The following is a 144,179-nucleotide window of genomic DNA, read 5'->3' as shown; positions in this document are numbered from 1 at the left end:
TCGTTTAAGTTGATTATTTATGGGTGTCATTACCGGTTGTTTCAAATAGTCAAATAAGTTATTATTTTGTCTATTATTATTTTATAAGTCTCACATTCACCAAAAAGATTTGTAGATTGTATTTCTTTATCCCGTATTTTTAATATGCTAGTTTTGGTTTCTATGTTTCGCTTCACTATAGTATAACTTTAAGTCCATATCATTTTATTTAACAAAACTATGATTTATCTTTTAAAAAAAATTATAGAGAAAACTAATTTTCTATAAATCCCCCTAAATTTTAATTCAAACTTGCCTCAACCAAAAATCTATATTCTGAAATTTTTATAATAATAATCTAATGTTTATAAAAGATTTAATAATTTATAATTATTTTATCCCACTAAATTTTAAGTATAATAAACCAACTACTAACTAATTTTAATGTTTCTTAACCCAAGTGCAATTATGTAATCTATAAAATAAACACAGATTTGGGACTATAGTGAACGCCATTAACAATTAAAACACTATTAAGAAGTGTTTAAACAATACTCCTAATTCATAGTGTGAGCTTGATAATCATGGTGTTAATTCATAATTAGTGAAAATTTGTAATAAGCTGATACATGGTGCAAAGTTATTACAATTAACACATACCTCTTGGAAAACAAACGTTCACAAGAATCACAACCATTGGAATTGTGCTTATTACCTAATCTCTGTAGGTTTTTAATATATTATTTGACAAAAAGTGGAGTAAAAAGAAATTTCATGTACTGACATGCTGGATATGATCATAATGCCATATTGGGCTCCATATTGGGCTGGGCTTTATTGAAGGAAACTTACTTTTAGTGAACTTTTTTTTTCTAAAGTAAAAAGAAAGTAATATATATACACACACAGATATATATATATATATATATATATATATATATATATGTATGTAAAAGTATGAAAACAAATGTAATTTGTTGATTAAATTTCAGGAAACTTTCTTAAATTATACCTAATTAGTTTTTTCTTCTGTTTTTAATCTTTTCAATCATTTTTTTATTAACTTTTGTGTAAGTTATTCTAAATTTGATGATCTCATTTAATTAATTTTTTTATTTCCTAAATTATAAATTTAAATTTTAAAAAATAAATAAATGCTAATATTATGAGTTCCATGTAGAAGATTGGGGGTTCAAATCTCTCAACTTGTGTGGTGAATAGTGCAAATAGTAGCTTATTTACTTTGAAATAAACAATAAATAAAATGCCAAGTACTTATATCATTTTTAGTTTTATATGTAAAATAAAATTAAAATTTAAGATTGAGACAATAAAATTTAATATAAAAGCTTTTTCTTTCCTCTAATAATGCTCACTTCCTATGGAAAAAGACCTCTAATGGGCCTCATCTAGGGGTGGGCATGGCATTGGCATGGGCATGGGCATGGGCATGGGTCAAGTACTAAACCCTAACCTAAAAATTTAGATCTAACCTGAACCTATCAAGTTTCCAAAACTTGATTCTAACCAGGTCAAAATTTATCTCATAATCAATTAACTAACTGATTTATCCCATTTTCAAGGTCAAGTGCCCATTGTGAACAATTTTTTATTTTAAAATTAATTTTAAGAAATTATTAATATCAAAAACATTTTTTTACAACATTCATAATTCACAAAATACAAAGCCAGTTTTTAAACTATTGAAAAATCATTTTAGAAAAAAAAAAATCCATATCCTAGTAAAGATACATATTATTATAAAATTAAAATAAAATAAAATGACAATAAAAATAAAAAAGATTTTGAGCTCTTTTTCATAGGGAATAAATATATTTTATATGTAAAAGTTGAAACATAATTATTGAAAACTAGGTTTATTAATTTTTTAACTTTGTATATACAATTATATAAATATAAGATGATATATATTATATTATATTATATTATATTATATTATATTGCTAGTTTATTATAAACCTAATAAATATTTGATACTATTTATTAGGTTTATTACTATAATCTAATATAATATAATATTAGATTATATATCTTTAAACAGGAAAAAAAACTGTTAATAAGTGAGGGTTAAGAGAGTCCTGAGCTTTAATACATTTAGGTGGTATTTGTATAAACATTAAAAGAAATATTAAGATTAAATTAAAAAAAATTAAGATTGCGTAAATTTTTTTTATTTGAAGGAGATCAAAATAACAAAGTGAAGTAAAAGTTGTTCGGAATTAATTAAAAAACTTATCCTTGATTAGGAAGTTTAATTAAAAACATTTGAAATCATTATTGTGGTCTTATAAAATTAATACCAATTCCTCATTTAACTGTCATAACATTGATACTTATAGACAAGAATTTACTTTTCCATCTTTTCAAAAAGCACAAGATGTGATGCAGAGCACTTGAGAAGGTAGATTACATGTAAACAGAGATTGCTATCTTGTTTAAGTTTTCTCTTGATTTTGATTAGCTTTGATGATTACTAGCTTTATTGTGGTATCATTAAATGTGGTCACCCTAAGGGCCCTCATGTTTAGAAGAATATGATTTGTATTTATGTACTTTCTCTTTTTATGTTCTCTATTTTATTTGTTTGATGTTAATGTGAAATATATATATATATATATACATTTGGATAAACGCAATAAGCCAACTCCAAAGGGGTTGTTAAAGGGATGATAAATACTTTAGTGTATTAATTATGATGGCCTACCAATTCTCTAGGAATTTATTAATTCCGTCAAATATTACGTAGGGCGATTAAGGTCATATCATGTGCACTCTTAGAAAATTTTAAAAATCAAACCGAGTTGCATTACTATAGTACTACAATAGTACTACTGACTCTCGACTTTGATTCTAAGTAAGTTTATAACCATTCAAATAACAATTCACTCAACTAGGCAGTAGCGGTTGTGAAAAAAATATTTTAAAAATATCAATATTTTAAATACAACATTCATATTCATTAATTTAATGTGTCATCTTAAGATGTTAGCTGAATTAAATCATGTCAGAAATCTCTTTTTTTTATTGTTATATTACATGTTGGATTAGCTTTGAATCAAGATAATTTTTAACTTTATTAAAGTATCATTATGTGGCCACCGAATAAATTATTGCTATTGACTAATTAATTTATCTTTATCTTTTATACTTTATTTCTCGATCAAGGTTGAGAAAGAATAAAACTAAACTTTTTTTAATATTAATGATATTTTTTTCATTGAGTTAATCTTATCTTTTAATATCTCATGGTAATAATCCAATATCTCATTAACTCTGATATAAAACAACATTATTATGGCAAACAAACATTAGTTTTTTTTTAAAAAAAAAAGTATATATCATTCTTTTTTCTCATTCTCAAAAAACATTGGTGATTTAACTTTCAAACCAATCAAAGAGATAATTTTAATGTGATTTCTTTTTCTTTAATATCATTTATTGCATTGTAATTAAACAATAATAAAGATTATATATTTATAGAATGCAAGATTACAAATGTTTATACTTTCATATATCATCACTTGAATTTTACCTTTTCTCTTAATTTTTTTCTCCATAATTATTAGATTTATATCATAAAATAATAAAATCTCACTTACTCTTTTGCTAGCTATCATCCTTTTTCCCCTTTAATTTTATTTCTTTTAATTGAACTTGAAGAAATCCATTAATTCCAAACATCACCAGCTTCTTAATTTGAAGGTGTGATTTCACATCATCATCCTTTTTAATCATGAACATTTGTCCTAATTCTCACTACAGTGTGTTTAATTTTTTAATCATTGATCAAGTTCATTGTTTAATTCAAATTTCATTATCTCTGTTACATAAGCACCCCTTATGAAAATTCATAATTATATATATAGATATATAGATATATGCCTCACTTGGCTTATTTATTTGCATTTGTTTATCACAACAACAATCAACATTACAAAACATGATGATTGTTTTTAATGTTATTACAAACTTAATTAAACAAACACATTGATTAAATGGAGCAGTTTTTTTTTATGGAAAAATGATAACATTTTTATGACGATTTTTTTTTTATTAGTTACTCTCGCGTGGAGATTAATTTATTCACATAACCCTATAAAATGTAATGTAAGCATGATAAACCAACTTAATAAATATTTATTGAAACCCATCAAAGGCAAAAAGACATTTTTACATGTGTATATATACCCTAAAAATGTGCCAAATTGCACTATTAGATACAAAATTTTCAATTATATTGTTAATTTTGAGGCTTTACACAGCTTTATATGTAATAATAATAATAATAAAACAAAAAAATTGGGTAAAAACACTAAAAATGATATTATATATGTGCACAAATACAATTCGGTGAAATTCAGACAATTATAACCCATGAAAGTTGGTCAAAATGATAGAAGTTGAGGTGTTTTTGAACCCAATTTTTTGTATATTTAAAAAACAACAACTATAAGAGATTTATTCTTTATAGAGATCTTAATGTGTCATTAAACTAATCAGACAATTATAACTTATTTTTTAAATATCATTTAAGTTTTAACAATCATAATTTTTCACTCTAATTTCACCCCTAAAATATAACATAATAATAAAAAATTAATGATATAGCACTGTTAAAAAAAACTTTTTGGTTAATTGGATATATAGTTAACCAAAAATTGTATCATATACCCAAGACATGTAATTTTAATATTTTATATGGAGAGAAAGAGAGAGAGAAAGAGAGAGAGAAATTTCCCTAAAAATTTAACAATAAATGATTTAAAAAAGAATAAAAAAGAGAGAGTGTCCTTTTAAACGGTGCAAAACAGCTAGCCATTGTTTGCTTTTTAAAGTGGATGCGCTTCATAAGTTTGAATGTGAGTGCTTTCTCATTCTCAAAAGATGTGGCCAACTTAAGGGCCCCAAGAAATTTAGATACATATGTATATATATATTAGATATATAAATATATTATATTTAAGTTTCAATCAGATTGATGTACTTGTTCTTATGTGTTACTTTTGAAAAATAGATTGAGATTCTTGTGACTCATGATGCCATTTGTCTATCTTGTTTTTGTGTGCAAACATGAAACTGTGCACCTGTTTTTGTGGGCTCATGTTAGTGATAGAGAATGAATTATATTGTGTGGGTCAAGAATCGTATCCATGTTAGTCAACCAATGTTCATAATATATGGATAAAATAATTTAAAATTTTATTCGTTTATTTTTATAAATTCAGAAAAATAAAAATAATTTCGGGTTATTGATGATTTTTCAAACTAATTATTGAAGACACTTATTTATATAATTAACATTCAGGATAATTTAACGATATTCTCTTTTTATTAGTTATTATTTTTACTGACAAATCACATGTCAGGGATTTGCATAAACGTGAAGTTAATATCTCAACACATATATACTCTCAATCTGCATGAACTGAGTTCAAATTATCATTCGTTGTAAAACACAAACACCTTATTGTATTGATAAAAAATTCTAAAGATAAAATTAACTTGTAAGCGGATAAATCTATTTGCCATGAAAGAAACCCCACACAAATAAAACAAAATAAAAATTATAATTTTTTTACATGTTTAACGAGAGAAAAAAAAAAACATTCGAATGTAACATATTTATTGAAATTAAGAGGCCAATTAATTCATGTTTCCCACCCTCCCATAACGTTTGCTGCATTGGAATAGTAGTTGGGGAGCAATGTCACAAGGACCACATATATACATCCTTGCATTAATCCAAAATTGTCCCTGTTTTATGATTAACTAATTTTTAATTTTATATAATATTAGTTCATTTTATTTTATTTATCTTATTTGTGTTTGGAGATACATGATTGACATTGGTTTGATTTCATTCCAATTTTTTTTTAAAATTTTAATAATAGCATTTGAAATTTATCATTAAACTACAATGTTTGAAAATCTCATAATACAAAAAAATATTATCATCAATCAAAATAATAATAATAATTTAATTTTATAAAAAATAATTTATTTTACCTTTATATATTATTGATTCATTGAATCAAAGATTTGAAAGACTTTGATTCTTTTGAGAAGGAGACAATGTGTGCACAAGAAGAACCCATGTGAACCCTCCATGTCATTCATAAACTCTTTTTTTCATAACTTTGGAAATTGGAGCTAAGAGATGGTGGAACCCTTTCCCACTCATGAGTTTTGTTTTCTTCGCTTGTTTTCTTTTAAATATTTTTAATATCAAGAAATTACTTTGAAAAATTAAACTTGAAATTTAAAGTGTAATTTTATTAAAATATACCAAAGTTGCAAAAATTATAATTTTTTTACTACTAAAAGTGTTAGTTATTATTATATTAACTAATATCATTCTAAATTATAGATTGTGATTGAGGCTTGTAATTTTTTTTCAAGAAATACAGACAAGTTGTTGCAATTGAGTTAGTGGTAAATAATTTTTATAACTTATTAAAAAAATCGTTTTTTATATATTTTTTTTAAACATTGTTGTACCTTATTGAATGCATGACTTTTGATAAAACAAAATGACATATATACTCTTCAAAATTTAATTTGTTTACATATATACCCTCTACCACGTATGGACTATTAAAATATGTTATTGTACATTCAATGATAAATTAAAAAAAAACTATGAATATGTAAATTACCATGTATAATTTAGGAATTTAAATAAAATCTTATTTGATTATTATTAAATTTTAATATCTATATAATTTATTATATATTTTAGTGATCCTAAAATTAATATTTTTGGATACACATCCTAAAAATTAAACTCATTTTATATATAATATCTAAATAAAAATTAGCATTACCAGGGATAATCTAAGAATTTAAATAATATTTTATTTTATTTTAAATTTTAATGATATATGTGGATAGAAGAGCATATACGTAAACAAATCAAATATTAGGTGTGTACACAACATTTGATTTTACTTAAAGAATATACATATAATTAGATGAATTTTTATGGGTATTAAAAAAAACCCTAATAATAATTACTAATATAGAGATGCAAGTTGGAGCAGTTAAACAACACTTTCAACATTTGAAATTCTAAAAATTTTAAAAATGTTTTTCTCTCTTCCATTCTTCCAAAATAGGCCATAAATAATAATATATACCATTGCACATTAGATAGATAGATAGATAGATTACCATTATAAAGGGCAAAAAACTAAAAAGACAAAGTTAGCTAACAACTAATCCTTAATCAAGCAACCAACATAATTTTCTTGATATGACAATTGCAATGCATTTATTATCATATTTATTTTAAAGTTGAAGAACATTAAAAAATAAATAAATAATAAAAACAAAATAAGAAGGTGCCAACCTTAATAAGGAGAAGTGTCCTTATTGCCATTGGTCTTCTTCATGGAGTGCATGATGGCAAATGACAACAACAACCACGTTCAATGAGTCTTAAACTAATGTGTGTCATCACTCAGTCACATTTCTTAATTGATTGCCAACTTCATGAAACCATACTCTAATATATATATATATATATATATACTGACAACAACACAAATCATCTAAAACCCCCATATATATTTATTATCATGACTCACTCATACATTGGAAGGAGTTGCAGCTTTAACTTCCTGCATGGAAGTCAAATGTTTTAATTGCTCAGCTATTACCATGATAACCATTTCTTTTGCGAGGAGGGATTCTATGAAATGAGAATACCATATCAGCTGGTATCCCCATTCAATTAAAATTGAAAAAGTAAAAAAAAATAAACCTTGTAATTTTCAAGATTTGCAAAATAAGAAATGAAGTTTTTGTTTTCGATTCTATGATGTGTGCAAATTTGCAAAAAAAAAGAAAAAATCATCAATGGTGTTAACTTTTTAATTTTTGGCAAGGGCAAAATCATCCATTTATGTAAAAAATGCCTCGTGGCATTAAAAAAACATGATTTTGTTTGATTTTTAGAATTTAAGGTTTTTTTGTTTAGTATAATTTTGGAAAAGATTAATATATATATATATATATTTATGTTATATAAGTTTAAATAAAATGACGATTTTGGCTATATAAATTAACAACGTTAATGACTTGATAACTCTTTTTCTCTTTTTACAAATCTAGAAAACCGCACATCACAAAATAAAAAAAAAACCTCATTCTCCATTTGCAAATCTACAAAAACAACAATAGTTTTTACTTTTTCCATTAAAATTTGCCACATCACTTTTTTACTTTTAAAATTTTAAAAATAAAATTAAGTCATTTCTCTCCTCTTCATCCATTCATCTCCTTCCTTCTTGGAAACACTGATTCTCGATCCCCTTTCATAGATCCCTTCAATTTAACTATCACGCTCGGAAAAATATCAAGTACTTTTCTTTATCGTTTTATTTCATTACTACATTGGTATATTTTATCAACTTTGTATTTCTTATATTAGAAAATCCCCATTTGACCAATTTTTATTTTACTTTTTACGGAGATAGCATGCCATAAGATATGGAGAAAGTCTAGTGAAGAACACACTAACGCGGGCCATTAAAAAAATGAACAGTATTGGGGAGACAGACGACGACTGTATGAAGAATAAATAAAAAAAACCAATATTATGTTTGAAGTTCTAAGAGGCCAAATAATAACTTATCGGTCGGCAAGAAACATTGGAGATGCGAACGACAAGTGATTTGAGACACCGACTAAGAGTGATTTCACTGATTTGAGGATTTAAGGGTTTCTCCTGTTTGTACATCATTTAATTGGATGAGAATGAAGCTTTTAAAAAAATAAAATAAAAATTGAATTTGATAATTTTTTTTAAAATTTTAAAAATAAAAAAGTAATGTAGTAAATTTTAATTGGATGTGATACCAACTGATCTGGTGTCCCTGCTTCATAAAATCCCTCCTTTTCTTTCACAATATTTATGCAACCGTGAACCATTCCAAGCAATTTGTCACCCTTTTTATTTTCCACCAAATTAACTAATTAAAAATGCCAAATCTTTTCACCATGGATAAAATAAAACAAAAACAAAATAAAATATGGTTCAGGTTTTTATATATTTATCTTTCACTATATCTGAATTTGACATATTAATATATATCATTTAAGAAAGTATTTTAAATATATTTGATAAGACATTCACTACCTTTTTTTTTATATGAAAATTTTCTTGGGTTTGGTTGCTTATATGCCCATTTAAAGACTCAAAATTACTTATTTACCCTTATAAAAATAATATTAATTTGTATACCCCTAAACCGAAAGCCAACTCAAACATTTTGTTAGAAAAAATACACTATTGCTTATTCTCTTCCCTTGATTCATTTTGAAAAAAACTAAAATATTGGTGAAAAACAAAAATTGGTTTATATTTTCTGATAAAATTTTTATACTGATTTTTAATAATAAAAATATATTAGTAGATAAAAACTTTTTTTTAGTAATGTATGAGCGAATATAAGTTTTATGAGAATATATTAGTAATTATTCACTTATGGTAGGCATTCAACTTATTTTCTCAATTTTTCTTTATTCTTGTTTGGGTAATTATGTCATATGCAATGTCAAGACTATCCATAGTCATATATGAATTTTTTTTTTTGGATAACCATTATTAGAGAAAAAAATATATAAATATTAGAACTGTGTGTGTATATATTTAGTTATAGTTATACTATTTTTTTAATTAAATGATTTTAACAACTATTAAACTTGGGTATGCATAACAACATTAAATATTGACATTATTAGAGAAAAAAAAATATAAATATTTGAACTCTGTGTGTATATATTTAGTTATAGTTATACTATTTTTTAATTAAATGATTTTAACAACTAATAAACTTGGGTATGCATAACAACATTAAATATTGAAAATTTCAAGTTCCTTCTAATTGCTAGCTGCTTTTAGCTAGACACACATATATCTAAAAAAAATATTTTTAAATAATTAAAGCCAAAATTAAGATGATCGTTCATATTTTCCAATACAAATTTAATGGACTTTTAAATAAGGGCAACTTTGAAAAATTGTTATATATATTTTTTTATAAATTTAAGGCTATCAACTAATTTTAATAAATTTTCATAAATAATATGAATTAACTAGAGTGGGCATATAAATAGAACTATAGGGAGTATTAAATTTATGAAGAAATTAATTAATAGAAGAAGCTACCTTCAATAATGGTGCACATGCCCCTTTTAATTTGCTAGCTTTCTTTGCTTCATTAAATGGTTCTATCTAATGATTTGGTTAATTAACTTTTTTATTTGTTTATTTTATTTTTCATGTGTTCATCCCTAAAAGAGATAATTACACATATAAATCTTCCCTTCTCGCAAATCATTATTATTTATATAAATTTTAAATTTAAAAATATATTTTAATAAAAAATAGTCAATTGACTAACCTCTTCTGCCCTAATGGTACATGATCTCTTCTATAAAATTTTTATTTTAGGGAGAATCTGAAATTGAATCTCAAGATTCACGCAATGTGATACACATGTTTTTGTTGAGCTTGATTCATATTTGTGTATTTCACTAACTTTTCTTAAATACAAGCACTTATCATTTATTTTTATATAAAAAAAATCGATCAATTGTCATTTTCGTATAGCTTGTGAATTAATAAAAAAAAATTTAAGGCTCAACTTTTATTAATTTATTAATTTTATTTCTTTTTAATTAGCTCTTAAAGATTGGGGGTCTGCTGACAAAGATAAAGGGCTTCAGACCCTCTTTTCTAAAGATGATATGATTTTGTTTTAGTAGATTTCATGACCTCAATATTAGCTTGGAATTAAATTTTGGGTTATTTAAAGAAATAGTTAAATAGAAAACCTTATTTTAAGTGTTATTTGTTAATTTTAACCAAAAAGATGTTTGAATTAGTAAAATCCTAAGTCAGGCAATATTAACCTTAGTTGGTGGAGTTTAAAATCATTTTTCTTCCTATGGTTAAAACAAAGAAAATTACCAACTATTTTATAACAAAAAAAAACCAACTATTTAAATTATTAATGCTTAAAAAATATGTTTTTATCATATTAGAATTATAAAACTATATGCTTCTACTTATTAAACTTCTCCTAATTAGTTAATTATTTTTTCCCTAATAATGGTTATTTCACTAAATTTTATTTCTAAAATAAAATAATATAAAATATACAAATACAATCACCCAATTTTTCTAGATCATAATTATTAGAGTACATGCTAATTTCCTTATTTTGCATTGCTTCTTTGTTAGGAAGCAAGGGCAAAAGAGGAAACAAACATCACAAATCTGACATCATTTTGAAATCCAAAAAAAAGACCTATAGGGGTAAAACGGTCATTGCATTCACAAAAACAAACAATGCTCCCGCGGTCATTCTGACCGGGCCCACCGTCTGATCTTTTCAATCCTTGTCAATATTTACTCAGCGATTCCATTCCCAAACTTTCCTTATTTTCTGAAATCCCCACGTGAAATCCCGAAAACACCCCTCTCCACGTTCCCCAAACACCATTAAACCAGACCTTATTACGTGTCTCCCTACTTAAAAAGCCAAGAAACCAATAAAAGAACGCCACGTCAACCAAACACCTTTTTCTATGTTTGTAACAAAACAGCTGATCTGGTTACCTTGTCGCTACTCTGCTCTCAGACTCGGTTTTCTCCCCCGAGCTCTGTCTTCTCTCTCTCGCGTTTCGGTCTTCTTCTTTCTTTTTCTCTCTCTCTCTAGAAAAGGTCGGAGCTTTAGAGAGAGAAAAGCCCTAACCCTAGTGCTCGAGCTCGCGCGCTTGCTCTGCAATGGAGGACCCGCAAGCTGCGCTACCTGCCGGCCGGCCTCGGACGCGGCACTCTCGGAAGGGGGCCTCGGGCGTCGCCGGGGGGGCTGGCGGGATGAAGGTGGACTACGATGATGTGTTTGGGGGTCTGCCTAGGTTTTCGGGGCCTGCCAAAGCAACGAGGGGGGATGAATATGTAGAGATCTTTGGTGACTTCGCTGCATCGTGTTCCATCCCTTTCCTTGAGCTTCCGGTGGGATTTGATGATGTGGATACTGGGGTGGACCCTCGAGCTCCAGGATTTGACTACCGGGAGATCTTTGGGGGTTTTAGCGGTTCGGATTTTGGAGTTTCTTATGAGGAGTTGATTGCGGGGAAGACCCCGCCGGAGGATTCGAATGGGAGGTGAGTTTGTTTCACTGATTCTTAAATTTCAAAATTATTTATTTTGTCTGAAATTTAGTTCATTTGAGCTAGAAAGTGGATTCATGCTGATACTTGCTTGTAATAGAAGTTAATCATTGAGGGGAAAAAAGAGATTTTTCCCCATTTGTTCGAAGTTTGATTGATTTTGGTTATTGTTTGTTGGGTGATTTTAGTTTGTTATCGTGATAGAGCCAAGTCACCTGCGTATTTTCTGGTTAAGTTGTGGAATGTTGAAAGGGACTGGCTACTGAACATGCTTTAGTGAGTAAAGTCGTTTGTTTGGTTTTTAATCCTCGTTTTTGTTGCGGATATTATATCACTGCAGCTTATTGATGAAGAATGGTATCTGCTTTATTGAATCAAAGGACAATTTTTTTTTTCAATGGATGGTTCATATGGAAAGTATTTTTCTCATTTGTCTGGTTAAGAACTTCTGCCATGCTGAAAGGATAGTACTTATGTAACTATGTTATGATTGTCATGCATCAAGTGAGGGTTACTTACTGTATGGCAGTTAGTGGTGATGGGTTTGTGATATTGAATTTTGCTGCACCAGCTCTTAGCCTTTTACCAATTGAATAAGGAGAAAAATTTACCAGAATTAGTTTGCTGGAGCAGTAGGATTGCTATTGCTAATGAGAAATTTAGCTTGTGAATATGAACCATTGAATGTCTAATGCATTTGTTACTAGGATTGAATTAATTTGCTTGCCTTATTTAATAAGATGAAACTTAAAGCCATTCTTTTTGTATATGGATGTTGCTGTTTGAGATGAGCTGTGTCCTGCCCTTGGTGAAAGAAGTTTTCAAAGAATTGTCAGTCGTACATATTGAGCTAATATGGTATTTTGAATAGAACAGATAGAATAGTGATATGAACTCTTCATCCTATGATAATGTTCCATGTTCATTTTTCTGATTGGGTGTGCCAGTAATGCCGGGTCTTGTGCATGGTTGTGGAGTGAGAAAAATCACAGGAAATGTTTTAGAGGCTGTTTATTCTAGATATTAAATTTGGAGGGTGTTCCACGTGAAGGTTAATGGACTGAAAAGGTACTAACTTGCTTTTTGAAAACGCCGTCATAATTGTAACTTATTTAAGGATTGAGTTGGAAAGCGACACTTGGGGCAGGACGGCTGTTTATCGTCTTGTGATGACGCAAACAACTTGTATACTAGTTGTCATACCCACAGTTTAACTAGTTTCCCCCACAAAGTGCCAAAACTATTTATACAATCAACTGAGAAAGGATTAGTCTTACCCTAATAATTGCTGCCAACTGTCAAGGGAATGAAGTTTCCATTCAGCGCGCTGATTAGCTGTTCAACATAATTGATTTTGCCATTTGCTATTTACAAAATATGAGAATAATTTGTCGTTAGCAATGCCATACATGAAATGTGAATTTGTTCAGGAACTATGAATATAATCCCGCAAACATTGGTCTCTTATAGCAATCAAAATTTGTAACAGTTCGTTCTGATGCTGCTTCAAACTACTGAAAAATGGTTTTAGTACTCAGGCCTCTGGTGTTGCTTATGTTTTCCATTATTGTCATATTAGTCATTTGGTGTTAGAAATTTGGGTTCTGCTAGCTCATTATGTGGGCTTCTGATTTCTTCTTTTGTTATCAATTTACTTTAGATGTAAACAGATATGAACATGCAATGTTCCTTGGCCTTTTTCGACTTTGGAAATATTTGAGTACAACTAGTAGGGGCATTTCTTTTTTATTGCTTATTTTTATATTTTTGATAGGGTCCCAAAGAAAACAAGCAATAGACAGCAGGCATCAGAAGCTTCTAATTTAGCTTCACAGACTCCTGACAATGAATTTGTGGCATCTGTGGAAGAAGATCAAATCATTTTTGATTTGCACCAGTCAAATGGTGGGATAAAGAAGCTCGACATGTCAGACCACAATACAAACTGGGGAGGCGTAGAGGGAGGTCAAAGTGCACCGTTAACTAAACATCATACCATTCCTGGCTATAACTCTGTGGTGGATGCAAGCTCACCAAATTTGAGAAGCGATAGTATTCCAGAAGTGAAAGCTAATGATCCGAGTCTCAGTTCAGACCCTTCAGATCCTAATGGGAAAATAGCTGACATGAAACAGGAGAAAATTTCTATGGCAGCCTCTGATGATGCCAGTACCGGTAGTTCGATAATTGATCTGAAGGATGTGAAATCATTAAGCACCAAATCTCCAGCCTCAGAAGATGTTTCTGCAAATCTGCAATCACATTCACGTTCTTCTAGCTATCACTCAACGACATCTAGTGGGGATATATCCTTTCATGATCCTACATATGTTACCATATCTGAAATCAGCCTTAGGACTCAACCGTTGGAAGTGCCACCACCTTCAAGACCACCTCCCAAACTAAGTAATAAGCAGAGTCATCCTAAAATCAAGATCTATTCCAGTGCCAATGATGCTGAGCGAGGAAGTCTATATAGACAAACAAGTGATAGCTGGAAATATTATAGTAGTTCTTTTTCTAAAACTGATGCTGTTCAAGGCTCAGTGAAAGACGGTTCTAATTTCTTTGATGTGGAGGTTGATGCAAGTTCAGCTGCTGCAGCTTCTGCTGCTGCCATGAAAGAAGCAATGGAACAAGCCCAAGCTAAATTGAAAAGTGCAAAAGAATTGATGGGGAGAAAACGAGACGGTTTCCAAAGCCGCAAGAAGCTGCCTCAGCATGATAACATAAATTTCAAGGAAAGAAAGGATGTTGAAGCTGCTGAAGAAGTGAACTGCTGCATTGGAGATATACCCCAAATGAGGTTCGCAAAGGACGAGGAGAAGATGAATGATTTTCTGAAGCAAGAGAGGCAGAAACACACTAAGGCAACCAAGATAGCTATTGATCAGGCAGAGAAGGAAACGGGTGCTGGCAAAGAGCAGACAGTTCAAGGGGAAAAATCAAAATCCTCCCCATACAACCTGGAGGAGAAAACTGTGGAACAGAAAATTGATAACCTTACTTATGAACAGGAAGAGAAGGAAGTAGATAAGCAAGAGAGCCGCAAACACACACAGGACAGAGAGATAGCTATTGATCAGGAACAGAATGAAATTTGTGCTGGCAAAAAGCAGGCACTTCAAGGGAGGAAATTGAAATCATCTCCACACGATCTGGAGGAGAAAGCTGAGGAGAGGAAAATAGAGGACCAATTTTACGAACAGAAAGAGAAGGAAATGGACAAGCAAGAGAGACAGCGCCACACTGATGCAACCAAGATAGCTATCAACCTGGAAGAGAATGAAATGCATGCTGGCAAAGAGCAGGCCCTTCCAGGGCAAAAATTAAAAGCATCTCAATACAACCTGGAGGAGAAAACTGTGGAGAGGAAAATAGATGACCGATATTGTGAACGGGAGAAGGAAATGGATAAGCAAGAGAGACAGAAACACACTAATGTGACCAAGACGGCTTTTGACAAGGATGAGAAGGAAATGCATAAGCAGGAGAGGCAGAAAGACACTAAGGCAACCAAGATAATTATTCACCAGGAAGAAAAGGAAGCGGAAAAGCAAGAGAGTCAGAAACATGCTAAGGCCACCGAGACAGCTGTTGATCAGGAAGAGAAGGAAATGTATGCTGGCAAAGAGCGAACACTTCAAGATAAGAAATCAGTTTCATCTCAATATGACCTGGAGGAGAAAACTGGGGAATGGAAAATAGATAGCCAATATTATGAACTGATAAATAACAATAAGTGTAGACCTGCTCAAAAACTGTCTGAGCAAGAATGTGCTCAGAAGACATTGAAGGGGACCAAAGTGCAAAACGAACATGTGCAAGACTGCAAAGTGGTTGAAACACCGAATGAATTAAAAAAATCAAGAAAATTGTGGGCTGTTAATGAACCGCATGTAGTAGAAAAAATAAAGGTGAATGCTGAGACTATGGCTAGCAGAGAGGACGAAATAAAAGAAATTCTAAGTGCAATTCGAGAAGCTCATGTACAGGAAAAACATCCTGATGTACAAGAAGTAGCAGATGTGTTTAGTCTAGGTGAAGAAAATGAGAAATCAGAGGATGCTCAGGAGATCTATCCTGGTGTTGTGGATGAAATAAAAGAAGATGCCATCAAGGAGACGACATGTGAACCTCATGAAAGTGAAAATGTTCAAAAAATTGCTGATAAAACTAGTGTTGTGAATGAAACTGGGAAAGAATTTGATGTGCTAAAGTATTCATTTATGCCAGAGCCAGGTAAGAAATTTACAGCAACTCAAGCGGATATTCCTTGGGAGAGTTTTGAAAAGAGACATGAGTCATCTGAGTTGGGATGTGCTCCTGAAATTCATGAAATTGACTCGAAAACTGATGTGCTACTGGTTGCGGAAGGAATTAACACTTTGAGCATGATGCAAGAATCATGTGGTTCTGTGGAAAGTAAGAAGGCAGTCTACATTGATCGGGAAACTAATGAATCAGAAGAAAATGTCAAACTGTCCAAAGCTGCTAAAGGACCTGGTGAAGAATGCGAAATCAGAGAGGATTGTAAAACAACAAAGGTTCCTCTTGGGTATGTGGAAAATGCCATGAAAATGGCAGAAGCAAAAAAAGTCTCTCTGGAAAATCAGAATAAGAAAGGAAAAGAAAATCTACAAGAACTTGAGAATGATGAGGAGCACATGATGGAATCTATGACCGAGAATTCTGATGAGTCACAGATGATGGCTGAAGCAGACAATATAGAGGAGGAGAATGAAAAGCCTAAACTAGTTCAGGCAACTTCAGATTTGGGGAAGAGCCATAATGGTGTGAATAAAGCTCAAGTGGTTTGTCAGGATCCAGAAGATTTTGAACTTGTGTCAGCTGTCAATTTGGACAGAAATTGCAACGATGCAAATGCAGATCTTCTGGTTGGCCAGCAGCCTGTAAATGAAAGCTTGGAAGCTGTCCGACAGGTTAGATTGCCAGAATCAGAGAAGAAAGGGAAATTGCCAAGTCTGCTTAAGGTAGACTCAGAAAGTCATTGTATGGGTGCAGTTGATAATTCAAATATTAACTCACAAAAAACAGAGAGTATGAAAAGTGTAGGCAGAAAGAGAGAGAGTGAAAGAGAGCATGAGAAAGAATGGGCAAAGAAGTTAGAAGAGAAAGAGAGGGAGAGGGAAAGAGAAAAAGATAGACTTGCTGTTGAAAGAGCTACTAGTGAAGCTCATGAAAGAGCACTTGCTGAAGCGAGGGAAAGGGCCGAAAGGATTGCTGTGGAGAGGGTGACTGCTGAAGCTCGACAAAGAGCATTGGCTGAGGCCAGAGAGAAAGCAGAGAAAGCTTCAGCTGAAGCATTAGAGAAATCATTGGCTGAAAAAACTTCTAGAGAAGCTAAGTTGAGGGCAGAGCGTGCTGCAGTCGAGCGGGCTACTGCTGAAGCTCGAGAGCGTGCTGTAGAAAGAGCAATTGCAGAAAAGGCTGCTGCAGAAGCCAGAGAACAAGCTGAGAGACTTAATGGCTCTTTTAGGGATAAAATAAGGAAAGACAATGAAGCATTGAACAATCTTAGGTCTAGTGATAAGGGAGACGGTGGAATAAGGATAAGGCCTGGTTCTCACGTGAGTAATGACTATCATCATTTTGTGTGCTTCTGGATGCTCCTCTAAGAATGTGTTAACTAATTTATAACTCGTGTATGGACATGCAGGATATTCGACACAATGAGTCTCAAAATGTGGGATCTACCCAAAAATACTCTGCATCTATTAATCATGGTAATATGTTCTCCATAGATGCCATTTCAGATTTCCATTTACTAGGACAAAGTCAGACATCTTTTTTACATCTTGAACCAATTCTTATATCCTTTTGGCTGTTTGAAGGAGCTGCTGGTGAATCAGCTTTAAGGTGTAAAGCAAGGCTAGAGAGGCATCAACGTACAGTTGAGCGTGCTGTATGTGCTTGATATGTCTTTGTATTTTTACATACATTTTGTTCTTGTTTGGATTGCCTGATGAACTCACAATAATTTGCCTTGTAATCTTCAGGCAAAAGCACTTGCTGAAAAGAATATGCGTGATATTCTCGCTCAAAGAGAACAAGCAGAGAGAAATGTGTGTTTTGGTCTAATGGCATTTTAATTATAGCAGGACTGCAGTGTCAGATTGTTCTGATTTTCCTTGGCCTTGTTTTCTGACAGAGGTTAGCCGAATCTCTTGATGCTGATGTCAAAAGGTGGTCAAATGGAAAGGAAGGGAATTTGCGAGCATTGTTGTCGACCCTGCAATATGTAGGCACCCCTTCCTGTTCTCTGTGGTTTTTTAAATTATTTGTATGAAATCATATATTCATCTTAGAACCAAATGCATTAAATTAGTGGTTCTATTATTGGTATTTGATCTATGCTACATGTACTGTCCATGTTAGTCTGATACAAGTTTGTTTTCCTTTTCCCTCAAATTATAATGCTTTAGTATTTTGTCAAAATTACGAACCATTGAATGATTAGTTTATCTGATCTCATGCATTGACAAATCAAATATCCTTGCCTTTAACATTCCTGATTAAAATAGCAATGAATTTAAGGGTCCAGCTTCAATGCATAGCCAGAATAAATAAAGCTACAATACACTCTGGTAATTGGTATCACATTTGGAGGCTTCCTCTCTTATAAAGATTTTGACTTTTTCCATGACTCTTTCCTATTCAATAATTGCTCTTGTTAGATTTATCATGTATGTAGTAGCTTGTGCGAGAAAGCTCAAAATTAGCATATGTCAATCGGCTCCAAATTTAACAAGTTGTATGCTTGACTTCCATTTGAGAAGATATGTTAAACTGCAGATGGATTTCATCTTATTTATATGCTTAAATGCTTAATCTTTTCCTCAGTCCCTGTGATATTTATTCTGTTAATGAGATGGAAGGCTCCCTGTGTATGATAATCTGGAGAGGAAATGCTCCTTGTTTATCCAGTGCTTCTTGAAGAACCATCAATTTATTAGCTTAAATTTTATTGTTTAATCGCCACCTCGTTACCTTCTTCTGATAAAATGAATGTGTTTTCTGTTACCTTTTATTTTACTTATTCTCTATTTGTTGCACAGATCCTTGGTCCTGATAGTGGTTGGCAGCCAATTCCCTTGACCGAGGTTATAACTGCTGCAGCTGCCAAGAAAGCATACCGGAGGGCTACTCTTTGCGTTCATCCGGACAAGTTACAGCAAAGGGGAGCTAGCATTCAACAGAAGTACGTTTGTGAAAAAGTCTTTGATCTACTTAAGGTGTGTGACTTTCTTGACACCGGCCCTTGTCTGCTGATTTTTCTATTTTCGCACTCAACTTGACAAAGTGCAAGCTTATGATTATTGTTGCTCGAAACTTTAATATACCTTGGACATGTGTTGGAGGAAATTATCGGTTACCCTTCCATTTCTTGTGGTGCAGGAAGCATGGAACAAGTTCAACTCCGAAGAGCGATAAGCCGGAATCTATATGTAACAATGTTAGGAAGATAGTCGTTGTAAAGCTAGATGCATTATATTTATTCAATTTAGTAAGTTCAGACTTTTGCTAAATTAAACATTCTTTCTTTATGTTTCATGCATTACCTCAAATGTTCTTCATTATCAGTTGCCCAACAAACAAAGAAGAAAAGGTCTAAAATGACAAGGAAGATCTTGTTTGGTTTGAATTTGTAGAGAAAATTACCCTAATTTCAATTATTGAGTTTTTCTTCATAGTAGAAAATAGAACTGAGCAGGTGATGCTTAGTCATGTTCCTACTTAAAATGGGATTATTTATTTATTTATTTATAAAATTTGATTTGGTAAAATAATAGTATTTAATTAGTATTAGTTAAGTCAAAATTGGCTGAATTTGGAATAAATGTTTGTTTATAAATGCATTAACATTAATTTTTGTTTTAAAAAATTATGAAATAAATAGGAGATTATAATCTTGTCTGAGGAGTACCGGGGAAAAATGAAGACAGAGAGTACTAATAAATTGAATAATAAAATATATAATTGCACAACTTAGAGCAGTAGAGGTTGAATGAACTAGATTATTATTATCTGACATTTAATAAAAATAGTGTGGGTGTGTAGAGGTTTGTCACATTATTGAAAAATAAAATAAAATAATATAAAAATAGTTATCTAGTACCTAACAAGCTCTCATATTATACTAACATATTAAATACATTATAATAAACTTTATCTAGCCTTGCAATCTGGTTATGTAATATATGAATGACAAGGTTTTTATTTTCCAAAGATGTATTTAGAAAATTAGCTATTTCACATGTAAAGATAAAAAGTTTTTTTTTTAAAAAAATTTTATTTCCTACTCTGTGATGCACTTGCATCATCAGGTTTTTTTTAATCAATGTAAAAAAGCCTATCTATTGTACATATCATACATGATAAAAACATAATATGATAATGTACAAGGAAACAAATACAATAGATTAATATGTCAAATTGGGACAGCAAATGTAATATCATTATTTTATTTTTATTTTTATTTTTACTTTTTAATAGCAATGCTTATATCCTGACCAGTACTGCATTAAGTCTAACTTTAACAGCCTGAAGTTCATCATCAAAAGCCGATGTAACTTAATGCTAAAAAGATTATCAGAGATTATATGAGATTTAAAAAAGTGCTAAAACCTGCTAATTGTTATAATTCTTGGGTCCTAGATGAAAAGATTATCGCTTATTTAGCTGCTTTGAATGTGTTCAATTTTTAACTAAGTTCATATCTCACATAAGTTGTATGCTTGGCATTCAGTGTATTCAAGATAAGCACCGTGAACATTAATGGTCCAACTCCACCAAATACCAGAGCTATTTTTGAAACCAACGGCAATTCCTCTAGGTAGTTTACATCTCAAGTGAGATAATAACAAGGCTTCCTTTAAAAATTATGAATTCCCAAATTCAATTCTACATATCATTTAGCTCTTAAAATTGAACCTGAATAATGCATCCAAATGAAAAAGAGATAAAATTGTTTTTTCTTTATATCATGTTAGCCTCAACTTCACATACTTCAAAATTATATATCTATATATGCACACACAAACATTTATATACACTAAAAATCTAGACCCCAAGAATTATAACAGTTATCAGTCTATAACACTTCCTCTTCCTTCAGTCTTAGACAGACTGTGTATATGATAGCAATACTTATACCCTAATTAGCAGCTGCATTAAGTCTAACTTTAACATCCTGAAGTTTATCATCTAGAGTCGATGTAACTTAATGCTAAAAGATTATCGGAGATTGCCTGAGTCTGAAAAAAGTGCTAAAGATTGCTGACTGCTGTAATTCTTGGGGTCTAGATCAAAAGATTATTGCTTATTTAGCCGCTTTGAATGTGTTCAATTTTTTTGACTAGGTTCATATCTCACATAAGTTGTATGTTTGTTTAGCCACATTCAGTGTGTTCAAGATAAGCACTGTGAACATTACCGGTCCAACTCCACCAAGTACCGGAGCTATCTTTGAGACTAACGGCAATGCTTCTGGGTAGTTTACATCTTAAGTGTGATAATAGCAAGACTTCCTTTCATAATTATAAATTCCCAAGTTCAAATCGACATATCATCTAGCTCTTGAAATTGAAACTGAATATATAATGCATCCAAAGGAAAAAGAGATAAAATTGTTTCTTCTTTATATCATGTCAGATTCAACTTCAAAATTGTCAAAATGTTCAAAATTATATATATATATATATATATATATATATATGCACACACATATACACTAACAATCTAGACCCCAAAAATAATAGTCAGCAGTAGCACTTCATTCTATCTCAAACAGATTGTGTATATGATTTCAATGTTTATACCCTGACCAACAACAGCATTAAGTCTTTGATAACATGAAGTTTAGTATCAAGAGCCGATGTAACTTCAGGCTAAAAAGATTGTCGGAGACTGTTTGAGAATGCAAAAAGTGCTAGACTGCTGACTGCTATAATTCTAGGGGTCTGAGACTGAAAAAAATACTAGACTGCTGACTGTATAATTTTTGCGGTCTATATTAAAGGATTATTGCTTATTTAGCCACTTTTAGTGTGTTTAATTTTTTGACTTGGTTCATATCTAACATAAGTTGTATGCTTATTTAGTCCCTTTCAGTGTGTTCAAAATAAGCACATCGAACTTTATTGGCCTAACTCTACCAAGTACCGGAGTTATCTTTGAAACCAACAACGATGCCTCCAGGTAGTTTACATCTCCAAAGCTTTTGGAATCGTGAATTCCAAGTTCAAATCAACATATCATTAAGCTCTTAAAATTGAAGCTAAATAATCCATTCGAAGGAAAGAAGATAAAATTCATTTTCTTTATATCACGCTAGTCTCAACTTCAAATTCTTCAGAATTATATATATATATATATATATACATGCATACACATATGTACACTAACATTGTTTTCAAATATATGAGTTACTAGATTTTTATTTTCCAGAGATATATTTAGAAAATTAGCTATTTGTTTTATACTTTTATTTTATTTATATCTCATCGCCAGCCCTTCCTGCTTTGTGTTGCGCTTGCTCCATCAGGTTTTTTTTTAATCAATGTAAAAAGGCCTATTAATTGTACATATCTTACATGATAAAAACATAATATAATAATGTACAGGATCAAGCACAATAGATTAATATGTCATTGGGACAACAATGTAATATCATTATTTTATTTTTATTTTTATTTTTATTTTTTTACATTTTTAAAAGCAAAAGTTTTGAACAAGCCCAAGAACTTGTTGGAACTAGAAAGTGCCACTAACAAAAGTAATGTTTTAAAAAACGTTATAGCCATAATTCTTAAATACCTTTAAATTAAAATTTGTTTTGATGAATACAAATGTCAAATTTTGATTTCAACTTATTCAAACCACAACCACACATCAACAAAAATTGGAAGAAGCTATAAAATTATAGCAATCAAACAACAATATAGGAATTGATATTTGCTTGAAGTTTTTTATATTTTTGAGGTTTTTTTTAACAACGTGGATTAACAATTTCACACACATTCTCAACTATATTTTAAAGAGTCAAAATTTTCAATTTTCCGTATAAAAAAAAGAAAAAATTTAGCTCTTTTTGAGACATACTTTCATCTCTTCGACTTTATCTAAATCTATTGTATTTTTGTGAAACAATGCACACCGGCTAAAAATCCACTTGGTGCTTTGTTATAGGCCCAATGGGAGAGTAAACAATTGCAGCCATTTCTATTTTTCTTGTTCCAAGTTCTCTCTGTTTTGTGTTGTAACTTTTGTTTAATTCTACTAAATTTATGATTTATTTTTTTTAAAAAAAAAATACATTAGTAGACTATTGTTCCGCTTTAAAAGGGTAGAAAGCACACAAGTGGGTGTGTCCGAAGAGGAAGCAAGAGCATCAGCTTGAACTCAAGATCAAGCTCCACCAACTTCTTTGATGCAAGTGAACCAAAGTCATGATCTTCACCAACAACTTCTTCCAATTTCCAACCCTTCAAAAAAAATGTTTCATGCATGTTAATTAATTAGCAATTGAGATCAGTTATTGAAACACAATTAACAATATATATATATATATATATATATATCACTTTGGAATATAGATATAATATTTGCTACTTACTGATCATATATGCCCTTGTTGGGCTAGTCTTTTTTTGGCAGGGGAGGAAGCAAACCTTTCTCCCTACATGACTTGAAAACTCCATCATACATATCATCCAAACTATACCTGAACTCAAATCCTAAGTCCAAAAGTTTTTTCGATGATAACTTGATCACATCTTTAACTTCATCGATGCCTTCAATTCTTCGCAATAAGACATAATCAAGCATTAATAATCTTATGAGAAAAAAACAATGAAAAAAGAATAATAACTGAGATTTACTTTGTAGGAATTTCGTATTCTGGATATTTTTCTCTTAGAAAGTCTGCAAGTTCAGTTATTGTCACATTTTCTGAAGAGCAAATGTATCTTCCTTTTGCTTCTGGATGCTCAAATAAGAATATATGAGCATTGCAAAGATCATCCAAGTGCACAAATTGAGCAGGATTCAGTACATAGTAGAATGATTCATTCCCTGCAAATTTCCATTCTAAACTTTTTGAGTTAAATATAAAATAAACTATAATTTGTTTGCCTTATGATGTCCAAATCAAACACATCTAATCAAACTAAGTACATAATGATTTCAGAATAGCATTTTGAAAGTATAAAAAACAAAGCACAAATCACATTATGCTTCTTGTCCTCTTTTTTCAAATACACAACATTATAAAGCAGTAATGAAAGTGGAAACTTCTCAGAAAGTGATGCAAGTGGCAATCATTTGTCTTACTTTGAGATGAATACACTCTAATATTAATAAGATGATCTTTAATATATACTACTATAGATTAATACACATCAATTGTTATGTACTAAAGTAACCGATACAAGACTATGTAGGATTTATGTTATCGTTAACAAAATAATGAAATATATGATGGATCGATAAGCATACTTGTTATCAATGCGAGTGCCGCAACCATTGTCAACGGTACAGTAGACATGAGGAATGGCCCGTTGATTACTGATGGAAGCACAGTAACAAGATCCAATCCATTTTTTTCAGCAAATTCTAATGCTGCCTTTTCTGCTACTGTCTTAGCATAGAAATACATCTGCACAGTCCCAATTTTAACAACTTTAACTGAAAAACAGATGCATAAATCACTTCAATGAACAGTTTACTAATAATAATAATAATAATAATAATAATAATCACCCAAGAAGTCATTTTAACATTCTTGCAAAATTCAACATCAGTCCAGGAAGTCTCATCATAAACAGTCTTCCTGAATGGTTGAATATTAACAGTTGCTGCCGTGGAAGTGTACACAACTCTTTTGACAGTCTTTGCCTTAACACAAGACTTGAACAAATTCACAACTCCATCAATGGTTGGCTTAATCAAATCATTCTGAAAAAAAAAAAATTAATTTAACTGCAAAAAACGCATCAAGTAATCACAGATGTCTCAAACATTGGAAGTTAATCAAGTAAAATATTAATTTCTCACTAACTTCAATGTCATTGACATTGAGATCAATTCTTGGGGGAACATGGAAGACTCCAACACAACCATTAATGACTTCATCAAAGCTTCCTTCAATACTCAAATCAGCCTTCCATAATGTTAGTCTTTGCTCTGCTCCTGGCAGCTCTAACAAGTACTTCACCTTCTCCAAATCCTCTACAAACTCAAAAACAAATAGATATATATATATATATATATATATAATGATTAATTGAAGACATACATATAAGATAAAGAAAACATGAAAAAGGTACCAGGATTGTTAATGGTGGCCTTGACTGAGTAGCCATGGTGGAGGAGCTGCATGGTGAGCCATGAGCTGATGAAGCTAGAGGCGCCAGTAACACAGACTGTGGTATTATCAGCCATTGTTAGGGAAGGAAAGGTTGAAGAATAAGAAGAAGAAGAGAGAAGTATGGATAGGAAAAGTAAAGGAAAGTAGAGAACAAAGTTTAGAAAGAGAACCTTGTAAGTAATTACTCTCCTTTGCTTCACTTCCACCTCCAATTCTCTTAATAAAAACATGGCTAATCTTAAGCTTACATGTTGTTTTAATTTTTATTTTTCTTCTTTTGACTTGGGATGATGAAACTTCAAAGGGGGTGATTGAAAAAGTTTGTTACATGAGGTTTTATGTATTAATTTATTTCTTAATTTTGGTTTATATATATGGAGGTTTTTATTTGGAAATTTTTTTTTAAAAAAAATAGTCAAATTACTCATCTTTTTGAGTATTAATGGTGAAACTGTTCTAATTTTATTTTATTTGCCAGTCTCCAGAATAACTTATGATGTTTTAATTTGAATTTAAATGATTTTTTATTTTTTAAGTTTTCTTTTGTAATTTATATTATTAAATGTTAGTTATATAACTTGTGTTAATAAATAAAATCATGCCTTTTTATTAAAAATAAAATAACTTGTATAAGTAGTTTTATAGAGAATAATGGGTTTTCTAAAATAGAAGTTATTCTCATAATTTCTTTAATTACTTTCATATTCTTAGCATGCCTATCAACTATAATTAAATTTTGATAATAGTTGAATAATTTTTTTTTTTATTTATAGGCTCAAATTAAGTTATGCACATTTTTTTTTAAAAAAAAAAATAGGTAAATAAAATATTTTCAAATATTGAGTTCTCCGCCAAATTTCTTTTACATTTTTTTAATATTTAATGTTTTAATTACAAATAAAATAAGCCTATATTTTGAAAAAAAAAAATACTAGTTATGTGATATTATATTTAAACTTTAATAAGATATTTGAGAAATAACATTTCATATATTACATTCTAAAAAGAGGCAGAACCACTTGATCAGCCCGGTTATTAGCGGCACTATTTTGGATCTTCTATGAAAAAAAAGGTCGTAAAAATTCAAATTAAAAAAAAATCATAAAAATAAATATATATATTATCACGATGATAGCCAAGCAGTCAAGACACTTAATTTTAATAAAGGAGGTCGAAAGTTTAACTTCATTCCAATATATGGTTGGTGCATAATAATAAAAGTGTATCTGTAATTTAGATAACTTGTTTATATTATTAAAAAAACATTAAAGGGAATAAAATTTTTCCTATACAAATAAAGAGATTTAATGTAAAATAAACACAAAACTTGTTGGTATGTATGTATATATATATATATATATATATATATGAGAAAATTTAAAGACATCTCAATTAGAGTAAAAAATTGATGAAAAAAATTATAAGAATTGATTCACAAGTAAAAAAAAATCTCTTGCAAAAAGAATTATATATATATTTTTTATCAAAAAAGTTATATTTTAAGACACAGTCACATGGCAATGACTTGTGGATAAGGTGGCCCATATGGTCTGTCACATTAATTGAGATATCAGTTTTTAATATGTTTTTTTTTTTAATTACTTGTTGACTAAATTAATTTTTTAAAGTTAAATGATCAAAGAGTGCTAATTAATGCTTAAGGAGCCATTAGTTATTTTAACCCTACTCTTTGCATGAGCTATAACAGTTCATAACATACATTTTTTTATTTGCTTAATACTTAAGAAATATTGACAATACGTGTTTGAATTTGTATTAACACTTTGGTTTAAATCTCTTTTAGATTAAAAAATTACTCTTATAAGTAACCAAGCCAAAACAACTAATTAAATATCTAGTATTTTTGAGATAATAGAGATCAATCACAAGGTCACATGCAAAAACCATGAATATATAGAGGACTTAATTTATTGATTTAAATTTCAATCGGGTAAATCAACATTGAAATTCACTCACAAAGATTTTAAAAAATATATCAACATTGAAATTCACTCACAAATATTTTAAAAAGTATATTAAGAAAATCATCAAGTTACAAACAATAATACGAAAATTTGTGAATTGTGATATTTCTAGTCATCCCATGCCTCCTATTATATATTGCTTCATATTTTTCTATATTACTAGATTTTCTTTGGTAGAGGTGGGAGCAATCCCTTCTCCTTACAACTTTGGAAAACTCCATCGTACATATCCTCCAAACTGTACTTAAACTCGAACCCCAAGTCCATAAGTTTCTTCGATGAAAATTTTATAACATCATTAACTTTATCAATGCCTTCGAATCTACAAATTATAACAAATATCAATTGTAAGTTATTTTTTTAGCAGTAATAATCAACAATTTTAATAGATAAATAAATAAACACTTACTCAATAGGAATTTCGTATTCTGGATATTTTTTTCTTAGTAAGTCAGCAAGTTCAGTTATGGTAACATCATGAGAAGAGCAAATATATCTTCCTTTTGCCTCAGGATGCTCAAATAAGAACACATGCGCACGGCATAAATCATCCAAATGAACAAATTGTATAGGATTTAGTATGTAGTAAAATGGCACATTCCCTGCAAATCAGTTTACAGATCAGTATCTAACCAATATGAATTGAAAATCATGCACATTCCAATTATGAAAGTGTGATATTGATCTAAATAGACTTCTCATAGTTGTTGTGCTCATGAAAATTAATATTTAAGAATTATGATTAGTAAATTTTTATGAAAGTATGATATTGATTTGAATAGACTTAATTTGCATAATTTTACTAGTGAAAATCAATAGGAGAAGAAGAATTAGCATACTTGTTATCAATGCAAGTGCTGTAAGCATGCTTGGAGGCATAGTAGACATGAGGAATGGTCCATTAACAAGCGTAGGAATAACACTAATAAGATCTAAGCCATTGTTCTCGGCGAATTCGAAAGCGGTTTTTTCTGCTATCGTCTTCGCATAAAAATAAGTCTGCATAAATTCAATTTCAATCAATGAAAAAGGAATAATTTTTAACAAGAATTAACAGAGATTAATTAAAAAATTGATATTTGATTAATTTACCCAAGCAGTCATCTTGACAGTCTTGCAGAACTCAGTATCAGTCCATGAAGTTTCATCATAAACAGACTTTCTGATTGGTTGCATGTTGACAGTGCCTGCAGTGGAAGTGTACACAACCTTCTTCACAGTCTTTGCCTTGAGGCAAGACTTCAGCAAATTCACTACTCCTTCAATGGTTGGCTTAATCAACTCATTCTGAAACAAAATTAAAGCCATAAAATAAACTCCATCCTGGTGAAAATTTAATTATATATGTATATATAATTAAATAACAAAATATTAAACTAGTAAATATTTTGAAAGAAAAATTTTGATTGAAATTTAAGGTGAGATGCTAGAAGCCACATAAACAAATAGATTTTTCGGCCATGTGTTTTTTTAAGTACATAAAGATTTACCTGGAATTTGGATTTTTAGATCAGTAGTTTGACTGTGGAGTTTTTTAAAATCAAATTTGATGGAGCCCCATAAAAAAAATATATCTTTTTGATGGTGTGTTTTTTTTGACTTACATAAAAATTTACTTAAAACTATGATTTCTAGATCATTCTTAGTTCGAATGTGGAACGTTTTTATTCAGGATCTACTTACTTAGACAACAGAGTCTCTATCACTTGGATCAGCTGTTTTTAAACAAATAACTTTGAGCTCAAATATATATATATAACACTTATTGTGAGAGGTCTTATCCTTTAACCTATAAATGAAAAGACACACAAAAGGAAGGGCCAAAATAAGTCACCTCATGATCCTTAACTTGGAGATCCATAGGTGTGGCAACATGGAAGACACCAACACAGCCATTAATGGCTTCATCAAAGCTTCCTTCATCAGACAAATCAGCCTTGTAAAGTCTTAACCTTTCATCTGCTCCAGGCAGCTTCAATAAGTGCTTCACCTTTGTCATGTTCTCTACATCAACACAAACACAAACACAAACACAAACATAAACGCATCATCATCTCAAACCTCACAAACACACTGAAATTAAAACATATATATATACATATAGACATAAACATATATATATATATATATATATACAAACATAACTAGGAAATATCTTAACTTGGATCACGGACAGTGGCATTAACTGAGTAGCCTTGCTGAAGCAGCTGCATGGTAAGCCATGAACCAATGAATCCTGAAGCTCCTGTCACACACACACATCCCTTTTCAGCAGCCATTACTTCTTTCTTAATTTTCAAGGAAATGTAAGTATACCAAAAATTCTATGAGAGAATGGCAGGTCCCTTCTTGATGTTTGTCCATATATAGAGAGAGAGAGAATAGTATCATTATTTGGGGCAGGTGGAATTTATTTCCTTTCCAAGAAATTTAATGCATTTTGGACCCTTTACTATTTTCTACAAGGAAGTCATTGGAACAACGTGGTATACTGGTTTGACAATAGAAAAAAAAAAAAAGTTATTATAACTTTATTGAATTGGATATCATTTTTTATGGTGCTTAGTAGCTGCAAGAGTAGGTGTCATGGTGTGCATTCGTTTTCTTTGGGGGACCTCTGATTTCAATTTCTGATCACCAAGTTTGAACAATCTATTTGTTAGCCTGCTTTTGGTCACTGCATGCTTTATCCTATTCATTGCTTTTGACTTCTTCATGGGCAAGGTGGGATTAGACCTTTCATGGGCCGGGCCGGACCGGGTTTGGGCCAGGCTTTATCCATAATTACTAAAATTCAAACTTGTTCAAACCTGGCCATGCTCGAAAATCTGGACCTTAACCCTTGCCAGAACCCGCCCAAATTTAATGACCTCTACCCAAGGCCCGCCCAAACCCGCCCAAATAGGTTTTTCATCAAATAATATATAAGTTATAAAAAAACTTAACAATAACATTAATATGTGAATATGACCAAATATTATTTAACAAAACACTTAAAAATTAAAATACCAAATGCAAATATTTATACAATTATAACAACTAAAATTCAAACTATTATAATCAATGACAATCAACAATAAATATGTATTATATAAGTATATACAAAACTAATTAACAATTAATCAATGGAAATTCAAACCATTATATATATAGGTATATACAAAACTAATTAATAAATATATTTTATAATTCAGGCCAGGCCGGGCCGTGTCGGGTTTTTAATAATAAAAATCAAACCCGGCCCATTTTTAAAATGGGCTTCTTTTTCTGTCCAAGACCAGAACATCGGGCCCTATATATTTGTCCAAGCCCTCCCATTTTTTGGACAAGCCTTCGGGTTTGAACGGATAGCCCGGCCCTTGGACAAGTCTAGGTGGGATGCACCTACTTTCATTTTATTTTATTTTATTCTATATAGTTCTTAATTTACCCTCATATTGTTCATTTTTGGCATTAGCGTTTCCCAACACGCAAGCTATGTATTAATGTATATATATTAAAATGCACTTTTGTTCTAGAGAGAAAACTTTAAGTTTACTTTCATATTTATATATTTATTTTTTAAAGATAGATAAATTACTCATCTTAATCTTATGAAAAAGAAAGTCTTTTAACTTTTTATTTGGTAACATAAAAAAATTATCATCCTTCAAATATGGAGATGACATGAGTGTCTTAAATTAGCCCTTAAATTATATAAAAATAATAATTTTAATTATATTAGGAAAATAATCTTTTATTAAGTTCTTTTATTAGAAAACTAAATTTATATAAGGGATAGAGTTTGTGAACTATGAATTATTCTATTAAAGGAAAAACAATAAATTATTTATTGAGAGGAAAAAAAATAATTATGCATGAAAACAAATTGCACCAACATGTGGTTGCGCTTTATAAATTATACAAGCTTTTATAAAAATTTATGCAAATTCACACCGAAGGAGACTGCACCTTGATATATAGTAGAGGTTTTTTATAATTAACTTAATGCACCTTGACAGTAGTGGTTTTTTATAGTTAACTTAAAGCCGTGTTTTACTCTAGTTGCTGATTTTACTTATTTTCATTATTTTCATATTTCTTATGTTAGACAATTAAAATAGAGGTATATGATCAATTCCTCTAATGATCGGATAAAAAGGAGTTAATTATCAAATCAAATGTTCCTAAAAAAAAGTCTCAATAAAAAGATTTCAGGACTTTTGAATGCCACCATCTATATTGTTCATTCGACAAATTTAGATCTTCACCAAATAATTGAGACACATAATTGGATGTATTGTTCCTTCGACAAATTTAGATCTTCACTAAATAATTGAGACATATAATTGGATAGATTAGATTCAAGTTTTAAGTATTCCATATTTATCTAAAATAATAAAATAGTAATGTATATATATATACACAAGTGCAGTGATCTACGCAAGTATCGAGATCCAATGGTTCAATAGTGATGAACATTGTTTTCACACCCACTATGTTATTGTGACTGAACTATAATAATTGAATCAAACATCTTGATTGTTCCGGTGAGGGTGATATGTGCTAAGTTCACTCAAAACCTCACTCAAAGATTAAACACATACACACAATCAAATATCAAGAGAAGGAGACAAGCAAATTGGTAACCCAGTTCGGCACAACCTTACCTAAATCTGGGGGTTAAGGCCCGGAGAAACAATTCACTAAAAGAGGTATAAGAACAAGGAGTACAACACTCTCTCAATACAAAGAATATCCTCTCAAGATTGTCCGACGGCCACACACTCAACTCTCACCGAAGAGTCTCTCACTGGTTGGCTCGTCCTAAATCTTCGAGCTGGATCTCTTATATAGACGCACCGACGTCTAATACAGTTACCTCTTTTAGAATTCTCCGCGAATCCTAACTTGGACAACTTCCAAAGTTAGATGTTGCAACACCCAGTTGCAACATGACCCACCTTACTGAACATGACTGAGTTCTAGCCAGATGCACCCGAATCTGCAACCTTCAACCTCCCGGTTCTTTCAGTCCGCCTCGTAGTAGTTTACTCGACTCGAGCTCCTCCTGCTTGCAGCTACTTCCTTCCTCACGTCACTTCAGTAGGTCTCCTTCTCCCGAGAGTCGTGCCCACCAAGGCACACGCGACCATTTCACCAAAGATAGCCACCGAAGATCTCCCGATCTTCTTTCCAAACTTGACCCAAGTTTGGTCTTCCCGAATGATCTTCTTTTGGCACATGAAATATTGTTACTAAACTTGATCTCATCTTCATCTAAGTTTAGCCTTCAATATCTTCAAGCATAATCTCCAATCATCCATGCTTGGATCTCTAAATCTCTAATCATATCTCATGCAATCTTCAAACAATCTCCACACATGACGAGTCTCCATGAATAGTTCCGCCCATAGAAAGCTCTTGGATCTTCCTTGAAATTGAGTTTCTAAATATGGTTTTGATAATCTCCTTGGCATGTTTTTACCTTATTTAGTTTGTGTCTTCAAATAGCTTCACACCAAACTAAACCTTGTGTCTTCTAATAGCTTCATACCAAGTTTAACTTGTGTCTTCTAATAGCTTGAAACAAGCTTCATGATCTTGAATTCTTGCTAATGATAGAATATTCATCTCTCTTCAAATAGATCTTTCTAAAAAGGAGTTCTATCAAAGATATGAATTGTCATCCCGGATCTTACCAAGGATAGACAATCATACCTAAAATAAAACTTACCTTTCTTGAAGAGATCCTATAGTCTTAATGCACTTTCCAAAAATAGTTTATTATCACATGATTGTATTGAGAGGAATATCTACTAAATAAAATCTCCACTTTGATCTTCATAATAAAATCTTCACCTTGATCTTCATCACATGTCATGACATCATCATTTGCCACATCATCATCCTAGTCACTTCTTCTTTTGATGAGTCATCATAGCCACGTCATCATCCTCTTGCCATGTCACTACTTGGCTTGTCATATAATGCCAATCCATACCAATAGACTTAACACATCTAAATAGTGACAAATCAATCCTCACCATCCAAGATGATTTGCACCCCAAATCTACGGGCGTGTGTACATCAACCATTATATATCGAAATTCAACGGTTAAACAGTGATGCACATTGTTTTCACACCCACTATGTTACAGTGTTTTTCACACTGACTAAACTAGAACAATTGGATCCAACACCAAAATAGTGCCAGCTCAATACTAACCTTTCGAGATGATTTACATCCGGGACTTTTTGGTGATTGCAAGGGACATTCTAAGAACGTCCTTAGATAACTTATTGCTATATATATATATATATATATATGTCGTAATCAAGACTATGCTACATCTTTTCATTATTAAGTAACCCAAAATTTTAGCATATTTCTGCATCCAAATATGGAAGATCATCTGATAATGACCTCGTTGGCAAAATCAAAGGGTTAGGTTTCATTACATTGAAGTGTCCCCAACCCTAATTCAGGGAGGATGACTTCCACCAATCATCAATCACCAAGTCAAAGAGAAAAGATTGACGATATATGTGGATTTAAGTTTGGGCTTGGATTTGGTTTGATTTGATCAATTCCAACTATGCTTGACGTAACATACACGCACAAAATGAAATATATTATAAATAATTTTAAAGGGTCATTTATTATTTTGATTGGACTTGTGGATTGATCTAAGTGTATTGTTTTTGTAGTTTAAAAATAAATTAATTCAGTGTAAAGTATAAGAAAATATGTATTTAGAAACATAAACAAAATTAGGAGATCATGAAAAAAGAGAGGGAACGAGAGAAGTCAATTTGGAATTATAGTTAGATATATCATATATTTACCTAGTTTTTTAACATAAATTTTTTAATAGTACTAATAATAGTAATACTTTTAAATAAAAACATTAATAAATATAAACTCATTAAAATAGTCATTTTAAATGCTAAACCTATTTTAAATTTTGATGAAAAAGTTTCAATTTAACAAGGCATAACATAGTCACCAGTGTAACACCCCTACTATGATTGGATGGAGGCTTAAAAATATAAAAATGAAAACAAACATAATGACAATAACTAAAAATGACTTTAATAGCAAAATTATTCAAATTCTATAAACCTTAACATCATATTTAAATATATAAAAAAACATTTTACTTATTTCTACAAAATTAAAGAATTTTAAAATATAAAATAATAGCTCTATTCAAATGCATACAATTTAATTAAAAAATAAAAGCAGAATATATCTCGGATGTAGGTACAAAAATTATATTGGTTTATCAATACAATATACAATGCACTTGCCATAATTACTTAAACCAAATACTTTTCCAGTTAATTTACATTTTTCTAATTTAAAATTTTGTTGTCAATTTTCAATTACTAATGGAAAACAACCCACTTGTATTTTCATTTAAAAATTAATTTGTTGAACTATTAAATAAATCTTTTATACTTAGTTAGTACTTTTTCAGTATATATATCTATATAAACACACCGATTTCTTGATTTTAGATTTGAACAAATAGAGACTTATATAATATTCATATTTAAGTTAAATGTAACTCAAAAATCATTCAAAAAGAGGAATAAGAAAACTTGTTTAAAGAAAGTGGACATCTTGAAATCTCCTTGAAATTTGTCAAAATTACTGTTATTAATTTGGAGGATTGCTAATATATTATTGCAAGTCACCAAATGTTGTCACCAAATTTGGTAAGGCACCTAAATCATGGAAATCTTGCACATAAGGTAATACAAGCAAAAATCAAACGTCATCGTAATGCAAGCAAAACAAGAAAGGAGGAGAAAAGAGGCAATATAATATAATATAAGATAAGATAATATAATATAGCACGAGATTAATCATTCAATCATGTCACTAAATTCTTAATTAATTTCACTACAATTAGATACAAAGCTAACATTAATTTGTTGAAAAGAAAAAAAATGCTTATATACCCAACAAATATATTGGGTCAAATTTGGGTATAATTGTTATAACTCAAAAATATAAAAGAATCTTGATTTCATATGTGTGTATACATAAATCTTTTATTACAAAATAATTTAATGAAAATTTGATTTTTACTAGCACAATAAGAAAATAATAGTTTACCCACACCAATGGGCAGGAAATACCAACAATATAACGAGAAAATACTAAAATCAAAATATATCAAATTTACCTATAAAACATTACAGATTTTCCCACACCCTTATCTAGGGATGTATAATTTCTGGGTAATTTATGAACAAATAACACATGTAGTTCCCCCTCAAAAATGCCTACAAATTATTTACGGAAAACTTGTGTGAATCAAAGTTTTGTGGGTGATTTGTGGATAAATTGTATGCACCTAATTTACCTACAGATTGCCCAGGGATGTTGTATGTGGGTATTGTTGTTGTGAATCATCTGAATGTTAAATTTGACTCTACAATGTCACCCTCGAATTGTCCAGGGATATTATTAATGGATAAAATACATGTAAGTGATCCCTAGATATTTAAATATATGCATTTTTCTCAAAATGTACCTAGGGATTACCAAGACAAAATACCATGGATAAATACATCGTGAGTAAACTCATGGTAATGAGAGGTGAGTACTTGAGACTTAAGATTTACCCGTAGTTTATCCAAGATCTTTTTGGGTTCATAATTAATAAGAAAATAATACTTAATTTTTTATCTCAATATATTATTGTATTTAATTTTATTTAATTTTATATTTATTTTAGTATAACATGATCAAATTATAATGATGTCATTAAATTTAATTTGAGATTTATATTAAAAATTATTTTTATAAAAATTATAAATAATCATTTAATAAAAGAATATAAAAAATAGAATAATGTATCTTATAAATTATAAGTATCCCCTTGTCATAGCTAGGATGTTAAATATCAACTGAAATCATAAACTGAAATCATAAATTACTTAATTAACTTACTAATTTTTTTAGTATAATATATAAATTAAAGTAAATAACTATTAGGATAATTTTTAAATAGCATACTAATTTTTAAATAACTATTACGATAAATTAAAATAAATAACTACTAACTTACAAATTTATTGAAGAACGATCAAGATGAATGCATAATATTAACCACATATATATATATATATATATATATATTTGAGTGTATACATTAATTTTTGGTTCTCATCCTATAAATTTAAGTTTTTTTGGATTGAATCAAGTCCACCTAATTTGTTTTGTTTGAATCTAGTATAGTATAAGAATTTGGTTTGTTTGATTTGTTTACAACGAGCCTAGTTAATTAAAAATATAATATATATCGTCAAGTTGTATTAGAGTCAATAATAGCTCTATAGTTAATTTGGTAAACATGAACTTGAACCTATAAACCTTAGTTTTTGATTTTATAAGTTTAAGCTTTTAGGTTGAATTATACTCACATAATATGGTTCATTAGTATCTAACAAAAACTAGTAGTTTAAATCTTATATTGGTCTCTGTTAGAACCGCCAGTGTGGTTTGTGGGTTTAGATAACAATCAAACATTCATAGTAATCTCACCCAAACCAAAACAACAAAAAGATACACGAAATTGGTAACCCAGTTCAGCATTAACTCACCTACGTCTAGGAGCCAAACCCGAAGCTAAACAATCTACTAAAAGAAGTAAAAACACATGAGTACCAACACTTTGTTACTTTTACTCACAAATAAAGATTACTACTCTCTCTAGATTGTCTAGTGTGTGTACTTAGAGGTGTCAATCCGGGCCGGCGAGATGTGCCGGCCCGCGGCCCGCGGGGCGAGGCGGGCCGCTCTGCCATTTTGGGGGCCGCCCAAATGCCAACCCAACCAAACCCACTTTGAGTTGTGGGTTGGGCGGCCGGCCCGCCAAAAATATAAAAAGTAAAATATTAAAAAATAATTATATTTTATAGTTCTCACATATTTATTTATATTTTTGACATATCTTGCCACAATACATAAAAAATAACAAAATCCAAAAAACTAATCGCAAAATAAAAATGTCAATTACTATTAAAAATCATCAATCCATCAAAATTTCCTTAATCCTATTAAATTTGTAAAGTTTAATAACATTTAAAAAAAAATAAAAATGTTAAAAAAAATCAATATCTTTCGCATAGAAGCCCTTTTATAAACATGTATTTACCTTTTCTAACTTTGTAATTAATTTAATAATTTTTATTTTTTAAATTAAGGGCGGCGGGCTAGCCAGCCACAACCTGCGACCCGCCCCGCCCCAACCCGCGGCCCGCATGGGTTGGCCCATTTTGACCCGTCTCCAAACGGGCTTATATAATGCCAACCCAACCCACTTATTTTAGTTGGCAGGGCGGGCCGGCCCGACGGGCTTGGCCCAAATTGACAGCTCTATGTGTACTATCTCAAGCTCTAGTAGTTACCTCACAATCTTAGAGCAAGGTAGCTTATATAGACGCTTCAACATCCCAAATATATCTTATACCTCTTTTAGAATCTCCGCGGCTACTAACTTTAATACCTTCCAAATTTAGTTGTTGCAACTCTTGTTGTAACCGAACTTGCAACATAGGCCTAACTGATAATTTGACTGAGTTCTGGTTTCATTGCGAAGCGAACTTAAGACTCATCAACCTCCCGGTTATGCTTAGTCAGAGTAGATACAACCAAATCTTCCGATTCTGACTACCAGTAACTAGCCTACCTCCTCAGCTCCTCACCATGCAGTCCCTTCGCAAGGGGCGCACGACTTTGTGCATCTTCGCAAAACTTTCCAAACTTGATCTTCATTCATCCAAGTTTGAATCTTCAATTCATACAAGTTTGGTCTTCAAATCTTCCCAAAAATAGATCTTCAATCAATCATGCTAAACATACCAATAATAAGTATCTCTCCAATTTGGCATATCTTCAATCATACCTTTAATAGTTTTCAATCATACTATTAAGGTTTTTCAAATTATACCAACAATAGGTATGTTTTTAATTAGGTGACTCTCCAACCATACCATTGATAGATATTTCTTCAATTAGCCTCATCCATGTTTAGTTTTCAATTAAATCTCCTAAATATGGTTTTGAAAATATCTTGCCTTCAAGTTGTGATACATACCAAAAATAATTCCACCAAGATCTCCCAAGATATTTGCCTCTAAGCCAAAAACTTTTGCCATGTCACCATGCTATCCACATCATCATCTATGCCACGTTACCATGAATGCCACATCACCTTGACTTGGTATCAAATCATGCCAATTAAAGTGCATTTTGTACTAACAGTCTCTACACTTAATAATTTGTTCTTTTTTTCTTTTTACCCTATGGACTGAGATGGACTCATAATAATGTGACATGTTTTAGCAATAAAATTATAAATTAGTTTAATGTTAGAAGGACAAAGTTTTAAATATAAATAATATAGATATATAAAATAACATCATGATATATATATATATATATATAACAAGAATTGATTAATATAGATTCAATTGATCATACTTGTAATCAAAACCAAAGCAGTGAGCATGCTTGGTGGCAGAATTGGCATGAGAAATGGCGCATTAACTAATGTTGGTAATGTGCTAACAAAGTCACTGTTGTTCTCCTTTGCAAATTAAAAACCAGCCTTCTCTGCCAATGTTTTGGATGCAAGATAATTCTGTAGAATGTAAGGGACAAAAAAAAAAAGAGTTTATATATCATAAACTTAAGTTAATTAATCCTATTAATTAAGTTTTGTAATATTTACCCATCCAACCATCTTCTTAGTCTCTTGCAGAAATCCACATCACTCCAACAATTTTGATCATATATCAGTTTTTGACATTTTTCGACACAAACCGCTCCTGCTGATGATGTATAAATTACTTGTTTAACTGTCAATGATTTCGCGCATGATTTCAGTATGTTTAGCACTCCTTTGATAGCGAGGCTGATTGCTTCATTCTTATCATTAAAAATAAAAAATACAAATCTTAGGATCTTTGATAGCAACATGAAAAATACCAACACATCCTTGAATAGCATATCGAAACTTCCATCATCGCAAAGTTCGGCTTTCCACAAAGTAAGCTTTGTGCTAGCATTAGGAAGATCTAGCAAATTTCTTCACATTACCTAAAATCAAGAATCAAACTCTAATATCTTGTTACACTTACACTAAGTTATAAGAAAACCAACTAAAAAATAGATTTAAAAAAACATAACTAGGTTCACGGACGGTGGCCTTGACAGTGTGACCTTGCTCTATTAAACACTAATTAATAAGAGATGATCGGACAAAACCAGCGGTGTCCATGACACAAACTGTTCCCTTATCTTCCATGGTCAACAATAGAATTTTACTACTCAAACTCAAAATTTATTTCCGAAATTGCTTGATAATATTGAGACATACATAAGAAGACATTAGTTTATTATAATTAAAAAATCAAAAGGTACACTCTGAATTATTGATATGAAGAGGACAAAGCAATACAACAAGCTCACTAAATATAAAAACTCTAGTTGGTGGCAACTGAGACTTGTTCATCAATGCCATTAATCTTGCCTTTGATTGAAGCAATCTCTTTGACTGTTTGGAGTGGAATGAACTTCTTTTCCCTGCATATTTGAATGCCATCAACAAACATTTGTTCCATTGTGTATTTGAATTTGAAGCCAAGGTCCATGATTTTCTTAGAAGAGAAGTGAACAATCCCAATGTTCTCATCAATGCCTTTGAACCTGTTAATAAATTAATAAACCACAAAACATTTATTTATTTTGGTTGAGAGTTCAATATTTAAAAATTTATAAAGAAGAAGCATAACATAAAATAATAACAAGAAGATGACACATACTGTTGGGGGATGTCATATTCAGGGAACCTTTCTTTGATCATCTTGGCAAGAGTGAAGATTGTGGCATCATGAGAAGAGCATATGTATCTACCTTTTGCCTCTGGATGCTCAAAAAGAAAGATGTGACCTTCACACAGATCATCCAAATGGACTAGTTGGATTTGTTTCAAGATTGAATAATGTGCTTCATTCCCTGCCATTAATTAATTAATTCATTAATTCATTCATTACAATTATAAGTGTTATGAGATTTTTATTTATTTATTTATTTTCTAATTTAAAATTAAAAGATAAAAAGAGTTACCAGTGATGAGGGCCAGAGCAGTGATCATGCTGGGAGGCATTGAAGAAGAGACAAAAGGACCAACAACCAAGGGTGGAATCACTGTAATGAGGTCCAAGCCATTGTCTTTCGCAAAATCCCATGCAGCCTTTTCTGCTAGTGTTTTTGACACAAAGTACATCTACATTCACAATTAGAGAGCTTTAAGTCAAATCAATCTTACTAAAAAAAATACAAAAATTAATGTCACCACTTATTATAATTTGGTTGAGAAATGGGCCCCGTCCTAAACTTTTATTTACCCAAAATTAATATTCTCATCAATTTTCTATTATATTAACAGTAGGCATATTTTAATTTTTTTTTTTAATTTTTGTATAGTTTTATTTTTTTTGTTTTAATTTTTTTTTGTAGATTTTTAATTTAACTAAAAAAATAAAATTATATTTTACTTTTTGATTTTATTTTAAACTCCGGAAAGCTCGACCATGCCCATAAAAGCTCAAGGGATTTGCAACAAAGTTCAATCATGCGCAAACACTTACAATCATGTGCAAGCTCGTGTGAACAAAGAGATAATAAAGAAAGGAAAATAAATAAATAAACAAATAATGAAAATAAAATATTAAAAAAATATAGAAACATAGAATATTTTTTCATTAAAAGTATATATATCTTTATAACATTACTTCATATGGTCCTATTTATATGTTTTTTTAAGCTTTTTTTTGTTTGTTTTGTATATACACATGAGGCATTAAATAAGTTTTTTTTAAATTTAACTTTTATTTTTAATGTATTTCTACACTTCTCAATATTCTTTTGAAAAAAACCTAAAACACTATTTTGATATAGAATAAAAGATATAATTAAAATAAGAAGAGAAAAATAGAATTTTTATGGATTTAAAAATATATTAGAAAGCTGATATTTTTTATATATTTAACTAACTTTAACCATTTTTTTAATAAATATGAATTAGTTAAAATAATTATGTGAATAAGATGAGAGGAAGTAAAATGTTAAAAGTACACTAGATCCTTTTGAGATTTATGAGGGTGTTTAAAGCCTCAAATCCCTTCCTCTAGTAATTATATGTGTATATACACATATATGTAAAATTTTAAATAACAAATATTTTATTCCTTGAAATTTTAAGTACCTAAAATAGATTTTTTTTCTTAAAAAAAAAACAAATATGAGGCATGCCTCAGATAGGATTTGAAATTTTGAATCCTATCATTTTGAGTTAGAATAGGATGAAGTAGACGTGGTCATTTTGAACCGAAATCGTGAAACTGAACTGGAACTGAACCGCCAAAAACTGGAACCAGAACTGGAAAAACCGGAACTATCCTAAAATCAGAACCGGAACCATTATATAAGGTTCGGTTCCGGTTTCAAAATTTAAAAACCGTGGAACCGGCGGTTTCACTTAAATCAAAAAATTCAAAATATCAAATTACTTAGTTTCATATATTATTATATTATGTAAAATAATGTTATGACTTATAATATCTGATTAGGTTTGACCATTTAAGACTTTGAGTCGTGTAAATCATTTGATTAGGTTAGGCCTAAACACTTGAATCAAACCAATTGATTAAGTTTTTATTTTGTTGCTTTATTCTCTCTTTTGGCTAGCGGCCAGCCCTCTCTTGAAGATTTGAAAACCCTAAATCCCCTCTAATAAAATCCTAATCCTAGATCTCTATCTGAGAGCGGCGGGCCGGATCGATCTGCAGATGTGGAAGCCCGACCTAATGGTGGAGAAGGTGGGGAGGAGCAAGCTCGAGCGGCGGCGAGATGGTTTTCATCTTCGATGGATTACTGGAGACGGTTCTTCCGTAGCTTGATCTCAGATATCTTTGACGTGATAGAGAAGGCGATCATGGTTGTTACCTCCGATCATTCTGATTTTTAAGGAGTTCCTTCTGAGGTTGGATGGAATCGCTGTGACTTTCTTCACTCATCGAACTGTGGAGGTGAACAACAAAGCCTAAAAAAATAGCCCGAACCATTTGAACCGTCAAACTGGAACCGTTGAACCGAACCGCCAGAACCGGAACTGAAACCAAACTGGAACCGAATCGCCAAGAACCTTGCCTAGGCTTGGCAGTTCAGTTACGGTTTAAAATGTTTTGGAACCGAAACCGACGGTTCAAGAACCGTAACCGGCGGTTCCTGAACGTGGCCATGTCTAGGACGAAGTACTACTCATCCTAAGCAAAGTGGTTAGGTAAATAGCTTTTCTTTTATTATTACAAAATATAGATAAGTTATGCTAGATATACCCTATCTACAGGTATTGAGTTAATTTTTTTTTTATATATTTGTGCACTTATTTAATATGAGATAAAATTTTAACTTTTATGCACAAAATTTAATACCAATAGATTAAAATTTTTGAAATAAATATCTATGTTCATTTAAGAAGTAAAAACAATCAAATTCATCTGATTCATATATGATAAAAGAAATATATATATTTACCCATCCTGTCATTTTGACTCTCCGGCAAAAGTCAACATCGCTCCACGAGCTCTCATCGTACTCCGGCGACTGTTGTTGTTGGACATTGACGGTGCCGGCGGAGGAGGTGAATACTATACGTTGAACACTGCCGGCTTTCTTGCATGACTTGAGGATGCTTAGCATTGCATTCACTGTTGGCTTTATCACTTCATTCTACACCATTAATTTGCCACCGCTACTTAATTAACTTCTTTATATTTATTTGTTTATTTTTCTAATAAGCAAATAGATAAATAAGATAAAAGATAAAGGAAAGGAAACAACCTCAGGATCAAGAGATTCAAAGTCCATAAAAGTAGCAACATGGAAAACACCAGTGCAACCCTGAATGACTTCATCAAAGCTTCCTTCTTCTCCCAAGTCTGCTTTCCATAGACTCAGTTGCTTCTCTGCATTTGGAAGCTCTAACAATGGCTTTGTTTTCCTAGAATCACCTGCAATAATATTTTACATTAATTATAAAAAACCCCATAATTAATAAAATAAAATAGAGAAGGAAATTAATTAAAAGAAGAAAACATATATGAATATATTACTTGGATCCCTAACAGTAGCTCTAACAATGTAACCCTTCTCAAGAAGCCTCATGACAAGCCATGAGCCTATGTATCCTGCTGCTCCTGTCACAGCCACTGGTCCCTTCATCTTTCTTTCTTTCTTTCTTTTTTGGTTCCTCTTTTTTTCTCTCAATAATTTCACATTCAGCCAACCATGCATCCATTGTTTTTATATTTATACTGAGAAAGAAGGTGTTACCCAGAAAGGTAGATGGTAAGGTGCTGCATGATATATGTCCCTTCTTCTATCTACCATTCAGACCTTTGATTCTTGTCAATATAAAATATAGCACTATGCATGTTCTTTTTAATAAGTTTTGGCCAATAATGAATACATCAAGATGGTAGATAAGGTGTGAGACTTATGGGCAGCCATCCGCCATTCACAACCTATCTACCAAATTAAAAAAAACAATAAAAAAACCAAAAACCAAAAACAAAACAAAAACTATTATATATATATATATATATATATATATATGTATATGTATTTAATGAGATGAATGGTCATGGAGGCAAATAGCTCACTCACAACTCCACTTACATTAAGTGAGGATAAGGAACTTTTATTATTCTGAGTTTAAGTTCTCTTTAATTACAATGTAGTGGTAATGGTCCCCTGACTAGACCTGACCACGATTCGGTTCCGGTTCGGTTTTGGTTCAAAACCGCCGGTTCCGGTTTTATAAACTATAGAACCGGAACCGAACCATAGTCATAAGGTTCCGGTTCTCGGTTCGGTTCCAATACGATTCCGGTTCTGGTTCGGTTCTAAATAATTTAATTCCAATTAATTAAAATATATAAAAAAATTATATTATATATATATATATATATATATTATTTTAAAAAATAAAATAGAACCGGAACCAGCGGTTTGGTTCCGGTTCGGTTCAGGTTCCGGTTTTCAACTCATAAGAACATTAACCGGAACCTTAAAGTTCCGGTTCAAGGTTCCGGTTTGGAACCGAAACCTTTTTTACAGTTCTGGTTCGGTTCCAATAGTGACGGTTCCGGTTTGGTTCTACGGTTTGAACTGAACCGCGGTCAGGTCTACCCCTGACACATAGTTTATTAATATATATATATATATATATATAATTGGTCCATAAATACATAAGTAAAATTTTGAAATTTTTTAAGATTATATTGAGGATTGCAATGAAAAGCTACATACGAAATAATAAGAATAAAAAATAATAATGTCTGTATGCCTAATTTGAATAGGTTTTGTGAACAATATAAAATAAATAAATTAACTTATATGTGAAAAAAAATAAGAAAATTACTTTTTAGTCTCTGAAACTTTTTAAAACACTTAATTAATCCTTCTGACATGTATGTAGACTACTCAGTCCATCTTTTTTGAATGGTGGTCTTTTTGGTCTTTCCCGTTAGCTTGCATCGTGAGAATTTTCTGAAATGCCGATATTATCCTTTGTTTTTTGAGACGGGAAATGTGGCTCCCGGTCATGTCAAAGGAAAGTCTTGTACGAACATGGTATGATGGTGGTCGTACCATCCCTTTTTCTTACTTGAGAAGCTTTTTCTTTTTCATTGTTCTTGTTCTTTTTATCTTCTTATTTCTTGTTGTTATTCTTTGGTAATGGACATGATGCTAGGTTTCTTTCTTCTTCTTTGAGAAGCTTCTTCTTTATTCTCCTTGTTGGAGAAGCTTGGTTGAGGTGTTGTTAGGTGTTACCTTCATGGTTTTTTTTTTTCATATGATACTGGGCTTCTTTTTTCTTCTTCATTCTTCTAGTTAGAAGAGATTGGTTGAGTCATGGTTAGCTGTTATCTTTGTGGTCTTTTTATCTATGCACTTCTCCGTTTCGGTTGTTTCCTTGTTGTGAAGCATAGTGAAGATAGTTTGGTGAGAGCAGTGAAGGTCAACATATGCTCTATCTTCATGTTATATTTCAGCTGATTAGATGCTTGAAGGTTATTTGATTTTCTTTGTTGCAGGTCTCTAATGGATTTGATCTTTTTGTGGGATCATGAGGTATAACCATGATGGATTCATTGTATACTTCACCGTGTTGATCAAATGGGAATCTATCTTAGCTGAAATATGCGCACATTGGTCTCTTGAAGCTCCGCTAGTTAGAGTGAAGTATTTAATCTCAGATGCGGTCGGAACAACTTCTTGCATCAACTCAAAAACTGACTTCACGAGAATGTGAGAAGTCCACCATATGTTTTAAAAAAATGTAGTTGATATGCTTATTGAGGATATAAATGAAGTTATGAAAGATCCGAAGCCAAAGGTAGTCCATCAATGCTACCATAATTGTCATTAGTGGACTTTTTTGTTTTCTTGTTTGCTATATATTGCATTAGACTCTTTTCTAGTGTTTGTGATTATTATTTCCATTATACATTTACTATCACGTGTTTCGCATTAACATGTGTCTTTATGGACGTTACTCCTGAATATTCCTGTTTATAGATTATTTTACATGTCGATATATCATGATTCATGTTTACAAATTTTACTAATTATTCATTCACGTCATCTTAATTACACAGGCAACCATTATCACAAAGCACTTCGTCGAGTCTATGTCGTACGGTTGCCATCAAGTTCACAAGGGGATTCTATATTAGTATCGAATGCTCAACAACCCAATGACCGTGAAATAACTACAATCGTTCACCGTTTGAGAATGCGAACCACTTCAAGGATGCATTGTCTGACTTTGCCAGCAAGTGCAATTTTAACTATCATTTCATAAAAAATGATAAAGATAGAGTAACCGTGGTTTGTACCGCTGAGGGATGCCAATAGCGTATCCATGCCTCATGGGAAGGTAACCTTGCCACTTTCAAAATCAAAACAACACATAATGCACATTCATATGGTGGTGGTATTGGTTCAGCGTCACACTCGAAAGCTTCCAAAAAATGGGTCAGCAGGAAAGTAATTAGAAAACACTGTGATTGCCCTCTATACAAAGCAGTGGATATACAATGGGATATGCTATGCGACCATGGCGTTCAGCTACCATGCAAACAATCTTGGAAGAATAAATAGCTTGAGGGATTTTCTACGGATGTGATAAAAGTAGCTATGATCTGTTGTTGTGCTATGCAAGTAAGGTAATTGAAACCAATCTCGGCAATATTGTTCTAATTGAGAAAGATGGTGAACAATTCATAAGGGGATTAATTTTGCTTCCATGCTTCCCTGAATGGTTTTAGGAATGGATGTAGGTCCATGTTATTTCTTGATGGAACTCATTTATTTAGGAGATTCGGTGGTATTCTATTAGGAGCGACCGGGAAATATGGTAATGAGGGGTTCTTTCACCTAGCATTTGCCATCGTGGACAATGAGACAGATGATAGTTAGACATGGTTCATATAAAATTGAATGATGCACTCTATGGCGACGATGAATACCATGATATTATTAGATTCATTTCAGATCAGTCCAAGGGCCTTATGAATGATGTTGCCAAGGTGTTTCCATCTGCCCCACAAGGTTATTACTTATGCCATCTTCAGGCCAGCTTCTTTAAATCAAATAGCCAGCTAGGGAAAGCATTAAAAGATGAGTGCTGGAGGTTGATAGTCAAACTCGCATATACATCGACAAAATTCGACGCTGCCATGAATGAGTTACAACAAATGTTAGCACATGCACATAGTTGGTTGCTTCAAAAGCCAAATGTATCATATTGGTCCAACTACTTGTTCACTGGTCGACGATAGGGATAGATGTACTCAAATATTGCCGAGTCATTCAACTCTTGGATCAGAGAAGCACTCCACTTGCCATTATGTAACATGATGGATTCAATCAGGTATGCCCTCTTCCGCACAATATATTCCATTTCGGGTGGGTTATGGAGCAATAGTTTCCTATATTCTGTTTCCACTTTATGGATGTATGTATTATTTTAGCACCGGAAACTACTTAGTAAGTATGCATTTAACGCTTTAAAATTTAGTATTGTGGACTAATATCCGATGGTTCAGTTTAATATTTAGTGTTTCAGTTTATTGTCTGTTAGACATTGCTAGTATCTATCATACATGATTACAAGTATTGTTCCTTCACTGATCTGCCATATTATCTTGCACCGATTAACCATGTGATGCAGGATCAAGATGATGAACATGATGTGCGATCGACATGAGCACTAGCAGACGTGGGGCACTTATCTTTGCCTCATGATCCACAAGAAGATTGAGGATATAGTTGAGGAGAGCAAGGCTTTAGTCGTAGCCCGTTCGAATGGGGAACATTTCAAAGTGATCGATAATCAAAGAAATTCCATCAGTCTGTGCGACAAGGCTTCTTATCGCAGGTGATAGATTTATGGTCTTCTGTATAATCATGCGTGTGCATCATGCTGACCGATACAAATGTGCACCTCTTCATTGACGGATATATCACACCGTCAACTTATTTCGAGAGGCTTATGCCAATTCGATTTTCCTTATTTCAAATCATGACAAACCAAGGGATGAAAACCGTGCGCTCCAACTTCGACCACCAATTGCGAAGAAAAGGCCAGGCAGGCTGAGACGCTGAAGGATTGAGTCACAAGTATTTGGGGTGCGAGAATTACGATGCAGCCAATGCCAACAGGTAGGCCTCACAGACTGAATGTTGAGTTTATATGTATTTTGTTGAACTATGTATGTTAGTTTTGGAATGGTGCTTTAGTATTCATGGGGTATTCACTACCAATGTATGTCAAACTATGTATTTTGTTTTCATTAAATGCATTTCCAATGTCATTTTAGACCACATATAGTTCATTACTTGTAAAATTCATCGAGAAAACATACGCAGTTTGTAATTGGACGATTACAATATTATAACACTATCGCCTATGACAAACTGCAGCTTCATATAGTAAAATGAAGTCCACATAATTGACCAGAAACATGCTAAAATAATTAGTTACAACAAAATATATGCTGAAACATCCAACAGTAAACATAAGTTTCCAATATCCAATTTACTAAAGAGTTTTATAAACTGTAACATATATAACTAAATAATAACTGCTAAAAGTAGAATATATATCACTGATCATGGTATTCCAAAATCTTGTCCATATGTCTCTTTAATCGCCTATTATTGTTGTTCCTCAAAAAATGTTTCTGCAGTTATTGTTGTCTCAGGGCTGACTCAGTTGCTTCGAGTGGATTTTGAACTGGTGGTGCAAGGTTTGAGTCGCCTGTGTTATCCTGGCATATTGCATCCACAATGGTGTCAAAATTGTTATCTTCCTTAACTAGAGGTTTTTGAAGGATTCCATCAGCCAAAATTTTCACTGCATACTCTAGATGCAAGAACTCAATATAACATGGTGATACAGGGAGATCCTCACTGTTCAATATATGTTCCATAAATCGAATTGTATATATAGAACAATCAAGACTGTTGGGCCTCTATTGTGAACATTCTTTCACATGTGTGAGTGGGCACGAGACAGTATCTCCAATACCGAGTGCCAACTGAATATATTGGTCAAATACGGTCCACTGAAAGAATAAACACAATGGCAATAAGTCACATAGCATGAAAGGGCATGACAAGATGTACAAGAGTTTGTGGATTTTACCATGTCCCTTGCTGCCTGATTATACACAACACTTCTAGGTGATGAGTAGTGCAAGTATTCTTACTTGTCTTTCTCGAGAACGAGAAGGTGGTAGTTCTTGTCCAAACTATTGGCATGAGTACCACCTCAATTGAAGAATAATCATGCAAGGCGGGGGCCAGCATTTGGTGCATGTTCTTAGTTGGGTGTTCCCTTTTGGACAGGGTAAGGGCCTTGGACATTTATTCATGGAATCAGGCACCATCAAGACGAAGGTGTCGATAACGTCCTCCAGTACCATGTGCTTGTTGTCTAACAGGGTGTACATATGGGCACGATTTTTGTTTCCCAATTCAGTGGCCCAGATGTACATTTTTATTTAAACAAAAGATTTAGCAAAAAAATATAATAACATAACATACATGGGCCAATATTGACAAGGAAATGTTAATTGCAAACACATACTTCCAGTACTAAATGACAAATGAAAAGAACAATACGATTGCATGTTCTTACACAGGAAAGTTAAAGTTATAAATAATAATTCGTTATGCATAGTTAAAACCCAGCTTTTTATACCGTTAAGTCATTTTCTAAACTATAAACAGTTCATGCACGTTGAAACTAAAAATAGGTACCGATGAATATGATGAGTTAATAAGTTTTAAAAATAGACTTACTCATCCATTCAGGTAGTAATTAAGACTGAAAGAGTCATTTGCTGTAGTTTGGTCAGCCTTTGAAATCCTGCAAGCCTTTTCTTCGATGGTATGAATTTCGTAGGGGATCGAGGTATATCACTATCGGAATCAATGTACATAGTTGTTGCTTCTTGCTAGATGATATCGTGGTTTGATACGTGCATGTTATCTGTCCCCATGTTGATGCTTACTCCATTGGGTTCCCCAGTGTCAACTTCAACTTGTGCTTTTGTTGGACCATCTTGTATAGACTCAACCACAATTTACCGATGTCATCCATTGTTTGCTCATCTATTGCACTCAATTGTGATGGAGGTAATGCGGCATTCTTCTTTCCTTTTGCAAGTTTTGTTGACTTCTTTAGTGGGGCAGGAGTTGTCGAATGAGAAGCTGCTGCTACCCTTGCAGCATGGGTGAGAGGCCTCTCGTACTGGTTCTTATCCGACATTTTGTCAGTAACAATGTTGCGGCGGGCTCACTTCAGTGGGAGTTTTTTCCCTGCTTTTATAGCACGGGAGATGCTTCCTTTTAGAAAGGTGTGACATCATTCTTCAAGTTTGACTTACTCATGTCTTCATCATCCTCATCTTTATGCGTCTGAGATGTTCCCTCCAAGACGCTGACCCTTGCTTGCAATGACCTAATATCATCCCACAGGCGAGCAAAATTATTCTCATTCAAACTTGAAGAGGGGGATGTCTATGAACACTTTGTTCGATGCTAGCTGGTAGAACCTCTCAAGTTATGTCTTCTGGATGATGACTTCCCCCTTGCTTTATCGTGGCCTTTTATGTGCCTTGTTTAACGAACTTTGAAGTTTGGGGGTGGGTAGATGACTCCACCAAACTGTTTTGTAAGCCCCTATAGTCAACTTTTCTAGAACCAATAACTTCAAATTCAAACTGGCTCTCTGTGACCAATGGTTCAAACTATGTCATAATAATAACCACTTATTTATATGTTTAAAGATATACATAAACTATATGGCCAGGGGATAAACATAAAGTAAGATTTTTATATACAATCAGTTCTTTTCGATATTGAACATGGTTTTCTTTAATTTTCATGATTTAGAAATTATTTCCTTTAAAGTTCAATATCAAACTACAATCAGTTTTTGTAATTGGAAACGTCATTTTGCAAGCAGAAACATAAATATTTGATATTGAAGAGTAGAATGTGAACAACTATGTTGTTATCCTAAACAACTGACATTAGGAAGGGAACAGACATGATGGAAAAAAAATAAGAAGAAACTGCTGACCTCTTTCCTAACGAGTGCCTCCAGCAAGCTCTCTGTGCTAGATTGTTTCTTAACCCTATTCTCGCCATAGCTCATGATGCATGGCAATCTTCCAAACTATGTTTTATTCCTTGTCCCTATAACATCGTAAAACCAAACATTCAATGCGACGACGCATCTTTGCAGAAACCCTGTTGATTAAGACCTCCTAAAACACCTGTCTCAAACTCATGCTACAACATCCAGCACATCATCCATCAACCACTTATGTGCCTCATGGGCCTAAGCTTATTGATGCAATCTTGGTAGGTCATCAACATATTGTGCTTTCCATCCTGGTGTCGAGCATGAGGTGGCGGGGAAGAGCACGAATGCCAGGATATACACTAACACCAACTTCACAAAGCTTTCCTCTTTGTTGCCATCTTTCCTAATCACCAATGTAAATAACATCCTCTCAAAGTAGTCTCTGGTTCGGTCCACTCCTTTAGACAGGAACTCCTCCTCAAATTCGCATTGGTCCTTCTTCCTTCTAAAGTCAATAGCTAGCCAACCCGCTACACTGTAGACCAAGCATGATTGCCATATCCTGTGGCCTAAATTGGATGTGACTGTCACCTAGCCTAAATGTATTAGTCCGCTCATCATACACTTGCAGCAGCAAATCTAACACAATGCGCTCTTGGACTACATCCTCCATTTCCATGAAATGTGCAAATGGTGTGCATCGGAGTAACTCCCAATGTTTCCTTGTCATATTCTCCTTTAGCTTTTGTATGGTGTCCACAAGTGGTTTTAGGTAACACCTCCTATTCACGAGGTTCGTAACTTGGTTGGACATGTCGTTGATTCCTGCATAACAAAAAAAAATCGGTTTACATGAGATGGCAGCCATGGTCTTAAATAGGTGCATAGCATGGTAAACAGGAACAACAATGTCCTTGTAATTGAGAATGAAATTGTGAGCTTTAAGAAAATAAATATGTAACACAAAACATAAACATCACATGTGCTTCAAGCTAAGTTGCCATATAATTTTCAAAAGTAAATCAAAATCCACCATAAACTGCTAAAAGTGGTGACAAATGTATTCAAATGAAGAAAACACTGAACAAAATCAATAAACAGCACATTAAGTGCTACAACCAAAGACAACTAAATGATTCTTTGCCATAGAATTTCAAGAGCTTGTCTTTGGGAAGAACAGGTAAGTGCAAGCCTGACTAATCCCCAAAACACTACAATTTTTTCTCATATACCGAAATTAAACACAAGATAGAGAATGAAACCACAATGTGTACTATGACAAAAAGAGGTTTCGCCTCATACCATCGATGTGTGGTGGATTACCTCTTGGTTTTTTGGGTATGCGAAGAAGAACCTTCCAAGATTTTTCACCATAATGCCGGTGATGTCTCCAGCATTGTATCCTCTTGTAAAACCTAGAAGTAAAGATGGAAGAAGATAGTTTTCAAATTTAGTCTTTCTAGTGATTCTGGAATGTGAACAGATGTGATGGGAAAGCAACTTCCCTCTTGAAACTTGCACAACCGCAATGGGTAATTCAGTAATTCCACGGATAAAATCCTCTTTTGTGTAAAACCTTCAAACCACCAAGGGAAACGGAGTAATTTAAACCCCAAATTAACTCCATTCGTGGTCAGTTAGACTGACAAGTTCACATTCTATAAAGGAGGGATTTTCTTGGATTATGACAAAATTAAAGAACTTAATGGTCATTGAGTAAAGATAGAGGGATGGTTTAAGCAATTCCTCAAAAAATAAAAGTAAAAATAAATATTTTGGTTTTTTATATAATTCAAGATCTTATATATATCATGGAGGGTATTTTAAATATAAATATTAAATTAAAATATCTAGAGGGTTTTGGTTAATTTTTTGGTAAATCACTAAAGTTTGGTTAAATATCATTTTGATCACTAAAGATTGATTTGTTTCTAAATGCTCATTGAAGTTATTAATTATTTCAACTGCAGGTCATTTGAGGGATTATCAACTTCATTAGTTGACATAGACACCAGTAAAAGTCCAGTTAGTGCACCGGCGCCACGTCACTTGTATTGAGTGGTGTCACATGCCAATGTAAGCTGCTGGGTCACCTCCTTTGTCTTCCTAGATCCATTGATTTGCTAAGCGAGAACCTCCCAAAACCTTCCAACCATACCATGTGAGCTTGCTTGAGGGTACATAATGTTTGAAGCCCTAGGGTTGGCTAGAATTTCTCAGTTTTTTATTGTTTTTTTTTACCAGTCCTTGGAATCCTTAATTCATAAAAGGTCTTTGTACATTTGAATTTGACCACTCATTGTTGGGTTATGCTGGTGTTCATTGTGGATTCACTGGTTGGAACCAGTCCAATTTGATATAATTATTTATAAAATTTGACCTTTACAAGTCCTGAAAAATTATTTGATAAGAAGAAGTTTACAATCAAATCATATTAAACATAATTTAATTAAGTTAAGTGTTTGAAATTATATATCACAACTGAAATATTAATTTCCTGTAGGAAAAAGGCTGATCAAACATGTCACAGAGTTTTCTGCATGAGAAATTCTGATCAAACATGAGATAGAGGAGGTTTCTAAACATCAACTAAGAAGCATTCTGCTCCTGCTAATTTCAATTGAGAAAAATTATGGGCATGCTAACTTATACATTGACATTGACATTCATGCTGACATTCACATTCACATCTCAGATAAGGTGGAACCAAAAACAAAATTCAATGATCAAATACTAATAACTTATACATTGATTTGAATTGTAACACAAACATCATCTGTGTACAAAATTTATATCAAATTAGTTACTTCATTGACTTTCAAGTATTCTATTCTACAGATTCTGAGTTCAAGATACAAGTATGTAAACTCAAAATGCACTTGGGAATTAATTAAAGTGTTGGTTATTACAAAAATTTTCCAAACAAAAATATAAAAACTTTCATTGTGTTTCTTTATCCCTTTTATCCTCCTCATGGAAGCCATACTCTATTTTTTAAGGCCCTCCATCAGTATCCTTGTCAGTCAATTTAGTCCTTCACCTAGCTCTGCTTGCAGCTCCTTTACCTCCTTTAGTGGCCAATTTTTTCCCTTTGTCCCTGTTGTCACCCTCAACCATTGTCCTCGATCTCCCATGAAGCTCAAGTATGAAAATCACCTACAACAAAATTTGATGTCAATTTATGTGAAACTGTACAATGTGAGGAGGAAAATCTAAAACAATTATTATTAAGATGACTCACTTGTGATGAAGGATCTTGTGATCCATGTGGGTGACTTACCTGCATTGATTCAACTCTTTTAACTGGAGTTTGGCTCATTTCTACAGTTGCACTTTCATTACTAAAGCATGTGAACTATCACACTCATTTTTACCATCATCATCTGACTTCCCACCAAAGCTGTATTCTGAGTCAAATATCTCAATTTCTTCTTCCATGTTTTTTTCACTTAATATTACCCCTCAATGAGAATGTCCTCCACATCATCTTCTTCAGGAGCATTTGACTCTCCCTAAGAGTCTTCAATCCCAATTGCTTGTGAGATAGTCTGCTAATCAATAATGGCACTTGCAACATCTTCATGCACCACATGTATTATGGTAGTCTTGATGCATACTAAAATCTCTCTGCTAGAGTCAACAAAATTAGCCATTGTCAAGGTATCTGGTCAGTTACTATCTCTTTAGGTCATTGTTTGCACTATGGGGATCCATATACCATATACTACACCCTTCTACCTCCATATTAAATTCTATGGCCATGCTGAGTAATTCAAGCCTTGATATTTTATCTGCATATACATAATCTACATATCCTCGTAATGCTTGTACACCACTTACCATATACTGCATACGTATAGTGAATAGTTCTACATTGGGTACTGATATTTGATTCAACAAAGCAAGACTTATAACATTTAGAAAATCTAAAATTATATGTTATTAAATTAACACCGATTCTATTAGGAATCCCAAAAAATCATTTAGAGAATGAATAGTTTATGGACAATTGTTAGGGCTCAACAACCTTATTAACTTGTAGCTCAGGTTGCTCTAAAGTCACCAATGATAGTTTGCTAAACCCATAGAATCAGTGCTATGATACTAAGGTAATGAATACTATACTTAATCATACTAAGGCAATTATTAACATAAATAAGCTTCACCACACTTCATAATATAACACCAAGAAGTTTCAGCACAATTCATAACCATTCAATAAAAATACACCCATATAAAATTAAATTGCTTGACTTGAATAAGGTTAAACAGAAAAAACTGCAGGCAATGAGAAGCTTACTCATAAATATAAGCCCGATTATATCAAGCCAACTAATAGGCTTGTACAAATTACATGAGATAATTGAATTCTCAGTATAGATAAACATTATGAAAAGGTTCCTTTAATTTTTATTGAATGATTATTCAAGTCAAGCTTTAGCACAATTCAAAATCATTCAATAAAAAATACACCCATACAAAATGGATAAAAATATTATCTCTAATGGATTGGTGAATGATTCAAAACAATAAAGATGTGAAAAGAAAAATTTTAAAAAAAATTACCAAAACTATCTCCACAATCTCAATTTCCTCTGGCATGCAACTCAAACTCCATTAAGCTTAGAAGACAAAAACCATTCTTCACAGTCTTTTCGTTTCAACTCAACAATCAAAAAATAATGGACAAGTCTTTTTTGTAAATTTCGAGAGGAATAGATTGCTAGTATATGAACTAAACACCTTTTCAAAATAGATTCTAGGATAGATCAGTGTCTGTTACTCAAAGCTGTTCATATGATTACATATATGAAGAAGAAAAACTAACCAATAAGGAAATAAAATCAAATCTTGCGTCTTCTCAACTTCCAAATCTAGGTTATTGGTAGTTCAACCTCAACCTAGAGAAAAAAAAACCTAAACAATAAGGAAATATAACCAAATTGCACAAGTGAATTGAGTGAGGACCCATAAGGCAAAGAAAGCAAACAAACAAAACAAATCCTCATCCATAACAGAGGGTTTCAAGGCATGCAAAGTAAGCGTAAGCATAGATAGAAGTTCTCCAACAACATCATAATCACCAATCTCCGATTTAAAAATCGAACAATCACTTTCCATCCTCCACAGTCCACCAAGCATAGATGGAGTCTTTATCTAATTTTAGCTCTACTCTATACAAAAGAACAAAGATAAACACACACACACACACACACACACACACACCAAACTTTTTCCAAACAAACCACCAAAGAAAACCTAGAATATTATCACAATCATCATAATCATCAAGCTCCAGTCTGAAAGTCAAACCAAGAGGAAGAAGCCCCTATCTCACCATGCGATGACGAAAGCCATTCTTCACAGTCCTTACTTTTCAACTCAACAATAAAAAAATAGTAGACAAGTCTCTTTGTAAATTAACATGATAACATATAAATTAATTGAAATAAATCAGTAAAACCCTAACATCTAAAAGCTAAATCTACACCTTAGCAACAGATCCACGGTTTAGGGTTTCACTGAAATTAAAGGCACTTACAATACTCTGAACCTTCTTCACCATCATGTCGAATCGGCCAACTCACCGACAATCTTAAAGCATCCAAGCTCCTCATCTTCAATACTGATTTGCTTTCCCTCCAAACAGTCATCGCTCCCTTGTTGTCCTCCTCGGGTGATGAAAACAAAGTGAAAGAAGCCTAGACAAGGGATTCTATTTTCATGATGATGAAGGTGATGTGGCACTATTGACGTGGTGCCGGTGCGTTGACTAGACTTTTCTTGGTGTCCACTTTAGCTAATGAAGCCGATAATCCCTTGGATGACCTGCAATTGAAATAATTAGTAACTTTAGCGAGCATTTAGAAATAAATCAACTTCAATGATCAAAATGATATTTGACCAAAATTTAGTGATTTACCAAAAAAAATTAACTAGAGGATTTTAAAAGGGAAACAAATGAATCATATATATATATATATATATAATACGTCAATTGCGAACGTTCTACGAACATACGCAGTTGAGCAGAGTAACAATTATATAGGTATAGTGAGTGCTTATTAGGGTTCTTGTAGATCTAGTAAAAATAGAGTTGAACAGTTGAGATTTGTTTAGATACTATGTTCAAATTGATTGAAAAGTTCAGATCAAAACACTGTACAACTTACTTTTCACTGTGCTATTATTCATAAGCACAATAATACTGTTTATTGGACAGTTCAATCCAACAGTTTATACAAACGTCTGTAGATTTTGAATCTACGGGCACAAAGTGCATACACCACACTACTTGTATTATTCACCATGAATAAAGTAGGATTTTAACGTCTAACCTCTCACTCATAAGCGACTCCTGTGCCTTTATTATCTGATCAGACTATACTATGTTGGTGATTTCCCCAACTTTGGTTAGCTTGCTTATATATGCATGAGCCCTGATCTTTTGACTATTAATTAAGTTGCTCAGTGAGCTTGGTGAGAGCAAAGTGAAAGAAAATAAATTAAAATAAAATACATGAGAATTTTGACTTTTGGGATTATTAATAAGAAAAAAGTGTATAAGTATTTGATATGTTTTAGGACTTGTCCTTATAATATATATGAAACATCTTAAAATGTGTCAAAAAAAATTTATAAGGCCAGCCTTCTAAAGCTTATTCATTACTTGTACAACTTTTCTAGTTAATAAACCCGTACGTCAAAGTTAAATGAATATAAGAGCCACGATATTCTTGCAATTTAAACAAAATTAAAAAATAGAATTCAATATATATACACATATATCTTTTAATTAATTTATAAAAATAATGAATGCGTAACTTTGATTTCTAAATAAATATATCAATTATATAAGAGATTAATATCAATGGAGGTTAAGTTTAATTAGTTTACACAAATAATCAAGTTTCAAGTTCGAATTCTTGCATATCTTTCATAGGTCTTCTAGTATATCTTACTGTATCATGCATATAGGTCAATGATCAAATAAACTACATCAGATTATTATTAAATTTTCAAAAAAATCTTTTAAGAGTTTTCATAAACATTTTTTTAAACAAACCAAAAATTATGAGATACAATTATAAAAATAAAATTAAGCTAGCTATTGATGCTATTGACCAACAGATACTAATATTTTGATAATTAATAAAAATGGGTGAACCAAAATTTCACACAAGAAGACTACATAAATCCAACAAAATTGCTTACAATGTAGAATGTACTTCATGAATATGTATGCATCTTTATTAATATTTTTAATTTATATCTTCATGAATTTTACTTAACAAACATATGCTTGCAATTATGAACTTGTCATATGAGAAATTTTGTATATATACATATATATTTATATATTTTATGTCTGTTCTATGACAATTTCAATGAAAATGATCAAATTTAAATTAAATGGAACTTACCAATATGATCATTTCAACAAAGGGAATAGGTATAAAAGTTCACAGTTGCCACTTTTTTATTTTTATTTATTTATTTATGTATTTATTTATTTTTGTAGACTTTTTACGTGTGATTACTTTATACCTCAAAAGACTTGTCTTTCCACTTGATATATAATATGAACATGCATACCTAACTATCGTAATCACACAATTATAAAATTTTGATCTTAATAATTTTTTTTAGAATGGTCTTAACTAGACCATCTTTGATTAATTGACATTGCCTTCCATCAACAAATTATTAACATGGTTACATATGCCAAGTTGTGCCAAAACTAGGAGCTTGAAAAACACTAAATCAATTTTATATTCTAAAATTAATATAAAATTTTAAGTCTCAAGGTATTAATGTTTAGATAATATCTTTATACTTTATTATATTATTTTAAGTAAAATACAACTTGGTTGTAATATTTTTGTTTAAGATTGGATTAAAGAAAAATCAATTAAAAATAGCATTTTTATGTTTTAAATTACTTTTAATACTAGAATAAAAATTGTACTTTGTAAATCCAAACATATATTTAAAAAATATAAAAAAATTATAAGATAGCAAAATAACCATCGTAGATAAGAGTTCAAATCTAACATTAATTAAGCTCACTATAAAAAAAGGAATAATTAACCATAATGGTTAAGGACCATGCTATATATATGTTATCTTAATTCACAATATATTGATAAAGTACTGGGGTTTTCTGTAATATCAATATTAAAAATTTTCTAAAAATTAACCATGTCTCATTTTTTTTTAAAATAACAGATTGTTGTTTTCATTTCTCTTCCATGACTATTTCATTTGTACTATTATAAAATATTTTAATAAAGAAATCCTGTAAGTTAACCTTTATATATATATATATATATATATATAATTTAAGGGAAGACCAAGTCCATGTCCTCAATATAAACATACAGCATCAACAAACACTCCCATTGAATTACAAACAAGTTAAGGGGAAGAATCAAGATGTCAGGAACTTTAGAACAGAAGAAAAGCCACAAGGGATACATCAAGCTTGTAAGGCAATGGTCCTTGCCTAGCAATATCAGTACTAGTGATGACAAGAAGAAGAAGATCAAGAAGAAGAAGAATGAGAATGAAGCAAATTACAAGGGAGCAATTACATTGAAATCAAAGGGACAAAATGCAAGTTCATCAGGTTGTCATCCTGTCCTTAAAGCCATGCAAGCACCAAACTTTGATAAGGCCTTGATGAAGCCTGAGTTTTTAAGTTACTTGGACTACTTGAAAGAAGCTGGTACTTGGGATCCTAACTCTTCTTCTCCTATTATTTACTTCAAATGATCTTCTCTTCTTCTTCTTCTTCTTCTTCTTCTTCTTCTTCTTCTTCTTCTTCTTATTATTATTATTATTATTATTATTATTTTTATGTGTATGTTCTTCTTGTTTTCACATGCAAAGATCGTCAGTTGGCTTTGCTTTTAATTGAGCACTTGTTGTTTATTATTAGTATTATTATTGCTGTTGTTTAATTGTATGTTTGGCTTTTTTATAATGCTTCTTTTTTTCTAATGAAAAAAGTTGCATTGCAACTAAAAGAAAAAAAAAGTAAATATATATGAACAGATTGTTGTTTGTTTGTTTGTTTATTTGTTTATTTGTTTATTTATTTTTTTTATTTTTTTATTTTTTTTGTGTGGTTTACTTGTCATTTTATATGTAACCTGTCATGTATAATTTCCTAAAATTAGATTATGTCACTTATTTTTATAAATGAATATAATTTATAAGCATTTAATTAAATTAGGAAAATAAAGAAAGCGTTTGATATATATGTCTTTAATGAATTGTTGGGTTGCATGGTTTTAGGATGATTTGAAGGTCTTCAAGAGTGAAGGAATGGTGAAAAAAATAAGAGATTATATGAAGTATTCTCTTTAATTAGCTTATGATCTATATCTAGGAGTAAAGAGGAATAATATTGCACATGTTTTCTCTTGAATACTGAGAACAGAAGACTCAAAGTTTGAGGACCTATTCCACAAATGTTATAATTTTAGGAGTTTAAAACAAAAAAAACTTGTAGAAGTTATAGTATCAAATCAATTAATTAAAAGTTAATATAAACATATATAAAACATAGTCACCATAATAATATGTCATAAATCATAATAATATGCCTTAAGAATTGAGATTACTTGTGACTCTAGAATTTAAGACTTGGAAGGAAAGTAAACTTCTAAAAAAAAAAGTAAAATTGCTTTGGTATGAAGAAAATGTTAGAATTCAAGAAAACGTTATGAATTTTCTAGATTTATTATTGCATAATTAAAAATATATATATATATAAATAAAAATTAGCTTAAAATTTTTCTTTCAATATTTAAAAGCATATGTTTAAAAGCATTTTATCCATATTTTAAAATATAAAAATATTTAATAATATGTTGATACCGAAAGAATATTTTTTGTTTAGTAAGCTAGCTAGATGAACAGGTAAAAATTTATTTTTTATATAAAAAATAATAATATGTATCACATTATAAAATCAGTATCTAATTCACTGAAATTATGAATAAGAACATATGTCATTAGACAAAATATTTTAATATTAATTAATTAAATAAATATCAACGTAAATATATAAAATAAGTTTCCTTCAAACACATTAAACATGCAGTATAATATTAAGGTCTTTTATGGTTAAAATGGCTTCTAACTCTAAAATTAAAGAATTTGGAGAAATGAGAATTCTCTTACTTTGGCATGATGAGATTTTTAGAATTTATATTTGGATCACATAGTTAATTATATAAATTAGATGGCGGAGAAAAATCTTTTAATCATTTTTTATAAAATACTTTAAAATCAATAAATTATGAAAACCACCTCAACAAGTTATGTGAATGAGATTTCACCCAAGCTAACAATATGAAACTCTTTTTAATTCTGTGTTTTTGGCCCTTTCTCACCAATAAAAAATAAAAAATAAAAAATAAAAAATAAAAATCCACCAAAGTTGTTGAATAAAGTAGAGCAATTTTTTTTTTTTTTTTTTGAGAAAAAAATAAAAGTAGAGCAATTTAGTAAGCATTCAAATGGAAAGATTTTGTCTTAAATTTATTTAAATAATAAATATGTTGAGTAAAAAGTTTAGAGAGTACAAATTATCAAATATAATCATGATTTGCAGGCTTAATATGGCACCATTAGTTTATAATATTTAATTCTGTGTTTTTGGCCCTTTCTCAAAATAAAAATAAAAAAATAAAAAAAACCAAAGTTGTTGAATAAAGTCGAGCAATTTAGTAAGCATTCAAATGGAAAGAATTTGTCATATATACTTAAAGTATTAAAATTATTTAAATAATAAATATGTTGAGTAAAAAGTTTAGAGAGTACAAATTATCAAATATAATCATGATTTGCCGGCTTAATATGGCACCATTGGTTTATAATTTTCGCTATTTATTATATACTACTTAATTATTTAAATAAATTATGATAAATAATTGCTCTTTTAATTAAAAAATAATGAATATTTAATTGGTCAAGAATCATCAAAAGAAACCAAATGACAAGTTTGAGAATACATCCATAAAAGAAAATTTATATTTGTTTTAAAAAATCCAACATTAAATGTTTTTTTTAATAAATTTGTTTATGAAATTCATTACCATCATTACATATGTAGTAATATCATGACAACCAACAGAACTTATTATATCTTTATAAATATTTTACTAACAAATTTTATGAATATTCAAGTCGCAATTGATTAGAGCTAGTTAATTTGAATAATCAGAGCCTCTAACTCAATCAATCATACGGATTAAATGAGTGTCTTAGTTTATCATTCATTAATACATGTAAAATTATTTTTTCATATGATATTTTGAAATTTCTATTCTCTTGACTACTTTTATTAGAGGTATAAATATAATTATTATATAAATAAAAATATTACTATATATGATCATAATGTTTCGGACCTTGCAAATTCTAACATTTCTAAGAGGCATTACTATATTAAAAAAAATCACAAAGGATTTTTCATCACTTTAGTGTAACACATGAAATTCTAAAAATTTATAATAAAAAACTTAGGAATTAATCATAAGATACCATTAAAAATAACTAGGATTTTTTTTAATATTTCTCTCAATAAGAAAATGATATATTTTACATTATAATGAATTATACATACAGGATATCAGGGGCGGATCCATATGGTTGCCAGCCTAGGCTGGCCGGCTAAAAAACCTTTGGAGAATTTTGTCCGGTGAGGTTTAAACTTGGGTTGAGAAAAAGAAAACTCGGGGTGAAGCCATGGTTAGGCTGAGAAGCCTAGATTGGAGCAAATTCCTGGGTCTACCACTGTAGGCTATTGTATAATCTTTCAAGAAATATAAATATATGCACAATTAAAAAAAAATTCCAAAGAGTATTGATGTATTTAATATATATATATATATATATATTTAAGAAAATACAATATAATTTTATTAGATAATAGAAGAAGGGCCCAAGCCCACCAACTTTGCATGAAATTATGTTGACAGTCACGTGTTAGGTTATGCCCCATACCCAAACATTGACATACCATATTTTTATCAACATGTGGACAAAAATATCGTCACAATTATGAGAAACTTTATTTTTGGAAATTTTCTCAAGTCCTTCTCCTGCCACGTAGTCTCTTCACGTCCATTCACACACACACACACACACATATATATATATATATATATAATTGGATAATAGTTTTATATTAAATTAAAAAAAAAAGTTTTTAGGTTGGTTTGTAGAATATCTATTTAACATAATAATGATTAATGAGTTAAGAGGAGAGAGAAAGTTTGGTTGACCATCAAATTATAAAGGTTATATTAAATTATTGATAATTAATATCTATATATTTTTTATATATATAGTGATGAATTGGAGGTCGGTTCCTGCCAAGAGATTCAAATGATCTATTAAAAAGTAACTAGTCTAATAATGAATTTTAATCCAAACCATTGGTTTATAAAATTGTTTCAATGAAAAACATATGTATAATTACTCATATTAATGTTTGGTCCAAATGGTAAAGATTTAAATTGTTTAAACGTATAGTTTCAAATTCAAATGTTTGTGTATTCCAATATCTCACCTTCATGAGAGGGGTGGATAAAAAATTAATATTTTTACTATTTTATATACCTTTTAAGTATGTAAATAATTTTCTTAATTACACCTAGATTATTTTCAAAATAAAATTAATATTAATATATTATGTAGAAGTGTATATTTATTATTGATGCAATAACTAAATAATAGTGAGTTTATTTTTCATGTAAAAAATTGAGTATTTGATTCCCTCCTAATTAAATTATGTTTAAGTATTTAATAAATATATAAACGGTGGTGGTTTATCTACTCTATAAAAAAATTATATCTTACAAATGAGACCGAATTTTTATTTCCTCAAGATTTTTTTTTAAAACAATACCCTTTTTAAGAAAAAAAAAACAAGCAACTTTGTCCCTTTAGACTCGTCGGTGAAAAGAACAATTCAACACAAAAAGAAGCATATTGTTTCTCATAAATACATCTAAAATAGGTAGCGTGTGCCGGGCCGGCCCGGGAGTTTCCAGGTCAAAAAGGGCCCACTGGGAGAGGTACGGTGGTGCACCATCTTTCTTTGCACTTTTAATGACCCAAAAAATTAAATCTCATAAGTTGCACTAACAGCCAGCCAGTAATTTGTGGATCATGTGTTAGCACTGTATTTTTATTTTTTTTATTTTTTTGTCTGAGTCTCAGAGAAAAGTCCCATTCTTGTTCTTGAGTAGGATCTCTTTCCCTATTTGAATCCACACTTGATTTTAAGTTGCAGCTCATGAACAGAAGAAGAGGTGAGTGCTCTAAAAATCTTCTTTCTTTCTTTTCTATTTTTGGTTTATTATGATGTGTGGAATAGATAGATCCATGATCATCAATCTTTAAGTTTGAAATCAATGCTTTAGAAATATTATGAGATCAAAAAAGATCAATAAGTGAGTGAGTGAGTGCATTATTAATCTGCTTGTATTATTTTGATGAACTTAGTAGCCTTTAGTGGCTTGAAATTTGCAGAGAATACTGAAAGTGAAGTAGAAAACAAAAAACAATATCATGCAAGACAAAATTATGTTATAATAGACTAAACTTCTACTATCTTTCTTTGCTTTCATAGTAATAACATTACTCAATATACAAAACTGAACATAAACTGCAACATATATTTCATTCATTTCATGGATGTTGTGTTTTTCTGTTCACAGTTACAATGGATAAGCAGAAACATATATGATAGATACTAGTTGTATAAAATAAGAGAACAGAAAGCATGGATGTTGACAATACCAAAATTTCGGAGTCATCTAACATGGATATAAGCTCATTATCTCTGGAATCAAGCAGTCGATGGGTTCGCCGTCTAAAGTATTGCCCTTCGGAGTATTTGGATCAAAGAAACATGACACAGAAATTAGCAAATGCTTTGAAGAATGTACAATTACAAGAGACAATGGACAATGTCACAGTTTTAGCACAAAATGAATGGTATTATAAGGAATCTGCAAAGAAGACAGAGTACTCTTGGATTAAGAGATGGTGTCATAATAGTGACAAGAATGTAAGAATTGAAGATAAAGATTTGCCGAGTTTTGAGTCAGTGAAATTTATTGGAAAGTCTGCGTTCAAGAAACTGTAAGGATTTCAATGTAATGTTGAAATTTCAGAGACGTAATTTGCATCACTAATATGTTGACAGTGTTGTTGCATTCTCTGTTTTCATCAGCACATTTTCTATTGATGAGTTTTAAAGAACTTTCACTTTGTAGTAATGTTGTAGTTATAATTTGTATGCAGACGGAATCCAGTTTTACATTGCATTAATGTGATTGTTATGATGGTTGTATTTTTATTAAGAGGGAATGATTTATGGCTTGATGGAGAGAGCATGAAACCTATATGCATGTTTCAGTACACTCTAATAACATATATATATATATATATATATATATATTACATAAATGGAATGATATTATATGCTTATGTTATCTTTTGAATTATATATATTTAGTTAAGTTTTTTTTTTTAAATTTACATAAACCACTATTTATTAAATGAAAGGAACAAAGCGTGCAAATAAAACACGAGAGTATAAAGATCCACCAACCATGAAGAGAATGCAGACAATAAAGAATATATTACAAAGACATAACAAAGAATTGACACGAAAAAAAAAAAACATGTTCAATAAAACCAAATTATAAATATGATAAGAGATGGCTTGAATCAATGATGGGGATCCAAGTGGGAATAGGTGATCGGACCTTCAAGACAATGACCCAAGTATTAATGAAGTTAAGGCTTCTTCTATTTGCCGGTATTGACTCCTCCAAATTTAATTTTATATTATTCAGAGCTAGAAAAATTCAAGCAAGAAGCGTATGATTGATTTTGTAAATAATAGTATGCAGAGACAATACAACACATGAAAATACAGTTATTTTCTCAAACCAAATCAACCAATAAATTATTTTACTTTTTAAATTGGTGTTGACATATTATTTTATTTTTTTAAATAAAATATTTAATTTAAAATTTGGATTATCTGTATATATATATTTATTTATTTTATTTTTTTTGGGGGGACTTGAACGAGAATTTATTTAAATTTTAAACTTTGCTCATAAACCCAGATAATTTTGAAACTTTTGACAAGAAAATAAGGGGTTTAATAGAAAATTTCAGTCCCCAAAAGGCAAGCCCCACCTTATCCTTCTCCGTCGCCAATGGAGCCAACACTGGCTCTTCGCTCCGCTGCGCTCCGGCCTCTTCCGGCCGCCTCCGCCGCTGCCCTTTCCGTATGCTCTCTTCTCCACCGAAACCCTACTTGTTCTTCTGCTTCTGGTGCTGGATTATGGCGTCCTACTCTCGGGAGTGGTCGCAGGAATGGCTTCTCTATCTCCAGTGGAAGGAGTTATCCTATAGTGGAGGGTGGAGAGGATGAAGAAGATGAGACTCTTTCTTTCCTATCTCTGAGTGAGAAGCCTGACCGTAGCTTGGCTGTGCTGGATGATTACGAGCTGGAAGAGCTCGATTCTGATCCTCCGAACCATAAGAGTGGTGGGGTTTTCATCCTTTGCCCTTCTTTTCCAATGTTTTCTGTTGTTTTCTTATAGAATTTTCTCTGTTTTTATAGTGTTGGTTGGACGATGAATGGTTGGTGTTCATGTTGAGGATTGGATTATTTAGTGTATGCTTTGAATTTGGATGGATAAAAAAAATGGATTTTGATGAACTCTGACAATGGAAAGCAAACAAGAAGATGAGCTCTTTTGATATATTTTTTTTTCTTTTAATTTTGCGGTATTTGTTTGGCTTTAGAAGTATGTATTGATTGTGTTGTACTTGTTAGATAAAAATAATTGGACCGAGAAGTTTTCTCATGCTTTGATTAACTGAATAGAACTATGTGCAGTGATGGATTCTATGGATATGATGAGGACTGAAAGTTATGTACAAAGGGAATGCTTTGAGACGATTATAGTATTAGTGGTAGGCATAGAATGTTGAAAGTCAATGAAGTAACTAATCTGATAGAAATAATGGAGATATGTCAATTACTATATAGAAATAATGGCCTTACCACTTGTGTTAAATCCTATGAAACTTAAGTTCTATATCTGCTTGCGTTAATTGCTCCCTCAAAGATTATGCACTTGCAAATAATTTGAAACATGCTTAGAAATGAACTTGTAGTAAATTAAAGAAAGAGTTGAATTTTAGTGAGGGTTGTAATGTTATCTGCTTGTTTGTTTCGTGGCTTGAGCCTTGATGTGAATCATGATATAGCAGAGTAAAATGTTGATGTAAGCATACTATCTAGGATTTGTCGCAAATACCTATATTAACAAAGTGGCATTTCAGACAGAAGGGCGCTAGTTTTATTCTTGATGAGAAGGTGATACTCATTGGTCCTCTCCTTTCTTGTTGAGGAATTCATTTATAAAAATAATAATAATAAAACGCACTTTTGTTTGTTTGGTCTATGAAGCCACTTCTTGTTTGTTTTTCTGAATTATAAATTTGTGAAAATTCTAGATTATATGCATGAACATATTAAGTAAATGAAATGCTAAAGTTTATTGTGACCATCTAAAAGATGTTCTGCATATTGAATTTGGACATTTGAATAATTTTCTCTTACCTAAGTTTAAAGATCCTGGGATTTAATGAGCTGTAGTATATTCCCTGGCTCTCCATCTATTTCATTTAACTTACCTGATGGCAGATAGCACAAGGTGGCTCTACCTTCTTTAGTTGATTTAATTTTAAAGGGAAGTTGGACCTTAAGGAGCTAGAGGCTGTGCATGCTTTCTAAGAAGGCTTTAGAACTATTTGGGTTTGGATGAAAAGGATTAAATTTAAAAAGGATCTGTGTTAAGGTACTGACTATTTATTATCAAAAGCAAGTATTGGGACAAGTTAGAGAGGAACTGACCTGATATACTAAAATAATGAGCTTTATGTGAAGCTTAAGTAGAGCATGGTGCATCAGTGCTTGAAAAGGCTGTTTAGTATACACAACTATCAAATAAATCTGACTATGCTGTTGTTGGAATCAAACAGTGATTGACATGTAGAGGCAGAAGACCATACATGTATGCAGTTATGCTTGAGAATAAGGATTAATATTAATGATCTTGCATGTTGCAAGGCAATAAGATCTTTGTGAGCTTATGCTCATTGATGAATCTCTATGAATTGTAATTCAGAGTGTGGACCTAGTCATCTTCAAATACTCAACAGGACTTCAGAATCCAGTGGTAAATCTCTACTGCTACATACTATGGTCCAATCCATGGCCTTCATGCAATGCAATTATTTACCCAAGCACATATGTAGAAAATTCTCAATGATGATGTTATTGACAAATAATTGACGTACCGAATGTTTGGTGATTATGAGACTTGTCAGAAATGTCAAATGCTTCATAATTCCTTCTCCAGGACTGGAAGAATTAGTCTGCTTATTATTCTCAACAAACATTTGTTACTATTTCTTCCTGCTGGCATTTCTATCGATTTCCTTATAATATAACAGAACAGAGAAACTGAAGATTGATTGAGACAACTTTTTCTCATTTCCACTATACCAGCCTGCAGTTGTATGGTCCCTTGTATTTTTGTAGTCATTTCCAAGATAGTCATTATTACATGTCTAAGCGTGCGTGTTGCAGGATATGTGGCAGTATTAGGTAAGCCAAATGTTGGAAAGAGCACTCTTTCAAATCAAATGATTGGTCAAAAGCTTTCAATAGTTACGGATAAGCCCCAAACTACAAGGCATCGAATCCTTGGTATATGTTCTGAGGCTGAATATCAGGTATTATGCTTTCAATGGTTAGACACCTTAAACAGTACCGTTGGTGGAGCTTTTGTAGTTATTTATGAGTTATGGGTTAGTTTGCAGATGATTCTTTATGATACGCCTGGAGTTATTGAAAAGCAAATGCATAAGTTAGACTCTATGATGATGAGAAATGTTCGAAGTGCTGCAATTAATGCAGACTGTGCTCTGGTTGTAGTTGATGCCAGTAAGATGCCTCAGAAGGTATTCCTTCCAATGTAGAGAATATTTCAAATTCCCCGAGCACCTTACCAACCAGTAATCTTGGTTTCAGATTGATGAAATTCTTGAAGAAGGGGTGAGTGAGCTCAAAGACAAGCTTCCCATTTTGTTGGTGTTGAATAAGAAGGATTTGATAAAGCCAGGAGAAATTGCAAAGAAGCTTGAGGTATATTTTTTATCCGTTGATGTTGGTTTTAGGGTTTTCGTATTCTGTGGATTTAAATTTCATTTTATTTATTTTGAATATGTCAGTGATTTTTAATCCATTTGTGTTCATTAAACTGCTCATTTTTCAGTGGTATCAGAAATTTACTCATGTTGATGATGCCATACCTGTAAGTGCCAAATATGGCGCTGGAGTGGATGATGTCAAGGATTGGATACTGTCAAAGCTTCCTTTAGGGCCTTCTTATTATCCCAAGGTATCTGACTATTGATAAGTGTTATAATATTTCCTATGCATTTGGATTTGGAATTGATAGTTTAGATTAATTGACCCCAAATTGCCTGAATTAGCATGTCAACCGCCATCATTGACATATGAAAGTGCTGTCCTGTTGAATTTAGTAGGTAAACTTATGATCACTTGGTAAATGATCCATCTCATCTTAACATTATTTTGACTTCCTTTTACCCCTAAACCTTTTAGTAAATTGAAAGATTTCGGAACCTACATCTTTGACATAATTCTTTATTCACCTTAACCTCTTATTAAACGACATTCATGTATTGCAATAATCCATTTTTCTCCATTGATCTCACAAAGGTTATTTATGCATATTTCCTGTTTTACTCTTTCTTGATATTTGATTTTTTGTTAATATGCTTTTCATGGTTTTAGGATATAGCCAGTGAACATCCTGAGAGATTTTTTGTTGCCGAAATTGTAAGAGAGAAAATATTTATGCAATATAGAAAGGAAGTTCCATATGCATGCCAGGTACTCAGGTTTTACTTTTTAAGTTTTTATTTCTCAATTTACCAGTTTAGCAGCTGTGTGTTTCTTGTTATATCTGATAAGGAAAACATTCATATTTCCTCCATCTGCAGGTCAATGTTGTAAGCTACATTAGCAGGCCCACCTCAAAGGAATACATTCGTATTGAAATTGTTGTTGAGAAAGAATCTCAGAAGATTATTCTTATTGGCAAGGTATGTGCCTATTCATTTTTACGAAGTTTGTGAATCAGTGGTCTTTATGTAGTTAATATCTTGACAATACATAAACTCCTTCTTTCCGTCTTTGGAGAATAGAACAATTTAGGCAATAGCTCCATTACTTAGTGTTCAAATATCACCCCAACTGCAACAGCATTCAATGTAAATACAGATCACGTACCTTTTCTTCTGAAACCAAGAGAATTTTGGAGAATGTTGCATTCTCCTTGTTATGCAAAGACTTAAAAATTGGCCTCATATATATGCCTCCAAATTTGAATTCAGAGACTTTGAGCAAGTTGTTTGCACCTGTGAAATTCCACCTGAACATATCTGTGGTCATTTTGCAAAAACAGCCCTCTAAAGTGATATTTAACGTATTTGACTACAGACTTTTATGTTTTTGTTTATTCAAAAAATCATTTTTTTGAATTGGGATCCAATGGCATGATATTCGAAAAAGCAATATTTCTACTCATATTGGTTCATTTAAGTTTGCTATTTTTTCAATCAGTGCATCACTGGGGCATGGCTTTTCTGGTGTGTGCATACTTCCTCATCTTACAATTGGGAGGTTTATTCAAAAAATAATGAATAAAAACTTTGCAGCCATAACATGGTTTTTTTTTTTTTTTTTTTTCTTATTCAGCTTTTAGAATCTGCTTCTAATAATGTTAGTAGATGATCATTATATTGAAATACTTTATAACTTGGTATTCAATATCATCTAAATTTTAACAGTTATATTTCAAGATTGTTTTAGCTTGGTCCTATCAGAATTTCATCACCTCACTCTCTCTATTTGCCTTTCCTGCTTTGTCACAGAACCTTCATTCAAAATCAAATCTAACTTATTCCCCTTGTAATCCCAGGAAGGAAAAGCTTTAAAAGTATTGGCAACAGCTGCAAGACTTGATATTGAAGATTTCCTTCAGAAGAAAGTCTATCTTGAGGTACCGAATAAAATCTAATGTTATTCCTTTCTTCAACAACAAGCGAATCGCATGTCTCTTTAATACTACTCTAGATGCCTTATGTTTTTATGGATTAAACAGGTGGAGGTTAAAGTGAAAGGAAATTGGCGTCAAGACGAAGACTTGTTAAGGAATTATGGCTATGATGGTCAGATCAAAATCTTCTGATTTACTTTGTCTATCTTTTAATTTCATCATGCTTTTACTCTTCCAAATCTGTATTGAGGAATTCATGTTTCTGTTTCAGCTGTGCATTATCTCTTTTGCAGTATTAGAATGCCTGTGTTAGTGTACTTCATTGCAGCACTTGAGGAGCTAGGGTTTTACTCAATTTTTAAGTTTAATTTCCATGTGAAAAGGGTTTAGTCATTTGATAGAATTATCATTGTTTATTATTTGTATTGATTTTGCATGCTAAAAATATGAAAGTTTCTAGAGATTCTTATTTTTCGGCTACATTATATATTTCAAGATGTAAATTTAGGTGGAAATGTAGCAATTATAAGAGGATTAATTATTGGGGTCATTCATTATTTTATTTGTAGAAACAAAAAAATGTAATTTAATAGGAAATAGCTCAATTCTATAATTGCAAATAATTTGTAAAATAAGAATCCAACACAGAGCCCTGATTTATATATATAATTTGGAAATTATTCTCTTGTGATCATGCTTGCATTATCTTCTTGTGACTTAATATAGGATCCATTATCCACAAGAGCTCTTTTCCTTTTCTTGGTATCTTTTGCATATGAATAATTAATGCTTGATTAAGACTGCTCAAAGAGGGAGAGAAATCAGGGTTTTTTTTTTAAAAAAAACTTTAATATAAATAGAAACAGATAAAAAAGTTACTCTATTTCAAAGAAATTCTCTTGTAATAAATATTTATATTTATTTATTATTATTAAAACTTAATTACTCATTTTGTTTTATTTTTTTGTTTAAACAAATGAAAAGAAGAATCAGGTTTATAATGTTTTAACAAAAGATTTCATGGAAGAAGTTTGTTAGTTCTTCCAAGAAAGATGTTAACTTGTCGGCACCGTAATCCGCGCCCCAACTGCTTCACCTAAATGGGACCACCAAATTCTAACCGTCCGTTCCGCCGAATCTCCCGCTTTCCACGATGATCACGGAGATCCTACGGTCAGATCTTCTCACCTTAATGACCGGGGTAACAAAGTGGGTCCCAATTGAAGAGTGGGGGGAGAATGGTTGAACATGGGCATGTGCACTCAGTGGCCGACCAATCACGTGCGTCCCACGCGTGCCTCGACCCCTGAATGTTGGACACGTGGCAACTGATAAAAGGTTTGCTGAGAAAACGCATCCAACGGCTGACACTTGGTTGGTAAAGAATTGAACCGAATCCAAGCTTTTGTCTTTTGAGCGTTGGGGGATCTTGTCCGGTTTTAAGGGACCCGTTTTTATTATATTACTACTTGAACAATTGATTAATTGGGCATGGTTTTGATTCATTGTTGTTGTTGTTATTATTAATTTTTTCTATGGAAAGAGGGCGGGAGAAGCTTTTGAAATTGTGGTAAAATTTGCTAGTACAATTTTTGTGTCGGTGTTTAAGATTTTTATCTTGCAAATATTTATAGTTTTGAAGATTACTTGAATTTTGTTTTTACTTTTTTGTCGGTGGTTTACATAATTTTGAAGTGATTCAATCTGATAATATTAATGTTGTCGGTTTGAGAATTTTTTGTGAAGGTAAAACTTAAGCAGGAATTTATTTGCATAAAATTGATATTAATCTGGGATATCTTCTAGATTATTGGTATATTTTTTCCCTTAAATCTTTATTTTTTTTTTCTTTTTAGTTTTTTGCTTTATATGAGCATGCATTCAAGTCTAATTGAGTGTAGAACAACTCATACTAAAGCTCAAAAGATGGTGATTCAAAGTAGGCATTTTCTTTGCCTTTGCCTACAAGGGAAGCATAGTATAATTTTTTTAAAAAAAAAATGCTATGGTTTAGAATTTCATATATATATAAATATATATATATATATATATATAAATTGATACATTGATATCATAATTTATAAAACAATCACTATCAAGATCTTTCTCTTTCACTGAGCTCATACAGTTAGCATGCATGTGCCAAGATATAAGGTAACAACTAACATGCATTTGAATTAATGTGACAATATCTCAATTACTTATATTTTACATCATATTGACAGTTATGCCCAATTTCCTCCACAAAAACAAACAATGACATAAACTCTAAAATAATTAATAAATCTTTAACTTTAAATAAATAAATAAAAATAAAAGCAAGCAAAGCTTCACTTTTCCTTCTCAACTGCAAACAACAAAATTGCAGCAGGTACAAGCACATTTAACTCTGCTCTCTTCATAAGAACCAACCATTCACAGATCTATTTAAAACACACAAACCACACAACATGTTCTTCCATTCTTCATTCCACAGAGTAAGATAAACAGTGACAAAAATGGAGAAAATGAAGAAGGTTTTCATAGTGATTCTAGTGATAACTTTGATGAAAGAGCACCACCATCAAGTTGAAGCAGTGGGAGGAGGCTTCATTAGGACCAGAGGACTTCACTTTGTGCTCAATGGCAACCCATTCTTTGCTAATGGCTTCAATGCTTACTGGTTGATGTCCTTTGCTTCAGACCCTGCACAAAGATCCAAGGTCTCCTCTGCTTTCCAACAAGCTTCCATCCATGGTCTCACTGTTGCTAGAACTTGGGCTTTCAGTGATGGTGGTGGTGGCTCCACTGCCCTCCAGTACTCCCCTGGCTCCTACAATGAACAAATGTTCCAGGTTTCAAATCTTTCTTTCTTTCTTTTTCTTCATCTTCTTCATTCTTTGTTCACCAATTATATATATATATATATATAACTTTTTTTTATTTTAGGGAATGGATTTTGTGGTCTCTGAAGCAAGGAAGTATGGACTTAAACTTATCCTTAGTTTGGTGAATAACTATGATAACTTTGGTGGAAAGAAGCAGTATGTTCAATGGGCTAGAAATCAAGGACAGTACATTCAGTCTGATGATGAGTTCTTCACTAATCCTCTTGTTAAAAGCTTTTACAAGAATCATGTTAAGGTAGCACTTTTCTTGTGTTGCTGTTTATTAGTATTTGACAAAGTTCATTTTCATTTACTCTTTTTTTAATGTTTTTATAGACTGTTCTTTCAAGAATCAATTCAATTACTGGAGTTGCTTACAAGGATGATCCAACAATCTTTGCCTGGGAGCTTATGAATGAGCCTAGATGTCCATCAGATCTCTCAGGAAGAAGCATTCAGGTTATTAGATTACAAATTTACAATGTAAAATTTTTCTTGAGAATATTTCTGATTGTTTGAACATGTCTGACAAATTTATTTCTGTTTCTGTGTTTAGGCATGGATTACTGAAATGGCTGCTCATGTGAAATCTATAGACAGTAATCACTTGCTTGAAGCTGGTTTGGAAGGGTTCTACGGGCAATCGTCGTCAAGGATGTTACAATCCAACCCTGGTTTCCAAATAGGGACTGATTTCATATCTAACAATTTGATCTCCGGCATCGATTTTGCCACTGTCCATTCATATCCTGATCAATGGTAAAAGTACTTGTATGTTTATGTTAAGTAATTTGTTTAGTAAATGTATCATGATTCTGAAGAATTCTGTTGTTTGAGCAGGATGACTAGTGCAAATGATCAAACACAGCTTTCGTTCTTGAACAATTGGCTTGACATACACATTCAAGATGCCCGCAATGTTCTTCGTAAGCCATTGCTGCTAACGGAGTTTGGAAAGTCATGGAAAGACCCGGGATATAGTAATAGCCAAAGGGATGCATTGTTCAGTATCGTGTACTCGAAAATTTACTATTCTGCTAGAACTGGAGGTGCAACTGCTGGTGGCCTCTTTTGGCAACTCCTGGCTCAAGGAATGGATTCATACAGAGATGGATATGAAATCATATTGAATGAGAACACTTCGACAAATAACATAATCACTAGTCAGTGTCGCAAGCTTCGATATCTCGGGAAATTGTTCACCCGTGCAAGGAACATTGAGAGGTTGAAGAGAGCCAAGGCTATCAGAAACAATCAATGGCGAGCTAGTGACAAAGGAAAAGGTGCAGGAAACTAAGCTTTCAGTTGATGCATGAGAACAGTTTTTAAGTATCTTAAGTAAACCGTGTATAACTGTTTGTGTTCTCTTTGTGATGTTTCTAAGTTCATCCAGGAGAGAGATGTTTTTATTGTTTGAATTCTGTCAGAATTTGGAAGCTATTATTAAATGTTTGCAGAGTTTGATTTCTGAATTTAGAATTGATGAATCTACACATCTTAAACAAACAAACAAATTAAGAGAAATGCAAGACATATATAATATAATGACAGACTGGAAATTGATGATATTTAACATTGGTAGCAGCTTTGAAATTATTGTACCAGATAATTCTTTTCACAGGACCAAGAAACATGCTGCTAGTACATTTATTGATCACTCGCCAAACAGGAAATGGAAACCAACTAATTTTTACATAAGAGGACATGCTGTCTCAACATTATTCATATATCAATCCCCGATCGCTACGCAGGTTCAATGAAGGTGGCCATTATTGTACAGCATTAAGATTTCTGACCTTCAATGTGGGATTTCCTTCATTATGTCGATGATTTGCAGCTTCTGATAAACATCACATGACGGTGCCATCCTTGATGATTGCATTCTTTACTATTATCACGATCCCCGATCGAATGTAGAAGCCTTCGTTTGGTCTGTCGGCCTCTTGGACACCCTATAAACATAGGTAGACAATATATTATATGATGCTTCTTCAACTGTTACAAATCAGTTGAGCATGACTATACATACATCTTTGTTTTCAATCACCACATTTTTTCCAATCCTCGCGTTCATGTCGATAATGCAATTCCTATGGAAACACAAAACCATCAAGAAAACAATACTAAATAAAACTAACGTTCGTATTTCTATTAAGACATTGATCTGACCTGATTCGAGTATTTTCCCCCACGCCGATAGGAACCTTACCCTCTAAAAGCATAGATGCAATCTCAAGCTCAGTCTCATAGTAATCGGCACCCATCATCATGGTATCCTGGGATGTGTTAATCATCAAGGTCAAATTAGACACTTAAATGTATATTGCAAAGGCTCTGGTTGAAATCAGAGATACAGTTGAAATTTTTACAGCTCCAATTGACTTGTTTGTAAAAGTTATATAGTTATAAATAGACGAAAAGGACTTTTGAAGAGGAAATTCAGAGAAAAAATACTTCTAAGAACTTACCTTGAGTTCTACACCAGTTTCCAAACGTGAGCGAATTCCTACGATTGAATGGTGAACGGCACACTCTCGTAAGAAGCACCCGTGTGAAATTATAGCATCTGTAATCTGCAAATTTCAGTTAAATGTAAGATTCTTGAAAATAAAAGATAAACAACAAGTGTTTAATGTTGACATATATTAAATCAACATACCTTGCATTTATCCATTTTGGTTGGGGGTAAAAATCGAGGGGAAGTGAAGAAGGGAGTCTTTGGATCATAAAACTGAAACTTGGGAGACTGTTAAAAAAAATAAAACAAAAGAAGATATTTTAAGCTGAACTTTGTCCTTGAGTTCTCTTAGCTAATAAAAGTTAGACCATGTCAAGACAAACCTGACTTGTGAGAGCTAAATTTGCATCAAAGAATGGTCTAATTGTTCCAATGTCTTCCCAGTAATCATTGAATACATATGCCTAACAAGATTTCAAAAAGTATTTAACAAACATAAGCACATGATGAAGAAGCAAATGGATTGAGACCATTGCTATTTACTTTATAAATTTATTAATTTTTAACACAAAATAGACAAGGGATCAATGGAAAAAGTAGACAAATAAGTTCTTTACATGAACATTGTGCTCCTTGACAGCCGCAGGAATGATCTCAGACCCGAAATCATTCAATGTTGGGTAGTTCCACCTAAAAAAAATCTTATTGAGAACATTGATTGTTATGAAAAGCACTAATTCCTCACAACCACATGTTTAACATACCTAAGAAGCTTTAGAAGAAAATCTCGTCTAAACACATACACTCCCATTGATGCAATATAAGGGTACTTTAACGCTTCTTGGTGAGACAGTCTAAGAATCCTTGTGTCCACTTTCTACAATCAACCATTTAAAATGGGTTAATTCTGATAGGTTAGCAGACGTTCGATACAAAGAAGATGAAAAGTATCAGCTTACCATAGCTTCCAAATCAGCACCTTTCGGCTTTTCGCAAAATTGAATAACCCGGCCGGTCTTATCAATCTTCATCAATCCACAGTCAGATGCCCGACTACCAAAAATAAAATACCAACTCAGTATAGTAAATTAGAGAAAAATGCATTAGACAAACCTCAATCTCAACTCAGAGTTCGATAATGAAGTATCCTACTTTTCGATACTATTCAATTACTAGAGTCCAATGCCATCATCTTTTACATTTAGATCTGTCATCTTTCTTAAAGTTTAGAAAATAGTGAATAATCTATTTTACGCATGTATTATACCTGTCATCCATTGGCACACATGAAACTGTAATTTCAGCTCCGGAGTCAATGTGTTTCTGCGATCACATTCATTGAATGCTTAGTAAAGGCGTCAAAAATTACCACACATCGAAATTTAGAAAGTAAAGTAACAAGTAATCCAATGAAGACATACTTGCACAAAGTCCATGTAGTCCATACGGTACAAGTGATCGCCAGATAAAACCAGTATGTGCTCTATGTTCTTATTCTTGGTGTCCTGAATGCATGAGGAATAGAAACAAGGATTAAAATATCAAGGTCAAAAAATTTAACCATCATTGTTTGTTAGCTAAATTTCACACCTCGAAGACCCAGATGAATTGCCTCACAGCATCCGCTGTCCCTTGAAACCAGTTCATTCCTGCTTCACCAGGTGTTTGAGTTGCTGCTAATACCTGTTCATAATATAAGACAAAGTTCGTATTGTCATCATAAACCCGGAAAAATACGAGACTAACTACAAAGGATCCATACAAAATTGATTGTTGCTATTTGCAAGGCTTAGAAGGCAAACTAGGAGCAAAGTTCAAGAGCAAAGAAATTTACCTCAACAAATCCATCCCCAAAGCTGATGCTACCTCCATGATATGTATGGCAAATGTGACGATTAAGGGATTGAGAATTAAATTGTGTCATGATGAATATCTTGTTGATGCCACTGTTGATACAGTTGCTCATCGGAACATCGATGAGTTGATAGCAACCACCAATTGGAACCTACATGGTGCAAAGTCAGGATAGTGTATACTGATTATTCGAAAAATTAAGCTTAAATACTTTGACAACAATCAAATAAATAACTGACAAACTCAAGAGGTTCTATCAGGCATATACAGTTGAGAAATGAACTTAGGAACACCCAAAATGCAATAAGCTATATCTTTAAAAGCTGATCTAGGATATGGCCTTTTCATGGTAACTAAATTTTAGGACAACATTCACATAAAGAAAACCAGCTTGTCTAATTATAATAAATGTCCAGTTTGTCAAATATCTTTGTCAATAATGAATGCATGGAACAACCTCCCTAATTCATTAATTTTTATTCTTAAAACAATAATCTTATCATTGATCTTCTGATTTCATCAACAAACAGTTTGAGAACATGTTAATAAGAACAAAATGAACTTGAAAAACACTTGTAAACTTCTCTCATGAAGATCCAAGAGTCAAATAAATCACAAGAAGAACAAGAACCAAAACAAATCCATCAAAACTATCCAAAAAAAAAAAAGAGACAGAATCAAGATTTCTCTTACAGCTGGAGTAGCTCTGGTACTAGTAAGAGGAAAAAGCTGAGTTCCAGCACCACCACCAAGAATAATAGAAGCAACACTCTTAGGATCTGCTATCTTAGTCCCAAACATAGGAGCCTGAAAGATCTGAAACCAAAGCACAAAAATCAAATCAACAAATCAAAAACCCAAACAAAACATTAAGAGATCAAGCTTACCATAGTCTCCTGATTAACATCTGAAGTAAGAACATTGAATGTCACTCCCTTCCTACCCTTTCCATCCCAACTCCCACATCTATCACTCCCTCCCAATTTGCTCTGAAAGCTCCCACCTTTGAACTTCATTCCCAAACATTCACCCCAAAGTTCACTCTCCACACTACCAACAGCTCCATTCTTCACTCTGTTCACACACCCATTGAACTTCATTCCCATGCTAGTGAAGTCCACCAAACTCCCCATGATCATACCCAAGCTCTGCAACTAAGAACTATAAAAAGCTAACAACTTTATGAATCTTAGTGAACCTTTGGATCTTAGAACAAAAGTTGGCAGAGTGTTTGGAGTGGACTTTGCTTTCTGGGAAGATTTATAGGAGGTTTTGAGGTGGACTGAAGCCTGTGAACAACACGCTTGATAATTATTATGGCTGGTCACGGTTATTCATTTATTTATATATTTATTTATTTATATTTATTTATTTATTATTGTTATTATTATTTTTTGAAAATGATACTATACTTTTAGAGAGCAGAGATCCCGAGTAGCCCTTTCTCTTTCCTTTTCTCTCTCCGGAGAGATCTCTTATTAATAGAGTTGAAAGGGTGATTATAAACTTTTCGACTTATTATTATATTATAATTAAAAGTTAATAATTATTTAAAATATTATAAAATAAAGTTAATTATTTTCTGGTGCTGAGATATTTATCGGGAGTTTAGAGACCAATTATTATAATTACCAAAGTACATTTTATCATACGGTACTGATCCCAAATCCCATTATAAATGATATCTTACCAAAATTTTTATTACCTAAAATTTAAAACATACTAAATATAATAATATAAAATTAAATTAAATGTGAAAATGGATTTACAATCTAATTCTTGTGTGTCAAATAAGTATATAAAAATCTAATGATCAGAGGATATGAGACATGACATGGTCCTGTGTGAAGTTAGATCTCGAATTATCTCCTCAAGCGCAGATGATCATGATTAGAAATCTTGAAAGCTGACGGTGGACGGCTCTTTTATTTTTTTTTACAAATTCTTTATTGACAGGGGAAAGCGGAGCAGAGTCACTTTTTTTTATCTTTAAGTGCTTCGCCACGTAAAATTTTTGCTTTTATGTGTCTAGTCTGGGATAAGGGGATCCTCACTCTTGACTTTCTTTTCGCCCGGGGTTGCAATAAACTTCCCACTGCAACTTGCTTTATGTGCTTCTCTGATATCGAGTCGATTTACCACCTGTTTTATAGGTACTTTGTGGCTAGGGATATCTGGAACCGCCTTGCTCTCCTGTTTAATTTCCAGAGAGCCCCTTCGTCCAATTTAGACCTTTGAGATAGCTGGTTTAGAGAACTTGGTCCTCCTTTTAGACTCCCTTGTTTGTTGGTTGCAATAGCCGTTTTGTGGCAAATTTATCTTGCTGGATATAACTGTGTTTTCAATTCAGTGTTTATTTCCGTGCATGTCTTATTTCTGAAACTTTGTTACATGTATCTCCCTTGGATTCCAGCGGCCCATTTGCACAAGCCGGAGGAGTCTATTTCTGCGGTCAGACGGTTTATTCAGTTTTCAGGTCCATCTTTGAGTGAGGAGCTGGTTCTTGACGCCTACAATGATTTCTCTGGCTAGCTGTTGTTCTTGATGTGTTAATTGTTCTAGAAGAGTCCCTCTTTACTTCTAGTTGCCTCGTTTTGTTGTTTCTTTTGTTCTATTTTTACTAGTTATATTTTCTTTTATGTGATTTTTTTAATGCATATTTTCTTTTTAATGCAATTGTGTTTTATTCACTATATCAAAAACTAAAAAAAAAAATCTAATGATCGATGCCAAGTGGTGGGTCATTGCTGGTTCCCTTTGTTAAAATATATATATTTCTAAACCTTAGTTAATGTTAATTTTTCATTGATTTTAATAAACAAGATTTATTACTTCCAAATTCCAATAGAAAAATAATGAAATTTTGTTGGATTAATTGACATTGGCAAGATCGGACGGGTGAGGCTCGCTTAATGATGCTACGTGGCGTTAATCGAATGGTTTACTCGGGCAACCGTTAATTTATTTGAGGGCTATTTATCAAGATCACCGCACAACGTGAGATAGACGGTGTGATGCGGTGTAACTAATCTCGAGAAAGAGATGGGGGACAAATGTACGGTTGATTTCTAGTCCACGAGTTCTTATCGGTAGGGCCCACAGACCACGGTGTCCCATGCTTCGAGGCAGACTTGGGAATAGTTTCGTTTGTCGTGACGCGTGGCATCGAAAGTGTGGGGCCCGGGCCCGTTGGAGGGGTGTGGTGGCCCGGCATGGTTCAACCAAACTTTGCTGGCCCGAACACGTGGCGAAATCAGAACGGTTAATTAGAAGGCTCCAGCTCGCCAAGATGGCCACTTGCGGCTTTTGACACTGACCAATGATACCTTTTGTTGGATCACGTGGATTTTAATTATTATTAATTAATATTAAAAACTAATGGTGGAAATCGTACTTAGATTTAATTTTAATAAACTAAACTAAATTAATTAATTAATTAATTAAGTGTTAGAATGTTCCTACACTCGCCCAAAAAATTTTGGACCGTTATACATTAGGACATGTTATTTAGGGATGTCTACAGTTTCATTCATGAATAATATTTTTACAGTTCCAAATAATATTATATAATAATACATATTATCATATTAAATAAATCTGTAAAGTATATATATATATATATAAACAATAGTATTTGGATGTACATAGATGATTTAAAATCTATATATATACATTTGAGGGGAATTAAAGTAGTATCTGTGAACTTTAAAATCTATTGTATACCTCTCATATCTATTTTAATAAATATATAAATTTTAATATATAATTGTGCACGTCATATATATATATATATTATAAATATGAATAAATCGCGTGTCAAGAGACAGACATACATGAGGTATTGAGTTTTATAAAACTTGTACCTTTTTATTTACACGAGCTAGAATTCAAATTGGCTTTGTCAATAGAATGTTATATATTCATATTAAATGTGTACATTTTTTTTAATACCATGAAATAGACCGGTAAAGTAATGATTTGCACATTGACATTATTTTTTGGTTGATTATGTTAAACAGTAACCATAACAAATAAACTAAAGAGTAAAGACTAAAATACAAAAACAATAACATAACTTAATTGCATCATTGCATCATGCTAATTCAACGGAGAACGGTTGAAGTCTTAAGAATAATGACTGGCCATGATTTTATTTTTGGTGGCCAAATACAAGCAAAGATGGTTCATGTAGGAGTTGGAATGTTAAGGGACAAATTTTAGTAGGACATCAAGTGATTGATTCAAAAAAACGCCAAAAATAAAATATGGAAAACATGTAACTAATATTCATACGTGAAATATGTTATATATATATATATATATATAAATGGCGTAAAAGAAATAGTATATCAAAATTTTTAAAAAATAATAATGAAAATAATTAAATACTTAGAAGCACTATCACATCGTTGCTCTAAAAAATATTTCTGACTTTATCATATGTAAGGTATTTCAAAAAATCTTCCTTAAATTACAGTTAAAATTTATTTTTCTTTTCAAATATAATCTGGAAGATCGTGATGGAATTTTTTTTCAACAATCAATAATTAAAATAATATTGAATTTTTTTGAAAAATAAAATAGATGACATCAACTATACAAGTTTTTTTAAAAAAAAAAAAAAAATCTCACTCTTATTTTTTATTTACATAAATAACCATCAAAGGTCTCTCCCTCAACTGCCCTGAGATAACACACTTCACAAAAACATAACCAAGGAATTAATAAAAGACCAAACAAAAACACATGTGAAAAAAACGATTTTATTAAGAACAAAAATATCTTTTTGTTTGTTTTATTTATTAAACACATTGAATATTCCAACAATTAACAACACAATTCGACATGAGAACTTGTGAGGCAATGACATTCAAGGATAAAGATTGACATTCCAGACTTGGACCACAAATATAATGCACAAATTCTAAGGCTATTTCTCTACCATGACCATTTGGGTGCATAAATTCTTGTATAAAACATATATTAAGTGATCAAAAGTCATATAAAATATTTTTATGAGGGAAAAATAATTTCACATGTGAAATGATTTTGATCTCACAAACTCGATGGATGTTCACTTGTTGTGGATTTTTGCAAATAAAACGCGCCTCTATGATTTCCATGAATTTATTTTTTTTATAACTATCATTTATTAATTATATATATATACATATATATCATATTATTATTTATAATTATGTTTAGTAAAAGTTTTATTTTTGTTAAATATTGGCTTGATATCCTTGTGATGAAGCCAAAATCTTGATCTCTTTTAATCCAACGGTCTAGATTGCTCTATTGTTTATATAGGGTTATGTTTGTTGGGTGTTGTGTAATGAGAGAAAAGAGAGAAAGATAGAGAGGGTGAGTTCTCTTGTATTTGGAGAGTGGAAAGAGTGAAGGTGTAGAGGAGAGCTCTTGTTCTTGCTTGATCTCATTAAAGCAATGTAAGATCTTTGTTTTTGAGGTAAGGCTAATTTTTAGAGCTTGGTAATCCTTTTGTGGCTTTTATGCCTATTTCTTGTACTCTTGTACTCTTGTTATTCCCCCATGATATAGTGAAGCATTGTTCTCCCGTGGATGTAGGCTTGTTCTTAGTCGAACCACATTAAATTGGTGTCTCTTACTTTATTCTTGTGAGATTGGTTGTATGTTATCCTTGCATTACCCATTCATTGTGTGATTGCTAGGTATTGTGATATTGCACACTAAGTGTTCGATAAATTGTCACACTAGTTCCACGCTTCCTCACACGCAATAATTTTATGAGTAAAGTAAATTTGTGGAACTGCGTTACGTCAAAAGATAAGAATTTTTTAATTTTATTTTAAAAGGCAAAACTAATCCAATGACCTAGACATTGGAAAGTTTGTGGCTTTAAAAATATCCAAACCAACCGTAAATATGATTGTTCTGGAGTGAATTGTAGGTTTTTAATTCATAAAGTCACCTCAAAAACAAATTATTAAATTATATATGTATATTAAAATATCAAATAATAATAACTAAAGAAAATAAAAAATAAAATAAAATAAATTTTATATTGATAACCAATTTTTTTAATAAAGCATAGGTTGTGTTTGATTGGCCATTTTTTCCGTATAAAATCTTTCCATCAAGAATTTTCCAGTCAAATTGGCTGTTTGATTGTAAAAAATTTTCATGGAAAACGTTTCCATAAAATTTGTCACGCGACCAATTTTTTCTCAAATTTGTGGAGAAATTTTACTCTCTAAACCCAAAGAAAATTTTTCTATGAAAAACCGAGGGGGTTATTTGAAAACATAAATTGAGAGGCAATTTGATTTTGATTTTGATTTTGATTTTTATTTTTTGTAAGCTCCAAGCCGGTGCCGTCGAAGATCATAAATCTATGTCAATGTCTGATTTAGGGTTTTATTTTGTGCATGTGCCTGTGAATTTTCAATCTTTGTTCATATATTCAAAAAATTTGTATTCTATTTGCTTATATTTCTACTATATGGAAGTTTGTGCTTTGTTGGAGATGAAAGTCATAACAAATATTGTTAAATAAATAAACAAATACTCTGATAATTAGATTATCAGAGAGTAGTAACTCGTTATTAATTGTATTGATTAATTAAGCATATGATTTGCTAGCTTTTTTTTCCGTATATTATAACATTAAATATTTATTTATTAAAATAATTAAATTAGTACAAAAGTATGAAAACAAAGGCACTAGCATGGCAGAGGGAGAGGGCCGCCCCCCATGCCCCCTCCCCTCTTCATGCCCTCCCCCCTCTCTCTCTCTCTCTCTCTCTCTCTCTCTCTCTCTGTATATATATTCTCCCCTCTTTTTTGGTTTTTTTTTTTAAATTTTTTTTTTAGGTTTTTTTAATTTTTTATTTAAAAAAATTATTTTTTTATAAATTAGATATCTCTCTTTTTATATTTTTACTTTTCTCACTTTTTATTTTTCTCCTTCTCTATTTTGGTTTTATTTTTAATTTTTTAAATATCTCTATCTCTCTTTAGGATTTTATTTTTATTTTTATTTAAAAAAATCAATTTTTTTAACAAAGTAATACCGATAATCTAAAACATAATATATTTTTTAAATATTTAACAAAAATTATTATTTGATCTATTGATATTTAGTGTATTTAAAAAAATACAAATTTTTTGAAAAATATAAAAAATTTTCCGTAGAAAATGTAATTTTTTTAGGGAAAATTAAAGCAATCAAACAACAAATGAGATTTTTTACATAGAAAATATTACATGAAAAATATGAGCAATCAAACAATAAAATAAGAATTTTTCATAGAAAATTCTTAATTTTCAAGCCATAAAATAATGTCAATCAAACAATTATTTTTTTATTTTTCATAAAAAAAAAATTCATAGGAAAATATTTTATGAAAAAATTTTCTTTTCCATCCATTTTCTATGTTATACTTAAACACAATGTTAAAGACGAAAGAAGAGAAAATGATTTTGCTATAATGAAAATATGAGTGTAATGTGATGGCTCAAGTATTTCATCATTTAAATACTTTAGTTCAATTACAAATCACATTAATTTGCATTCAGTTTTATTTTGCTAATCTTTAACTTTTAGTTTGATCTCTCTACGACTACATCATATTAAAAAATTTCTCATAATTTCAAAAATTATATAACTTATAGGATAAAAACTCTTATTAGTCTAATTTTGTTTTTTACCCATCAACCCGATCTATCTCCTCTACCAATTCATTTTTGTTGCGATCACTTGATTGACAAATCACTTATTATATGAATTTTTTTTTATAAAATATAATAAATGTGTAAGAAGGATGTAAATTAACAAACATCTATACTTTTATTTTCTCATTTCATATATGTTTTTAAATTTGGATTTGATTTTCCTTAACTAAACACCAAGAAACAGTAGCCAAGAGCCCATTGGTCTTATTAAGTTTGATTTAACTTTCAAAAATAAAATAATCATAAAATCTTAGAGCCCGCCAACCTTACCTATCGTCTCGAGAGACATAATACCTCCAATGTCCATCGTGCTCAAATCATGCTCTCTCTAATCCCTCCACGCATGATCACCACCCTTCGATCATCCACGTCATCACACCACCTCCACCTTCCTCACCCTTCTACCTTTGAAACCAACGAGCAACTCAAAACCCTCATAAATTCCCATCGTCTCCATGACGCACGCCACCTGTTCGACCAAATGCCTCACCGAGACTCCATCTCCTGGACAACCATCATATCCGGCTATCTCCGCTCCTCCAACTCCTCCGAAGCACTCTCCCTCTTCTCCCTTCTTCTCTCCTCCCATCCCTCCCTCCCTCTCGACCCTTTCCTCCTCAGTCTCGCCCTCAAAGCTTGCTCCTTTTCCCCATCCTTCCTCCCTCTCGCCTCCTCCCTCCACTCCCTCTCCCTCAAATCCGGCCTCCTCCCTTCCTCCCCCTTCATCTCCACTTCCCTCCTCCATGCCTACTCCAACTCCAACCTCCTTTCCCACTCCCTCCAACTGTTCGACGAAATGCCCCAAAGAAACACCGTCTCTTACACCGCCGCAATCACCGCCCTGGTCCGCTCCGCCAACTACTCCACCGCTCTCCGCCTCTTCACCTCCATGCCCCAGCGCCGAATTCCATGGGACTCCCATTCCTACGCCATCATCCTCAAAGCCTGCGCCGATGCGCGTCTCCTCCCCCGCGGCCGCGAGATCCACTCTTTCACCGCCAAGCTCGGCCTCGACTCCACCTCCTTCATCGCCAACACCCTCGCCTCCATGTACTCCAAGTGCGGCGACACTTCCTCAGCCTTCATCCTCTTCAACCGCATTCGCTCCCCCGACGTCGTTTCCTGGACCAACATCATCGCCGCCCACGCTCAGATCGGCCACAACGCCGACGCCATTCGAGCCTTCCTCTCCATGCGAGACTCCGGCGTCTCCCCCAACGCTTACACCTACGCCGCCGTGCTCTCCGCTTGCACCGCCCTCGCACGTGCCGAATGGGGCGAGCAGCTTCACGCTCACGTCTATAACCGCGGTTTTGCACGTGCCATATCCGTGGCTAATTCACTCGTCACTTTGTATTCACGTGTGGGACGTCTCCACTCCGCTGATATTCTCTTCCGCGAGATCCCCGTTAAAGACCTTGTATCGTGGTCCGCCATCGTGTCAGCCTACGCCCAAGAAGGCCACGTGGAGGAATCGTTCCAACTTTTTAACCAGATGCGAGACAGCGGACCTGCGCCGAACGAGTTCACGCTCGCGAGCCTCTTGAGCGCGTGCGCGAGCGCGGCCTTGCTCGAACCGGGACGGCAAGTGCACGCGCGCGCGCAGCGCGCGGGGCTCGCGCAGGAAGCCGCGGTCGCCAGCGCGGTCATCAATATGTACTCCAAGTGCGGGTGCATCGCCGAGGCGAAGAAGGTCTTCAACGAGCTCGACCACGACGACGTTGTCTCTTGGACGGCGATGATCAATGGGTACGCGGAGCACGGGCTGAGCTCGGTCGCCATTAAGATGTTCGACGAAATGCCAGCGGCCGGGTTAGTGCCGGATCATGTGACGTTTGTGGGAGTTCTTAACGCGTGTAGTCATGCAGGGCTGGTGGATCTTGGATTGAAGTACTTTGAAAGGATGAAGGAGGAGTATGGGATTGAGCCATGGAAGGAGCATTATGGATGCATGGTGGATGTTTTGGGGAGAGCAGGGAGGTTAAGGGATGCAGAGAAGGTGATTGATGAAATGCCGGAGAAGGGGGATGATGTGGTGTGGTCGGCGTTGCTGCGAGCGAGTAGAGTGCATGGGGATGTGGAGTGTGGGAAGAGGGCGGCGGAGAAGATACTGGAGGAAATGCCGGAGTGCGCGGGGACGCACATCACGATGGCGAATGTGTATGCGGAGAAGGGGATGTGGAGGGAGGTGGCGACGATGAGGAGGGCAATGAGGGCGAAGGGAGTGAAGAAGGAGGTTGGGTGGTCGTGGATTGAGGTTGGGGATGATGTTGCGGTGTTTGTAGCCGGAGATCGAAGGCATGAAGGGATTAATGGAATGGTCACGTTGGTGGATTGCATGGCGAGGTTGGTGACTGTAGAAGAGGTTTTTGAGTTTGAATTTGTCACGTAAGAATGTCATTTGGTTTAGTTGTATTCAGTGACGGACCCCCAAATATATAAAAAAACAAGGGGAAAAAATTTAATAAATCAAAGTTATAATATATTTAAAATTATATAATGAAATAAATTAAATATTATATTTAGTTTTTATATATATATAAAAAAAATCATTGCATAAACAAGTTTTCCAATAATTAAAAAAAAAAATTTACAAGTGATCAATAAAAACTAAAGTAGCGTGTAATTAACATAGTGTTTGGATTTAAAAGTAGAAGAAAAAGTAATGAAAGGGAAGAGGAGGGAAAGTAAAGGAAGCAAGCAATATGATGGGTTTAATCTTTGTTAAACAAATTTTATAAAGGGAAAAGAAATGACAGTTTTCTAATAAACCTTGTTTGTTAACAAAAGAGAAGGAAAGGAAGGGATATATAATAATATAATTTACCAATTATACCCTTATTATTAAATAAAAAATTACTTATTTCTATTTAAACACATGAATTATAAATATCTCAAATAAATTCACATTTTAAGCATAGTTTTTTAATAAATACCAAAATTATTATAATTATCATTATTATTTTGTTTTTGATTTTTATATTTTAATTTTGCCTCTTCTCAAATACCACTTTTTTTTTTTAAGTATATCATGCATTATTTAAAGATCAATTTCTCCTACATCTCTATTGGATCATCACAAGATCACTTTATCATATTGTTAGTAAATCTATTCTAATATTTTAATTCATAGTATAATAATTATGTTGAATTAGATAATTATTAGTTTTTTTTCTCACTAAAAGAAAATTTTAATTTTATTTATATTTTGAATAAAATTTGGATATCAATGAATTCTATTGAGATAAATTCTTCTAAGGATGAATTGAGAAATAAAAACACAACATAAACAAACAAATAAGCAAATAAAAAAATACATAAAAACAAGGATCTGTGATGAGTTTCATGTGAATGCTTGATTAAAATAAAATTAGATTGAAAAAAAAGTAAAAAAAAAAACTTATGAAGTGTCATTATGTAATTAATTTAAAAAATGAATGGTATTAAAATCTTTTAAAAAAAATTAAAATTTTTAGGAAGTTCTCCCTCCCGGCACCCCAAATCAGGAGGCTAGAAAAATTGGGGTTTCGGAGAATTCGGAGGGCCAGAGTTAACTTTTCCTTTCCCTCGTGAAATTAAAAATATCTATCCAAACGAGAGAAAGGCTAACTCTGACCCTCCAAAACCCTCATCTTACTTTACTTTCTTTCGTCGGCCTTCAATCCAAACATAGCATAAATGTAGTTGAAAATACATTAGATTTCAAATCAAAATGTAATTTTAATAAGAAACGGAGAGTGTCTCCTCTTTCCCTTCTGACATCCTCTCCTGTCCTGCTTCATTTGAATGATTTGATTGATTAATTTATTTATTTCTCACTTATTACATGTTTTTGTTGAGTTTCCTATTTTTAAAATTTTTGTGAAAATTTGTAAAAATATGTATGATTGATTAATGGACGTGGATTGTTTTAGAGATTTGAGAAATATTAAAACTTTGATTTAGTAATAAATAATTTTTTAAATTATGATTAATTTAAATAGTAGTTTAAATGAAAGTCATTATTTTTCAAAAATATTTAAACATCATTTTATTTTGTAATTAATAAGATCTTCAATGTAAATAATTTATAAAAATTATTTTTTAAACAAATTATTTTAAATGAATTCAAATAAATTATTAAATTACATGTCTGTAAATGAGAATTTTTTTAATTTAAAATATTATCTATATTTTTACCATTATAAATCAGAACAACATCAATTCAAGGATAAGACCAATGAAGCAATTATTTTAATCTTTTTATTTTTATTTTTAAATTCTCATCTTTAGATTTTTTTTAATAATAATTTTAAAAACTCAAATTTTGAAAGACTGCCAATAATTATCATAATACAAAAATATTTAATTTAATATTTAATAAATGTAATTTAAATTTAGTTAATTTTAAAATTTTTAAATATTATATATTTTATTTTAATACTTAATCATACATATCTTCTCTAACTAACTTTTCAAAATTCTATTATGTAATGGCTTTTTTCATCTCCAAAATTAATATAAGATTTATTTTTTCATTATAAATAAGAGCTTTTGTAATTTTTAAATTGTTACAATTTTTTTTATCATATTTTTTCTTTGTTGAGTTTTATTAGCAAATTTAAAATATATCCTTTTATCATGAATTTAGTAGTATATGAAAAAAATAAACAAACATCTTAAATAGGTATTTGTTAAAATAGAATCTAAATAAATTTAATTTTTATTAAATAAATTAGAGGATTTATTCTAAAATTTATTTATAGACCTCTAGTTATTTTAAGCCGCCCCTGAGTTAGAATCATAAAAAAAATCTAAGTTTTCATAAAAGTATTTGTTTTGATAATATTAATTAATTTTAATTATTTCTCTTAAATTTACTTTGATAAAAATATTTATTTTGATACATTAATTAATTTTAGTTATTTCCCTTAGATTTTTACTTATTGTTATAAAAAAAATTTAAATGTATTTTATTATTTAAATTAATTTATTATTTTTAAAACTTGTAGCTGAAAATACAGTGGATTTTAAATTATAATGTAGTTGTAATTACTGTATTTAAAGATATAATGAGTTAAATCTAGTATTTGGTTTAATGTAGTTTGAATGTTGGATTATAAAATTTTGTTTTTAGTTGGAAAAATTTGTAAATCTGGATTTTTAAACCATTATTTAGTTTGGATGTATTTCCAAGATATAAGTACCTTAGGTAAGGTTACCCCACCTTGGTTCAACAGTAAATTTAATTAATTATAAATACACAATTTAATATTATTAATAGTAAAAAAATAATTATGTATATAATTACTTATATTAATATGTGATTATGTTTTCATTACAATTTATTATTAATTTTAATAATTATATTAAATATATTACACAATTTATGATATTTTTAAAAGCAAAGTATTGATAAAACTATAATAATAAACTTTTATTATTAATAATTATATTTAATTTATTATTTTTAATTTTTTCATTTCATATTAAAATTAAATATTATTTTTCATTTTACATGATGAAGATCTTAGTCTACCAAATAAAAACTTAAAAAAAAATATACAAGTTTTCAAAAAAAAACAAAATAAACCTAGATTTTTTTGTTATTCTACCAAGATCTTGGTATGAGAAATAATACAAAGATAAAAATTCTATGTCACACATGCAAGGCTTGCTATAAATTCCAAAGTGCAAGAGTTTGAACTACGCCAAATTTAGGCGTAGTTACAAATCCAACAAAATCCCTCACTATTGTAATTGTAACTTCTTTGGATTTCTCAAATTCAGCCAAACAAACATCAGATTTTAAAAGATCATATAATTCTAATTACATATATTTTTAAATACGGCCAAACAAACACACCCTTAATTGAATTTTTGTATTTCATAATCAGCTAATAATTTCATCATCTACCTAATTAAATATATTTTTTTAATATTTATTACTAATTAATTAACTAGAATTCATCACCAATTTTATTACCATGAATTTTCACAATTTTATAGCAAATAAACAGGTTAAAAAAGAGATGGTATTGATAGAAGATTAAATTTAAAAGATTATTTTCAAATTAAACCCTATTAAATTAAATGATTTCTTCCTTTTAAGCTCCAAAAAATTGTTTAGTTTCATAGTAGACCCTATTATATATACTTTTCTTTTGCCTTTACAATACAAAATTCCAAAATAAAAAAAAAAAATCCATATTTAAAAAATATACATTGTTAAATATATTTAATTGAAAAAAGAAGGGGGCAAATTGCCTCTTTTCTCTTCTATGTGGCTCCGCCACGGGTTGTATTAACACCTTAAATGATGGAATTGGATGTTTTAACACCAACCATTGCTTCTTTTTTTTTAATGCCTCAAATTGATATTATTTTGGTTATAATTTTTATTGTGTGAAAAATAATATAATTTTATTTATAAGTTATATAAGTTTATGTAATGTTGTTATATAAAACAATTTCAAAAAGTAAATAAAACTTAAATTTGGATACTGATATCCAATTTGGTTTAAATCAGATACCCGATTTTCAATACCCGATTTAAATAGGATCAGATATGGGTCTAGTTTTTGTCAATCCAAAAAATTGGATGCCGGATCTGATTTTAAAAACCAAATCAGTTACTTGATTTTGTTGTTCACCCCTAGTGAAGAAAAAGAAATAGAGTAGAACAAAAATCATGATAAGGTCTTAATGACATGACATGCCATGTGTAAAAGGTGGATTACATAGCTTATCACATCACCAAAGGGTGATACATGAGCGATGACATGGCGATCCATGTCAGCCACAAGATAAAGCTATCTGTCCCAATGACTCAATTGAAAAGAAAAATAAAAACATCAAGTAGCTCATTGAAATTTTTATAGTTGGATAACCAAAATAAGAATTCATAAATAGTTTAATAACTAACTGCCCTAATAAAAATTAAATTTTCTTAAATAATAATATTTATTCTATTTTTATATTTTATCCTATTTACTCGCAAGAGCAAGATTTTGATCCATAAAAATAAAATAAAATAAACCTCTTGACGCAAAACTCTATCACTTGAATTAACTCCCACTAGCTCAATTATATGTATATATATATATATATCTCATTGATATTTATATTTTTTAAAAAAATAAATATTTCTTACTCAAATTAAAACCATCTGAGGCTTATCCTCAAAGTCCGAAGCCAACCCCTAGCAAATTCTCTATAAAATAGAAAAGAAGGAAAAACCCATACATAATACACCTTAGGCTCCAATGGCATATCCAAACAATCCTTGGCTACCAGGCCAATTGAACCTATTGAGCCTATGGAGCAAATGCTGGCAAAACAATTCATGCACATGCTATCCTGCTGCACAACTTTGGCAACGTGGTCTACCAATGACCATAACTTATGCCCTTTTGCAAGACCTCGACTACATACCAAGACCTATGATTCTGGCCGAGCTCCGAGCAGCATTCGATTTATATGCACAACTTATTCCAGTGACTTTTCAAGAGACACAGGTTTACCAAGAAGCCGACATTATATTTGAATTCACTCTTATTTACACTAATGATCTCGCATTATGCACAATTGCAAACCCTAATGAACCGAGGCGGGTTCAATTCAATGTAATATACCATTGGAGGTTAAAACCTTCCAAAGAAGATCTACCTTCTATTTATGGAACAGCAGTTCATGAGATTGGTCATGCTTTAGGGTTAGAACACTCTTCTTATCCTTGGTCATATATGTCTCCACTTGGAAATTATGATCATCAGAAATATCTCACAACATTTGATATCAACAACTTGTTGGCATTGTATGGAACTCGTCGAACAATTCAAGATACTAATGGCTCACCACCAGTCATCTATTGTCCTCAGTCTTTTGTTTTACTAGGTGGTTCTAATTACACTTGAGCATAAATAATCTAATATTGTATATATATATATATATATTTAGTTCTTCTAAAATTTTATATACAGTTCAGAGATATTCAGATGCGTCTATTTATAGAGGGGATTTTAATTATTATGCTACACTGATTTTCCAAATATTATTGATATTATTATTATTTTTACCATTGGAATAAATATTATTTATTTATATAAATATGTTTTTTATAAAGTACTCTGGCTTTGATTGTAGAGTCATACATACGTAAATTTGTATGTGCTCTTTGGAAGTATCAACGTAATTATGTTTTTTTTTTTGGAGTTACAGTAGCCCAATTTCGTATCTTTCGAGGGGTATATGTACAATTTTCTCAGAACATTAACAGGTTTAATATCATTAAGAAAAAATATTATTATGGATGGTTGATATCTAATTAATTGATTAGCATTATAGCCTAATAAACTAAGTTTGAGCTCAACTTGTTCAGAAATGAATCAATTGGACCTATTTAGGATATGAACTCCAAATTCTCTATAAAAGAGCAAGACCTTCATAATCAACTTTTGGTATTATTCACTTTTCTCAAAATAAAAAGAAACTTATGATATATAATAATATAGAGATGAAGTTCTATCATTCTTACTTGCAAGCATGGTATGAACATCTTTTATCAGTCAGCTTGACTGAATAACATCTCAGCTCCGTCTCGCGGCCGTTGGTGTGGCTGAAAAACAATGCCAGCTTCTGGATTCAGTAGCTCCCACCTGCAGATAATACGATTCAATTCAAGTGACGAGCAACAAAACATAATCAATATGTCTCCTAAAAGATTTGTATACTTGTATTTAAGACATGCATGGTATATGAACATCATCAATTGATGCCTTGCTAAGTTGTTTCCGGGACAGTATCTCATTCCTGCACCAAAGACTGAATATGTTCCTGCTTTTGGCTTGCAGTCCTGAAATAACAAATAAAATTTCATTTAGTTTTATCTCTTCAATGTCAATTTCATCAGTGTAATCAATCAAGCAAAATATAACCGGTGTTTGGATAGAAAAGCTATAGATCGGTAGGCAGATTTCGCGAACATGGCTTGAACATTGTTAATATATGAATTATTAAAAAATGAAAGATTAGGTATTTGCTAGTACATTGTGGTATAGCAACAGAATTTAAAAATTAGATGAAGGAACAACATGTACTTACATTCCATCTGTCTGGATTGAATGTTAAGGGATCATCGTAGTATTTAGAATCAATGTGAATGGCTCGAATCCACACAATAACCTTCCAGTTTTTTGGAAATTTGTATCCTTTTGCAACATAAAATCAAATCCGTGGAAGGTGAAAACCAATGATCACAGAATAGAAGCAATTGATTATATGACCATGTAACAAAAATATAAATAAATAAATAAATTTAAATCACTCGATAAGGGATGCCAAACCATACTATCAACAACTACGTCTTTCACAACTCTCCGAAAAATGAAGGGTGAAACATTTGCCAGGCGAATTAACTCTTCAACCACCTGAATCTCAAAAGGAAAGGTATTAAATAAAAGAGACAAGTTTGCAAGCTCTGTGATTTCTCAATAATCTTGATGCCTCACCTTTGAGGTATACTTCATTTTTTTTATATCTTCATATGTAAGAAGTGACTCTTCGGTCTTGAGTTTCTTTATTGCATGAGTTTCTTCCTGTAAATTCATACAAGATACAAAATGAATAGTTAAAAGAAATTTTTGACCTAAAAAATAGAGTAACTTTCATTTACCTTGACTCTCTCAAGTATCTGAGGGTATTTAGCTAAGTAATAAAGACTCCATGTCATTACATTGGAAGTAGATTCATAGCCACCTAAGATCAATGAAAAGATGTTATCTAGAACCTCAACATCATTCAACCTGTTTCCATTCTCATCAACATAATCCATTAGGGTTTGCATAAAATCCATTTTTTGAATCTTCTCTTCTCTTCTCTTCCTCATTTCATCCAATAAGATTCTTGACAATTCTTTCCTACACTGAGAATGGCAAAGACAAAATAAGCATGCTAGCATTTCAAGTTTTTTCAAGGAATGCAAATGTTTAAAGCTTCTTGAAGAAAGGGTTCTGTTCTGAGACTACTGACATCTTTCTCAATAATGGTTACCTTGAGAGCATGATGGAATGCAGTTCCTGGAATGTTGATGGTCATGGCTCGAATACCTGCCATTATTCCTCGATAAAGAGATTCCATCTTATCAAGAAGTGCCGTTGATTTGAAGCTGACAAGGGCATCACAGATTATGCGAAATGTCACCTGAGAATTAAATTAGTTGCAAGCTATTAATATACATAACAAAAGAAACACTCAAGGTAGCAAAAGTTACCCATCCTAGGTTCATGATTCTAAATGAAATTACTAACATTTTCTATTCTGAAGGATTTAAAAGATATCATCATGTTTTTTTTACTGATTTATGTGAGATAACAGGGAGGATACTGACAGCTTTAGTCTCCTCAAAAGCAACAACTTTTCTCTTGAATGCCCACTCTTCTAAAGCTGAAATTAATAGAGGTTGTGCAGTCCTTAGATGAAAATCAAGTGCACTTGGGCTATTGACAGCCTGCATTAGACATCTCCGTAACCCCTTGTGCAATGGACCATCCACGACTGCCACTGACGAATTTCCTATAAGCTGACTGCTTGGCCATCCCGTGCTGAAACTTCCATCCTCAGTCAAACTACCTAGAACTTGCTTGTTCAACTCTGGGGAGCATGTTACTATTACTGGATATCCGAATAGATGAGTCCTATAGATGCCAGTATCTCCATACCTGATGCATGTCAACAGAGAAAGAAATAAAGAAAGAAAATAAGGTTCAGTGCCACAAAGGGGGGTATAGACTTGCAAAATAACCACCCATCAAGTGAACATATAGCTTGAGAAGATGGATAGATAACTGACATTTCTCTTCAATCAGCAACTTCTGAAGAGGTTTTAACTTGGTTTGAGTGTTTTCCTCATGTTCACCAAAATTAGCATTCCTTATAATGCAAATGTTTCAGTTCACCATATTTAACTCCGCCAAGAATGGATATATTTTTTTTATGCTAGAAAATTGAAAATACAAAATATTTTGGCTAACCACTTCTGCGGTGGATAGAAGGTAAAAAACTTCCTCTTCAAATGAGAGGTCAATGATTCGAGGTGGTGAGTCCACATTCATATACATTATATTGTGGCAATCTACATAAGTCAAAGCTGAATAAGCACCAAGGATAGCACCCATTGATCAAAAGCTTGAAAAACTTTTATAATCAGTGCAATTAACTAAAATTTTAAGTTGATAACCCATGATCTTTTGCACAGTTTCAAACTTGTTTTGCACAAACTAGGAAGGAGTAGACACCCATATGTCGTCGCAAAAGAAAAAAAAAAGGTAACAGAAGCTAGATAGGCCCCTTAGTATTGAGTAGACACCCATATATTCTTGATCACATGGAGTGCATAATTAAATTTCCATATTACACAATGAGAAACTTGTAGTCAATAAATTTACTCTATTCCTCTTGTTGAGTTGGACCATAGCCCACCAAGTTGATCCCAGATAACGCAATGTGAACAACTTTAAGAAGTTAAGTTTTTGACCACATGAAGTATATAGTAAAACTTTCATTTTCCAAAAATGAGAAACCCATGGTTATATAATTTACTCTACGTCTACTCTTTTAGTTGACAAGGGCCAGAAGTTGATTCCTACATTAGGCAATATTACCAATGTAAAGAAGTTTATGACCCAATGAAGTATATAATTAACTTTTCATATTTCCATGTGAGGAAGTCATAGTTATATAAAGTGTTATACCTCTATTTGTTTTGTTGAGAAAGACCAGAAGTTCACTCCCACATGATTCAAGATGTCTAACTTCTTACTGATCCCATGCTCCCAAATAAGAAACTCAAGGTAATATAGTGTTTACTCTGCCTATATTCATTTTGTTGGGAAGGGCCACAAGTTGACTCTTACATGATTCAAGATGTCTAACTTAGAGAAGTTTACTTACTGATCACATGAACAACTCAACAATAATATTATTTACTCTGCCTGTATTCTTTTTGTTGAGAAGGGCCACAAGTTCACTCCCACCTGATTCAAGAAGTCTAACGTAGGTAAGTTTAGCCATTGAGAAACATGGAGCTAATTAACTCTCCGTAATCCAACATGAGAAACTCATGGTTATCTAATTAGTTTATGGCCACAACCAAAACATCATACCATGACATTATTAGTTGTTTAGTTTAATCCTTTTCTCCTCATATAGGGCAGTGCTCTAACTTTTCTTTCACCCAAACACCTACTATAGTTATCTTTATCATGTCATGGAGTTTTTCAGTTTACCTTTTGGGTTCTTGCTCAAGGTTTCATCCTTCCTATTCACCTTTAAAACACATTCCTTTTGCATTTTCATATATTTAATTTCATATTCTCCGTTCTAAATCTCTCTAAGCATTTTACAAAAGTAAATCAAGCCACAATTCAGTTTGTGAAACAACTCATCCTCTAATTCCCAAAAACTTCATTAAAAAATAATAATAATAACAGATTAGCTTATATTTTGCTTCACCAAGTTGATAATGCTTCACTAGACCAAGCTAATTCTCCTTTTAACTCCAAACAAACAATCAAATACTTCAAAGCTTACTACCAATCTATCCATAAAAATACAAAGTATAACAATATTAAAGATATGATTTTCAATTCATCAAACAACCTGAACACCAACTCCGAAAACCTCAAGAGATTGTACCCAATTCTCCAAGATTACCATCACTAAAAAAAAGCTCAATTTCATCAAAATCGATACCCAAAGAAGCAGAACAAGAAGAAGGACCAAGTCACAAACCTTAATTTCCTTCTGGAGATGAAATCATCAGGCTTTCTCGAGAACTTGAAGCACCACAAGAAGTCAATCATCTCCCCAATCAGCGGCCAGCCCATGCACCCAGGAGGGAGCTTCGCAACACCATTTCCGGAGCTAAGCCCTCCGACGAACCTCCTCTCGTTGACCCATCTCAAGAACCAGAAGAGAAGTGGCACCAGCACCGCACCTCCGGCAATGACCATAGCCATGCCCTTCGAACCCTCGCTCTCCATCGCTCTTCAAGCTCGCTTCGTATGTCAGTCTCACAGAGTTTTTTCTATAAATAGAAAACTATATATATACACACACTAATGCTCATTAAATTCCAAAGATTTTAATTTTTAATAACAAATATATAAGATTTTGATATTTTTATCGAATAGATTTATCCAATAGCTTTCCCGAATGATGTGGATGCCCAACTTGTCATCTACATCCTCGTCCACGTCATTATTTTTTTATATATATTTCAAATTTCAACCTTAAAAATTCTTAAATTCTTAAAATTAAAAAAAAATTATAAAACTATATTTAAAATTATAAACCCAAATACTACAAAATCTATACCCTAAAAATCTAAATATTTAAACCCTAAATAATAAATACTAAATCCTAAACCCTAAGCCCTAAACCCTAAACCCTAAATCCTATGCCCTAAACCCTAAACAAGAAATCACAAACCCCCTTTGGTTTATGGTTTATGGAGGAGTTTTCGGTTTATCATGTTTATCTTTAACGATTAAATGTTTAAATTTAGGATTTAGATAATAAAGAGATATTAAAATTTTTTTTAAAAAATAATAAAGAAAGAATGACGTAGATGCTGACATGCCAACTTGACATCCACGGGAAATCTATTCGGGAAATCTATTCGGTAAAAATATCATTACGATATAAATTCAATGAACTTGTGAAATTTTAAGAAATCTATTTGGGAAATCTATTCGGTAAAAATATCATTACTCTTTTGATATAAATTCAATGAAATTGTGAAATTTTAAGATAGAGATGTGACATCCAAATTAACAAAGCAATGCTAAGAATTGAAAGCCCGGCCGTTCCAATTATTTTTACTTGTGCCATTTGTCAACTTGTGAGTTGTTTGTCAAAGTTTATCTCGCTGTAAATTGTATATTGAAAACAATTCTAGTAAAAAGCTTGGACTGATTTTGGCAGTTAATATTTTCAACCAAACATCTTCAATATTTAAATCTTGTTTTTTAATATTAAAATTTTTAAAAAAAACTTCAAACCAAACAAAAACTGTTAATTTTTCACTATTTTTATTTTTTTTTAAGATAGATAAAGTACTGCAACAGTTAAAAGATATATTACGGAAGATTTAACCTTACACCACTCACTCGGCATTCGAATGGTTTATCACTACATCATCTAATGGTTGTTAATTTTTTATTTTTTAAAATATTGTCATTAATTATAGAACGGAAAATTTTATGAAAACTCAAAGAGAACAACAGATAAGTATTGGATTTAATTTCTTTAGTTTTATTCGTTTACCTTTTGATATTATATACATCACAAAACTTTATAAATACTCATATACACAACTCTTAGTTTGACCTGGTATGTTCTTTTATAGACCTTTAATAAATATTATTAAGTTTCTAGTTTTGGGGTCATTCTTTGTATGGCTTGTCATATGTCTCTCGTTGACATTACCTTGATTTTGTTAATTTGTATTTCAAGGTTTAATGATAAAAAAATTATAACATCATAACTAATGATACAAATCACATGCCATTAGGGAACCAAGGCATAGCCTAATGGTTTTCTACCTTGCTAGTGTTTGGGAGGTCTTGAGTTCGAAACCTAGTGGTTTCCTACCTTGCTTGTCGCCAATTTGTCAAAAATCACATGCCATTAGAGATCCTTCATATATATATATATATATATATTAAGATTATTGTGTTTTAATTAGGGTTGTCTTGTATGATTGAATTGAACACATTCATCTTATATAATCGAAAGTACAACTTAATATGCATGATTTAATTAATCTAGTTCATATTTCATAAAACTTTAGAACTAGAGTTCATTTTCCTAACCAACTCAACTATCATATATAGAATAAAATAAGAAAAAAAAATCAATGGAAGCTAGAAGGGGAAAAACCTTATTATGTTGAGTGATGATCTATTGTGAAGCTTTAGGAATAAATAAAGAAGCAATTAATGTTATAATCCATGTCCACAGTTTGATTTTAGCTTCAACTTAGGAAAAATTTTAGAACTTAACTTGGGCCTTGAAGTTGAAGCTGCTAGATTTTATTGGGCTGTCCTTCTTCAAGCTAAAATGACACTGATCTACTTACATTAAGTCCATAGCACCAACCATATTGCTTAAACATTTTGCATAATGCTATATAGTTATAGTTGAGAACCCTTTACTTTCAGCCTCTATATATTTAGAATTTGGTTCTTTAAAATTTTGAGTTATTTTCAGATGAAGCATATATACATGCATACATTTTATATTTGTATTTTTGGAAAGTAAAAAATGTTGGATAATCTGATTTGTCGTTAGAATAGAAGCATGAACGGGATGACAAAACATGACGACTGAGGCGTGCAAGAGCACTGTTCTTAAGAACAAATTCGCCTCCTTAAGAACAAATTCGCCTCTTTTTTGCAGTGCGACAGGAAATCACAGATGACATTGTTCTCCAGGATTCAACAGTCAGATTTTCTGATTGCGCACCAAAACAGAAAATCAATGAGCGCTCAGATTCTAGATTAAAAGAAAAGAGGAAGAGGGAGGAGGGGCGCGGAAGACGAAGAGGTTCGAGAACGGCCGGTTCTCGAAGAGGCACGACGAACCACGGTCGGAACTGAACACGGGAAAAAGGCGTAAAAAATTAAATATGATGAAAGGGGGAAAAAGGTAAAAACCATACATGAGCGCGTAAGAGAATATAACCACTAAAGCAAGGTTAAAGGATAATGAATAAAATTATATATAAAGTAGATGAAATTCTTGTAGCTAGGCAATTTGGTACTAAACTTTTAGTGGGAATGTTTTGAAACAAATATGGACCTAAAGTATACAAGCCCTCTAACAAAAACTATATAACATTTAGCTGTTAACATAAAATCAGCTACATCGAATTATTTAACTTCCCTAAAAAGGCCAAAAATATAAATAAAAAATAACGAAAATATTTATAAACTCCAGCTTTTCTTAGTTTACATTTTATGACTTTTATTTTTTCATTTTATTCTGTTGTTTTCTATTCAGTTATTTCGGTTCAATATTCATTGGAGACACTTATAATAAAGGCATCCACTTCAAACTGCAAGTTGAATGATCTTTTAACCAACACTGATTACTCTGATAAAAAAAATATAGTTATCTAGTAGTTATGCAACTAATTAAGGGCCTTTACAGGCTATAAAGGCAACATTGGAATCTGAGAAGGGCCTACATTAGAATCATAACCATATGGTTAATTGCTAATCAAGAAAGGTGACTTTATCCAAAGGTTTTAAGAACACTTTGACCTCTTCTTATTGACTATATATCAACTTTAAGGAAAGATTAAGACAATGTAACATATATGATTAGATAGAGTTGTTGGGTTTGATGCTGATAAAGATAATTATGTGAAGAACCAATAATGCCTACCTTTCATCCTGGTTTCATGCTAGATTTCTTAAAGGATATAGTATACATCAGTTGAAATATCTAAGCTTACAATCCAAATCAGGCCTAACTTCTAACCACTCAAGCTTCGAAAATGTTTTATTTTTATATAAGTTTATGTCAGTATTATTATATATAATGGAGCCTAATCAATTTAGGCCAAAACATAAAATATCTTCCCAACAGCTAAGAACTAATTTCCATACCTGAACATATATCTATACCTAAAGAATGCCTCATTAAAATCAACACTTATAAAAAATAAAATAAAATAAAAATTTATGATAGAAGGAAATGCATGATCAAGGGAAGAACATTGAAAAACATGTGATATCATACCATATTAAAAATTTAATTATTTACAGTTAATTTTTTTAATAATATAAATAAACTATCATATTTATGCTCCACCACCACGCATTAAAAGAAAGTCAAATCTTCGACTATTGCCTATGAGAATGTTTGAAATCTCTCTATTGTTAAATATAAAATTTTATAAAAATTATCTTATAATAATGATCGAAGTTTTTTTTGACAATAATACTATTAAACATACCGAAAAATTCAAATATATTCCAATATATATAGCACACTGCACCAAAGAACAGAGCTGTAAATTTTATTTTATTGTTTTTTGAAAAGGAGCTGTAAATTTATTTTATACTGTTTTTCTTCTACTTTTTTCTAAGCTCCCATGATGGCATCTCTGCTTCAAATTACTTATATAATCTAATTCTACATGTATATATTATTTTTTTTTAAAAAAAACAGTAGTAATCAGGGAGAGTTGAATCATGATGTCTAAGAGGAACTAATAAAATCCAAAGCTGAAAATGGATAAGGGAGCATAAGAGATCATGTGAACTATGAACTGCGGTTGAGAGTTGGGGTGTCAGGCTAAGGGAAACGGGGAGCATTACTGGGAGAGAAACTCCCTTAAGGAGACACGTGGTATCACGTGAGAGAGGCCTCTTTCATTATTTTAAGAGGACCCAAATTAGACCGTACGACAGTCCCAGGGCACACCACACCGGGAATCCTGATGAATTGAAGGCTGAGGAGATTGCTGACGTGGAGCTTCATTAGCAACCACCCATACCAGGGCCACCTTCAATTCCTCCCATGCAATATGCCCAAAACTTATCTCCTATGGCTACATATATATACATACTATTTTTTTTTAATACATTATAAAACTCACAGTGATATGCAATACAAAAAGTTAATAATAATAATATATATATATATACTGTAAATGCGCATTTTGATGCATGAACATGATTCAAAGTTAGAGCGGAAAGATATTGGTTAGTGACCTAATACTAAGTAATGATCATGGACACTGAAGTGAAGCTCTTGACTAATTAATATTAATATTAATATTATTATACGTGTGCTTCTGCTTTTAAGTTGTTTGTTAGTAACCTCGAGTTCCGATCCCACTATTCAATTATAATCAATTAAATTTATTTTAAATAGATTTAAAATTTGAGGTTGAGAGTCTTGAGACTAATATAATTAACCGGGAAAGGGTTGAGAGTTTAAAAAGAAGGCAGTTTGGGTGGGTGAAGGTGACTGAATGCTAGATAGAAGTACCAACTACTAAGTCCATCACACGTAATGTGGAGCTTTTCTCAAAGGTCAAGTCAGTGAAAACATACATGCAAGTGCATGTCTAATCAAATCAATCTACTAGAGACTTCCATGAAAACCAAGTGCCTTGGAAATTTCAAATGGATGCATGCTTACTTGATTAATCTAATGAAATCATTTGACCAATGATTTACTAACACCACTCTAATTATTTCCTATGATATTTAATTAGAAGAGAAAAATAAATAAATAATAATAATGCAAGTGATTGAAAAATGGAAAGTTATGGAAACAGTACCTTAGCCACCAAGCACACGTTCCACGAGTGGCCTACCAGCTCCGATTCGATTCTCTGGCACCATCAGCAACTGCTCTGTTGACACGCCCAACTCTCTCATATCATATGACTCGTTCAAAACCCAGTCTCATAAGTCCATAACCAGGCCACGCTTTCCTGGATTCCAAGTCCCCAACAATCAAAACGATGGATAAAATCATCGTCATTAAGAATATACCAAAAATTAAACAGAATGAGATTTTTTATTTAACAATATTTTTTTAGAAAAAAAAAATTAATGGTTTCGAAGCATAATTAAACGAACCATTACAAGAAATTCAAATATATATATATATATATAATTTACTTAAAATTATGAAACAATTTAACCACTGGCATCGTATCACCATTTGTATCCCAACCACTGTCCACCGTACACTTGGTCCATGTTAAATCCATCGATCACCCACCACGTGATCACGACCGTACATTCACAAAACATATACAGCTTCTAGAGATCGCATGGCAGTCCCCACATTAATCCTAGCCGTCCATCCACAGGATCCTATTACTCGGCGGTCCGAGGTTTTTTAAACTTATAAAACTTAAAAAAAAAAAAAAAACTAAATAATACCACGTACACAAAATCGAAAGCGGTAAACATACCTACCAGTGACTAGATCCTCACTACCCAGCTGTGCCGCACGGGAGGTGTCAACACCGCCTTAAATAAGCCCTTGATTACACTCACCACCCTTACCCTACAAAACCGCAACCAAAAAAACACAGCCGGTAAGCATACCATAGTGACAACACCGCAAATAATTCAAAATTATTTTAAAAATTAAAAAAAAGAAACTATTTAGTATTTACCAGTCCCTTATAAAATGGCGAGCCTGTTCTTTCCCTGAGACTTTGTTCTCGTTCACAGTCTAAAACCCAAGCGAAGTCTCGAATCTCACAATAATCCCCAGATCTCATATCCACCGTCCGATCTATGGACATCATCGACATCATCGATCCAGTGAAGGCGGAGAAGGAAACCGCGATTAAGCGCTACCGTCGGATCCGAACCATCCGACGGCTATTCCGCTGCCTCGAGGCCTGCGCCGCGATCCTGATCATCTCCTGGTCATCGGCGCGCCTCCCCGCCGCCGCCAGGCTCTCCGGCGATCTCCTCCGCTCCGCCGCCGCCATCCTCCTCAGCCCTCGATTCGTCTTCCTCCTCGGCAACGCCATCGTCCTCGTCCTCTTCGCCAAATCCGGTAATCTCTCTACATCCCCGACCTCCACCGCCTCAACGCCACTCGCCGGTGATCTCTACGATGACTTCCTCGAAACCCGCGGCTCCTACCCCATCTCGCCGCCGGGGGAGGCAGACGTAGTAGTGTATGAGGACAAGGCGGTGTGCGTGGAGACAAAGATAGAGTACCGGAGAACGATATCGGAGAAGATGGAGAAGAAGCAAAGTCCCGTTGAGCTCCGACGATCGGAGACCGATCTAGGGCGGAAGCCGACGGAGATCGGGAAGAATGCTCCGGCTCCGGCGGCGGTGGTGGTGGAAGACGACGATGAGTTCCGGAAGACGATCGAGGCCTTCATCGAGCGGCAGTTGAAGTTCCATCGCGAGGAATCGATGACGATCGTCTCCGCGATGCCACTGAACTCTGATCTAATTAAATATGAATAAAAAATTTTCTAATATTATATAAATTATTATATAATATATTTAATATTTGAAAAAAAAAAGAGGGAAAAAGAGTTTGCTTATATTTTTTTCTTCAATTTTTTTCTCTCTCTTTTTTTAATTAATTTCCTTGTGACTTGAGGAGAGGATTTTAATGGTATTTTAAATAATTAGGGGGTTTAGAGGAAAAACGTTATTCATTAGTTTTCACTTTCTAAGTAAAATGGTGTGATTAAAAACTAAAAAGAGCATGATAATATCCCGCGCTTTTACTATTTCAAACTTTCGGTGGGGTAAAAGTGTGAATTTGGAATTTTTGTTAAATCTCCATAAAGTTGGGGAATATCTCAATTTCAATTTATTTACTAAAATTTTAATATATATATATATATGTATATATGTAAATACACCCCTTAAAATATGTCTAATTACTTACGTTGCCTATCTTATACCCAAACTCAACCATATTAGGGTTTAATAAAAGCAATAAAATGACACCTTAACTATCTTTCTCTTTTGTTATAAATCCATCTTAAAACCATTGAGGATTGGTCTTCCAAAAAGTTTATACTTTGACCGGATTAATTTAAAAGTGTGTGATTTTTAAAAAGTCGGTGGATTAAAAACAAACAAAAAAATTCATCTCCGAAATTTATGTTTATTATTGTAATTCACTAAGATTAAAAAATAATAATAATTTAATTTTAGAGCAAGCCAATTTCAGTAACATTTTTATTTTTATTTTTAAAAAAATCTTTAAAAAAAAAAAGAAAAAAATGGAAAAGAAAATGTAGTGCATGTACAGCTGTGGTAAGGCAAGAAAAGGGAAAATGAGAACAAGAGGAAACAAGAGAAAGAATAGATGCCAAGTTCCGCATTCTTTATTCCTCCACCTGCCTTTCTTTTATCCTAAACCTATGAAACATGACCCTCCCTTTTCTTTTCTTTTTTTCTTTATTTTTATTTTTTAATTTTTCGGTGATTTATGAATTGAAAAAGAAATCAAGTTGTCCCTGACCATTATTGACAAGTTCCACAATATATGGGCCCTTTTAAATGTTTTCTTAGTTTGATTTAACTCCATGCATGTCCTTTTCCAAATGTCTGAAACCAAATATCTTCGTTTACTCTAACTCATTGAGTTTTCTATTAAGCAATATAAAGACGTTCAACAAAGGACTAGTGTGCAGCATAGATATGATTTGATGTACTCTGATTTGCAGGACAATTAATACTGAAAGAGAGAGCAAATATATATATATATATATATAATATAAATTAATTAATTAATTAATTACTGAAAACAACCGGATATTGTTTGATTTCTTGGCCTATCAAGAAAATGGAATGAGTATTACTTTTTAACTGATATTCTAATATATATATATGCAAGAGTTAATTTTAAAATGTTTTATTAATTAATATTTTGATTTTTTTCTATTTCAAAATTTAAAAAGATTATTAAATTTCAGGCTTTAACCCCCCAACCTGGTTGGCATGTAAATTTTTTTTTTTGAAAATACAATTATTTTTAGTGGATATTTCATAATTAAAATAATATTTTTTTTAATTAATAACAATATATGTTTAATGATATTATTATTTTTTAATGTTAATCATTGTCAAAGTAATTGCTAACTTTGCTAACTAAAGTAATTTTTATAGGTTGATTTGATTAGAGAATATCTCAAATGCAAACAAATGGAAAAAAAAAATTAATTAGACAAATATCGAATATAAGTTCTGATAAATGTTTATACGAAAAAAAATCAAATAAATATTAAAATTTCTACTTATATTGATGGATTTTGTAAACATTGATTAATTTTATTTTAAACCATCAAGGGTTCTTTGCTATAACTCAAACAAATACAAGCTTGAAAATAGCATGAAATTTTATATTTTTTATTTTACCATTGTAATTTTTTGTAAATAGTTTTTATTAAATAATAATAATAATAAGTTAAAAAATTAATGATTTTTTAATTTATTGATATTGAGTTATTTGTGTAAGGAGGATGTACTTTGCTTTAATTATCCATGTTTAAAAAAAAAAAAAATAGTAACTCATATGATAACAAAAACTTCATTTCAGCTACAAGGTTGTGGTAGTGATTGAGAAGTGACTCATCAATGAAATAGACCAGCTTGCATCTCCTAAGTTTGTTGGCTCCACTTGAATTCTCACAATTATCTTCCCCCCTAGAGTTTGGTTGGTTGTTGTGGAAGGCAAGTCTAGAATTGTCACTTTCATAAAGACATGAAATGATATTTATAATATTAAATTAATTAATAAAAATATTTATGTCACATTTAATCTATCAGACTGATTAAAATAAAACCCAATGTGAACATGCTCTCCCATCCCATACCTTATCCAGAGTGTCACTTCAACTTACCATCTGATGAAAATAATTTTTTTTTAAAATACTGTAACAAATGATTGAATTCCTAATTATATAATGATTATAATTACATTAACTTATTTTCTAAATTAATATTACAATAACCATTAGTTCAAATATTGTTTATGTAGTGATTTCAAGTTCAAATTTTTATAAAACACCAATTTTTAATTATAAAAGGTTTTTAATACATTATTTTTATAGAGCTCTCAATATTTTTATCTCAACATATTGTTTTGAATTGTTTTAGAATAAGTGAATTAATCTTAAAAAAAATAGTGGGTCAAAAACCTAAATAAATTAATAATAATATTTATATTTAATTTTTTTAATAAATCAATACAGCAAATTAAGATTACCATCTCCGCAACAAAATAATGATATTCCACTTTTTTTTTTCCCCACTCAAAATCAAATCTTCTTCTCACAATCTCAAGTAGTATATTTGTTTATTCTTCTCTCTCTATATATAATCAACAATACATTTTCAATTAATATATTTATATTTATTAATCAAGTCAACAAAAGATTAATTATTCTAATAACATCTCCATTAATAATCCCATTAATGGTCCTCATGTATAAGAAAAGGAAAAGCTTTGGTTTGTTGTAATGCTCTTTTAGTGGTGGCTGCCACCATTGCCATAACTTTGTGGAGGCTATGAAGTAATGATGTTTGAGGGCTCCATTAGTAGTAAACCCCACAATTTTGTTTAATTTTGTTGATCAAGAGTACTGTTTGAGCTTCAATTATATATTTATCCATTGATATACGCTCTTTGTTTAAAAATTGGCAACATTGTTTTGAAAGGCACCTTCCAAATCAATAGTCAATTATTGGAAATATTTAATCTCATATGCCTTTCTCCTTTGTCTTGTGTTTTTGCTTTATTCTTGCTTGTGCCCATTCCACAAGCTCATCTTATGCCATATTTAGATTAATAATGCATGGTTATTTTTGTGTTAATTTCTATTTTAGAAATGCTCTTTCATATTTATCCATTTGAGTTTTAATTGCTTAGTTTGAACCATATCACTATTTGAAAGAAAAAATATTATGAATAATTATGAGAAAAACTTAATTACAATAGAATTTTAAAACATTATAGCTATATGATGTCAATAGAGAGAACAGTCATGAAAATACAAAACAATTACAAGAAGTTTAATCTATCATTACCAATTAAATAACCACATATGAAACAAATTACAATGTTATTGTAAATATTTTTATGTGAAACTAGCATATAAAAAACCAAAATAAATCAAATCTATTTATTTTATGTGTTATTGTACGTAATTTGTATAAAAATCCCTTCATAATTTTTGTATAATATTTGATAACTTAATGTTTAACAGCCACATCTTCATATTTTCGTCTTTTACATCATATATATATATATATATATATTGATTAAGTAAACAAGCCACACCGTATACACTATGCACCATGTGTCAGATAGGATTTGAATACCGACCTCTCACTTTCATGGGCTCTAAAATATTATCTATACTTTACTTTTTTAATATTTAAAAATAGAACTAGTTTATGCATGATATGTTATATGTTGTGTGACAGTGTGAGTTTGATTTATTATTAGTTTCTTACTAAGAATACAAAATTTTCTCGCATTATTAACACAACCAATATATATATTTTTAAGAGAAAGAGTTCGAATCCTCCCAATTTAATGGTTAAGAGTTAGTGGCTTATCCATATTTATTAAAAAAAATTACTGAAAAAGAGATACAATATCATTCAACCTACATGCACAAAATAATTATAAATAATGCTATTTTTAAACACACCATATATCTCTAGCATGTCAATGGCAATCACAACAAGATTAAATTAAACAAAAATCATAAACATATATAAAAAAATCAAAAATAAAAAATTGTTTACTATATCCCTAGCTAATAAATAACAATGGTCATCATCACTGACATGTATAACCACAACAATTGGCAACAAAGTTTTTCCTCATTCATCAGGTAATCCAATCCATGAGATTTTCAAGACAAGTTGATAAGACAGCCTAATCCTCCCTAACAACACCACCTTATTTACTTCAACTTGTGCTCCCACTTCCCCCACCTTTCACTCTCCATCACCTATCCAAAGATATTTTCCCTTGTCCTCTTCCTCTAAATAAACATAAAATTGTATTATATATCCATGATATATATATATACACACACAATAAGGTGATGATGTTGCACCTATTATTACAAATATCAAACATCACACATGCAACTCTTATGTATATTCTTGCGCTCGCGGGCGCACAATTAATCAAGCTTAGTTCCATATCAATTATGTAAACATCGGTTGTGCGCTGGATGATCTTTATACTTATAAAGTCCCCATCAGATCAGCCATTTGGCGCCGGACACGGTGTGCCATGGCATATATGCATATATATGTATATGTTTTACATATATTATATATGAGTGATCTATTTGGTCATATGTCATTTATTTTGATTGATGAGAAAGTATGGAGGGGGACCATAGAACCATGCGACATAGTTGTCTATCTTAATGCATGCAATATAACTTTTTTTTGGCAATTCAGGCTTGTCTTCACCTCCCATTTTGTCTTTACAAACTTTGTCTTCAACTGATTCAAGCACATCAATATTCATCATCTTAATTCTTAAACAAGCAACTTCTTCAATTCTGCTTTATTCATCGACAAAATTTTATCGGTTCACTGTCATCGATGATGGTTTTCATTTATTCTATGATCCTTCCTCTTTTTTTTTTTCTGTCAAAAGTAGCAATTCAAGACACAACACACAACATACATAAAGGAAGCATATGTTCTCTTGATTTGATGCCAAAATACTTGTTCAATGTCTCAAAACATTCTTATAATGACCTAAAAAATATTTTGTATTTATATATATGCATGGGCATAAATTCTCCTAGTCAGAGCCTTGTCATGCATTTAGGGGAATAATATTGTTGGAGATAACTCTAAGTAGGGCAACCCTTGTATTTAGAATTCCCACCATGCATTATTAGGGATATGGCATCATGAAATGCTTTCATTATCCACTCAAACTAAATATTCTTTTAGCTGTTGTAAGTGCTAGACTCTAACTATAATTAATGCATTTATAAGCTTTTGCATTCATTGCTTTAATTTGTTACGCTTTGATACATTGTTTAAGGTTTTAGAGAGGAAAGGTGATTGAGTTTATAATGATATATGATCAAATGGACTTCATGAAAGTCACTTTACGTGGAATCATTAACAAGATTATTAGAATCTTTGTACTTATCATGGAATGTTCTTTTGTATTTTGTCTCATAGTTATCCTTCAGTTGTGTGTCATTCACTCAACCTTTTTCTTAACTCATGAATGGGTTTTGAGTGGCTTTTTTCATGTGCAATTAATTTAATAAAAAATTAATTTTATTCATATGCCAATATTTTTGTGATTAAAAAAAAAGGTTTATATATATATTAGTCTTTTTTTACATTAAGTGATACAGTTACTAAGGGTCCGAGAGAGAAGATGGAGGATTCCATTGTTGCCATCCACCAGAGTCTGGATTTTTTAGGCCCGAGGAGGAGTCAGGAGGCGATGTTCCTTCTGAGGAGGCTCAAACTTAGATCAAGGGCTAGTTGTTATTGTAATTTTTGTTTCTGCCGCTTAGTGGTGACCTGTGTCGTGGTGTCTTTTTGGGTTGTCTTCACTCTGTGTTGTACCACTTCTTGTAGTTATTTTGTTGTTTCTTGTTTTGTTCCCCTCTGTCGGCAGGTGTGTCGGTAGTTAGAGGTCTTTTGTTCTGTTTCCTCGTTCTATTTTTTAATTGAAGTGATTTATTCACCTTTTCAAAAAAAAAAAAAAAATTAAAATATCATTTAATTGTTTATATACACTAACTATTTCTATAATAATTCATTTAAACAAAAATTATGAGCTTTCGTTGAAAGTTTTTTTAAAATTATTTAAATTAAAACACGCTTATTTCAAGAGTAGATGGAAACTGAAAATTATATAATAATTAAAACAATAAAATTATTTTCTTTGTAATTATGTAAAAAAATTAATATAATTAAGTTTTATGAATAGAGTTTTGGTAGATTATAAAACTTATTATAAAAAGTAAAAAACACTAATATAATCATGAAAGACTTAAAAAATCTGAAGCTTTCTTTTATCCACAAGCTTCAATTGAATAAGATTGACAAGATGGAGCCCCTAATTTGGACCAACATTTGTCCTAAACAAGGAAAGCTTAATCTTGACTCATTTAGTGGGACTTTAAAAGCAATATTTTTAAATTAGTGAGCAAAAAGTAATAATTAATGGAGAAAAAGAAAAGAAAAGAAAAGAAAAGAATAAGATTATGAGAGTGATACATGAACCAAACATAGTCAAGGATTTAAAAACCGGACCGGTTGGTGAACCGGTTGGCCAACCGGTTCGCGGTTCAACCGGTCCAACCGGTTTGACCGACCGGTCCAACATTTTTTATTTTTTTAAATTTTTGTTAAAATAAGAAATGTCAAAAAATCATAAAATTAAAAAAAAAAATTCAAAAAAATCAACAAAAATGCCCATTCATATTAGTGAATAACTCTTGATTAATAACTCTTGACGTTATTAAAATTGTTCAACCGGATTTAATTTTTTCAAATAAATAAATATTTAAAAATTAAAATAATAATAATAAATAAGTAAAAATAACTTCAAAAATAAAGAAAAAATAATAAAAAAGATACAAAATTACATATTGCAAATTTAAATTACCTTTATAAGGCCACAAAGTCTTAACTTTATATAAAATTAAAATTTTTAAAATACAAATATACAAGGATACAACTATACAACAAATATTAAAAATAAAGAATTAAATAAAATATTAGTATACAAGTATACAACAACAATAATGATTAAAAAATAAAAACCAAACCATTGAAATGTTTGGTTTAATACTTTAATACTTTAATTTTAATGATTTAATTGTTGATTAGCGTAAAATTATAAGTTAATTATAATAAATTAATGATAATAAATCATAATATATTAATATCTTCAAGTATTTTTGTTTTTCAAGTATTTTTTTTTTTGACTTTTTTGCCTTTTTGAAATTTGGACCGAGTTAATGAGTTTATTAACTTTATTTAAGTTTTTTTAATTATAAAATAAATAAACTAATTAAATAATTTAATTAATAAATTGGCCGGTCCGGTTCAACCGGTTCACCGGTTCACCGGTTGAACTGGTTGAACCGGCCGGCCCGGTTCTTTACTATTTTATGTGAGTAATCGGCCCGGTTTATCGGCCGGTTCCCGGTTCAACCGGTTCAACCGGCCGGTCCGGTCCGATTTTTAAATCATTGATCATAGTGCCATCCTTACATCTTTATAAATTTTATGAAATAGTGACATCTAATTATACTATAATTATATTATAATGGTTACATTATTAGAGAGAAAAGAAAGAGCATGACCATGTTCTAGTCTTAGAAGGAGATAACAATAAAAGAAAAGGCATTAGAAGTTAGGGGACCCATATTTAATTTTAATTGGGCATCCTTATCTATTTATAATGATAAAATTATTTGCATACTCCAATAAAAAGTGAATTTTTACTAATATATATTTTTTATAAAAGTAAATTATTATTATTTTTTTGCTTATATATATTTATAACTAAAAATTAATTTAACATTTTATAAAATTATAATTTATTATTTTTTATTTTTTTAGATATATGGCCCAAGAATAATTACTTTATGGGATATATATATATATATATATATATATATTTGATGTTGGTACACTACAAGAAAAATGAGCTATAGCGGCGGATTTTTTCGCCTCTATAAATAGTATTTCTGCTGCTATAGACCAATTGCGGCGGATGCAAACTTTGCCACTAAAACTTTAGTCGGTATAAGATATGTGCAGTTTTAGCGGCGGATTAACAATAGCTGGTACATGGCCTATAGCGGCGGATAAATCCGCCGCTATAGGCTTCAAAATGGAAACCAATCCTATAATATGCAAACATCCTATAAATATTCATATTTGCTATTAATTTTGAGACATTTAACTGAAAATTAGCATCAACAGTAATTATATTCATACACAACATTCATAAACACAAACCAAAATCTGTAAATGGAAAATTAAGAATAAAATTATGAACATTTTACAAATTTTTTTGTATACAAAATTAAAATGTAAAATAAAAAATATTTAATATACATATCTTTTGAACAAAAAATCAAAATATACTATTATCAAAAGGCCTTTTGGAGCTAGCTTACTCATCAACCATAAAAGATGAGAGGAACACGGCATCTTTTATTTTTCTAGCGAGTGTATGCAAGTGATGTCTCCTTTTCGAGGGAGGCTCATTTAAATAAGCAGTTGCTGATGGAATGGAGCCTCCATAGAACAACAAAAAAGAAATGCACTTGCCTTATCACCAAAAAACAGCTGATTGAATGATGCTGGTATAAATTGTTGAGTTGAAATTAATCAGTCGGATATGCGAGTGAACCATGAAAGATGTTGATTATGACAGTATTGTGCAGGCTCTGAAAGTATGGGTGAGAATCTCCTCATTCAGATCTCGACCTGAAAAACAACAAGAACAAAGGGTCACTGGTGACTTGATGACCAATTAAGATGTGACCAAAACAGTAGGATTTCTGGGTTCTAGCTTTTCCTATAATGACGATCTTGTTCAGTTGCTTCTCTGTTTGAAGCCATTTTCGAGTAGGTAAAACCTCATATACTTCTCGAACTGCCTGCTAAAACCAGAAATTGTCTGTTTAAAAAAGATTTCCCAGAATTCTCCCTGGTAATTTCACCAGTTTTCACACAAATTATGCTAATCTAATCTCTAGCAAAGTAGTTAAATTAACATGGAGAAAGCTATATGCTAATCAACGGATAACCTCCATAATTACCCAAATTTAGCTTGGTCTGGTCTTCGTGTTAACTAGTTTGCATGAAAACTCAACCAAATCCTCTAGTATCTTGGATGTCATAGAATACATCCCACATAATTGAATGTGCAAGAAATCAGTTATGCAAACTCACTAAGGCAAAAGCTTAAAAATTCGAAAACTAATGCAGAAAAGTAGACCAAACAAACCTACAACATTTGCGCAATAAACGCTCACAAGACCAATAGAATGAAATATAAATCCTGATCAAAACACTAACTGGGACAGTTCAGATATTTAGATTATTTATTGCTAATTTATTATTACTATTATTATTACTTTTAAAAAAAGTGGAAATTGCCAAAAACACCCTGTAAGTTTGCAATATTGCCAAAAACACCCCATTAGTTTTGCACTCCCAAAAACCCCTTCCTTTTGAATACAATGATTTTTTAAACCCCCCAAACATCTAACATTGATTGATAGAGTTAATTTGGAATTTTTTGGACGAAATTGTCCCTTGCGTGGGAAGTTGTGGCAAGTGTGATGGGGTTTGACTATAATGCCCCTTAGGGTGCTGATGAGTTTCTATTTAAAAAAATGAAGCTTCTATTTAAAATATGAGGTATGAGGTTACATTTTAAAAAAAATGAGTTTCTGTTTAAAAAAATGAGTTTTCTATTTAAAAAAATGAGTTTTTTTGTTTTAAAAAAATGAGTTTTTCTGTTTAAGAAATGAGTTTTCGTTTAAGAAATGAGGTTTGCTTTAAAAAAATGAGGTCTCTGTTTAAGAAATGAGTTTTTCGTTTAAGAAATGAGGTTTTTGTTTAAAAAAATGAGGTCTCTGTTTAAGAAATGAGTTTTTTTGTGGTGTATTTATCACCCCCAAAAATCTCTTTTATTGCAGTTGAAATTTTGGGCAGATGAGACAAAGCATACGGCTCACAATCACAATCACGTTGCATGAAAAATGGGATTTCGAACCCTAGAATTTTGATCTCCACCTCGATCTAGATCTCGATCTTGCCAGAGAAAAAGGTGCAACCTTTCTATGCCTTCGCTCGACGACGAGGAGCATGCGGTCTTCCCCAGGGTCGACGGCGAAGAAGATGAAAAGAGATGAGGTCGACGACGGGGGAAGGCGATGAAGATGAAGGCGAAGACGGCGAGATCGAACCCCTCGTCGGCGTCGCTTCCTCCCTCCGTTCCTCGTCACGCGACTTAGGCACCATGGATCGAACCCGGAATGATCCCTAACCCTAACCCTATTGCTATCCATGTTGCGGTCTCCGCGATCGAGAATGGTTCCGTTCGAGTTCGACTCGTCTTATCCGAGCGTCGCCACCGAAGACCTCACCACTCCGACCTCCGAGGAACGTCGCCAACCGGATCGCCAACGCCGACAAAGATTTCTCCTTTAAGAACTCACACGAGCAGGCCACCTTCAAGATCGCTCGCCAGATCTGGAGCACAGCACTCAAGAGTTCGCGCGAGATCAGCGACGATGAAATACTCAATGTCCCTACTCAATGAGGTTTCTGTTTAAAAAAATGAGGTCTATGTTTAAAAAAATAAGCTCTGCTTTTAAGAAATGAGTTCTCTGTTTATATGCTTGTTTGTCTTTGTTTAACTATCGATGTTTCCGTTTAATATATTGCGTTTACGTTTAAAAAAGTGCTTAAATATCGTTGTTTCTATTTAAATATGTACGAGTGCAACCTTTCGATGCCTTCGCTCGACGTCGAGGGAGCATCGCGGTCTTCCCCGAGGTCGACGGCGAAGAAGATGAAAGAGATGAGGTCGACGACGGGGAAGGCGATGAAGAGCGAAGGCGAGACGGCGAGATCGAACCCTCATCGTGCGCGCTTCCTCCCTCCGTTCCGTCAGCGACTTAGGCGCCCATGGATCCGAAATCTCGGAATGATCCCTAACCCTAACCCTATTGCTATCCATGTTGCGGTCTCCGCGATCGAGAATGGTTCCGATTCGAGTTCGACTCGTCTTATCCGACGTCGCCATCGAAGACCTCACCACTCCGACCCCGAGGAGCGTCGCAACCGGATCGCCAACGCCGATAAAGATTTCTCCTTTAAGACCCCTCACGAGCGAGCCACCTCGAGATCGCTCGCCGGATCCGGAGCTCGAGCACTCAGCGTTCGGCGAGATCGGTGACGATGAGATACTCAATGTCCCTACTCAATGAGGGTTTCGTTTAAAAAAATGAGGTCTATGTTTAAAAAAAATAAAGCTCTCTGTTTAAGAAATGAGTTCTCTGTTTAAGAAATGAGTTATCTGTTGATATGCTTGTTTGTCTTTGTTTAACTATCGATGTTTCTGTTTAATATATTGCGTTTACGTTTAAAAAAGTGCTTAAATATCGTTGTTTCTATTTAAATATGTACGAGTGGCCAAGATTAATTGGTTTTTATATCCAGGATTAATTTATCACGTAAATATTTGTTTTTCTGTTTAAATATTAATGTTTTAGTTTAAAAAATGAGTTTTATGTTTAAAAAAATGAGGTTTCTGTTTAAGAAATGAGTTTTCTGTTTAAGAAATGAGTTTTTTGTTTGAAAAATGAACTCTCTGTTTAAGAAATGAACTCTCTGTTTAAGAAATAAGTTCTCTGTTTAAAAAAATGAGCTCTCTGTTTAAGAAATGAGTACATGCAAAAAGGAATGCAAAAAAGAATGAAAAAAATGTATGCAAAAAGATTTAAGGGCAATGATGGAATTTCATAATGCAGGGGGTAAAAAGGAAGTGAAACAATAAAGGAAGGGCTGTCTGAGGTATGCAAAACTCACAGGGGCTGTTTGGGAAGTTTTGAAATTATCGAGGGGTAAACAGTAATTTTCCCTTAAAAAAATGAATGTATGCTTGAACACATATCAACCAAGGTGATTGGGTTTAGCAGACAATGCCAAGTGACTATTACATGTATCAAAGTTCATTGCATATTAGAAAATGAAATGCGAACACCACCTGTGTTATATTTGTTGGTGTTCATTATTGAAGAATCTCAATTCATTCACCTAATAGACCATATCCAAACTTTGTTCTATTTCTCATAAAAACTAAAATCATATATTGCCTTTGACAAGGGAAGTTAAAATAGACACAACGTCAAAGTTGAGTCCAAGCTTATAACTTCTCAATAGAGTCCACAACCTACAAGTATATTAAGTGTGTAACAGTAACTGTAGTTTTAGAATGGCCATATTATCAGCCTAGTACTTTATGCAGATAGTATATCATTGTCGAAAACCACGAGATTTGGAAATCAATGAGGATTAGTGCATCTTGGGAGATGGGCAATAGGTAACTGTAGTTATCTGTCATGATGTAGGCATTTCAAAATGCTCAAACCTGCAAGGTATGAAGTTGATCGGAGTTGTACGTGGATATTTAGAATCACTTTACAACGACATACATCCATGTTGGTTTTCTTCTCCCAAAAAAGATCCTCAAGCCAAATGCGAACCTGTTAAAAAAAAGGCCGAGGCAAATCGCATACATCAGACTATAGTTTTGGCATGCACATTAATTGATGCTAGTTCAATGAAACGTTATAGATCAATTGCTTCAAAAATATCTTCATATTTGCAACATTGGTGACATGAAGCCATAGAATTGGAGACTAATACAACATTCAGAGATAACAAAGAGCTAAACCTTATCTGTGTGTGAAAAATGTTCCTACTATTCTATCCAACGTACACAAGATTAGAGCAGTAAAAGATGAAGGAAAGAATATCTTAGCTAAGTCCACAGATTCTTGTTCATAAAAGCATAATGTTCGCACACTGTGATCATTCTCTTGGAGGATACAAATTTGCTATCTTCCAACAGGGATTCCAAACAAGCTAAATGCTGATAAGAATGAATAGACAAATTTTAAATATAATATCAATTACAAAAAAGAAAAAAGAAAAAAAGATGCGCAGGAGAGTTCTACTAACATTAGTGCCATAAGCCTGACAACCCAATAGTTTATCTAAATCAACTTGACATTGGACAGAACGAATGATAGTTGCCGGTGAATTAATGTTATGGGCTTCCTCCACCAAGTCTTCTATAACACCAGAGACCGCAGATCCACAATCCTCTTGATTAACCAAGCCAACCTTGTTTAGAATAATAACATCCTGAAGATGTGATGAAGAGCTATCACACGTTCAACTCAACGATAGTAATTAAAGGTATTGTATACAATAAAGAAAGTAGAATACTAGCATATCAACAGCAAGGCACTCTCAATAGATTATGTTTAAGAAGACTTATAATGAATGGTATTAAATACCATACAAACAAACTAAACAGAGAAAAGGAAAGTAAAGGAGAGATACTGTGAATGCAATTTGAAGAAATGCTTCAGGAAAAGAAGTGGAATTCCGATGCTCATCAAGCTTGGATTTTTGGCATCAACAACCTAAAATTTGAGATGCAATTGGATTTTGTAAATTCAGGGCACTGCCAACATGATTACACTGGAATGACAAGGGAAGCATGAAAAATAGGTCAATATGATGAAGAAAACTCACTATAATTATAGAGTCAAGTTTCACTGATGATTCCAGCTGATCATCCAACCAAAGAATAGATACCAGGGTAGCAGGATCAGCCAGTCCCGTCGTCTCAAGCAAAATATCATCATGTCTGTAAAGTAAAAAATCTATGTCATTAATTTAATACAAAAACTATAGCCAAGAAATATGAGCTCTAATCCAAATCTCTACATGTCACAATCCCATTCAATTCTCATGATTATTCTCCCCATATGCCCTTTAATTATAGTCAGAAAACTGAACAAATGTGATCCAATATTTTTCAAACTTGTAACACTATCAAGTCCATTCCATTATGCTTTGAAATGTATACTCAAATCAAACAGTGGATGAAATAACAATAACTAGATTTATTAGAAAATAAGAGACCTCTGTTTCTTTTGCACGAGCTGCTCCAAAGCTTGGACAAGATTATGCTTAACAGTACAGCAGACACACCCATTGGCAAGTTCAACCCACTCCTCAACAAGTGCACCATTCTCTCCCTCATTGATCATTGGCCTTTCAACTCCAGTCTCCGGCCCAAACTCATTCAGTATCACTGCAATCTTCTTCCCATGTTCCGCAGTCAATATGTAATTAACCAGCTAAAAGTTCCCCACATTCACCAGTCAGTAACTCAAAAATCATTCATGGATTCAGTTCTAAATTTCTTGAGCTACATTATCACAAGCTTTTCAAAGTAAAATGCGTTCCTAGACCTAATCATTTTCATTATATTATACTGCTTCTAAATTCCAAAATTTTCTTTGAAAATCCAAAGAAATTCAATTCCACAGTAGGGAAAAGGAAATAAACCCTAACATTAGAGTTTTGAAACCAAAATCGAATCAATACTTCATGTAAATGCTAAATCACTCATTCAAACAACTATTAGAGCTTAAATTTCAACAAATTAATCAAATAAAATCTCAGGAAAACAAGACATAAACCCCAAAATACCAAAATTTTATCATAAAAAGCTCTAAATTAAAGATCAAATAGGGAAATTAATGATATCGCGAGATCACCGTGGACTTGCCGGCGTTGAGGTAGCCGGTGATTACTATAACGCCTGCAGGAGGATCCGGTGAGATTTCCAGGATTAAGAAGCCACATGAAAATTGGGCAGAAACGAGATTCCAACACCTCCACAAGCTTTTCTATCGCTGAATCTGACCGAAACCCTAGCGAGATGGTCCGCCAGAGAGAACGGAGAAGCCATTGCGCCAGAGAATATGGAGAAGCCTTTGTGCCAAAGAAAACGGGGAACCAATGCAAGCGATTATGAGAGAGAAAGTATTTAAGGCACTAAGAAAGGGTTTAAGGCACTTTAAGCCAAAGGCTTTAGTAATTAAAAAACTATGAGCGGCTAATATTAAATTTTGCCACTAATATCTGCTGCTATAGCTTAACATCCTTGTAGTGGTATATTAGTAATTTGAGAGTTTTGAGAAGCTTATATACTTTTTAAACTTGCATTTGTTGTTAATTGCCTCTGTCACTTATTTATGTTTTTTAAAAAGAATTTTAATATATATATTTTTTTAATTTTATTTTAGTTGATTACCGTCCAGTTTAATAAGAAAGATAAGAATAGCTAAATATATTTATTAATTTATTTATTTTTAACAAAAGTGACAAATGTCGTTCCATAAGAGATTGTTAAAAAATAAGCAAGTATGATGATATACAAATTCTAATTGCTTAATTATTGTTCATTTAAGAGCTTTATAGTATTCTCTAGTCTTTACACAGTAATACTGAATCCAACCTGGGACTCATACATTTTTAGTTATACATATATAAATATATATTAGTTTATTAAATAAAGCTTGTGTATGGATTTTTTAAGTGCCACATGGAGTGCAGTCAAATCCTTATCTCTTTCATTAATGATTGTTTTTATTTTTATTTTTTTTATAATCTGAATCTTGTTCGTCTGATTATTCTTATTTATATTATATTTCAGTATATTTGGATGGAGTTTTTATTAATGATATATATTATTAATTTTTTTTTAATTTGGGATATTTTTAATGTCTAAACTGCTTCCCTTCACCCGTTTTTATTCCTAAATTTTAAAAAATTAATTTGATCAATGAATTAAAACAATAACTAATTCCCACACTTTTATGAGCATTAATTTTTCATTAATCAAAACACACATATATATATATTTTATAAATGGGTGATAAATATTTTTTTATTTATTTTTTTTATTGTGCTTGAGAGGTTTTTAACTCGAAACCTCTCAAACACAAGTAACTATAGGAAACCGCTAAGTTATGTTTTGATTCCTATATACACATATACTACTGTGGCAAATTAAGAATAAATAAATTTAATATCGAATTTATATAATATTTCTTCAAAATAATTCCCACACTTGTTCTTAATATATACAAATGTGCCACGTAATTTCCACAGTTGTAATAATTTACTAATTAAGAATTAATGGTTTAATCTTAAATTAGTTTAAAATAAAGACGGCATTACATCATAGATATATAACTAATTAAGATTTAATGATAAGATCAAAGTTTAACATACAAATTAAACTCTATTAAACCATGCTTACAAATTTCACCTAAAATAATTAACAAACTCTAGTCTCAAATTCTTCTTAAATATATACCAAATTGTCAAACATTATACTCTTTTTATTACTAAAAAAAACTTTAAAAGGAATCATTAAATAAAAAGAAAAAAAAAAAATACAACCATACTCAACTACTTTAACTACTTCCAATCTTGTTATCACTACAAGTGTGATGACTCCTACCATTGCCATTAACACTGCTCTTATTACCATTATTATTTTCCATAAACGAGCTGATCGCCGCCGCAAGCGCCGCCGTGAAGTTAGGGTCTGCGGTGATAGCACTTACCGTATCGGCCAACGATGTCACCGGAAAATTCTCCGGCTTGACCGAGTGGCCATAGAGTGCATGGCCAAACAATGCAGTTGGTGTAGTTGTTGTTGTTGTTGGTGGTGGTGGTGAGAATGGAAGTGAGAAATGAGAACCATTTAGAGGTTTTTGTTGTTGAATAGGGTTAGGGTTTTGAGTTAGGTCAAGAGTGATAGTAGGGAATGGAGCTGATGCTGAGATAGTGGCCATGGTTGAGGTGCTAGGTAACATTGTTCTTGCAAATACACTGGAGTTCATCAGTGTATCAGAGCTTGACATGGGGCCGGAAAGGAGCATCGAGACTGCGGCGGAGGTGGTCGAGGCCATCGCCATCGCTGCCGGTGGCAACGGGTGGTTGTGGCTCCCTTCATATGTTGTCACTAGTATTGTTCGATCGTCTGCGCATCTTTGTACCTGTGATAGGTCATTGTTCTTTTTTTCTTAGTTTTCTTTGTATTGGAATTTATGTTAAGATTGTTAGAGTTTCTAACTCGAATTCTAATTGATCTTACCAAGTAATGTGATTTTTTTAAATTATAATTTTTTTATAGAAGAAATCAGAATCAAAACTAAGCAAAATTGACTTAATTAATATATAAAATATTTTTACAATACAATTTTATAATTTTAATTAATATTAAATTTTTATTTATGAGATACACATTATTTTTTTATTAGAACTTAAAAAAATTCTTCTTATATGAGGTGAGGGGTTTATTATTGATTTTAGACTACAATAAAAATAGTCGATACATTATACATGACGTTTAAGCTATTAAATTACAAAATAATTGAACTATTATATAATAATTTAATTATTTTATATAACTATCCATTTAATTAAAAACAAGTCGTGAAATCAATAAAAAATCATTTTATATTAAAAAAATCATTTAAGTCTGACTTTTGAAAAAAGAAAATTTAGATATTCACCAACATATTGTTTGGAATTGAAACTAATGCAATATTCTTTTAACATACGATCATAGGCAACCATCATAAATAATTATAAGACTTACTTGTTTACGAACGGGACAACCAGCGGCCATTGTACACCGATAATAAGCTCGAGGACATGGATTTCCTTTCGCCATTTTTTGACCGTATTTTCGCCATTGGCATCCATCAGTGATCTACAAATGTTAAGTACGTACTCTTAGTCAAAGAGTATTCATGCATGCATGAGTTCTTGATCAACCATTCAAATTTCCAATTTAATGATTGAAGACTATTTCTTGACACATAATATCTACCAAGCCGAGAAAACAGACCGTACATATTTATTAACAGGGTTAGGTTTTGAAAAACTCAGTGACACCAACAATTCACCCACCAGTACCCGTAGAAATAACCTCCCAATTAATTAATATAATAATAATTTTATAAATAAAAATATTACTTGAATATTATAATATAGTAAAAAATACAATAAAAAAAATGGTTAGCAATGATCAACTACTCACAATGGACGCATCGGAACGAGCCCGGACTGAGACACGGGCCTTCCTCATTGTGGCTTCATGAGCTTGATCAGCATCCTTAGACTGCTGTAATTTGGCATGTTCTCTACTTGGAAGCCATGCATTTGACTCTCTATCAATAATCTCTTCTTTTCCAATCCCTCTTCCTCCCTCTCTATCAAACAAGACCATCTCATTCTTGCTGTTTGCCGGAGTCGGTGATGACCGTTCTCGGCTCCCGCCTTCTGTCGAAGATTGTGATGGCTCTTCCACCATCTCCGTCACATCGGCCACAGTCGATATCTATATGAAGAAGAAAGTATATAAACTAGGTTGATGATATAATATATATATATATATGTATATATATAATTAAAAAAAAGGAGATTATATATATGTATTGTACATTATGATTGAGTGAGTTGCGTTTGTTGAGATCTCTTTGTTGCATTAGCCTTATAAGATGCATGTGAAGAGCTTCATAAGCTCCACTGGCTTGGCTTAACATGTTTCTAAGATTCTTGTTCTCTTCATTCAACCTTCCAATCTCTATTCTCATTGCTGTCATCTGAAACCATGACAAATTTTAAATGAAATTTCAATATCAAGAAATATATATGAATATATATACACACATACAAGTTTACAAGATTAGTTACCTCCATGTTCCTTTCTTTCTCTTCTTCATCAGGAGACAGTCCATCATCTAATGTTGATTGCTCACTGCTAACATTTACAGTGAGTTGCAATCCAGTCTGTGGATATATATATATACATATATAAATATATATATATGAGAAATTAAAAGGAAAATATATATAGTAGAAATGGGATACAAATTATATATGGATCAAGAGAATTAGGAATACAGCATGGATACATACATTGATGGCAAGGTCTTCTTTTTGGGTGGCACTAAGAGAGGGCACCTTATGATCTGAGTTCACCCTCTTCTTGTCCTCTGAGAAGAAGTCCATTTCTCCGATGACCCGCCTTTTCGGTTCACTGCCTTCGTTCTCGCCGGAACATAGGTTGACAGAGAAGTCGACACCGGTGAAGCAGTGGTTCATATGATCCATACTATAACTCTGCATCCTAGTTTCAATAATAACCAAGAAGAGAAGAAGATGCTGATGAAGGAGGAGGTGATCAAGTATTGAGGGGGACTCAAGAGTGTTTTAGAGGGTTAATATATAAAACCAATGGTGTGAGACTAGTAGAGCTTCAATCGGGCCGGGCTTGCTCATTTATGTAAATTTACATATACATACATTTATAAAAACATTTATAAAAAGATAAAAGAAAACCCCTCAATTTATGTTTATATTAAAATTTATGATCTAGATAAATATATATATATATATATATGTAATGATGAAAGAAAAATATAGAGCGGGCTTATAAAGGCCCGACCCGTTAAGGGAAGTGAAGGCGTGAGATCTGGGCTCAGAGGGTTGAATCCGATCGGGCCGGCGAGTCCAACGAGAGGAAGGGAACCCGGTCAACAAGGTTGACTGAACCCACGGCATTAGCCTGTTTGACCCAAGGGAACCAGTGTCGTGTTGCCACGTCAGCTAGAGAGGGGAAGTGACGTGGGGCCCGCGCAATCCATAGGTTTGTTTTGGGATGATCTCGCACGTGCGGGTGTGAATGTTCTCGTGCCGGACTCTCCGGTCGGGTTGGACTTCTCGTGGAATGGATCACGTAGGGGATCTAAAGGACGTTCCTGCCCTTGAGATCTCACTTTATTACGAGTTTTTAATGAACCTTTGAGTTTAAATACCGTGCATTTACTAATATTAGTGCAAGTATGTGACTTTGTGGCGATGAATGTGGTGGCGCTGTTTTTTTTTTTACTGATATACCCTCGTTTAAAAAAAAAATCTTATAATATTTTTATATATTTTTGAGTTTTATAAATTTTTATTTTTTATTTTTATGAATGTGGACAGGCCACGAATCAAGAACAAACATATGTAAAAAATTGAGTTTTATAACATTTGTGTCCTCCATTTGCACAAACTGAGATTTGAAGCGGCTTTTTTAGCGGAACAAATATTTTATGCAGGGGATTCAATGTCAATAGACTAAACAATCATTCGTAAATTTTCAAAATTTTAAAAATGAAGTGAACTTAACAATATTATATATATATATATATAGAGAGAGAGAGAGTTTTAAGATATATTTCTAAAATTACAATATATCTTGTAATTTTTGATATATTATAGAATTTTTTAAATTTTTATTTTTGATTTTATTTTTATAAATATGGACAAGTCACTTGTCAAGACACGTGAGAAGTTGAACTTTATAACACATACCTCTTCTACATGCATGAGTTATGGTTTGAATTGAATTTTTTAAAATAATGAATACGCTATATAAAGACCTAATGTTAATAGATCAAACAATGATTAGTAAATTTTCAAAATTTAAAAAATTAGAAGAAATTAACTATGTAAAAAATATAGTCAACATCTCACGTGTGAAAGAGTACAAATAAATTAAAAGAAATAAATAAATATGGTACATATGATCATAAAAACATGAAAGGATTTTTCAAGATCCCTCAACCAATGGCCAATTAAGTTACACTCATCTTCCAAGTCAATCACTAACCAACCCTTGCGGACGTATGTCATCCATGGCACCATAAAAAGGAGACCATGCAAGGTGGCTAGCTGAAATTTTGGACTTAATTTTGCGAGGACTTTTTACAAAAAAAGGCAATTGTCTTGGGAATCTTCTCACGGGGGAAACTAACATTTCAATTTAATGGTCTATTTGATTGTTTGTTTATTGCAATGCCAAACTCGGGAGACTTATAATCGTATATTTCTGACTCTTGAAGGATGCTCGCATGTCATCTTAATTCTATGTTTTTTTCATTTTAAGTTATGTGGTGTTTTTTCTTTGATTGTAGTTTTTTTGGGGTTTTTGAAATATAGTTTTTTGGGTTTTGCTCTTTTTTGGATTAGTATTTATTTTTTGGTACTATTTTTCTCTCTTCTATTGGTCTCTGTAATTATGTCTATTTTTTTAAAATATATGTGGTTATTTATTAAAAAAAAAAAAATCGTCTGACAAGTTTGATTACATACCTTGGATGGGAAATTTAAAATATAAAAATGCATTAACTTGACTCACACTAACAATTCAAGCTTGGTTGGGCTTGAGAAGGAAATATATATATATATATATATATATAAACATTACTTAAAATGTGGAAGTGATTTACTATGTCATTCATGAAGAGCACTTGCTTTTCATGGTTGAAACTTGACTGGATGGTACTTAAAATCATAATCATAACAAGTAGTACTTCACTCTCGCTTCATGCTTAGATTTACAAAATTTAAGTAAAAGAGCTTCAGTTAATTAATGGAGGCCTCATGCTTTCAATAGGTGTCCTTGGCTGCAATGAAGTAAGAAGCAAGAAGCAAGGTAATGTGGCAGGCAATAATTTGTTAAAATTTAATTTCTAAGATATATTGAGTTTTAAAAAGAAAAAACTTCTAAAATATTTTACTTCTATTTAAACATTATTTCTTAATTAAATATTGAAAAACTCAATCCACAACAATTTATTTATCTTTTAAAAAGTTACCAAACTTTTTTAAATCAAAATAAATAAATAAAGAAACATAAAGAACTTCAAAAACAGAAATTTAATAGATTTGACCATTTTTGCCAAAAATCAAGACAGTATAAGAGAAAACTCTTAGCACCTTATAAAAATCTCCTATAATTCACTAAACCAGATTTATATAAAGAAAAATTAACTATAATTTTCCATTAATGAAATTCAAACCAACTGTGATATTATTGCAAATTGCAGGGTCATAATAACCCACCTGCAAATTAAGCTCTTCACCCTGCAAAATGAAGCCATAAAGGATGTTCACTGAACCAACAAGACAATCTCATAGTCTAATTAGTTGGTTGACAGACAATAGATGCAAAACCAACACTTAAAAGCAAGAGAAATTGAGCACACATGACAGCATATGAAACTGGAAGGGCAAGAGTATATCCAGTTGCGGCGGCATTGTAACTAGACGAAATATCAGTAACGAAATTATCTGCTGACAGCAGTGTGAAACATTATTTACATAACACGAGAAACCGTCATGCAACACCATTAGACAGATAAGATAAAGTTTTTAACATTTTGGTATTTACATTTGGTACTAGGCAGCTTCTGCGAATCCAACTCGCAAATTACCATAATCAAACACTGTGTGATAAACACCCATGAAGACATCTCCAAGAATCCTGCATGAAGAGCAAAAGGTTAGGTTATCGATAAATGATAAGATACTCAGAGTAAACATGGTAATTAGGATGAGATGAGTACCATAGAGGGCCCCGAGGAGGTGGTACATCCAAGGCAGTGAATCCACTGACGCACTGGGCTGCAACTCCATCACCAACCTTCAGAATGTACTGTGCACACGAATACGAAAACAATTTTAGACAAACAAGTAGACGAGGGATTTAACTCAACAGCATACTAATTTTTGTCATATGTAACGATTTAAACGAACCAGAATAGAAAGTCAACCAGAAGGCCATGCAAAATAAATAATAAATATTACTTCCAAGTTCTTTTTTAAAAAACCTGAGCTATGTCTACTTTTGCAAGTCACATCTTCCATTGAGATGAAAATAAATTACAAACAGAAATATATATAAATATATATATATATATATATATGCGTCTAAAAATTAAAATAGTTTATTTAATCTTTTTTTTTAAAAAAAAAAAAACCTTTAGCTTTGACTGCATGCTCTTGATACAGACATTAGAGGTTGATGATTCACTAAGGAGTTCATCTGATGACAATTTTGTTAAGGATGAAAGAGACAAGTTTCTATGCATTCAAGCTTACAACATATCATTATTTCTATCATTAGTTGGGTATACAAAACGAAGCTACATGGCTGAGTATGTTCCTCAGTAGAACAAAGAATTTGAAGTTAGGATAAGGCTTAATTGGTTTAAGTAATTGGTTATGGATTCCAAATTTTGCAGTGTACTATCTGCATTTAAACAAGTTCTGCAGCCAATAAATCAGTCCTGAATCTGGTTGGTATTCATTGAGCGATATCCCTAACAGTAGGCAGTACACCATGTATATTGATTTATTTCTATGCAGCTAAACTTCAATGGAAAAGACAATCTAAGGTTCCCAACACTATCAAAATGCAAACAGATGAAAAAAGAAGCAGACAACCACCACACAGGCAAGAGAATTTTAGAAAGTAGATGTGTTCAATCCTAAATCAGAACAATAACAAAGAAAAATACCATAGCTCAAAATAAGAATGGAAAAATAATTATTACTCTACTAAAGATAGATGAAGACTGGGCCTAATGCAGTGAGAACAGACAGCACTGTACCTGCTCTGCACTGAGCTCAAAAGTTTTACCACCAATGGTGAAAGAAACACCAGGCATAGATGCTACGCTATTGCAGTCAACAGATGATTCTCCCATGGGACTAGGCAGGCGTTCACATAGCTGCAATAGAACCCAAGACATGAGACATGGTGTCACTGCGCTTTTGAATACAGTGGCAAGAAACTTTTTACCTCATTGATGTAGCTCAAAATTCGTTCCTGAGTCTGGTTCTGCCTCAGTTGGTTCTGCATCCAAACCACAGCCATCTCGCATGTAGAACACATAGCATCACTTCGGCCAACTCCTTTGTCACTCACCACACTCTCAATACCAACACTGCATAGCATAAATTGCAGCTTAATTAGAATCACAAAATTGAAAACAAAAGCATGACCAATCATCAAAACAAATAGCATCTTATGGTTAACTTCGTACCCGACTCCTCGAGATCCATCAAAGGTACAAAGGCCAATCTGAGAGCAGATCTTAGCAGGTTGTGACTGCAGAGGAAATGAGCTAAGTATGGGTCTCAATAAATCACAAAGATTATAATAGTTATCAAAAGAAATAATATCACACATACCTCTGCCAAAAGCAAATCCAAAATCTGTTGCCCATATTGTGCAACAACTGCTTTGCACTCTTGGCTAACCACACCAGAAGCGCCAATTTTATGGTTAATTTCTGCAATTATGGTCTGTAAAAGGATGCCAGGAAGGTCAGCAGGTGAAAAGAAGATGATAACAGTGCAGCATTAAAACAGTACAGGAAGAAAAACATATTTACGAATACAACCAGACTTGACAAAGATAGCATATAGATACCCATCATCAGCAAACAACTACCACCACAACATTGAAGGGGAAACGTTTGCACGAGGACAATTCCTTGTTCACAATGCCACTTAAAGTTCCAAGTGTTGGTGTTGAAGTGCTGGATGGTCGCTTAATTACATTTGAATTTTTGAAGAGTGATAAAAGGGTGCACAAGTATACATGAACATCAGAGAAGTTTGTTAATAATAAGCTGCATGAATGACCTAGTGCGAACAACAAGATCTTGAAATATCAAACTGGATAAATCCAAGTAAACTTTACAAGTAAATCCTATAGAAGGAAGTGGGCATGATAAATTCATGAGAGCTCATAAAACAAGAACATGTAGGAAAATAGATCAAATGAATTAAAATAGAGCATGGTAAATTGAATGCCCAAATAGAAAAGTGCTAACTGACAAATACGGCATAATACATGTATAAACATTGAAGGTTTGGTAAAAGTACTTACTGTTGGACCCGCAATTAAGGAGGTTCCAGAATCTGCAATTGCCGAACAGCCTCCGGAACAGAACCCTAAATCAAAAATATAAACAGCACATCAAAGAGATGCATTATGAGAAAGCTAAAAAGACACACAAAAAGAAAAGGATGGTCTCGTAGTTACCTGAAGACTGACCACCAATGAGAACATCTCCCATATCAAACTGCAAACAGACAGTTTAGGGTTATATGTCAGGTATTACTAGATACATGGTAGTCCATGCCACAGTATATTAGTAATTCAAGGAGTCAAACAGCCCAAAATAGTACATATCTACCTGCCAGTATCCTTTGTGGGTCACAGGGACATATGTATGTTCACCTTTGTAATGATTTGGGTCAGCCCCTCCAAATACAATTTCACCTCCTTCCCCTTCATCGGCATTCCGGTTAAACCAAAAGGAGAAAACAGGTTCTTTGACTAGCCCTTGTTCAACCATATTGTACCTGTTTTAGTTGTGAGAGGCAGCTCATGATACTATAACCAAAAAAAAAAATCCCAAGACTTTTCTATACTAACTGTGAAAAAAATGCTGGAGAAGAAATTTTTTCAGAAAAAAATACAGGATTGTATATCACCAAATATGCAACAAAACAACTTGCTATTATTACATTGCTTGCTAAATTTATTTTGAAAAGAAAGGCCCACCTAACATGTAAAGGATAATTTGGTATCTCCCACAGTGATTGCATAAACAGATCAATCACCAAAACACAAGCAGAAGCCCATAGAACATTTCCTTTAGTGAAGAATTTACACCAAAATTTGAATGTACATATCCCACAGGTTGAACACAGTTGAAATTACAGCAATGGTGGGGACAGTTCAACAAACCACAAGCATCAAGTACCTGACCCCAAATTCTTTGCTTACTAATGCATGGAAATAAAATTTAATAGTTTCATGGCAAGCTAACCAAATGAAATCATTATATTTATAATATCATTACAAATTTCCTCTCATAGAAATGACCTTTATTGGTGAAACTTGAAAGTGTGGTCAAAACATATGGCTAGTCTTGAACAGAAACTTTAGCCCTCACATCAAAACCATATTCAGAAAAGTGGCAAATATATTGGCTAATTTTGAACAGAAACATTTATAGCATAATTTAAAGATAGAGGACTAATATCATTTAACCAATTGAAGGTGGTTTGCGTGATTGATGAAACCTACAGTCTGAGATCAGCTTCAGTATCATAGGTTAAAAAAAAAAAGATATCAAGCAAGCAACAACCCATGCATGATTCTGGACCGATGAGTATATAGTTTATATTAAGTATGCACGAGAAAGTAGCATACCATACGGGCTTTGCATTGCCAACTGAGATCTCTTGAAATCCAAGTCCAAGAATACCATCAAATTTAGCCACCAAGAAAGTAACACTTGGCTCCCTGGTAGCCTCAATAAAAGCCTAAAAGAACTTCAATATAAGTATATGCATTTCCGTGATAGCCAGATACGCTTAAAAAGGCACAATAAAACTACAGAATAAGTGCTGATGTACAAACCTGATCCTCAGCAACAACACCACCAATTTTAACATGGTCTTCACTAAAGAAACCTGATATTGCTCCAGTGCCATAGCGTATATCAGCACGTTTTCCTGCTCAAAAGTAGAAAATCATTATGACAGCTGAAAGATCATTGTGAAGAAGTAAGCCATTGCATAACAATATTTTCAAAGCAAAGCAGTCGGCAGAAGATTTCAATAGCATGTAACAGATAAACCATGTAAGAAAACTGCTGACCATGATAAGACAAACTTCCCATTGCATTGAACTTCCTACCAACTAAAGGTTAGACCAAAGATATCATATTGGGCATCTTGGCAAATGGACCTAAGAAGGGAATTGTCATGCAAGCAAAAGTCTCCATTAATGCATTGGATTCTTCAATATTCCTATTCCATCCTTCTATAAACACTGCCAGTGAATCACAACTAGTTCAAGGGAGAACTATAATACATCAAACTTCCTAAAATACATGTACCATTCCGAATTCTAATGAAAATTCAAAAACAAAACATACAAAAACAATAATAATAATAATAATTAAAAAAAAAAAGGAAATAGAATCAGTAGGCAGCGCAAACCATTCTTCTTGTAGGTGCTTGATTGACTGGCCTTGTACTTGGAATGAAAGAAGCAAGCAAGCTGCAACCACAAAACACCTCAGTTCAGCAGCTCACATACAAACATCAACAATCTACTAGCAATCACCTACGGAACAGCTCACTCACCGAGAAGTAACATTTGGCAGATGGTATCCACAGGTTTGAGCTCCCAGTATCAAAGATGACAGTGAACTTCTGAGAAGGCGTACCAATACCGATCTCCCCAAAGTACTGGGCGTTCATGTAGTTCTTTAGAGCGATGATATCGGTGTCCGCCCCCGCCTCTCCGAGGCCATTCCGGAGCCCATACCTGCGATCACTCAGAACCCTCCCTTCCTCCGATGAGAGACGTGCCGCAAGCCGGCTGTTCTCGTCGATGGGCTTCTTCTTCAACCCGATCCTCACCAGTCCCTCAGCTGATGATGGGGCAACAAGCGGGAGCAAGAGAAGCGACACCAGCACAGAGGCCGCAACGCCTCCACCTTTCATCCCCATCTAAATCAATGAAAAATCACAACTTTTGCATCAAAAATCAAAATGCAGGAAGCTTGATAATCTAAAATCGAAATAAACACAGAAAATCTTCACTATAAACTTCTGAAATCACAGAAACAGGAACTACAACAAGAAAATCCACAAGAAAAAACCCTACACAGTTCCAGACAAGATCAAAAACCCTAAAACAACGAGGCAGAGGAAAAAACTAACACAAATCGATCAGAAATGCAACCTAAATCCGGAACCACACGAGAAAAACACCTTGATTGATTGCAGGATCAATGGAAATAGAGACGAAAACAGCTCACCGATCTGAAAATTTCCGGGAAGAAGAGATAGGGATTTGGGGAAAACGATGCCCTCGTCGAGAAAGGGATTGAAAACGAAAAAAATATGAAAACGAAATTGATAATGAGAAGACTTGTAGGTACAACTACTGGTCAAATATCTTTGCCATCTACCGTAATATCAACCGTCCGATCATCCAATTTGGATGATCGAACGGTCTTATAGGGACGATCTTGACCAGGGGTTGGATTGCAAGGTCTATACTCAGGTCCAGAATTACATTGCTGATGGTTGGGACAAAGTGATATTAGCACGTGCCACTCACGTGTTCAACATTTTTTTTAAAATAGGACAAATGGCCTTTCTGTAAATCTAGAAGGTCTTAAGGGAATATTTGGGAAAATACATAGAATTATATATAAAGGTATGCATATTACGTCAATAATTAATTTAAAAACTTATGTATCATTTTACATTAAGCCAATGATGAAAAATAACCAAATTTTGATGAGAATTATGTTAAAGTTAATTTTTTTTTAATATAATCTTTCTCTTTAAGCCTTGAGAAGGAATAAAAATAATGAATGAAGTTAGGAGTCAATTTAGACAAATTAATTTTAAGCCAATTATTCCCTTATCATGAAAAAATAATATTAATTTTGCTTGACATCTTTTCATCTTTTCTTAATTTTTCTTAAAGCTATATATATATATATAATTTAGGACATTTCAGTGATGTAACATCAAACAACAAAAACTAAATTTGCATTAACAAAAAGTCATTAATTTCAGGATATTAAGTGCATTGCATAAACATATTAACCATCTTCCAAATTTGATTTAGTAGATTTATATCATTCATTTTTTTATTGGATTAACCCAAATGTATTAAATTAAAAAAAATAAAATATAAAATAAAATTTAAGCATATAAAAAATAAAAAATAAGTGTGTTTGGATGGCAGTAATGGAATGATAGGGAAATGAAGTAATGATAGAGGGGGAAAAGGAATGGGTAGGGGATGGTAATGAAAAAGGTGTTTGGTTGGAGGGGTAATTCATTGGGAATGTGAAAAGAAAAAAAGTGGGGTTGTGATAAGATTATATTTTTACCCCTTATATAAAGAAATGATATAATTATTATTTATAAATAAGTACAACATAAATATTTATTTTATTACTATTAATTAATGTTTAATCCAAAAGTAATTTTAAATAAATATTAATATTATTCTGCAATTAAAATTTATTAATGAATTTCAAATGAAATTTATTTTACATAATTATTATGTATATAATAATTACTACATAAATATTTATTTTATTATTATTAATTGATGTTTAACTAGAAATTAATTTGAAATAAATATTAATTTAATTCCGTACTTTGTATATTTTAATTGAATTTGAAGTGATATATATATTCAAATATTTATTATTATAAAATAATTAAAACATAAATATTTATATTATTATTATTTAATGTTTAATTAGAAATGATATTTATTTCAAATAATTATTATTTATAAATAATGTAAAAATAAATATTAACAGTAATTATCTCAAATAACATTTTTACATTTCATACTTAGAATTTTTTAATTAATTTCTAATAATCTTTATTTTAAATAATTATTATTTATAAAATAATTAAATCATAAATATATATTTCATTATTATTAATTAATATTTAACAAGGGCATAATAGTAATTTTGTGTTTTACAAGGCCATAATAGCAATTTTCATATTTCACAAAGGCATAATAGTAATTTTGTAAGAAGGAATGAACCATTCTCCCCAATATGGGGGGAATATATTGGGGGGAATACTTCATTACCTGGGGATTAATGGTGACTAAACAGCATCTCTTATACCATCACCTTAATCAACTTTGCACTAGGAAGCAACCCTAATCAGTGGCGCATCCCCATTCCCATCTTTCGTGCTCTTCACTCAACCGTACATTGTCTCCTTAGTCCAGTACACCTTTGGTAGCCTGCCTGTCTTTACTAGGCTAAATATTATAAATTTACCAAAATACACATGTTTAGTGTTCTAAATCATTTACCAGAATGCGCATTTTGAAAGAAACTGAAAAATTGTCCAGTTTTCAACCTTTTTTATTTTTAAAAAAATTATATAAAAATTGGGAGTAGCTCTCCCTTTTCTATTTCTTTAATAAAAATATTTGAAAATAGGAAAGTTTCTTACGTTTTTATTTTTTTTATTTTTTAATAAAAAATTAGAAAACGGGAGATCCATTTTCCTTTTTATCTTAACGGCCAAACATGGCTGCCTTTAGGGAGTTTTAATTTTTTTTTTAAAATTTATATTAGAAAATAATAGTTAAGTTATATATTTTTTACGTTTTATTTTTTTTAAAAAAAAATACAAATCCTAAAAAATTAGAAAATAGGATGGTCAAACTTGCACTGCTCAAAAACTATTACGAAATACTTAGTACAAAGTAGGACGGTCAAATATGCATCAGTTAGTAATTAGGACAATCAAACCCGCACCGGTCAATAATTAGTACAAAGTACGACGGTCAAACTTTCACCGGTAATTAATACAAAGTAGTGCAGTTAAACCTGCACCAGTCAGTACTTAGTATAAAGCAGGCCGTTAATACTGCACCGGTTAGTAATTAGGACGGTCAAACTTGCACCGGCCAGTAATTAATAGAAAGTAGGACGGTCAAACTTGCACCGATTAGTAATTAGTACAAAGTAGAACGGTAAAACTTGCATCGATCAATAATTAGTACTAAGTAGGATTGTCAAACCTACATCGGTCAATACTTAGCACAAAATAGGACGGTCAAACTTGCACCGGTCAGTAATTAGTACAAAGTACGATTGTCAAATCTGCACCGATTAGTATTTAGTACAAAGTAGACCATTAAAATTTTTTACGACCGTTAGAAAGGAAGGCCACTGATTATTGACTAACAGATATATATATATATATTAAAACAAAAAGTGGAAAACAGGAGCATCTCTCCCGTTTTCCATTTTTTTTAAAAAGTGAAAACAGAAGAGAATCTCTCGTTTTCCACTTTTTATTTATTTTTTTTTTAAAGGAAAACGGGAGATGCTCTCCCTTTTTCATATTTAAAAACTAATAAAAAAATAAAAAAAAAAAAGAAAATGGGAAATTTTCCCGTTTTACCCCGATATGCGCATTCTGGTAAATAATCCAAAATATGCGTATTTTGGTATATATATATATATATATTGCAATATTTAAAAAGAAAAGCCTCCTTACCACTTATAAATACCATCATCAAAACAAAAAAGAGCTAAAAAATTATAAAATTATCTATCATCATGGTGTTGTTCAGCAAAACCAATAAGCAAAGCTTAACAAAGGCTATGCCAAAGTTCTTTAACCACACATTGCAAAGAAACTATCCATCACCATGTTTAGCATGTCATTTACCTTCGAGAAAAAGACCTATTGGCCGAAAAACATGGGCTCATTAACCTCTTCAATAATAAGGATCATACATGATGAGATTCTCTCTATGGTCATTAGAAACCTGCTCTCATGCCATGGCAGTGGGAAATATGCATTGGATCACTGTCACCAACCTCCCACTTCATTGTTGGAACTAGGACATATTAGTGGTGCTTACTCAATCCATCAACGAACTAGTATACATACATAGCAAGAAGATGCCATGCTTAAGTTTCTTCAGGTTTTGGTGCGCCTTTAATGACGTCCTTTCTCCCAATGACCATTACCTTAATGTGGGGATGAGGTTCCTTACTCACCTAAATAATTCTAATACTCTTTGGCTATGTTCAAAGACTTTACGAATGCAAGCCGCCCTCTCCTCTTTATAATCAATTCTAGGTTTTTCCCTTGGGTGGATATCAAGTCTTTTCTTACTGTGGTTAAAGTGAATGTTTTCCACACACCATTAACATGTATTGAACAATTCCCCCCTAGGCTGTTGATCAAAGTTGACATTGAAAAAGCATATGATACTCTAAATTGGGATACCATTCTTGCTACTATGGTGAAAATGCATTTTCCTAGCAACTGGGTCTCCAATATTAATGCTTGTCTTAATTCTACCTCTTTTTCTCTTCTCATGAATGGGTCTCCTACTGATTGGTTTTATCCTTTGAGAGGGGTCAGACAAGGTGACCCCCACTGCCATGCTCAATCTTGCTAAACAGCTTGATCTCATTCCTGGTTTTAATAACAATTTGAGATATAACTTTAACCATCTCATGTATGCCGATGATCTCATCATTGTTACCATAACTACAAGGAAGTCAGCTAGAAATATCAACCTTTGTTTAAATATTTATCATCAGTTGACTGGTCAGAAACATAATCAGCTCAAATCTGAGATTTATTTCCCTAATTGGTTTAACAAGAGGGTTTCTTCTTGCATTTGCTCTATTCTAAACTCCAACCATGGCAAAATTCCTTTTCAATATTTAGGGGTTTTGATTTCTCATAAGCAGATTGCCATTTCCAATTTCAATTCTATGATTGATAATCTTAATGTTGTTGTTGCAAATTTGGCTAAGGCTAAAATTTCCAAGGCTGGCAAAGTTGTTTTAATTAGCAATGTGTTAATGGCTGCTCCAATTTACTATCTTTCAGTTTATCCTACTCCAGATTCTGTTCTTCATAGGATTTCCCAAGTTGCTAGGAAATTTCCGTGGGCAAACAGTGATAATGGCAGGGGTATTCCCATGGTCAATTGGTCTACTATCACTTTTAGTAAAACTGAGGAGGGTATGGGCATTAGAAATCTCCTTAACGTCAAGCACTCTTTAATTGCCAAGAATCTTTTCAACTATCTTAACATGCAAAATTCCATTTGGGTTGACATCCTTCACTTAAAATATGGGAACCACAACTTTTTGACTCACAAAATTCCTTCTACCAGTTCTGTTTTTTAGGGGTTTGATCAAGACTGCTGAATATCTTAAACCAAATATGTGGATTAATTGTGTTAATCCCTTTGATACCTTTGTTCTTCATCACCGTGGATGTTTGAAGTGCCAATTGCTTATAAACTTGTGTATTTTAACATGAATATTGATTTTGAAAACCTTCAATATGATGTTATTATTAATTTTCATTGGGATACTCGTACTCTAAACTTATTATTTGGCAATGATTGGGTCTCTCCGGTGGTCAATCATGGGAAAATCACCCCATGGGAAGCAAATCACTGGGTGTGGTCTTCCAAGACCAACATTAACAAGATCATATGTTCTAGTTATCATTTTCTTAACAACAATCAAAACGTGAATCAACATTGGGAGGGGTGGACCAATGTTTGGAAGCTTGATGTGGCTCCTAGGGCCAAATCTTTCACTTGGTTTATGCTTCAAGGCAAGATCAAAACTTTAGATTTCTTATATCATATGAATTTAGGTTCCCCAAACCTTTGTAAGATGTGTGGCCTCAATTTAGAGACTTCTGACCATCTCTTCAGGAAATGCAACAAAAGCCAAATTGTTTGGAATCTAGTAAAGGATCTTTCTTCTACTTCAATTAACATTTTAGACAATATTAATCATTGAAATTAGCTGGATTTCAATCAGAATTTATTCCAAATCAATTGCTTCTTTGATTGTTACCACCATTTGGTACATTTAGAAGAGTCGTTATAATCTAATATTCAATTATAGAGATCCTGATTTGCTCCAGGGGAACGATGAAGCTTATCACTGGAGACATTCAAATTATATTAATGAAATCATGAATTTGCTTGCCTACTTCAATATTTCGAGAACAGATTTAATACATCAGGCTTGGAACAAGATTGTTGCTACTTTAGCTGGTCAAGAAATCAAAGCTACTCATTTGTCTTTATTTCACAAGGGAATGGAGAAACACTGATCATGAGAATGCTCATTCATGCTGGCTTTTCTGATTGATTTTGATGGTTTTTCTTCTTTTTTCTAGTTCTTTTTCCTTTTTTGTGTGTTTTCTTTTAGTTTTTTCTGGTTTCCTTGTTTGGTTGTAAGTTTGGACTCCTTTTCTTTTAATAAAGAGCTACGTGGTAGCTCTTTTATCCAAAAAAAGAAAAAGTGAATGCTTGCACGCTCCTGCCTTTCTTAGCGGCCTAGTCGTTCATCTTGGCAAAAATGTTTCCCACAGGCCATAGATGAATCCTCCTTAGGGAACCCACCTAGTTTCCTCATTCAAAGAAGGGTAGGGCCCCACTTTATATATTTGAAACTAGTCCATGATCAATGTGATAGAGACTTTCTCCCCCTGGTGTTACATCAGCAAGGGCTTTTTTTCGTAGTCACAAACTCGCCAAGAAGAAGTAAATGGCCTAAATATTTATTTATTATGAATTTTGGTTATTTTTAATTTTTATGCGATAAATTAGTGCTAAAATTTGGTATTGAATGTGTTTCTACAAAAAGATATTTCTCATGTATATTTTAGTTGTTTTGCTAGAAGAATATTTCTGGAATGCTGCTATTTATTTTTTATCTTTGCTAACTAAATGGGTATTTATATATTTTTGGCATAATACCCTAGTTGGTCCCTCTACTTTTCTCTCTCTTCCCTTTTGGTCCCTCTACTCAGAAATACTCCCGACTAGTCCCTCTACTTTTGAAAATGTGCCCACTTAGTTAAAAATGCTCCCAACTAGTCCCTCTACTTTTAGAAATGTACCCACTTAGTCCCTCTAAGTGGGTACATTTTTAAAAGTAGATGGACTGGTTGGGAGCTTTTTCCTCTAAGTGGGCACATTTTCAAAAATAGATGGACTAGTCGGGAGCATTTCTGAGTAGAGGGACCAAAAGGGAAGAGAGAGAAAAGTATATGGACTATTTTGGTGATTATACCTATATTTTTTTTTCAACAATTCATGTGTGAAATGCTTGAAGTTGGGATTAAGTTGAACTCTATATGGAATTCATATGCTTATGTTTGCAAATTTCAGAGTTGGATCAGGAATTTGGCTTGAAATTTTTGAACTCATGTAGTTTTTGGACCTTCTTTTCATCAAGAGTCACGACTTTTTCTTGATATTTTATGATTTATCTTTAATTTTTAGATAAATAATTCATTACCCAACTTGCTTCCTTTTAAGCTTTTGTTAAATCTGATTTAATCCAATCATGTAACGTGGTTATTTTTTAAATGTTATTATAGAAATCAGGTTTGAAAAGTTGGTTTATTCCGTGATATTTATTTTATTTTATTTTATTTATTTCTTTGTTTTATTTTATTTTATTACATGAATATTTGGAAAATATTTGTGAATATTCTGTATTTGGCTTTGGAAATCTGTCTGGATTTTTTAGTCTCCAAATAAGCGATGTGCAACCCTGTCAGTGGGGGGTTAAACCCTGACCTTGTTTAGATGAAATTCTGGAAAAATGAGACTACAGTTTCGTACCGAGGGTAAATAAATGACCTATGTTATTCTGACTCGGGTCACCGATGGTAAACAAATGACCTCTGGCATCTATAGTGAATTTGGAGAGACACACTCTGAAAGCTGTTACATTCGACTTTGTCCTATTGATTTTGACTACATTATTTTTGTGTTATTGATTTTATACAAGTTTCAGATCTGAACTTTTGTTTTCAGTTTCTTTTGGATTACTTATTAGGCTAGTAAACTCATGGATTTGTTTTAAATCATTTTCAAATCAGGAGCAGTAGACACAGGGATCTTAGCAAGCTTCCACTAGATGCTTTTCTTTGGAGTTGTATTTTATGTCCTTATTCAGTTGTGTGGTTGTTTAAGAACCTACTTGTGGGTCATTTTGTATTTGAACCTAGTTGTAACCCTTAAGATATACCTGTATTTTGTATTCCTATCAGTTTATTTCTTTCTCCACTCCGTGTTAGGTTTTGAGGCTTTGCAGGTTCATTGGGCTTCTACCCTGGGGGACTGTGGCCATTTATTAGCACACTGGGTCCGGCCAGGCCGGGTTCGGGGAGTGACATTTATGATGGCAAACAAAAATTTTGATATTGTTACACAAAGATGACAAACATCTAGAAGGTCTTGATTATTACATATTTTGAGAGGTGTAATGGTATGGAGTCCAAGTTTACACAAGTATAAATAACGAATGGCCTCGCCGAAACGGAAAATTCTTCAATTTTCTAACGGTATATTTTACTATAAAACCTGCACATATGCATATAAACACACCCAGAAAAATTTTTGATTTTATGGGTAGAAAGTGATCTTATCCCATGATGTTTAACACAGGCTAATGCAGGCACATAATTCTCTTCATTCTTTGATGATTTTAATTTGTCTGGATCTTCATTTTCCCCCCTTGTTTTAGATTGTGTATATATTTAAACTTGCATATTTAATGCTCTACATATTGAAGCCTATAATTCAGCTTATAACCTTCATTTCATAGACCATTCAAATAAATATTTCTAAACATCTTAAAAAACTTAAAATTTTTACTTACATCTTACTGTAAGACAATCGTACTTCCTTGCAAGTTGCAGTTGGCAATACTATCCAATCATTTAAACGGGAGAGACACCCACATACGACAGATCAAAGTATATGGTCCTCAATTAATTATATATATATATATATATATCTATATATATGAAAATCCTTTTTTTTTTTTTCTATGTTTTCAATTCATAAAATTTCTTCTTAGCCTTTCTAATTGTGTTTGTTTTACATTAACCTTGTTCTTTGTCAACCATATTTTATTTTACTTAGCCGGAATTCATTTTGTACTCATGCCTCAAGTGAAAAATCATCACCACTGAGGTGTTTATTTCAGGCATTGCAGTAAAACAATTAGCAACAAAAATTTTACTGTGTAAATCCATATACAGAAGCATACAAATCAAATGAAAAAATCAACAACAATCAAATCTAAGGCATCAAAATAAACCAAGATTTTAAGAAATCCAAATCACTATAAACCTTGTATAACACGAACCCGCATTGAACTAATGAAACCCTAAACCTACCTCCCAAACTCTCTCTCTCTCTCTCTCTCTCTCTCATCCTTCAACGATTAACCATTTGGTCTGGTGGTTGTTGAGCGTTGCACCACTAAGGACGTCATCTGCATCAATAAGTAAAAATAAATAAAGACATGACTTTGGTGTTTTGGAGTAAAATATAAAAATATTGTTCATCCAAAAAAATTTTGGAGCAATTATAATTATTTTTTTTTATAACCAGTGTGTCTAATATTAATCATACGTTATAATCCAATTCGATTCTAATTTATAGGAAAACTTGGCAAGCAATCTTCTCGTGTGAGTAATTTATACAGATAATATTTCATCATCAGAAGATGGAAATATAGGATTACATGAAAAAAAAATATATATAATAAATAAATCTAATTACTAAAGTACTTCTCCACACTCATGCAACACTTCAGTCATTGATCACAGAATATTGTTTCATAAATATAATATATATATATATATATATTTCTATACAAAACATGCTAAGTAATAATAGACTGAGGTTTTGTTTGGATTGGCTTCTTAAAAAAATACTTTTTTAAGTTTAGTAGGTGTTTCTGAAAAAAATGATTCTCCAGAGTAAATTAAGCACTTTTTATATTTTGTGTTTGTATTAGCTTTTCTGTAGAAGGAAAAGCTGTAAAAATAAGCTAAAAAACAGCTTTTTTCCATGAGCTGGTCCTGGAAAAAAGCTGTTTTTTAGCTTATTTTTACAGCTTCTGCTTCTAAAAAAAAGCCAATACAAACAACTTTTTTTGAACCCAAAAATCCTTAACTTATAAAAAAAAGCACTTTTAGGTTTTCCAAGAGCTAATACAAAAAAACCCTTAGAAATACCAAAATCACAAAAGCTTAGATGGCTACCAGCATAAATCTGAATCACTTAGAGGAGGGATAAAGCAACACGAGTTCAAAACTCACATAGAAGTATATTAAACAAGTGAGAA

At 32.2% G+C, this 144,179-nt stretch overlaps 13 protein-coding genes and 2 pseudogenes across 22 annotated transcripts; 6 read left to right on the top strand and 9 right to left on the bottom strand.

Moving 5' to 3' along the window:
- The first annotated feature begins 11,456 nt into the window (after positions 1–11,456).
- On the top strand, positions 11,457–19,733 carry LOC120251169 (auxilin-like protein 1). Its single transcript, XM_039259706.1, has 8 exons — positions 11,457–12,177; positions 13,958–17,774; positions 17,864–17,930; positions 18,039–18,109; positions 18,204–18,269; positions 18,356–18,445; positions 19,263–19,439; positions 19,603–19,733. The coding sequence occupies exons 1-8, from the start codon at positions 11,795–11,797 to the stop codon at positions 19,636–19,638; spliced, it is 4,707 nt and encodes a 1,568-aa protein (XP_039115640.1). The 5' UTR covers positions 11,457–11,794; the 3' UTR covers positions 19,639–19,733.
- Positions 19,734–23,406: 3,673 nt separating this feature from the next.
- LOC120251735 (bifunctional dihydroflavonol 4-reductase/flavanone 4-reductase-like) lies at positions 23,407–25,686 on the bottom strand. Of its 2 annotated transcripts, none has more exons than XM_039260372.1 (7): positions 25,533–25,686; positions 25,265–25,434; positions 24,967–25,161; positions 24,703–24,862; positions 24,087–24,294; positions 23,822–24,007; positions 23,407–23,690 (listed from the first exon to the last, which is right to left on the bottom strand). In XM_039260372.1, the coding sequence occupies exons 1-6, from the start codon at positions 25,645–25,647 to the stop codon at positions 23,845–23,847; spliced, it is 1,011 nt and encodes a 336-aa protein (XP_039116306.1). In that variant the 5' UTR covers positions 25,648–25,686; the 3' UTR covers positions 23,407–23,690; positions 23,822–23,844. The 2 variants fall into 2 exon arrangements, with proteins under 2 accessions (XP_039116306.1, XP_039116307.1); XM_039260373.1 differs by having other exon boundaries at positions 24,087–24,279.
- A 1,895-nt stretch (positions 25,687–27,581) lies between these two features.
- LOC120251964 (bifunctional dihydroflavonol 4-reductase/flavanone 4-reductase-like) lies at positions 27,582–29,891 on the bottom strand. The gene is made up of 6 exons (XM_039260616.1): positions 29,720–29,891; positions 29,393–29,562; positions 28,651–28,845; positions 28,398–28,557; positions 27,968–28,160; positions 27,582–27,880 (listed from the first exon to the last, which is right to left on the bottom strand). The coding sequence occupies exons 1-6, from the start codon at positions 29,835–29,837 to the stop codon at positions 27,718–27,720; spliced, it is 999 nt and encodes a 332-aa protein (XP_039116550.1). The 5' UTR covers positions 29,838–29,891; the 3' UTR covers positions 27,582–27,717.
- Positions 29,892–39,026: 9,135 nt separating this feature from the next.
- On the bottom strand, positions 39,027–39,866 carry LOC120251411 (annotated as a pseudogene).
- Positions 39,867–39,935: 69 nt separating this feature from the next.
- Positions 39,936–43,914, bottom strand: LOC120251674 (dihydroflavonol 4-reductase-like). Its single transcript, XM_039260281.1, has 6 exons — positions 43,738–43,914; positions 43,466–43,635; positions 43,160–43,354; positions 40,688–40,847; positions 40,384–40,576; positions 39,936–40,267 (listed from the first exon to the last, which is right to left on the bottom strand). The coding sequence occupies exons 1-6, from the start codon at positions 43,844–43,846 to the stop codon at positions 40,045–40,047; spliced, it is 1,050 nt and encodes a 349-aa protein (XP_039116215.1). The 5' UTR covers positions 43,847–43,914; the 3' UTR covers positions 39,936–40,044.
- A 22,595-nt stretch (positions 43,915–66,509) lies between these two features.
- On the top strand, positions 66,510–73,081 carry LOC120251748 (GTPase ERA-like, chloroplastic). 3 transcript variants are annotated; one of them, XM_039260388.1, is made up of 10 exons: positions 66,510–66,881; positions 68,998–69,143; positions 69,231–69,371; positions 69,442–69,555; positions 69,686–69,811; positions 70,231–70,329; positions 70,440–70,541; positions 71,420–71,500; positions 71,603–71,669; positions 71,769–72,042. In XM_039260388.1, the coding sequence occupies exons 1-10, from the start codon at positions 66,548–66,550 to the stop codon at positions 71,885–71,887; spliced, it is 1,329 nt and encodes a 442-aa protein (XP_039116322.1). In that variant the 5' UTR covers positions 66,510–66,547; the 3' UTR covers positions 71,888–72,042. The 3 variants fall into 3 exon arrangements, with proteins under 3 accessions (XP_039116322.1, XP_039116325.1, XP_039116323.1); XM_039260391.1 differs by lacking the exon at positions 71,769–72,042 and adding an exon at positions 72,482–73,081 and having other exon boundaries at positions 66,511–66,881; XM_039260389.1 differs by having other exon boundaries at positions 66,511–66,881; positions 71,603–71,879.
- Positions 73,082–73,846: 765 nt separating this feature from the next.
- Positions 73,847–75,828, top strand: LOC120251484 (mannan endo-1,4-beta-mannosidase 1). The gene is made up of 5 exons (XM_039260002.1): positions 73,847–74,331; positions 74,426–74,620; positions 74,701–74,823; positions 74,921–75,123; positions 75,205–75,828. Exons 1-5 carry the CDS (start codon positions 73,996–73,998, stop codon positions 75,659–75,661), a joined length of 1,314 nt encoding a protein of 437 aa, XP_039115936.1. The 5' UTR covers positions 73,847–73,995; the 3' UTR covers positions 75,662–75,828.
- Positions 75,829–75,901: 73 nt separating this feature from the next.
- Positions 75,902–79,991, bottom strand: LOC120251483 (glucose-1-phosphate adenylyltransferase large subunit 1-like). Its single transcript, XM_039260001.1, has 15 exons — positions 79,564–79,991; positions 79,370–79,492; positions 78,657–78,827; positions 78,413–78,505; positions 78,244–78,327; positions 78,090–78,145; positions 77,782–77,875; positions 77,587–77,699; positions 77,440–77,512; positions 77,206–77,286; positions 77,024–77,110; positions 76,833–76,937; positions 76,534–76,640; positions 76,394–76,454; positions 75,902–76,316 (listed from the first exon to the last, which is right to left on the bottom strand). The coding sequence occupies exons 1-15, from the start codon at positions 79,813–79,815 to the stop codon at positions 76,215–76,217; spliced, it is 1,602 nt and encodes a 533-aa protein (XP_039115935.1). The 5' UTR covers positions 79,816–79,991; the 3' UTR covers positions 75,902–76,214.
- A 6,579-nt stretch (positions 79,992–86,570) lies between these two features.
- On the top strand, positions 86,571–88,856 carry LOC120251165 (putative pentatricopeptide repeat-containing protein At3g47840). The gene has a single exon (XM_039259703.1). The coding sequence runs from the start codon at positions 86,709–86,711 to the stop codon at positions 88,779–88,781; it is 2,073 nt and encodes a 690-aa protein (XP_039115637.1). The 5' UTR covers positions 86,571–86,708; the 3' UTR covers positions 88,782–88,856.
- A 4,777-nt stretch (positions 88,857–93,633) lies between these two features.
- LOC120251410 (metalloendoproteinase 4-MMP-like) lies at positions 93,634–94,284 on the top strand. The gene has a single exon (XM_039259935.1). It carries the CDS (start codon positions 93,634–93,636, stop codon positions 94,282–94,284), a length of 651 nt encoding a protein of 216 aa, XP_039115869.1.
- A 566-nt stretch (positions 94,285–94,850) lies between these two features.
- On the bottom strand, positions 94,851–99,430 carry LOC120251104 (ent-kaurenoic acid oxidase 2-like). 2 transcript variants are annotated; one of them, XM_039259644.1, is made up of 9 exons: positions 99,158–99,430; positions 96,756–97,086; positions 96,419–96,568; positions 96,042–96,290; positions 95,878–95,964; positions 95,718–95,796; positions 95,471–95,577; positions 95,101–95,222; positions 94,851–95,025 (listed from the first exon to the last, which is right to left on the bottom strand). In XM_039259644.1, exons 1-9 carry the CDS (start codon positions 99,406–99,408, stop codon positions 94,932–94,934), a joined length of 1,470 nt encoding a protein of 489 aa, XP_039115578.1. In that variant the 5' UTR covers positions 99,409–99,430; the 3' UTR covers positions 94,851–94,931. The 2 variants fall into 2 exon arrangements, with proteins under 2 accessions (XP_039115578.1, XP_039115579.1); XM_039259645.1 differs by having other exon boundaries at positions 95,118–95,222.
- A 6,172-nt stretch (positions 99,431–105,602) lies between these two features.
- On the top strand, positions 105,603–106,429 carry LOC120251750. The gene has a single exon (XM_039260393.1). It carries the CDS (start codon positions 105,703–105,705, stop codon positions 106,393–106,395), a length of 693 nt encoding a protein of 230 aa, XP_039116327.1. The 5' UTR covers positions 105,603–105,702; the 3' UTR covers positions 106,396–106,429.
- Positions 106,430–115,434: 9,005 nt separating this feature from the next.
- On the bottom strand, positions 115,435–122,050 carry LOC120251409 (annotated as a pseudogene).
- A 939-nt stretch (positions 122,051–122,989) lies between these two features.
- LOC120251814 (WRKY transcription factor 6-like) lies at positions 122,990–125,772 on the bottom strand. 2 transcript variants are annotated; one of them, XM_039260467.1, is made up of 6 exons: positions 125,518–125,772; positions 125,293–125,388; positions 125,040–125,201; positions 124,637–124,936; positions 124,193–124,306; positions 122,990–123,587 (listed from the first exon to the last, which is right to left on the bottom strand). In XM_039260467.1, exons 1-6 carry the CDS (start codon positions 125,725–125,727, stop codon positions 123,000–123,002), a joined length of 1,470 nt encoding a protein of 489 aa, XP_039116401.1. In that variant the 5' UTR covers positions 125,728–125,772; the 3' UTR covers positions 122,990–122,999. The 2 variants fall into 2 exon arrangements, with proteins under 2 accessions (XP_039116401.1, XP_039116402.1); XM_039260468.1 differs by having other exon boundaries at positions 125,563–125,772.
- A 2,819-nt stretch (positions 125,773–128,591) lies between these two features.
- LOC120251569 (aspartic proteinase oryzasin-1-like) lies at positions 128,592–134,401 on the bottom strand. Of its 5 annotated transcripts, none has more exons than XM_039260131.1 (14): positions 134,283–134,401; positions 133,603–133,971; positions 133,456–133,516; positions 132,872–132,966; positions 132,662–132,774; positions 131,637–131,805; positions 131,483–131,522; positions 131,327–131,391; positions 130,624–130,737; positions 130,476–130,540; positions 130,232–130,376; positions 130,041–130,160; positions 128,994–129,082; positions 128,827–128,911 (listed from the first exon to the last, which is right to left on the bottom strand). In XM_039260131.1, the coding sequence occupies exons 2-14, from the start codon at positions 133,969–133,971 to the stop codon at positions 128,827–128,829; spliced, it is 1,530 nt and encodes a 509-aa protein (XP_039116065.1). In that variant the 5' UTR covers positions 134,283–134,401. The 5 variants fall into 5 exon arrangements, with proteins under 5 accessions (XP_039116064.1, XP_039116065.1, XP_039116066.1 ...); XM_039260132.1 differs by having other exon boundaries at positions 134,236–134,387; XM_039260133.1 differs by having other exon boundaries at positions 134,207–134,357.
- Between the last annotated feature and the right edge of the window lie 9,778 nt (positions 134,402–144,179).

This window comes from Dioscorea cayenensis, chromosome 20, assembly GCF_009730915.1.
Source record: "Dioscorea cayenensis subsp. rotundata cultivar TDr96_F1 chromosome 20, TDr96_F1_v2_PseudoChromosome.rev07_lg8_w22 25.fasta, whole genome shotgun sequence".
In the NCBI taxonomy this organism is placed as follows: domain Eukaryota; kingdom Viridiplantae; phylum Streptophyta; class Magnoliopsida; order Dioscoreales; family Dioscoreaceae; genus Dioscorea; species Dioscorea cayenensis.
This window is presented reverse-complemented; position numbering and strand designations above follow the sequence as displayed.

Coding starts and splice junctions, on each gene's coding strand:
- LOC120251410 (XM_039259935.1), top strand. CDS start 93,634: ATGGCATATCCAAACAATCCTTGGCTACCAGGCCAATTGAACCTATTG.
- LOC120251735 (XM_039260372.1), bottom strand. CDS start 25,647: ATGGCTGATAATACCACAGTCTGTGTTACTGGCGCCTCTAGCTTCATC. Junction 25,435..25,532: donor GGCCACCATTAACAATCCTG/GTACCTTTTTCA, acceptor TTGAGTTTGTAG/AGGATTTGGAGAAGGTGAAG. Junction 25,162..25,264: donor TCAATGTCAATGACATTGAA/GTTAGTGAGAAA, acceptor TTTTTTTTTCAG/AATGATTTGATTAAGCCAAC.
- LOC120251674 (XM_039260281.1), bottom strand. CDS start 43,846: ATGAAGGGACCAGTGGCTGTGACAGGAGCAGCAGGATACATAGGCTCA. Junction 43,636..43,737: donor AGCTACTGTTAGGGATCCAA/GTAATATATTCA, acceptor ATATTATTGCAG/GTGATTCTAGGAAAACAAAG. Junction 40,577..40,687: donor TGCTCTGGCCCTCATCACTG/GTAACTCTTTTT, acceptor AATTAATGGCAG/GGAATGAAGCACATTATTCA.
- LOC120251814 (XM_039260467.1), bottom strand. CDS start 125,727: ATGCAGAGTTATAGTATGGATCATATGAACCACTGCTTCACCGGTGTC. Junction 125,202..125,292: donor AGAAAGAAAGGAACATGGAG/GTAACTAATCTT, acceptor TCATGGTTTCAG/ATGACAGCAATGAGAATAGA. Junction 124,307..124,636: donor CTCGTTCCGATGCGTCCATT/GTGAGTAGTTGA, acceptor TAACATTTGTAG/ATCACTGATGGATGCCAATG.
- LOC120251750 (XM_039260393.1), top strand. CDS start 105,703: ATGGACATCATCGACATCATCGATCCAGTGAAGGCGGAGAAGGAAACC.
- LOC120251748 (XM_039260388.1), top strand. CDS start 66,548: ATGGAGCCAACACTGGCTCTTCGCTCCGCTGCGCTCCGGCCTCTTCCG. Junction 69,144..69,230: donor GTTCTGAGGCTGAATATCAG/GTATTATGCTTT, acceptor GTTAGTTTGCAG/ATGATTCTTTATGATACGCC. Junction 70,542..71,419: donor AGATTATTCTTATTGGCAAG/GTATGTGCCTAT, acceptor TTGTAATCCCAG/GAAGGAAAAGCTTTAAAAGT.
- LOC120251569 (XM_039260131.1), bottom strand. CDS start 133,971: ATGGGGATGAAAGGTGGAGGCGTTGCGGCCTCTGTGCTGGTGTCGCTT. Junction 133,517..133,602: donor CTGCCAAATGTTACTTCTCG/GTGAGTGAGCTG, acceptor TTGTGGTTGCAG/CTTGCTTGCTTCTTTCATTC. Junction 130,738..131,326: donor CCTTAATTGCGGGTCCAACA/GTAAGTACTTTT, acceptor ATCCTTTTACAG/ACCATAATTGCAGAAATTAA.
- LOC120251964 (XM_039260616.1), bottom strand. CDS start 29,837: ATGGCTGCTGAAAAGGGATGTGTGTGTGTGACAGGAGCTTCAGGATTC. Junction 29,563..29,719: donor TGCCACTGTCCGTGATCCAA/GTTAAGATATTT, acceptor GTGTTGATGTAG/AGAACATGACAAAGGTGAAG. Junction 28,846..29,392: donor TCCAAGTTAAGGATCATGAG/GTGACTTATTTT, acceptor ATTTTGTTTCAG/AATGAGTTGATTAAGCCAAC.
- LOC120251169 (XM_039259706.1), top strand. CDS start 11,795: ATGGAGGACCCGCAAGCTGCGCTACCTGCCGGCCGGCCTCGGACGCGG. Junction 17,775..17,863: donor GGATAAGGCCTGGTTCTCAC/GTGAGTAATGAC, acceptor ATGGACATGCAG/GATATTCGACACAATGAGTC. Junction 18,446..19,262: donor TGTTGTCGACCCTGCAATAT/GTAGGCACCCCT, acceptor TTTGTTGCACAG/ATCCTTGGTCCTGATAGTGG.
- LOC120251483 (XM_039260001.1), bottom strand. CDS start 79,815: ATGATCATGGGGAGTTTGGTGGACTTCACTAGCATGGGAATGAAGTTC. Junction 77,287..77,439: donor TCAAGGAGCACAATGTTCAT/GTAAAGAACTTA, acceptor AAATCTTGTTAG/GCATATGTATTCAATGATTA. Junction 77,111..77,205: donor ATTTAGCTCTCACAAGTCAG/GTTTGTCTTGAC, acceptor TTTTTTTAACAG/TCTCCCAAGTTTCAGTTTTA.
- LOC120251104 (XM_039259644.1), bottom strand. CDS start 99,408: ATGGAGAGCGAGGGTTCGAAGGGCATGGCTATGGTCATTGCCGGAGGT. Junction 95,797..95,877: donor AAATGAAGTATACCTCAAAG/GTGAGGCATCAA, acceptor TTTGAGATTCAG/GTGGTTGAAGAGTTAATTCG. Junction 95,026..95,100: donor CATGCATGTCTTAAATACAA/GTATACAAATCT, acceptor TATTATCTGCAG/GTGGGAGCTACTGAATCCAG.
- LOC120251484 (XM_039260002.1), top strand. CDS start 73,996: ATGGAGAAAATGAAGAAGGTTTTCATAGTGATTCTAGTGATAACTTTG. Junction 74,621..74,700: donor TTTACAAGAATCATGTTAAG/GTAGCACTTTTC, acceptor ATGTTTTTATAG/ACTGTTCTTTCAAGAATCAA. Junction 74,824..74,920: donor TCTCAGGAAGAAGCATTCAG/GTTATTAGATTA, acceptor TTCTGTGTTTAG/GCATGGATTACTGAAATGGC.
- LOC120251165 (XM_039259703.1), top strand. CDS start 86,709: ATGCTCTCTCTAATCCCTCCACGCATGATCACCACCCTTCGATCATCC.